The 134,562-nt window shown below is 43.0% G+C and overlaps 35 protein-coding genes and 1 non-coding gene across 36 annotated transcripts in view; 18 read left to right on the top strand and 18 right to left on the bottom strand.

Moving 5' to 3' along the window:
• Positions 1–1,790, top strand: part of BO82DRAFT_317624 (Mis12-Mtw1 family protein) — a 3,041-nt gene extending 1,251 nt beyond the window's left edge. The window contains exons 2-5 of the mRNA XM_025632616.1: positions 1–296; positions 357–521; positions 571–739; positions 794–1,790. The exon at positions 1–296 is cut by the window's left edge and continues 475 nt beyond it. Of these exons, the coding sequence (XP_025488526.1) occupies positions 1–296; positions 357–521; positions 571–739; positions 794–1,430 (1,267 nt within the window). The 3' untranslated portion in view covers positions 1,431–1,790. The remainder of the gene's footprint in view (positions 297–356; positions 522–570; positions 740–793) is intronic.
• Positions 1,791–3,724: 1,934 nt separating this feature from the next.
• Positions 3,725–4,177, top strand: BO82DRAFT_157908 (uncharacterized protein). Its single transcript, XM_025630223.1, has one exon. It carries the CDS (start codon positions 3,894–3,896, stop codon positions 4,119–4,121), a length of 228 nt encoding a protein of 75 aa, XP_025488525.1. The 5' UTR covers positions 3,725–3,893; the 3' UTR covers positions 4,122–4,177.
• Positions 4,178–7,019: 2,842 nt separating this feature from the next.
• BO82DRAFT_157891 (threonine/serine exporter family protein) lies at positions 7,020–10,241 on the top strand. The gene is made up of 2 exons (XM_025630222.1): positions 7,020–7,180; positions 7,246–10,241. Exon 2 carries the CDS (start codon positions 7,501–7,503, stop codon positions 10,099–10,101), a length of 2,601 nt encoding a protein of 866 aa, XP_025488524.1. The 5' UTR covers positions 7,020–7,180; positions 7,246–7,500; the 3' UTR covers positions 10,102–10,241.
• A 1,475-nt stretch (positions 10,242–11,716) lies between these two features.
• On the top strand, positions 11,717–11,926 carry BO82DRAFT_266617 (F-box protein; the record flags this gene model as incomplete). Its single annotated transcript, XM_025630954.1, has 1 exon — positions 11,717–11,926. A coding segment is annotated over one exon (210 nt), but the record flags the coding sequence as incomplete, so codon positions are not given.
• Positions 11,927–12,061: 135 nt separating this feature from the next.
• On the top strand, positions 12,062–12,478 carry BO82DRAFT_291523 (ankyrin repeat domain-containing protein; the record flags this gene model as incomplete). The annotated part of the gene is made up of 1 exon (XM_025631735.1): positions 12,062–12,478. A coding segment is annotated over one exon (417 nt), but the record flags the coding sequence as incomplete, so codon positions are not given.
• A 3,075-nt stretch (positions 12,479–15,553) lies between these two features.
• Positions 15,554–16,462, bottom strand: BO82DRAFT_357411 (uncharacterized protein). Its single transcript, XM_025636014.1, has 2 exons — positions 16,331–16,462; positions 15,554–16,270 (listed from the first exon to the last, which is right to left on the bottom strand). Exons 1-2 carry the CDS (start codon positions 16,447–16,449, stop codon positions 15,868–15,870), a joined length of 522 nt encoding a protein of 173 aa, XP_025488521.1. The 5' UTR covers positions 16,450–16,462; the 3' UTR covers positions 15,554–15,867.
• A 38,016-nt stretch (positions 16,463–54,478) lies between these two features.
• On the bottom strand, positions 54,479–57,214 carry BO82DRAFT_367744 (uncharacterized protein; the record flags this gene model as incomplete). The annotated part of the gene is made up of 4 exons (XM_025637091.1): positions 54,479–54,505; positions 54,554–54,556; positions 54,806–54,903; positions 55,504–57,214. The coding sequence occupies 4 exons, from the start codon at positions 57,212–57,214 to the stop codon at positions 54,479–54,481; spliced, it is 1,839 nt and encodes a 612-aa protein (XP_025488520.1).
• Positions 57,215–59,617: 2,403 nt separating this feature from the next.
• Positions 59,618–61,602, bottom strand: BO82DRAFT_377305 (putative MFS sugar transporter; the record flags this gene model as incomplete). The annotated part of the gene is made up of 7 exons (XM_025637570.1): positions 59,618–59,853; positions 60,073–60,173; positions 60,299–60,422; positions 60,494–60,557; positions 60,711–61,158; positions 61,288–61,466; positions 61,531–61,602. 7 exons carry the CDS (start codon positions 61,600–61,602, stop codon positions 59,618–59,620), a joined length of 1,224 nt encoding a protein of 407 aa, XP_025488519.1.
• A 571-nt stretch (positions 61,603–62,173) lies between these two features.
• BO82DRAFT_317612 (uncharacterized protein) lies at positions 62,174–63,837 on the top strand. Its single transcript, XM_025632615.1, has 6 exons — positions 62,174–62,239; positions 62,289–62,753; positions 62,807–62,962; positions 63,037–63,359; positions 63,422–63,491; positions 63,546–63,837. Exons 2-6 carry the CDS (start codon positions 62,408–62,410, stop codon positions 63,677–63,679), a joined length of 1,029 nt encoding a protein of 342 aa, XP_025488518.1. The 5' UTR covers positions 62,174–62,239; positions 62,289–62,407; the 3' UTR covers positions 63,680–63,837.
• A 1,979-nt stretch (positions 63,838–65,816) lies between these two features.
• BO82DRAFT_394708 (glycoside hydrolase) lies at positions 65,817–68,112 on the top strand. The gene is made up of 3 exons (XM_025638751.1): positions 65,817–66,606; positions 66,653–67,083; positions 67,150–68,112. The coding sequence occupies exons 1-3, from the start codon at positions 65,903–65,905 to the stop codon at positions 68,025–68,027; spliced, it is 2,013 nt and encodes a 670-aa protein (XP_025488517.1). The 5' UTR covers positions 65,817–65,902; the 3' UTR covers positions 68,028–68,112.
• Positions 68,113–68,618: 506 nt separating this feature from the next.
• Positions 68,619–69,021, bottom strand: BO82DRAFT_405342 (uncharacterized protein; the record flags this gene model as incomplete). The annotated part of the gene is made up of 2 exons (XM_025639483.1): positions 68,619–68,657; positions 68,752–69,021. The coding sequence occupies 2 exons, from the start codon at positions 69,019–69,021 to the stop codon at positions 68,619–68,621; spliced, it is 309 nt and encodes a 102-aa protein (XP_025488516.1).
• Positions 69,022–70,655: 1,634 nt separating this feature from the next.
• BO82DRAFT_357406 (uncharacterized protein) lies at positions 70,656–72,049 on the bottom strand. Its single transcript, XM_025636013.1, has 2 exons — positions 71,972–72,049; positions 70,656–71,871 (listed from the first exon to the last, which is right to left on the bottom strand). The coding sequence occupies exon 2, from the start codon at positions 71,869–71,871 to the stop codon at positions 70,720–70,722; it is 1,152 nt and encodes a 383-aa protein (XP_025488515.1). The 5' UTR covers positions 71,972–72,049; the 3' UTR covers positions 70,656–70,719.
• Positions 72,050–73,109: 1,060 nt separating this feature from the next.
• On the top strand, positions 73,110–75,080 carry BO82DRAFT_291554 (uncharacterized protein; the record flags this gene model as incomplete). Its single annotated transcript, XM_025631737.1, has 2 exons — positions 73,110–73,835; positions 73,923–75,080. The coding sequence occupies 2 exons, from the start codon at positions 73,110–73,112 to the stop codon at positions 75,078–75,080; spliced, it is 1,884 nt and encodes a 627-aa protein (XP_025488514.1).
• Positions 75,081–75,896: 816 nt separating this feature from the next.
• Positions 75,897–78,526, top strand: BO82DRAFT_405339 (putative C6 transcription factor; the record flags this gene model as incomplete). The annotated part of the gene is made up of 8 exons (XM_025639482.1): positions 75,897–75,959; positions 76,030–76,053; positions 76,160–76,281; positions 76,346–76,824; positions 76,883–77,178; positions 77,246–77,671; positions 77,725–77,963; positions 78,019–78,526. The coding sequence occupies 8 exons, from the start codon at positions 75,897–75,899 to the stop codon at positions 78,524–78,526; spliced, it is 2,157 nt and encodes a 718-aa protein (XP_025488513.1).
• Positions 78,477–80,145, bottom strand: BO82DRAFT_342843 (NAD(P)-binding protein). The gene is made up of 4 exons (XM_025633598.1): positions 79,685–80,145; positions 79,319–79,566; positions 79,053–79,256; positions 78,477–78,954 (listed from the first exon to the last, which is right to left on the bottom strand). Exons 1-4 carry the CDS (start codon positions 79,719–79,721, stop codon positions 78,688–78,690), a joined length of 756 nt encoding a protein of 251 aa, XP_025488512.1. The 5' UTR covers positions 79,722–80,145; the 3' UTR covers positions 78,477–78,687.
• A 311-nt stretch (positions 80,146–80,456) lies between these two features.
• Positions 80,457–82,883, bottom strand: BO82DRAFT_357399 (potassium channel family protein). Its single transcript, XM_025636012.1, has 2 exons — positions 82,388–82,883; positions 80,457–82,336 (listed from the first exon to the last, which is right to left on the bottom strand). Exons 1-2 carry the CDS (start codon positions 82,657–82,659, stop codon positions 80,566–80,568), a joined length of 2,043 nt encoding a protein of 680 aa, XP_025488511.1. The 5' UTR covers positions 82,660–82,883; the 3' UTR covers positions 80,457–80,565.
• Positions 82,797–83,228, top strand: BO82DRAFT_157704 (uncharacterized protein). Its single transcript, XM_025630221.1, has one exon. The coding sequence runs from the start codon at positions 82,934–82,936 to the stop codon at positions 83,168–83,170; it is 237 nt and encodes a 78-aa protein (XP_025488510.1). The 5' UTR covers positions 82,797–82,933; the 3' UTR covers positions 83,171–83,228.
• Positions 83,229–83,377: 149 nt separating this feature from the next.
• BO82DRAFT_421909 (uncharacterized protein) lies at positions 83,378–84,815 on the bottom strand (the record flags this gene model as incomplete). The annotated part of the gene is made up of 1 exon (XM_025640187.1): positions 83,378–84,815. The coding sequence occupies exon 1, from the start codon at positions 84,770–84,772 to the stop codon at positions 83,378–83,380; it is 1,395 nt and encodes a 464-aa protein (XP_025488509.1). The 5' UTR covers positions 84,773–84,815.
• A 542-nt stretch (positions 84,816–85,357) lies between these two features.
• BO82DRAFT_421907 (uncharacterized protein) lies at positions 85,358–86,632 on the bottom strand (the record flags this gene model as incomplete). The annotated part of the gene is made up of 3 exons (XM_025640186.1): positions 85,358–86,311; positions 86,383–86,498; positions 86,547–86,632. The coding sequence occupies 3 exons, from the start codon at positions 86,630–86,632 to the stop codon at positions 85,365–85,367; spliced, it is 1,149 nt and encodes a 382-aa protein (XP_025488508.1). The 3' UTR covers positions 85,358–85,364.
• A 929-nt stretch (positions 86,633–87,561) lies between these two features.
• BO82DRAFT_157669 (SNARE domain protein) lies at positions 87,562–88,669 on the top strand. The gene is made up of 3 exons (XM_025630220.1): positions 87,562–87,717; positions 87,797–88,455; positions 88,519–88,669. The coding sequence occupies exons 1-3, from the start codon at positions 87,683–87,685 to the stop codon at positions 88,593–88,595; spliced, it is 771 nt and encodes a 256-aa protein (XP_025488507.1). The 5' UTR covers positions 87,562–87,682; the 3' UTR covers positions 88,596–88,669.
• BO82DRAFT_357397 (histone chaperone napB) lies at positions 88,519–90,119 on the bottom strand. The gene is made up of 3 exons (XM_025636011.1): positions 89,805–90,119; positions 88,790–89,632; positions 88,519–88,732 (listed from the first exon to the last, which is right to left on the bottom strand). The coding sequence occupies exons 1-3, from the start codon at positions 89,926–89,928 to the stop codon at positions 88,626–88,628; spliced, it is 1,074 nt and encodes a 357-aa protein (XP_025488506.1). The 5' UTR covers positions 89,929–90,119; the 3' UTR covers positions 88,519–88,625.
• Positions 90,120–91,670: 1,551 nt separating this feature from the next.
• Positions 91,671–92,324, bottom strand: BO82DRAFT_157640 (uncharacterized protein). Its single transcript, XM_025630219.1, has one exon. It carries the CDS (start codon positions 92,187–92,189, stop codon positions 91,803–91,805), a length of 387 nt encoding a protein of 128 aa, XP_025488505.1. The 5' UTR covers positions 92,190–92,324; the 3' UTR covers positions 91,671–91,802.
• Positions 92,325–92,632: 308 nt separating this feature from the next.
• BO82DRAFT_357396 (NmrA family NAD(P)-binding protein) lies at positions 92,633–93,600 on the bottom strand. Its single transcript, XM_025636010.1, has one exon. It carries the CDS (start codon positions 93,449–93,451, stop codon positions 92,804–92,806), a length of 648 nt encoding a protein of 215 aa, XP_025488504.1. The 5' UTR covers positions 93,452–93,600; the 3' UTR covers positions 92,633–92,803.
• A 796-nt stretch (positions 93,601–94,396) lies between these two features.
• BO82DRAFT_367731 (uncharacterized protein) lies at positions 94,397–95,145 on the top strand (the record flags this gene model as incomplete). Its single annotated transcript, XM_025637090.1, has 4 exons — positions 94,397–94,439; positions 94,600–94,904; positions 94,976–94,982; positions 95,018–95,145. 4 exons carry the CDS (start codon positions 94,397–94,399, stop codon positions 95,143–95,145), a joined length of 483 nt encoding a protein of 160 aa, XP_025488503.1.
• A 3,152-nt stretch (positions 95,146–98,297) lies between these two features.
• On the bottom strand, positions 98,298–99,850 carry BO82DRAFT_357395 (pirin family protein). Its single transcript, XM_025636009.1, has 2 exons — positions 99,201–99,850; positions 98,298–99,137 (listed from the first exon to the last, which is right to left on the bottom strand). Exons 1-2 carry the CDS (start codon positions 99,658–99,660, stop codon positions 98,623–98,625), a joined length of 975 nt encoding a protein of 324 aa, XP_025488502.1. The 5' UTR covers positions 99,661–99,850; the 3' UTR covers positions 98,298–98,622.
• Positions 99,851–101,041: 1,191 nt separating this feature from the next.
• Positions 101,042–101,722, top strand: BO82DRAFT_291516 (BTB/POZ domain-containing protein; the record flags this gene model as incomplete). Its single annotated transcript, XM_025631734.1, has 1 exon — positions 101,042–101,722. A coding segment is annotated over one exon (681 nt), but the record flags the coding sequence as incomplete, so codon positions are not given.
• A 1,948-nt stretch (positions 101,723–103,670) lies between these two features.
• BO82DRAFT_377294 (putative choline transport protein Ctr) lies at positions 103,671–105,406 on the bottom strand (the record flags this gene model as incomplete). Its single annotated transcript, XM_025637569.1, has 3 exons — positions 103,671–103,825; positions 103,916–104,853; positions 104,910–105,406. 3 exons carry the CDS (start codon positions 105,404–105,406, stop codon positions 103,671–103,673), a joined length of 1,590 nt encoding a protein of 529 aa, XP_025488500.1.
• Positions 105,407–111,653: 6,247 nt separating this feature from the next.
• Positions 111,654–114,793, top strand: BO82DRAFT_435088 (uncharacterized protein). Its single transcript, XM_025641002.1, has 3 exons — positions 111,654–111,838; positions 111,897–112,053; positions 112,109–114,793. The coding sequence occupies exons 1-3, from the start codon at positions 111,658–111,660 to the stop codon at positions 114,534–114,536; spliced, it is 2,766 nt and encodes a 921-aa protein (XP_025488499.1). The 5' UTR covers positions 111,654–111,657; the 3' UTR covers positions 114,537–114,793.
• A 486-nt stretch (positions 114,794–115,279) lies between these two features.
• BO82DRAFT_317573 (uncharacterized protein) lies at positions 115,280–116,284 on the bottom strand (the record flags this gene model as incomplete). Its single annotated transcript, XM_025632614.1, has 2 exons — positions 116,195–116,284; positions 115,280–116,125 (listed from the first exon to the last, which is right to left on the bottom strand). Coding segments are annotated over exons 1-2 (927 nt in total), but the record flags the coding sequence as incomplete, so codon positions are not given.
• Positions 116,285–116,407: 123 nt separating this feature from the next.
• On the bottom strand, positions 116,408–117,179 carry BO82DRAFT_435086 (uncharacterized protein). The gene is made up of 3 exons (XM_025641001.1): positions 117,025–117,179; positions 116,790–116,855; positions 116,408–116,658 (listed from the first exon to the last, which is right to left on the bottom strand). Exons 1-3 carry the CDS (start codon positions 117,136–117,138, stop codon positions 116,623–116,625), a joined length of 216 nt encoding a protein of 71 aa, XP_025488497.1. The 5' UTR covers positions 117,139–117,179; the 3' UTR covers positions 116,408–116,622.
• Positions 117,180–118,942: 1,763 nt separating this feature from the next.
• On the top strand, positions 118,943–121,127 carry BO82DRAFT_435085 (putative aromatic amino acid aminotransferase). The gene is made up of 3 exons (XM_025641000.1): positions 118,943–119,244; positions 119,322–119,892; positions 119,965–121,127. The coding sequence occupies exons 1-3, from the start codon at positions 119,103–119,105 to the stop codon at positions 121,007–121,009; spliced, it is 1,758 nt and encodes a 585-aa protein (XP_025488496.1). The 5' UTR covers positions 118,943–119,102; the 3' UTR covers positions 121,010–121,127.
• Positions 121,098–123,027, top strand: BO82DRAFT_357389 (IMPACT family protein). Its single transcript, XM_025636008.1, has one exon. It carries the CDS (start codon positions 121,481–121,483, stop codon positions 122,528–122,530), a length of 1,050 nt encoding a protein of 349 aa, XP_025488495.1. The 5' UTR covers positions 121,098–121,480; the 3' UTR covers positions 122,531–123,027.
• BO82DRAFT_t257 lies at positions 121,209–121,280 on the bottom strand. Its single transcript has one exon. It is a non-coding gene; the product is annotated as a tRNA-Arg (tRNA).
• A 1,535-nt stretch (positions 123,028–124,562) lies between the features above and the next one.
• Positions 124,563–125,464, bottom strand: BO82DRAFT_367722 (uncharacterized protein; the record flags this gene model as incomplete). Its single annotated transcript, XM_025637089.1, has 4 exons — positions 124,563–124,809; positions 124,935–125,125; positions 125,176–125,364; positions 125,423–125,464. 4 exons carry the CDS (start codon positions 125,462–125,464, stop codon positions 124,563–124,565), a joined length of 669 nt encoding a protein of 222 aa, XP_025488494.1.
• A 370-nt stretch (positions 125,465–125,834) lies between these two features.
• Positions 125,835–127,136, top strand: BO82DRAFT_291483 (lytic polysaccharide monooxygenase AA11 family protein; the record flags this gene model as incomplete). The annotated part of the gene is made up of 1 exon (XM_025631730.1): positions 125,835–127,136. The coding sequence occupies one exon, from the start codon at positions 125,835–125,837 to the stop codon at positions 127,134–127,136; it is 1,302 nt and encodes a 433-aa protein (XP_025488493.1).
• Positions 127,137–127,957: 821 nt separating this feature from the next.
• On the top strand, positions 127,958–129,394 carry BO82DRAFT_317562 (60S ribosomal protein uL4). Its single transcript, XM_025632613.1, has 4 exons — positions 127,958–128,096; positions 128,181–128,275; positions 128,344–128,494; positions 128,560–129,394. Exons 1-4 carry the CDS (start codon positions 127,987–127,989, stop codon positions 129,320–129,322), a joined length of 1,119 nt encoding a protein of 372 aa, XP_025488492.1. The 5' UTR covers positions 127,958–127,986; the 3' UTR covers positions 129,323–129,394.
• The last annotated feature ends 5,168 nt before the right edge of the window (positions 129,395–134,562 follow it).

The following is a 134,562-nucleotide window of genomic DNA, read 5'->3' as shown; positions in this document are numbered from 1 at the left end:
TAGTAACTCTAGGACGGAGGAACAGCAGAAACAACAACAGCAGCAGCCGACGCCACAGCCAGAATCAGAGCCTCAACAACAACCACGACGAGCGTCGCTTCGCAATGGGTATGTGTCTCCAGAGCCGCCGCAGACTGGCACGGCCACGATTTCATTGCCGTTGGCCGACACACCGGTCATACAGAGGAATCGGGAGATGCGAGGGAAGAAGTCCGTGAAGGGGAACAACCGGCGGAGTAGTCTGGGGATGCGAGGTCGGCGAGCGAGCTCGCTGATCGACTCTGGGGCGTCCAACGGTGGGTTTCATTGATCCGCAGGTGATTCCATGGCATGAGTGGCTGACGGAGATAATTCAGCGTTACCACATAAGAAGGTTAATACGGCGGATTTCTATAAGCATATCGCCGCAGACTTAACGGAGCCGCGTCGAATGCGGCAGCTTTTGATCTGGTGTGGTACGCGAGCCATAGGCGACAAGCCTTCTGGGTCGCGCTCAGAGGATGAGAGCGCTCGGCTAGCGGGTAAGTGCACCTTTCCTGGGCTTGCGATGCACATGCTAAGACAACCTAGCACGTGTTATACAGGAGGAACTACTCAAAGATTTTGAGTCGAACTCCACACTCTCTAATTGGTTCGAACGGGAAGAGCTGGATCCTCCCGCGGTGGTGGTTAAGAAGGAGAACCCGAAGAACATCCAGAATGCGGACAAAATCAAGGAATTAGAGGAATTAATACAGAGGTACGTCTCGTTTTGGGGCTCTGTGTTGGCCAAACTGCTGACGTTTGACAATAGGCTACAAAAAGAGCGGCATGCTCTCAATGCTTTGTTACGGCCGCCGGATATTCCCCGTATCAAAAAACAGCCGCTCGAGACAGATCCCAGCCAACCTTCACAACTATCATCATCCAAACCTGACGAGCCGATCGATTTATCGGCACTAGACCCGTCTCAGTGGAGGATATATGCCCAGATCGACCCGGAGACGGTCAAACAACAAGAACAACTACCTCAACCACAACCACCACAGTCGACGGACGGCGAACTCATGGACACCGACCCGCCATCAGCAGCAGCAGCAACAACAACAGTAACAACCTCCGCAACAGATACCTTCCTCCCTCCAATGTCCCCCACCACCATCTCCACCCGCCTCTCCCGAGTAACCAGCACCCTCGCCCCGACACTGGACTCCCTCGCCGCCGGCATCCACAACCTCGAACTCTACCGCTCGACCTCGGACGCCGTCTCCTCCCAGGTCCTGCGCATCTGCGCCGAGCGCCTCGAAGCCCGCGACGCTCGCAACAGTATCCGCCTCCCGGCCAGCACCGACTCGGCGGCCGACCACAAGGACCTCAGTCTCCGGCCCCGACCCAAAGAAGACCTAGGCGTGATACTGGGGGCCTTGAGCCGAGTAGAACGACGAGCGTGATATGTATGGTTGCGTACGATTACGAGCGAATGGAATTACAAATATTATGCGGGCATTTTCAAGTGTTTCCTGCCCGGTTTTTTTCTTTCTCGCTTCTGGTAAATCTGAATCCTAATACCAATACCTTTACATGCTGCTGCTGCTGTTATGGGCTGGACCTGGTGTAAGCCCTTTTTCTCCCCTTGTTGTTTGTCTTTGATTTCTCGGGTTCGTTTGGCGGGCATTGGGGTTCGTTTGGTTTTTTTCTGCGGGTGTCGGGATAGGATGGATGGGATGGGTTGAGCTGGGTTGATTCGATTTGAAGCACTGGCACTAGCACTAGCCATGGAGTTTGGGGGGGTGAAGTGTGTTGATACGTGGTGGGTGGGTAGATCAAATCGAATGAGCCATACCTACTCAGCTCTATTTCCCCGAATTACTATTCATACTGGTAAATTCGATGGAGGAGTAGAATCCATGGATGCAGGGATGCTCAAACAAGCAAGAGATACAAGTAACCACTATATCCAAAATCCATGCTATTGCTAGAAGTGCCCTTCCCGCCAGAGAAACAATATGTATATTCCCCCCACGCAAAACCTGGGGTACTGTACAGTACAAGCAGCGCAGTTCCTTGCTGGGAACTCATCTCTCTTGCTGCACTGGACTGACCACTACATACAAACAGCCTTCCACCACGGTCTCCCCCCCTTCCACCGAATTGAACTCTCGTTGGAGACAGCGTACATCAACATAGGCGAACCCACAGCGCCGGTCATATAGCAACTCCTGGTCTATCTTATCCTGTACAATAACGCCGGTCCGGTACCTCACAATACAGTCGCTGTCCTTCCCGTGCAAACCGCGACTACTGAATGCGTCATCATGCATGAATGAAGCCAGAAACCCCGCGGTTGGGTTGTTTTTGCTCGCTTTCTCCTGCAAGGTACGGAGTGGAGGAGATTGAAGTTACTGGACGCGATTTCTGAGGTGATGGGAACGGATGGGCGGGTGATGCGGTGGTTTGGTTGGTTGGTTGGCCATTATTCTACTCCGTACGGGTGCTTGGATCGGGGGGCTGTTGTTTGGTTTAGGGGTTTGGGACTAGAACTAGATGTTGGTATCGTTGTTGTTGTTGTTGTTGACACCCTACTGCATGAGCTTTGATCGGGGTATCTTGGAGAGGGGAATTGGATAGTGTTCTAGTGATTACAAGAAAAACAGATTGGGGCTGAAAGTTTCATGTGATATCTGTTGTGATGACGGGGAACTATCTCTGAGATGAGATTGAAGAGGCTTGGACAATGTCCTGCGTTGCAGAGGTGAATGGGGCTGGTCTGGAGCACTTCTGTTGAGGCGATTCTAAGACATGGGCAGCTAGGATTCAGGAGAAGGTTTGCGACCTGTTCAGATGATTGAGCTAGCTGATGGCTACGAAAGATCTAGAGGGGTCGATTCTGGCAGCTGGAAAATCTGGAAAGAGGATTCAAGACAAATCAATATGCTCTTGACTCCCTAGACTTCACTAGGCTAAATGTCATGCGAACGGGGCATGGTTGAGGGGTCAATGGTGACGAATCGTAGAGTCATTGTTTGATTCGCCGTCATGGATGTCAAACTTACTTACATCCCCTTCTTGTACTGTGATTGTACAGGGGTTTTGGCTGCCTCTGCTTGGTTAATGTCTCGTCACACCGAGCTAGATGATCTCTGTCTCAGTACAAAGACTCAGTAAGAACATATCTTGGACTATACATACCGACAGGCTGAAAGCTAATCCCTGCGCGCAAAATGCACATATTCCTGTTCCAGGCGCAATCATGATGAATTATACTCCCTCCAACGGCAAACTTGTTATGTCTCAGAGCGCCTTGAGAAGATGGCCTACGTCACCCAAATTACCCTGACAACGGGATGGTGCGGATTTCGCCACTATCCCTCGCACTGACAATCAGACACAAGCTACCTCCCTGCCTTCCCCACAGTGGCAGCAGCCAGCGCGCAGACCTTCATGACAGGAGACTTACAGCCGCCGGCACGGCTGCATTACCTCCCCGGTGTGACACCTTTCGCTCTCATTCCGGTTTGCAGAATTAAAGATTGGTCCTTGCGCTCATGCAGGTGACACCGCCATCCTCGGCAGCACTGCTCAGCGTCGGACGGGAGGGAAGTCGAACCCGCTCTGGGTTGAACAAGCCCGGTCGCATGAAGCTGGGACTCTGGCGGGCGTGTAGGAAATGGTAAACAAATACAGGCCTAATGGCTGCAACATAGATGTAAGTAAGCTCCTAGAGTCGATCTGTCAGTGTAGCATTAGATAGGCACGCAGCGGACTTACCAGCCACCGTCCGAGCACACAGAAGATGAGACCAGGTTCGGCTATGCGTGGTGTGACCTGGCGCCACGCAATCTACCAAATGCGAATACCCACTGACATCATGAAAAGGGGCGTCATACAAGCCAAGGGTGCTCGAAAGCAGCTCGATGCAGGTACGAGACAGTGAAGAATGGCAGAGGAGACCTGAGCTGATTCTGGTGATGGAGCGTCCTCTGTCGATTCTCCCGATAGTGCGGTGGACTAAACAACAAAGAGGGGGCAGGCTATTGTCGACGTCGCTGGGATATGTTCTATATTTATTCTCGGGGTATCGAGAGGAATGTCAAGACCACACTGCAGCTGGGAGTGGGGCGATCTTCAATCATCCAGCCTAGCTCTGCGCATCCCGACAAGCGAGTAGATAGTCAATCCTCAAGTGCCACTGTCTCAATCGGGTTCCGACCGGAGATCGGCGAAATTATCGCCACGCCGACCGGTAAGCAAGCCTCAAGTAAGGAGTCGAGCCAGAGGCGTCTTTTTAGTTCCAACGTCGAAGCTTGTCTGCAGCCGGCGGACTTGTGTACGTAGGCAGGTGTAAACTTCCCTGGATGCAAGTAATATAAATGAACAGAAGGATGGAAACAGACATGAAGAATCTTGTGGCATCTGTATCGGGAACTTTTGACCTCCAACAAAGCCACCAAAGGTACTCGAAAATCGGGCAGTGATGCGGTGTTGCTGAATCCGGTGAGCCGCTAAAAGTAGGTATTGTAGATCCCCTGACTGAACCGTGCAGTGGCACTTGTGGAGTGCAAAATCCAATACGGAGATGTGATTAGCCCCAGGATTCAGGACCCATTCTGATTGATGATCAGGGGGGGAAGGGAGGAGGGGGCAAAAATACTCCATGACAGCAAGGGAGATCCATCCATCCATAGCTGGCTGCATGGCGAATATCTTGCGGATCGTCCATCGCTTGAACGCGCGTTTTACCCCACACTCCTGCTTTCGCCAGTCAGAGGTGCATGGTCATTCCCCTATACCACTTAGACCTGCGATGCAATGAGCTCGGACAAAGCTTACCCTTGGAATCTAACCACAATTAGTATATGTATACTATGTGGGTAGTTCTAGTAGATGTTAGTGGAGGATCCAGGTCTGTGGTAATGCTTGAGAACAATCCGTAGAAGATGACAATTGGAAAGGAAGAATTCAATGGACGAGAGAGAACCTCAAGAGAAAGTGACTGAGATTGAGATTGGGTTTGATTGGGATTGATTGAGATTGAAGTCTACAGGGACCGCCCAGTCCCGTTCAGGAAGCCGCCCACCGCTCCTTCAAATTTTCCTCCATTTCCTCCAACCTCGACCTCAACTTCAACTTCAACTTAGCAGCTTCACTCCATCAATCCCCTGATCAACTCTCCTCTGTTATTCTTGTCCCTCTCGGTCGCCGCATCGAGCCTCGCCATATGATAAATTCGAAAGAGGTCTGCAGAAGCTTCGTCATCTGCCATGGATCCGCCCCCCCTCTCCTTGAGTCCCTACTAGAGCCGCTGCCGAGATCCCGCACTACGATATGATGTGATACTCGACCGAGATAGTCGAATGCGGCCCCCATTGCAAGCTCATTCATCCATCCATCATCTGTCAACGATTAGAAATCCGACCAGCTGACGTGGAAGATGGTCGGGAATGGCTCAATGCACTCCTCCCGCATCAAGAACCACGGGCTACTTGTCCAGACCGACCATGGGTCCGATGATGTCCCTGAATGACTTGTTGACGGTCCGGTTCGGGCACTAGAAGAAGTAGACGAGCGTCGTTGATCTTTAGTTGCGGATGGGAGGATCCTCTTTCCGGACCCAGCAACGGGCCCACATCCCCGGGGGTTTCCAGTTTTGCCTCTCGACCTATTCAGGAGTGACAGACAATACAAATAGATGTGAAACCAGAACCCACCGCGCGCATCTATGAACATACCTCTCGATCGACTCAGCCCCATCAATCAGCTTTCATACTTTCCCCAAGAGGTTCCAGAAGGCTGCATCGTGGATCCAGACGCGTCTGTCCGTGGGGACCCAAAGAATCGACCACAAACTAGTGGACAGTCTGCCTAGTCTCTACGCGACTTAGACGAAACAGTAGGAACCAATTACTTATGCAGATTCTCGAATGCACGACTGTCTGTGAAAGCAGCCAAAACTCAACGCAGGCCGAAGAAAACGCTGTCGTCATCGTTAGAACAGGAGTCTCCGGACTTGTGAGACAATAGCCCTTTTGATGAGCTGTCTTGGGCTCCTTCAGTTAATTCCCCTCGACGCCGTACATCTGAAGCCGTCTTAGCCAATGTGACTCCTTTATGAGCCACAGTGGTACCGTATCGTGGAGCCCGTGGAACCAGTTCCGTCAAGGAATGTGGTCGCGTCCCAGATAGTAGCAAGACGGCGCGGCCCTGCTGATAGATGCCTGAGCGCAGCTGCTGTAGTCCTTTGGGTGTCGCCCTTATTTGATTTCCTGTGATTGTCTGAACCTCTTGACATGCCCTTCGCTTCTTCGATCCGGTTGGTACCAAGCTATCGGACTTTAGGGTTATGGGGCTGCACCAGGCCTGGAGCTGGGACTCTCCCTAGCGCAGCTCAAGAGACTTTCCTTGAATATGTCTCTTCGTTTTGCTCGACTTATTCTGAATCATTTTTGCCTGGCCCGGAAGTCGCTGATCCATTGGTCCGGGACTGTCATGACCTGCAGCGATAATTAATGCAACGATTCATAAGCGTGGCGATGATGCTCCGCAGCTGAAGCTACTGTCGATACAAAACTTTTCCTTCCCCTTTCTCTGGCATCTTTTGTCCAGACGTCGAACCCCCAGATTGCAAGAGAGTATCCTGAGTCATTCTACTTCCCACGGCCTTAAAGTCATTAAATCCTGCTACACAGGGCCAAGGACAGATCGCGCACATCCCATTTCTTCATATGATACTCAGTGTGGTTTGAGCTCCGTGATTGGTCCTCCCTTCCTTCATCCGGAGCTCACATATTCTAAGATTCGGCTGCTTTCGTCCATCAGAAGATCGGACTGTCTCTGGCACTTGCCGTTCCCACCACCTTCAATTATAATACCTCGGGCTTCATCGAAGCCACGGCTAGTGTACAGTGCAAGCTCTTATCTATCTCTCTACTCCTCCCCCTTTCTTCCTTCGCCTGCCTCCTGTTTCACCCTGCAGCAGGCTCAGAATTTTTCTGGAGGAGTCCTTCAGGTCAGCACTACGAATCGGGATATGCGTCCGTGACGTGCCTTCATTCCTTACGGCGGGCCCTTCATCCCTTCCAACCGACCTACCGTCGCGACCGCTCTCTGCTTTTTGAGGTGGCTTGGATCGCGAAGCCTTGCAATCACCATATCGCCTTGTTTATGCCCGCCTCATTCCTTCACCTTGGCATAATTCTGCGAGGTGAGTTTCAGTTCGTAGTTAAGCCCGATCGGTGATGTAACGCGCAGATCTGACATGGTTGCCAGGCTAGTGAATATAGCTACGATTTGCTGGTCACGGAGCTGTGCCTTCGAGGGGCTACAGGATCAGATATCGCCCTCAGAACCAGAAATAGTGCATCTCTCAAACAAGGTCTGTGTGGAGAGTACGGAGCACAGAACTCAACAAGTGGAATATTTCGGAAGTACTAAAAAAGACCCAGCAGGGTGACACAGAAAGTACTAGAAATTCATTCCGCTTGTTCAAAAGGAACTCTGTCCAGCCACGTAAATCACACGGGAATGGCTGGTGGTTACTTTGATCTTCCTACTGCCTCTTCAAGGCCTCGAAGCCTTACCGATCTGTCCGGGAGGACAGGCAGATCCTCGCAAGGGCCGCGTATATCCTCTCTCTCGATCCCCAATGAGAGGCTTCAAGAGAGTGCAGCGGATCCTAGCGGAGCCCAGGGTAGATTCCGGAATGCTAGAAACCCCAAGAACGCGAATCGCGTCAAATTTACTGTCAGCGAAGCTGGTCTTGGCGACAGTACTTTGGGATCGACGTCAGAGACCCGGCTTGATGGAAGGGGTTCATCATTGCCTCAAAGACCGTTACCCACAGCTCGCATTCCAGTCGCCGACAAGGTCACTGCCAACCCCCAATCAGTGCCCTTGATCGATATCAGTCCTGGCTCACCAGTCGATGTCACGGGCCTAACTATCCACTCAAGGGCTAGCTCGCCGGAGATTTATGGTGATGATGAAGTCAGAAATGAGAAGGGGAGAGCTATCCACTCTGCGCAAGAGAGGGCCCAGCGATTGGCCACCTTACTCAGTCGTTCTCCTAATTCTCCTAGGCCAAGCCGTCGGAGCAGTCTGCCGTCATCCATAGACTCGACTCCCTCCGAGGTGGTGCTGCCCGCTGAGCTTGGAGATGAAATTCCCATGATCAGCCTGACTGAGAAAAATTTCGAAGACTATACAGACGACGATGAAGTTGGCCCTCTGAACGGTCGACACTCCACGCGTTCCTCTGAAGCTCACAAACTAGTGCAACAAATGACTTTAAAGGATTTCAACTTTCTGACCCGGCTTCAAGCCCCGTCTCCAGGGTTTCGCTCTGGACAGGTTACTCCCCTCGAAGACAGGGATTCCGAAAACTATGTCGAACGGCCATCTCAATATCGGAGTGGAATTCTCTCATCTCTGCTGAAGCTTCACGAGCACTCGGATGGCCACTACTCTATCGGACGTCATGGACGTTCTCGCCGGAGTAGTGCCGGGGAAATCAGTGGTAGAGGGCTGTCTCCTGATCCAAGTTGGAAGTCCCAACGTCCGAGGAAATGGTACGAAAAATCGCCGAGCCAGTCTAGTCTCTCTCTAGCTGGTTCCACCGCCAAAAATTCATCTAGCTCCCCTATCGCGATGCTCAAGCGCTCACGGAGCAGTGGTGCGATACCAGGCGCGCCTAAGCGAATGGGCAAGCCACAGCTTGAGGATGAGATCCGGATTACAGTTCATATCGCTGAACTTCTCTCGCGGCAACGGTATTGTATTCGCCTCTGTCGGGCTTTGATGAAGTATGGGGCACCAACGCATAGGTTAGAGGAGTACATGAGGATGACGGCACGGGTCTTGGAAATCGACGGCCAGTTTCTCTATTTCCCGGGATGCATGATCATCTCCTTTGACGACGCTGCCACTCATACGACGGAGGTGAAAGTGGTGCGGGCCCCTCAAGGTGTTGACTTGGGCAAGTTGTCCGATGTACACCTGATTTATAAGGAGGTGATCCACGACGTGATTGGGGTGGAGGAAGCTATTCAACGGCTGGATGAGATTATGAGAAAGAAGAATAAATACCCTGTCTGGCTTCTGATTCTGTTGCATGGCTGTGCTAGCGCCTGCGTTGGCCCCTTTGCATTCAGTGCCCGACCCATCGATATGCCGATCGCGTTTCTGCTTGGATGCCTCTTGGGGACCCTGCAACTTGTGCTATCTCCACGATCAAACCTCTATCAAAACGTTTTCGAGATATCGGCTGCTGTTCTGACCTCATTTCTGGCACGAGCTTTTGGCAGTATTCGCCACGGAGATGGACGACTGTTCTGCTTCTCGGCTTTGGCCCAATCATCAATTGCGTTGATTCTACCAGGCTATATGGTACTGTGTGCCAGTCTGGAGCTGCAGTCCCGCAGTATTGTGGCTGGCTCTGTCCGGATGGTGTATGCCATTATATACTCTTTATTTCTTGGGTTCGGTATCACAATTGGCACTGCGGTGTACGGTCTCCTCGACGCAGATGCTTCCTCCGAATACACCTGCCCCCCAAGTCCCATTACCAACGAGTATGTGGGACGCTTTCCCTTCGTTATCCTGTTCACGTTCTGTCTCGCTGTGATCAACCAAGCGAAATGGCGGCAAATGCCGATGATGCTGGCCATCGCATTCACGGGGTTCGTGACAACCTACTTCGGCACCAAGCGATTCTCCACCAGCACCCAAGTGTCCAATGCTCTGGGAGCGTTTGTGGTCGGTGTGATGGGGAATCTCTACAGTCGACTGCGACATGGCTTTGCAGCAGCTGCGATGCTGCCTGCCATTTTTGTGTTGGTACCGTCGGGCCTCGCAGCCAGCGGTTCTCTGATCTCTGGTATTGCCGCCGCGGAACAGATCACGACGGTGCCGTCTCCATACTCACCAGTGTCCAACGGAACACAAGGTTTCGTTGATGCTGCCCAGAATATGACCAAGCCCGAGTATGACACCCAGTCCCACGGAATCGTTCTGGACATCGGGTATGGAATGATCCAGGTGGCAGTAGGCTTCACCGTCGGTCTGTTCTTAGCTGCTTTGGTCGTCTATCCACTGGGCAAAAAGCGAAGCGGGCTCTTCAGTTTCTAGAATACCTACCAAGTTGGCGACATGCGATTTATACAGCCCTCTTTCGCACCTATATACGTGAAGCGTACCTTTCTTCTTCTTGTTTCTTTGTTTTCTTTTTTTTTTTGTCTAGCATTACCGTCACGAAGCGAGTCTGTCGAGTTGTTTCAGCGTGAACTGTTTGGAGTGATCTCTTGCTTGATTCTAGCTATATAGTGTTGGCTCGACTGCCCTCTCTTTTCTCCAAGCCCTGTGGTTTCCAATTCTGTTGTTCTTGAGATTCTTGCATCTGTCGATAACCTCACTCTCTTTTTCTTTCTTCCTGCAGTCTGTGTCTGTGATCCACTCTGGGTAGTACTTTAGCAATGATGAGATTATATATTAGCTGTGGTCATCGATTTTGATCCTATATATAGTAGGTGCTTTGCTCGATCTAAGCCAATTTTTGTCGAACTTCTTCGCGCCTGCGCTGGCCTCTGCTTTCTTGTCCCAAGTTCCGTGTCCAGTCTCCATAGAACCTACAAGATATCCCCCTGCTGGGATACTTAAAACCACAGGCCACATACATTATAAGACAGCTAGAACTGCCCTCTCCTGGTCCTGTATAGGTAGACCAGCGGCCTCCTTAGTACCCCATCAACCTAACATGCATAAGTATCCCTGCGTGCAACGGGAGGTAAAATCGCTCCTACCATCCTGGATGAGGGGGAGGGGGTGACGCAAAGCTCCTTCACCTTCTTCTCCCTCCCTCCTTCCCTTGAATACTCAAGAAGGCAGGAAAGTAGCTACTGAGTCCACGGTCTACCCTGTGACATCAGCAAGCACTGTCACCAACAACCCAGTACTGTACAGCCAGTCCACCTCACCGTGTACAGCACAATTCAGTTCACATGACCTTCGACCCCCAACCCGGTGTGTGTCTCTTTCTCTGGAGACGACTCCGTCCAAGAAAACCTGGCCCTTCTACAGGAGACATCGAGAGTAGACGCTGCTCTATGGAGAGAAGGCGACAATTATGGAGACCGCGTGTTCGAATTGCAGGCTTCGTGTTCTGAGTGTATGTAATCGCGGGTTGGTTCAATAGTGCATCCGCTTGGCGTATCCGTACTAATCAGATGGAGTTGGGATATTGGTCTTAGCAATGGCATGGGGAATTCTTTCATGTATGTGCGGTACATAAGTGTTGGCCGTGTGTTGTAAAATGCTACTGTGGCGAGAAATCCTGCTCACCAAGGGGAGAGAGAATACGTCACACTGCTTAAGCTCCAGCAAGCAGTAAACTTCCTTGAGTAGGGCATTGATTCTCCAAATATGTAATTCAGTACTCATTGGAGACTCGTGTGTTTTCTCCTATGAGCTTTCAAATATTCTAACCCTAACTCCTACCGGCTCTCAATCAAACCTTGGCAGGGATGAACAAGCACAATGTTCTTTAGTCAGCAATATATCGAACAACCAACCAACCAGCCACGTAGTTTCCTTCGGTAGTTCAATGTTAAACAGTATTGAATTAACCCCGTCCCGCTCCATCCCGAGCGTCTCTAACACCAAAGGCGTGGCGTGCTCTTCAACCTCAGCTCCACCGGGCCATTCGAACCCTTCGAAATTGGATTCAACAATTATTCTGTTGACTTCAATATTACCTCTTGAGCTTCTTGAGCAGATTGTGAGCTGGCTTGAATATGAGAGTGACATAAATGCTCTCGCTCGTACCCATAGGGCTTTCTACCATTTTGGGAACCCGATGCTGTACCGACACAATGTGCGCCATGGGAAAGGCTCGGCGTTAGGCTGGGGGGTCCAACACGGAATCCTGGCGACCGTGCAACGAGCTTTTGAGGCCGGCGCCTCGGCAGAAAAATGCGGCGATGCCGAGATTGAATGGCGACCGATGGCGCTGGCGGTGGTCGAGGGCCACGAGGACATTGTGTGGTACCTGTATGAACACTGTGGGGTCAATATTCGTCGCACGTGGGGATGGATGAATCCTTGTCATGAGAGGTATGGCAAATATCCCGGCAGTCTGCTGCTGCTGGCCGCCCAGAATGGTCATGAGGGCCTCGTTCGCTTCTTCGTGAATCACCTCCCGCGGCCGTACCATGTCGATCATCCAGCGGATCCGGATGAAGGAACGCCGTTGATGGCGGCTGCTAAGGGGGGGCATCTAGCCATCGTACACCTGCTAGTCGAGGCGGGAGCGAATCTCGAGGTCCAGAATCGTAGTCAAATGACCCCGCTCATGTTAGCCGCGGCGCATGGTCATCAGGGGGTTCTACGGTTCTTGATGCAACGGGGCGCTGACCCCACTGTGACCCAACCGAACGGCTGCTCTGCCCTGTGCTGGGCAGCGGGCAGGGGGCACGTCGAGAGCGTTCGCTGCCTGCTTGAGGAGGATGTGATCACACGGTTGAGTTGCCATGAGTCGGGGCCGTCGGTGCGGCATCACGCGGCAATCTGCCCCCTTGAATGGAGCGGATGGTACAAGCACGATGAGGTAGTCGCTCTGCTTCTAGAGAAATGGGACTATGTAGCGAGGACGACTCACCCAGCACATAAGGGTGCACTCCTCTGCGTGGCTGCGGGGCATGGGTATACGGCCCTGGTTCGGGACCTGCTTGAAACGCATGGGTACGACCCTAATACTCGATTAAATATGGTTCGATCGCAGTTGGATGGACTGCCGACGGCTCTTTGCTGGGCTGCCGCCCAAGGCCGCGTAGAGGTGGTGGAGGTGCTCCTGGCGCATGATGCTGAGATACTGCCGGCTCAGGGATGGACACCTCGGCGGAAGCCTTTCGTCCAGGCTATTCTTCACGGTTCGGAGTATATGGTCTCTTTATTCCTGCGCGCCGGGGCAGATCCTAATGACCGGGATCTAGGTTCCGACTTTGACCGCACGGTGGCTCCGGCATTGAAGCATGCCATTCCATTCGAGGGTATCTTTCGCCGCCTGCTTGCCGCCGGAGCTGACCCTACCGCCGTCGACAGTATAAACATCTCAGTTATTGCTCATGCCCTAAGATCCGGCCGGACGGCACTCGTCCAAATGCTTATTGATGAGGGTCTGGATCTCTCGCTCTACTTGACTCACTCCAACCTGTTGCACGAAGCCGTGCGCGGGGGACGTGCAGTCCTCGAGCTTCTCCTCGCCGCCGGGAAATGGGATAGCTTACTCTTGCCCACCAATTTAGACTTATCCTCCCGCGAAAAGGCCCTTGGGATAGCCGCCGAGGCCGGCCAGGTCCAGACCTTGCGGTGGCTGTTAGATCGGGGGTTTCTTCCAGTTCGAGGACCCCAGTTGCCGCCGCCCACCGTCCATCTGCTGGGACTGGCGTCGTGCACGAACGCGGCGGATGCGGACGCCGCAACCATCCTCGATCTTCTCCTCCAGGCTGGTCTGAATATCAACGAGATCATCTCCCGCGAGACGGCGCTGACGCTTCTAGCTGATCGTTACTACTCGCGCGGAGAGCCCCAGCACGGTCGCCTACGCATGCGCATGCTGCTTGAGCGCGGTGCCAACTTGTTGCCGCCGCAAAGCCTCCCGCGAGCCACGCGCTACCACACCGTCTCGCGGTTCGATCTCAACCTGATCGGTCGGCACCCCGACCTAGATGAGATGGTCTTTCAGGAGCTGGAGACGCGGCGCGAGCCGTGGCCGGTGGTCGAGCGTCTGTTCCGGTGGGCGAAGACTTGCGCGCGCGAGCGTCGGAATCCGGAATTCCTCCGGACAATCGAGCAGTACTCGTGGCGAGTGCGGTATCCTGTTTGAATGTGCTTCCATTGCTAGACCTCGTCATCATGTTAGAAAACCTTCGCGTACGGGACATCGTAAATGGGACAAACAAGCTGCAGGATGCATTCTGACGAGGTTCCTAGGGTTAATGACACTATTGCATAGTTGATAGGAAGTGTTGCGTGTTAACTAGCGTTCTGAGATCTGTTGCTATGTGTGCGGCTTCGCGACCTAGCCTAGACTTCGTCTCACAGAGGCAGTCAGCGAGATAGAGAGTTCTGTAAATATGCTAGCAGGTATTGTATATATCGGTCCGTCGTACCCAGTATATAGATAGATGTTAAACTATTTAGATGTTAAACTATTATAGTACAATATAAATATTATTTAGATAGGATCTAGCAGTACTTACCTGATATTAGATGTATATATATTAGAGTGGCTTAACCTGTGTTAAGAGAGAATGGGTCGGTTAGGTATAGAATAGTAGCAGTCCATTAATTTTAAGACTAATCCTTACTATTCTAAAGGTATAGCTAGAGTGGCTAACAGCCAGGTCAGGTCAGGTTAATTGGAATTTTTATACCTAACCGCCAGGTTATAGCTAGATTAAGAATATTTTTATATCTGACTACAGTTTAGCTAAGAATTAGATAGTTAACTGTTTTAATTATTTTTAGTACTAAAATCTATCTGCTATACTAGAGTGGCTAACGGCCAGGTCAGGTCAGGTTAATTAGAATTTTTATACCTAACTGCCAGATTATAGCCAGATTAAAAAAATTTTTATATTTAACTATAGTATAGCTAAAAATTAAATAGTAAATTATTTTAATTATTTTTAATACTAAGTTTTATCTACTATACCTTTTTTAGCTTTAATATAGTTAAAGTATATTTAGATTAATAGGTTATTAATCTAATTATTTTAACTATTATTTAAAAGTATATAAAAAAAACTTTTTAAATTAATTAAAAATAACTAAATAAAGTATTACTATTTTTTTATTTTTATTTTTTAAAAAGTAATAAGAAATTTTTAATAATACTAATAAATTCCAGCTTTTTAGAAAATTATTACTTTTATAGTAAAAAAAATATATATATAAATATATAATTATAGTATTATTTAGACTGTATATAATATAATATAAATTTTTATATTTAATTTAATTAACTTTTTTCAATTCTAATAGTTTTAATTATTCTGCTTAGAGTGGCTTAACCTGACTGTTATACCTTAACCTTAACCTGGCCATAACCTGGCAGTCAGATTAAAATATAAAAAATTTTTAACTGTATAGTTATAATTAGGTTAAAATATAACTATTACTTTAACTATTTATATCTACAGATTAGAAAGATTAGATATAGCAGATAGGTTAATAACCACAGATTAATTTATAATATATATATTCATTTTATATAAATAATTAGAGTGGCTTAACCTGACTGTTATACCTTAACCTTAACCTGGCCATAACCTGGCAGTCAGGTTAAGATATAAAAAACTTTTAACTATATAGTTATAGTTAGATTAAAATATAATTATTACTTTAACTGTTTATATCTATGAGTTAGAAAGATTAGATATAGCAGATAGGTTAATAACTAACAGGTTAATTTATAATATATATATTCTTTTTATATAAATAATATATAAAATATAATATATTTTTAATTATAGTATAATAATAATCAAACCCATGTGACTATAATCGACAATAGGTATGGGTCGTTCATAATGCACGGTAGGAATAAAGGGTCCCTTTGAATATATTCTTGATTGGGGCATACCCTTGACCCTGTATCACATACTTGCTGGCTACAGCATCAGTGCCAGCGAGTGGGACACTCCAAGTATATGTGTAACCATCCTGAGACTGGGTCGCTTCACCGATAGAGGTCCACGTCCAATCCGCATTGGCTTTGCTAGTGTCGTCCCAAGCGCCACTGTATTTGTAAAGGCCGGAGTAAAAGTCATTCCCTTCAACAAGGTAGTTGACAACCTCATGCCACGCGACACCTTGAGCGTCCACGCCTGGCACCTCCTAATTTAGTCTTCCCTCTAACCATTGTGTTAATTTCATAGCAAACAGGCATGTATTGTTTGCATCTCCAGCTCGCGCATCGACCTTAAAAGTCCACATTCCAGTCCTTAAAAACATTGTAAGAAATTGGAAATCTAGTAAAATCTCACTGCAGTTGCTACTGGGCATATAGTCAACCTGAACCCCAAAGGTATCACGAATAGTAAGATGAGCTAGATTATTAAAGGGTGTAGTCTTTAATGGCCCTGTAGTAGAGTCTTCATCATCGTGACTACCATCCGGGTAGACAACAGAGGCGCTTATTTTCAGAGTTGCATTAATAAGAGCCTCGTCGGGAAGCACCAGCTCCTTCTTCTTAGACTCGGGTAAACAACCGCGGAGGTAGACGAAGAAGACACGGTCACTTTATCCGGCTGTCAATATCGAAAAAATGAAAAGAGAAAAAAAGGTGGGGGTATCTCACGCGATAATAGGAGTCGGAGCGATCTCAAGGAACTCGATCTTGAATATCTGGTCATTTTCAGGCACGGTGTCGTAGGTGGCATCGTTGTGGCCGGGGACTCGGTTGTCCAGTTGGGCCATTGTATACTGTGTGGGGTCGGTCGGCAAGAGTAGCGAGTGCAGCGGTGCAAGTACAAAGAGACAATGTTTGTAGGAGAATTGATTTCATCGTGTCGTGGCGTTGAGACAGCTTAGGACGAAATAGCAACAAGGGACGAGAGGAGGGATGGCTTTATGTCACTTGACTGCCTACTACGCTAACTAGGTACTAGTACGAGTTTGGAAACTGCCTCTCGATGGTACGGTAGTTTACTACGCACGGGGCCCGGCGGAGAGGGACAGGGTCTAAATGCCAAGACTTTATGTGACCCTTCGGAGCCGGTGGTCCCGAAGTAAAGCTAACGTGTTGCGTACTCGAACTCTAAAATCGCGCCAAAGAAGACCGGTCTTGACAAGTGCTTACTCGGCCCAAGTGTGGATTCTGAGCCAGTACTTGTATCTGCCCTCTTTTTTCTACCTGTGCAACTGCGGTATTGAGTTGCGTTCAACACGCGACTATCTTTAGGTACTCAGATCTTGCCTATTTAACAGCAATAATGATCAACTGTTTTACCAGAACAAATTTGCGCTTAGTAGCTTATTCGTACAAACAAGAAGGAATAGTTTGTTAAGGGAAAATGGGTCAGTTAGGTATAGAATAGTAGCAGTCTATTGATTTTAAGACTAATCCTTGCCTTTCTAAAGATATAGCAAGGTTCTAGAAGTTAAATACTAGAGAAGGAAGAAGTTGTTAATATTACAACCCTTTTATTACAAATATATAAAGAAGTTGTTAGTAGTTTATTATACTTTTAAAAATTACTTATAATAATTAGGCTTTTTTTATATACAGCTGTTTTTAGCAGTATAATAGCAGTATAATAATACTGTTTTAATAGATAAGCTAACCTATTTAGTAAATATAGTTGTACTAAACAGAATTTTTCTAAAGCTAGTTTTAGTTAAATACAGTTATTATAATTTAATACTATTCTGCTTTAGAAATATTATTATTTTTTAATTATATTATTAATAATATAAGTATATTTTATATATTTTTTAATATTCTTAATATCCTTATTATTATTTGTTTTATATTAAAAAGCCTGTATTTTCCTATCATTTTTATTACTGTTTATTTATCGTAAGATATATATAATATTTATATTTTATATTTTTTAATATTATTAAAATACTAACAGATTACTGTAAACTTACTAATAAATTACAATATTTATATTATTAATTTTCTACCCCCTAGCGAAGATTCTTTTTTATCTAGATATTTTTTTATTTAAAATATTTGTAAACTTTAGTAAAAAGAACTATATACTAAATTTAAAAGATAAACTTAAACTAAGCTATATTTTTAATATAGTATTATCTGTAAAGTACTACTAATACATAGCAGGCCAAGGAGGTCTGTATAGAGCCTTTTTTACTGTTAATAATAGTAGTACTTAGTTATAAAGAGTAGTTATTAGTTATTATACAGTTGTAATATAGTTATAATACAGTTAAAGTACAGTTAGAATACAGTTATAGTAGTAAAAAAATAGTTTTAAAATAATAAATATTATTATATAATTAAAAGAGTATATTACAGAACTGTATATAACTAGTATTAAAAGTAGATTACTTAATAATTAATTTTAATACTAATAGTTATTTTAAATATTATATAAGTTACTTATAGTTTATTTTTATATTAGATTAGTTATCTCTCTATTATATAACTATAGACTAAGAAGTAATAATAGTACTATTAAGATTTCTAAATATATAAAATAGTTTTTTATAATATAAAAATAATCAAAATCTTTATAATACTTTATATAAAGTTAATATTCTATATACACTGTATCAAAACTATTAAAATTAGGAAAATATAAGCAGACTTTTATAAAAAAATCTAATATAAATATTTTTTAATATTAGAATTAGATTTTATTAGAGTCTATTTACTTAAATATTTAAAATAAAAAAATAATAATAGAAAATCTTTTGAAATTACTTATAAAGGTTTTATAAGAAGAAATACTAAATATTAATAACTAAAATAATATATAATCCTATAAAAAAGATAAAATAAAATAGAATAATATTAAATAAATAATTAACTATAAAGTAGATGGAAACTAATAAATATTAGTAAGTATAATATAAAAAATATAAAAAACCATAGACTAACTATTTAGAAATTCTAATATAACAAAAAATAGTATTATACTATTATACTAGATTGCAATACTTTAAGAGTACTCTGTTAAATATATTAGTAAGAATATTTTAAAAATTTAGTTTATTAAATAAATCTTTAGTTTTTTAAAATTTTAGTTATTTAAACAGAATATATTTCTTAATTATAAAATTATATTTATTCGGTAGAATATAGTAATTTAAAAGCTATAAATACAACTAGTAGATTTTAAAATTAATTAAACTTAAATAAAAAGATTATAGTTCTAAGTACTACTAAATCTAAGTTATAAAAACTGTTAAATCTAATTTATTTAAAAAAAATAGATTATAAGATTATATAGCAAGGCCTAATCTGCCCAGATCTTATAAATTCTAAAAATAAAAATAAAAGTATTTAAAATTAAAATTCTAGATAGTAGAAAAGTTATTTTATATTTATTTATATTTATATTTTTTATTTAGTATATTATAGTTTATTAATAGCCTATACTCTGTAGTAAATAATAAAAAATATATTTTAATATAAATATTTAGAATAGCAATATTTTAAAGTTATTTATTTTTTAAAACTAGTAGTTTATCTATAAATAGTTAGCTAGTTATTTATATTATAAAAGTAAAATATATTACTATTAGATATCAATCTTTTTAGATTTTAAGATTTAAATAATAAAGTAACTGTAATAAAATACTAAAAAGCTTTTTAACTGTATATAATAAATTAGAATATTATTAAAATTAAAATAGTATAATATATTAAAATTACTAAAATCTTTTAAATAATAACAGCACAGATCTGGATAATATATTTTTAGTAATAAACTTAGTTTAATTTATAAATAAAATATTAGAAGCAGAACTAAAGTATATTTAAAATATTTTTAATAAAACTAAGTTTTATTAGTTTTATATTATAAGACTAGTAGAAGTAGAACAAGTACTTATTTAAATTTAGATAATATTTATATTTAAAAATATTTAAATACTGGAAGATGAAACTAATAAATAGATCTAATAATTTTCTAGAATACTATAAAATATTTTTTATATCTTATAAATTTAAAATTTAAAGTATAAAGTTTTGAAAACAGAGACCAAAACTTTTTTAGTTTAAATAAAAAATATTATACAGTTAATTAAAAATAAGATTTTGTAATAGTATAAGTAATTTAAGTAGTAATAGATAAGGCAATAAATTTTTTAGACTAAAAAACTAAATCTACTTAGCAGATAAGAAAAGACTTTTTATATACTTTTAAAATAACTTAATCTTAAAATAATACTAACTGTATAAAAAAAGTTAAACTGTAAGTTATATCTATTATTTTCTAGATAATTGTTGTACAATACCTGTGGCATGCGGCCGCCAGCCCCTACTCCAATACTGATATTATTACTGATTTGTCGGGCTTCCAATCTGGGTTTTTATATTAGTATAAAGCTGATCCCTTTTTTTTAAAATATATATAAGTACTTAAAATCCTTAGAGGATTAGGAATTCCTAAGGATTAGTTTTATAATTAATAGAAGACTATTTCTAACTGCTTTTATCTTATCTAACCAATGTGTCTACTGTATTAAGTAGTTTTTAATAATTTCTAATCTTTCTATTTTTTTAATTATTTAAAAAAAAGTAGTATATTTTTTACTAAATTTTTACTAAAATCCCCCCAGAGTACTTTATCTGCTTTAGAATAGAATTATTTTATATAAGCAGATATTTAAAAAGTAGAAGCTACTATCTACTAATTAAAACAGTTAAAATATTTAAAAAAGTAGGTTTAAACTGTATTAACTAAATATAGAGCTATTAAACTTTTAGTAGAAATAAGTTAATATTATATAAGTTATATTTTATTTTCTAAAAAGAAAAAAAAAGAAATTAAATTTAAACAAATCCTTATATTCTCTTTTTAATTCAGCCTATAATAAAGAACTAAATGGATTTATAACTTATAACATATTTTTAAAAACACTTTTTAAAAGTACTAAACTAAAAACTAAAAGGTTTTAGCTGTAGTTAGCTATCTAAACTCTACCTATCAGCAGAGATAGTATTAATATATTAATAAAAAATCACTAAAAGACTGTAGAAGAGCTAAAAAATTATAGGATTATTTTATCTAATAAACTTTTTTTTATTTAAAATACTGTTATTTTATAATCTAATACTATAGAACAGCTTAAACAGACCTATTAGTAAAAAGATTAAGATCTAAAAGAGTTTTATTTTTATTTAGATATTTTAAAACAATATTTTAAATCAAAATAAGAAAATAAATATATTTTATTTTTTTTAAGTTAGTACTAAAGCTTAGTTGATATATATATAAATATATATTAAAACTATTAGAAACTTAAAAAAAGATAGTATTTATTACTACTTATTACTGGAATATGCTGATCTGTAAGAGAAAATAGAAGTTAGATATTTAAAACTATTCTAATAAGAATTTTAAAAAACTAAGATTCTTATAACAAAACTATAAGTCTTTTTTATTAAAATCCTATTAAAATAAAAAGAACTATAAGGGGGAAATACTCTATTATTATATATATAATAGTAAATTTTATTTTTTAAATTATTACCCTTAAAAGGGCCAAGACAGAACTAAAAAAGAACTAATAAAAAAAGAACTCAGTTAAAAAAGTCCCTATATTTTTAACTAAATAGCCTAAAGTAGGGACTGTTACTTATTTTACTATACCTATTTTTTTTAAAATATTTTTAAAACCTATATAGATTTGGATTTATATACTAAAGTTAATCTAATCAGCTACTAATTTATTTTATAGTTTTATTTAAATATAGCTTATTTTACAGCTTTATTAATTATTACTATTAATTACCTTGCCTTATCTACTTATAGTATATAAAAATTTCTATTACTGCTACTGATTTAAAAGGGACTATATAGTTTTTTATAAGATTTTATATAGCTATTAACTAAGATTTAGAACTTTCTAAAAGCCCTATTTTACTTTTTATAACTATTTTAAGGGATCTATATATTTATTTATCTGTATAAAATTATTAATAGTAGTATAAGATCTAAGTATTAAAGGTTTTAATTTTCTATAAATTTATATAAGCTTACTGAAACCTTATCTATATTTATACTGTAATAAAACTTTCTGAAGATATCTGGTTATCTAATAATAAAAATCCTACAAAAAATCTGAAAAAACCTATTAACCAAATAATAATATTTTTAGAACTTTATAATTTTTTTAATATATTTTTTAAGCTGTTTATAATAACTTCCCTTTTATAGCCCTTCTAACTATACTATTAATCTAAAAAAAAATAAAACCCTACTGTATAGGCCTATTTATTTTTTTTTAAAAATAGAACTTTAGTTTTTTTATTATTATATTAATAAGAACCTCCGGCTAGGGCGGATTTAACCCTTAAAAAGCCCTATAAGGGCTTTTATTCTTTTTATACCAAAAAAATAAAGGTTTTTAATGTTACGGGACAGACCTGCAACACTTGCTGTATGTGACTGCAGCCTTTTTATCTTCCTACCAGACCTCTGCAACCTTTCTGTTCTCTAACTATTCCTTCTTATTTGTACGGTATGTTTAGGTTAGAACTAATCTAAGTTTATTTTATAATATTAAAAATAGTTTATTTATCTACTAGTAATAATAATTAAATAATTACTATATATTTTAGAATAAAAGTTTTACTAGTCCTATTCCAACTTGCCTGTTTTATCTAATTATATAATTTTTTTTATAATATTTAAATAAATATTTTTTATTCTATTAGTACAGCAGCTTTAGTAAGAACTTTAAAATTAATATACTAAAATCTAGCAGCTATATACTAATCTAAATATATTTTATACTAAGATCTAATAGCTTTATATATAATAAATTATATATTTAATATTTAGAACCTGCCTGTCTAATCTATCTTACTTTAACAGTAAGCTATATATACTGTATATATAGTTTTTTTATTAAAGCAAAGCTATAATCCGACCAACTTTTTAAAGCTAATACTTTTAACTATATCTAAAATTAATTAAAATAGTTTTAATAGGCTTTAGTCCTGCACCTCCGCCAGCTTATAAAAAATAAATAATTCTAAAATTTAGAAAATATCTTTTAATTTTTTATATAATTATATTATAATTTGTATAAATAATAAAAAGCTATTTAATAATTTATATTAATATACTAAAAAGATAATAAATTACTTATTACTTATTTTATATACTTTAAATAATTTTTATATAAAGCTGATATAATTATCTGGCTGGATATCTTATATATAACTATACTTTATTAAAGATTACAATCAAACCTACACCAGATTTTAAAAAACTTTAATAACTTAATATTTATTATTTATATAATAAATATATTAAACTTATTTAGTATGCCGACCGGCGTACTATCTAATTAATTTTTAAATCTACTATTAAATCTATTTTAAAGCCTACTATACTTACCTAATCAGATTTAAAAAATATAAATTTTATAAAAATATTTACAGCTTATTTAAACTTACTAGTTTTATTTATTATATCTATCTTATCTTACTATTTTTATTATTTTAAGAATAATTTTTATTTATATTATAAATTAAATAACTACTAGATTTCTAACTGTAAAAAGCTTTTTAAAATTTAGAATAAAATTTATATAAAAACTATAGTATATAGTTCTATATTTAGCGCCTGCTTTGGTAAACAGTCTTTTTTAAAAATCTAAATAAAAGGGGGGGTACTATTATAGAATAAATTTATAATACTTACTATATATAACTGTAGTTTTTTTATTTTTTACTGGACCTCTGCAACCTTTCTATTCTCTAACTATTCCTTCTTGTTTGTACGGCATGCTTAGGTTAGAACCAATCTAAGTTTATCCTATAACATTTAATTATATATAAACTATAAGAAACTTAATAAGATTTCAGTTAAAAATTACTACTTTTATTTTTAACTTTAAAAATCTTAGATAGGATTGCGGAAGCCCAGTACTTTTTAAAACTAAATATTTAAAATATTTATTATTAAATTTATATTAAATAAAAGGACAAATAAAAAACAGCTTTTTAAATCTATTATAAATATTTTAAATATTTAGTTATACTGTTTAGCTTAATTAATACTCCATTTATTTTTTAAAACTATATCCATCTAGTTTTTTATAATATTCTAGATCTTTTTTATATTACTTATTTAAATAATATTTTTATTTTTTCTAAGAACTATTTCTTCTATACTTTCTATTTATATTAGGTATTAGAATACATATAAAAAGCAGATTTTTATATTAAACTGTTAAAATATACCTTTTTCTAAGACTATATTAATTTTTTTTTAAATATATTATATCTTAAAATAGCATTTTAATAGACTTTTAATAAATATCTAATATTTTTAAATAGCCGATTCTAATTATATACTGTAACATCTAAGTCTTCTTAGGATTCTGTAATTTTTATTAGTATTTTATTAGAAATTATTTTTTAATTACTTTGCTATTAACTTTTCTTCTAAAAGGCGCTTAAAAAGAGAAAAAATCTAAAAAGATTAAATTTACTACTAAAAAAAATAATTTTTTAATAATTTTTTTATAGCTTTTAAACTGCATCTTTAGTAAGATACTTTAATCTATAAAAATAAATCTAAGTAGAAATAAATACTTTTTAATAAGATATAGCATGAATACTATTCTAGCCAGATAATTAAAAAGTATATTATTTTATTATATTCTAATCTAAAAAATTTAATAGTTTTAAAACTTACTATTTAACCCCAGATTAAAAGCTTTTTACTATTATTTATTTTTTTAAGTATTAGTATTAATATTTTAAAAAACTATTATATACAGTAGAGGTTCTTTTAAACTATTAAAATCTCTAGATATTTATAAAATAACTAAAACTAAATAGCTGTTAGGCTTAATAGTATATATATTTTAATAGATATAATTTTATTATTTAGTATTAGTCTGGCAGGTACAACCCTGCTAATCTACTATTAAAAATAAAAAAGATTTTAAAAGTCCTATCTAATAAAAAGGTTTTAAAAATAATATAGTATTAGATAGCTAATAAATTTTTAATAGATTGTTAACTAGTCTAGGTAAAACCCCAGTCTAAGTATAATAAATATCTTTATAAAAAAGTCCTAAACTTAGTATCTGTATAATATTAAGCTTTTAAAAAGATTAAAAAAACTAGAAAGCTGGTACAGAAGCAGCTGACTGGACTGTTAAAGTAAGATTATTTTATAATTAATATATTAGTATATTAACAGTACTCTAAATATATTAATATAAAAACTTTTTACATTCTAAATTTAATAAGAAATCATATTCCCTAATTAAAAGAATCTAAAAAAAAGATATAGAAATATACTGTTAAAAACTTACTGTTTTATAAAATAATCTAGAACTAAAGCACTAAAAAATTAATAAAAATAATCTTATTACTTATAAGTACTATTTATATATTTCTATAAAAAATATTTTTTAGTAATATTTATTTAGTTTTTATTATAATAACTGGCTAGCAGGCTATTTTGGGCAGTTAAAAATAAAAATTCTTTTTAAACAGAAGTTTTACTAAGTAAACCTTTATAAAGATATGGTTATTTATATTAAAAAATATCTAATCTGTTAGAGAATTACTTTTATTAAATATAAGTCTTATAGCAAGTTTAAATCCCTACTAATTCTAAATTAATCTTTTAGTAAACTATTTATAGATTTAATTATAGGACTACCTCCTGTTATAATAAAAAACAATATTTAGAATTTAATTCTTATTATTATTAATAGGTTTATAAAGTAGTGTTTTTTTATATACTATTACTACCCCAAAACTTGCTAAACTTTTTTATAGAAACATTAAACCGTAATATAGTCTACTATAGGATATAGTTTTTAATAAAGGCTTCTTCTTTATTACTAAATTCTAGTTTTAAATAATATACTATACCCAGATTAAATTATAGTTATTAATAGTATTTTAATTCTAAACTAATAGCTAAATAGAACAGATAAACCAGACTCTTAAATAATATTTATATTATTTTATTATTAAAAATCAGTTTAATTAGCCGGCTCTACTATTTTTTATTTAATTTATTTATAATAATATTTTAAATTCTACTACTGGATATTTGCTTTTAAGGCCCTTATAGGCTATTTATCTAATTTTTATTTTTCTACTAAAAATATTATACTATAGAAAGGGGTTTCTGCAGCTAAAAACTAAATTAATAAATTAGCTGTATTATAAAAAAAGTTATAAAATTACTAGTAAAAAATTAATAAGATCTAAGTAAAATACTATAATAAGAATTATCAACTAATAATTTTTAAAAAGGGTGATTTAATAAAGCTGTCTACTAAAAATCTAAAGATTAAGACCCTATTTAACAAGTTAGCCCCCTAGTATATCAGACCTTTAAAGATTCTAATAATTATTAGAATTTAAATATATTAAATTTTTTTATTTAATTATTACAGTTAAATCTATAATATCTTTTATATATTATTATTAGAATAATAGGAATCTAATATAGAATTAATAAATAAACTCCATTCTTTAGAACTGGAGAAGAAAAAGAAGTTTAAAGTTAAAAATATTAAAAATAAATAAATCTTTAGAAATAAATAATATTTTCTAGTTAAATAGAAGAACTGGCTGAGTAAATATAATAAATAAATATTAAAAGAATCTATAAAAAATACCCAGTAAGTAATATAAAATTATAAAAAGCAAAAAAAAAAGTTGGAGCAGCAGAAAAATTCTTATTTCTAAATATAAAAAAATAACTAAATTACTATTAAATTACTATATTAAATATAGTTAAAAGATTATATTAATATATTTAATTAAATAAAACACTCTGTAAATAAGCTGGACTTTTATTAAAAACCTACTAAACAGAACCAGAATAAGGGTGTTTCTATTATAAAATATAAATAAAAAAGGGCTAGATATTCTTAATTTTTTCAATATAGTAATTCTAAAAAGATTTTATATTACTGTATATAGTTTTAATCTTATAGCAGATTTTAGTAAAAAAAGCCTGCTTAGTACTAGTTTATAAAATATAGCTATTATTACTAAAAAAATAAAGTATAGTTAGATTCTTAATAATAATACAACAACCTATAATAAACTTATAATAAAAGAAGAGATACAGCTAAAAAATCAGCTTATACTTTAACTAGAAATCTAAAAAAAATATATCTAAATCTTAGCTTTAGAAGATCTAGTTAATTTATATTTATAGTAATAGGCCAGCTCGGCAGCCTTAAAACTAACTATAAATATTAGGATTAATTTATAAATAAAAAAACAAAGCTTAAAAAACCAGTTAAAATTATTATTACTAGTAATAATAAAAAACTTTTTATACTAACCTAAGATAATTAAAAGTTTAGCAGTATTTCTAAATATACTAACTAATATCTAATTTTAATTAGCTTAATATAACTATTAAAAGAGTATTAATACTTATCTGGTTATAGATTTAATTATAATTTAAATATTATTTATAAGCTATAAATATAGCTTTATTAAAAATACAGCTGGAAGAAAAAAGCTTTCTATTAGTAAAATTAAAATTATAAATAAAAATATAAAAATAATATAGATAAAAAAAAGTTTTTAGTATAAAAAAAGTATCAGCTAGAGTGGCTAACGGCCAGGTCAGGTCAGGTTAATTAGAATTTTTATACCTAACTGCCAGGTTATAGCTAGGTTAAGGAAATTTTTATATCTAACTGCAGTATAGCTAAAAATTGGACAGTTAACTGTTTTAACTATTTTTAATATTAAGTTCTATCTACTATACCCCTTTTAGCTTTAGTATAGTTAAAATATATTTAAATTAACAGATTATTAACCTAACTATTTTAACTGTTGCCTAAAAGCATATAAAAAAAAGCTTTTTAAATTAATTAAAAATAACTAAACAAAGTATTACTATCTTTTTTATTTCTATTTTTAAAAAATAATACAGAATTTCTAGTAGTACTAATAAATTCCAGCTTTTTATAAAATTATTACTTTTATAGTAAGAAATATATATAAAAATATATAATTACAGTACTGTTTGAACTGTATATAATATAATATAAATCTCTATATCTAATCTAATTAATTTTATTAATTTTAATAATTTTAATTATTCTGCTAATCTAATTAACCCCTTTAATACTAATAATTTTAATTTTTTTATTAATCTAATTAACTTTTTTAACTTTTTTAATTTTAATAATCCTAAATACTCTGTTAATCTAAATCTGTTTAAAATCCTGTACTATACTACTTATTTAGTTTTTCTTAGTAAATATACTTTCTAATAACTATCTAATTTAATATTAAATACTATATTTTTTATAGTAGGTTCTGTAAAAGCCTTTTTTAAATATAAGAATAAAATCTTTAATCTATTTAATCTAGCTGGCTCTAAATATTTAAAATTCTAGGCTTTAGATATAATTCTCTGCTTATTAGGCCTACTAAAATATATAAAATACAGCAGGTGCTTTAACTGTATATTAAAATATAATAAATTATATTTATATAAAAGTATATTTTAAAATAAAATAAACTATTTTTATAAAATTTTCTGCTTTTATTCTTCTATATCTATTACTTATAGAGTAGTTTTAGAATTATAAATTAATTATAGTTATTTAGTTTATTTTTAGAAAATACTATTAAGCCCTCTTCTTCTATTTCTTAGATTTTTATAAACTATAATAATACTTAAACTGAGATAAGCTTTTTAAACCAGATCTTTTCTTTTTTTTTAAATCTTAAGATTATATGTGTTGTAAAGAATCAGAAGATTATTTTATATCTAACTTTTTAAAAAAAAGTTCTTATTTTTTAGGATTAGTAGTAGAAGATAATCTTTTTTAATATATAAGCTTAAAAACTGCTATTTTACTTTGATTGGAAGAAATTATTAATAATATAAAATAATTTTTAAAAAAATATATTATTTTCTAATAGAACTTTTTATATCTACTATATTATATACCTTTATATCTTATAATATCCAGAAATTAAAAACTTAGAAACTAGTTTTATAAGCTACTATTTTTATAAGAATTATAAAAAAAAATACTATTAGTTATATCTAAACAAACAATTAGTTAGATGCTGAGTAAAGAATTAATATAAATATTTACTTATTTTTTTATTTTTTAAAAATAAATATTTTTTTAATTATTATTTTTTCTAGGCCTTTACAGTCTATAATAAATAGAATTTCTAAAATTAAATTTTATACTTTATAATTACCTATTGCCTACTGTTCTAAACTATTAAATATATTTAATTTAAACAGATAATTAATCTTACTGCTTTATTTTTCTGCTGAAAACTAAGTCCTTTTAATTAAATATAGATTAAAGAATATTTTTTAAAATTGTTAAAAAATGTATATACACAGCTATTATTAAAGTTTTTAGATAATAAACAGATATTAATTATAGTAGACTACTGGACCAGCCCTAATTAAAAAGTATTTCTTACTTTAACTAGATATTTTTTAATAAAAGATATAGATTATAATAAAGTTCTACTAGACTTCCAACCAGTATTTGGATCTTATACTAGTAAAAATCTAGTTATAATTATTTTATTAGTCTTATATAAATATAATCTGGCCTATTAGTTATTAAATATAATAATTAATAATACTAATAATAATAGTTTAATATTTAGTATAATTTTATTTAAACTTTAAGTCTAGCTTAGCTAAAGCACCCAGCTTTATAATACTTTAATTAATCCTAATCTTTTAAAAATTATTTAAAGCTAGTATTATATACTGTTTTATTTATATAATTCAGCTTATGGTTAATACTTTTTTATAAAAACTTTAGATTAAGGCCTTAAATAATACTGTTAAATATATATAAAAAAATTATAATAAAAGTCTTAAAGCCTCTTTTAATATTTTAAAAACTTTTAAAAAGATATATTCTAAAAGCTATCTATAAAAGGCTAATACAGACAGCCTTTATTATTTATATTAAAAACTATTTATAGTAGCCTTTTATAGATGGCTTTTAAAAGTCTTTTTTTAGTAATAGCTTATTATACTAATTTTTAATTATAGATTTAAAAGATTATATAATTTATAAATATAAGCCTTTAATACTATAAGAAGTTTCAGCTTATTTAATAATTTAAATCTGGATTAGTTTACTATTTTCTTCTAAACTGTAAAACCTACTGAAACTTAATCTATCTTATAATTTACTAAATACTTAATTTCTGTTAAGTAATTAAAAGTTTTATTTAGTGTTGTAAGTATAGTAATATTAATTATCTTTATTCTACTATAATTAAATAAAAATAAATAAAGTATCTTTTTAAGCTTCTATATCTTTTTTTTTATATTTTATTTATTTAAAAATAGTAGGCCTACTATTTCTAAAATCTATAATATCTATAATAATCTTTTTAATTACCTGGATTATTTAATTAATTAACTAGTAAGAAAGCAGGCGCCCTGAAAGAAGAAGATTTTTAAAGGCTTATAGAATATATATTAAAAGCTTTAAAAATACTACTATTATATCTATTAGATAAAAGACTATATTTATATAATTACAACTATTTTAAATCTAATATCAAAGCTTAAAAAATTTAAAAAAAATATATAGCTTAATAATAATATTAACTAGTATAATAAGTACTAAACTATTTTTAAAAAGATCTTTTATTTTTATTGCAGTTAGAACCCAGTGATTAATATACTATTATTTAGTTTTATATTATTATCTGGTCTAAATAAAATCTTTTATAATATTTTTAAATACTGGAGACTCTTACCTACAGCAGAAACATTTAAAAAACTTAAAATATATTTAGATATTAAAAATATATAATTTAAAAAAATATCTTTAATTAAACTAATACTATTTTAAATATTATAGGATATACTAATATTTTTATTTACTAAAAGTCCTACTGTAATTAGTTTTCTATTTTCTACTAAATAACTAAAGATTTTCTTTTAGTTGCAACTAATAATATTAGTATTAAATATTTATTTAATAGTTTTTAAAATATCTGCTACTATTACTAGAGCTGTTTTTATTTTAATATAATTAAAGTAGTTATACTTTAGATATATACTAATTATTTTACTATTAGTAAAAAGTACTAGGATATTTTTAATAATTTTAATCCAGACTTAATTATTTTTATATCTAAAAAGTAAAAAAAAATAAGGTAATTACTACCTTCTATATTAATAAAAATAAAAATATAAATAATTTTAAAAATAACTCTAAAGATAGATTATTATTAGTAATAGAGAAACCAGTCTTATCTAAGTCTTTAAATACTATATATATTTAGATAGAGATAGAAGCCCAGTCTTTATAATTTCTATACTATTATAATCACTGTTTTAGACAGTATAAAAAGTAGTATAATATTATTAATATATCTAATAATAAATACTATTCTTTTTATACTAGGCTTTATAAAAGTCTTTTATAAAGTATAGTATGTCTTTTAGATGGAATATATAGCATAGGTTGATCAGATAGAATAGGTAGAACAGATAAAGCAGATTAATTAGATTAATTAGATAGAGCAGATAAAGCAGATAAAGCAGATAGACTAAAATTAGAAAATATTATTATACTATAATTAAAAATATATTAAACTTTATATATTATTTATATAAGGGGGATATATATATTATAAATTAACCTATAGTTATTAATCTATCTACTATATCTAATCTTTCTAATCTATAGATATAAACAGTTAAAGTAATAGTTATATCTTAACTTAACTATAACTGTATAGTTAAAAGTTTTTTATATCTTAACCTGACTGCCAGGTTATGGCCAGGTTAAGGTTAAGGTATAACAGTCAGGTTAAGCCACTCTAGTATCAGCTAAACAGCAATAAATAGTAGGAGATATAGTATTAAATTTTTATTAATTTAAAAAACAACTTAGACTTGCTGAAAACTATAAAATAAAAAACAGAAATAATACTAAAAATAATATAAAATAAGTATAGATAGAGAAAGAATTAATAGAAAGTTAAAATATAAAAAATAATAAAACTGTAATAAATTTTTTTATTTATAAATATAATATATATTAAATCTTAATTAGATTATTAATAATATATATTTAGAGTGGCTAACAGCCAGGTCAGGTCAGGTTAATTAGAATTTTTATACCTAACCGCCAGGTTATGGCCAGGTTAAGAAAATTTTTATATCTAACTGCAGTATAGCTAAAAATCAGGCGGTTAACTGTTTTAACTATTTTTAGTACTAAGATTTACCTACTATATCTTTTTTAGCTTTAGTACTGTTATGGGACCAAGGCCCTGTTATAGAGCTCGGCTTCAGGCACCAATTGACACCTGAGGCCTCGCATACCAAGTACTAAACTAGCACTAGCTTAGCGTATATATAAAAGAATTTCGTACAAACAGATGAAATAGCTCCTCAGCTATTTCTTTTTATTTTAAAATATGTTTTAATTAGCACAATCCATCCATCCCATAACATTAGAAATAGCTTATTAAAAAGTCCTAGATAGAGCCCGACTAGGCGTATAAATAAAATAAAACAGAATAAAAAGAAATATTAGGATAATAAAATAAATAAACCAGAAAGAACTGCAGCCGACTGCAGCATCCGCAGCTATATATAATAATATACAACTTCTCTTACAGAAGCTAATCAGCCTCTGTATAAAAATAGTAAAATAAAAATTAGCTTTTAAAAAACAAATAAACAAACTATAATATTAAAATATAACCCCTACTACTAACAGTAAATCAGAGAAAAAACCCTTATAGTAACTATATAAGCTAAACCATAGACCCCACCCTCAGCATCCTAATATAAAACTATTTAATAAAAAAAATAAATATAATTACAAACTATTTAAATTAAATATATATATAAAATTTGTAATTAACAGAAATTGCTATCTTACCGGGCTAGAATAAGTTTTTTATATTTATAGTTAACTATACAGACAGGCAGTATAGTAAATGCTTTTTTAGATTAAATCTTAAAATACTAAGACAGTATAATTTAAAGATATGCTTATAGTAATAAATAAGATATTTAGAGATTCTAATATATAATAAAAAGCTTTAAACTAAATAAATATAATAAAATAAAAAAAATAGAACTAAAAGAATTTTTAAATAATTTTAATAAAGCTCTGCTACAAGCAGGGGGGTATAATTAGTTAGATAAATAAAAAAAAGCTATACTAAATACTACAGTAAACTAAAAGCTTATTAAAAAATTAGTTGGAATTTTTTAAGAACCTATATATAAAGGTTATTACAACCAACTGTACTGTATAAATCATAATTTTAACAAAATATTTTTTTTTTAAAAAAAGCTATACTAAGACTGTACCGGTATAATATAAACTGAGTTTTAAACTAATAAAGTAAAAACCTACTTAGATAGCTGCTATATAGTAAAAGAAATACTATTTTTATACAACCACCAACAATCTCTAGAGATAGGCTTAATAGGTAATACCTAATAAAATAAAAAAAAAATATAAAACAGGTTATTGCCTTTATTATAGGTAGAATAAATATTTTATCTACTAATACTTTTTAAAACCTGCTGTATAACTAATAAGTATAGCTGCTACTATACCTGCCTTTTAGTAATAAAAGAAATAGTATACCTCCTTAAACAAAAACTCTAATTTAGAAAAAAAAAAGTCTAGTATAAAATTATATATCTAAATAAAAATTACTAAACAAAACTAAAAGAAAGTAGAAAAGTTTTAAAAAGAAATATATAGTTGTACGCCCTTTTTTAATAAAGGCTATTTTAGATCTTACTGCAACTGCTTATATTCTTATTAATTTAGAATACCTAATTTATAGTATTATAAGCAAAATGTTTGCCAAAGTAAATAATCTATTAATTATTAATATTAATCTAAGGCTGGTATAAAGGATTTTTAGTAATAAAGTACTAATCTACTTTATTATATAAATAAAAATAGATATAGAATCCTATATAAAAAAAGAAGTATACTTTTATATAATGCCTAATAATCTTAGATATAATTTAATCCTAGGAAAGAGCTGGCTGTCCTACTATAATAAGATGCTGGAATCAGACTAAGAATAATTATTCCTATATATAACTAGAATAAAACTAAAAAATCTACTATATTTATAATATACAAACCTAAAACTTTAGCTAATTATAAAGACAAAACTTAAAGACTACCTGTAGGGAAGATCTAAAACAGATATAAAAGTATTTACTGTTTTTTTTACTAATATTTAGAAAGTACTTTAGATAAAGAAGACAGTTAATCTATATATAATATTTTCTAAATACTACTAGGATTTCCTATCTTTTTTTTAATCAGAGAATACAGAGAAACTACTGCTATACTAAGAAAAAGATATTAACTACAAAATCAAGCTTATATACTAGAATAGAAAAAAGTCGGAAGTCCTGTAGAACCCTTTTTATAATATATCCTAAAAAAAACTAATAGTTCTACAGTTTAAACTAATTAAACTATTAGAAAAGAATTTTATATAGGTTAGCTACTTCTTAGCAGTAGTTCCAGTACTCTTTATATAAAAGCCAGAAAAAGATTTAAGATTCTGTATAAACTATTAAATATTTAATATAATTATAAAAAAGAACTGCTATCTGCTTCCTCTGATCTACAAGACTTTAAACTAAATTAAAAAAGCAAAATAGTTTACTAAACTAGACATCTTATCTGCCTTTTATAAAATCTATATTATAAAGGATTAAGAATAGATAACAGCTTTTTATATATAGTATAGGCTATATAAATGGCTAGTAACACCCTTTGGACTGGTAAATACTCTAAATATCTTTTAAAAATATATTAATTAGATACTGTGTAAATACCTTGACGAATTCTGCTCAGCCTATATTAACAATATATTAATCTATATAGATAGGGATATTAAAAAATATTGTAAGTATGTATAAAAAGTATTATAAAAACTAAAGAAAGCCGGCCTATTTTTAGATATTAAAAAGTACAAATTTAAACAGAAGAAAATTCTTTATTTTAGATTTATTATATATGCAGGGCAAGGTGTTAAAATAGACCCTAAAAAGGTTAAGATAATCATCTTATAGAAAAGCCCTAAATTAATAAAAGCTATTTAAAGCTTTTTAAGATTTATAAACTTTTACTACAAATTTATTCCTAGATTCTCAACTATTGTACAACTACTTATAAATCTGATAAAAAAAGATTAGTTCTTTTAATAGATCTAGAAGTATAAGGCAAGCTTTTAGATACTAAAAAAAGTTTATAACCAAACTAATTCTCTGTTCTTTTAATCCTAAACATATAATAATAGTAGAGACAGACTTTTTAGGCTATAATATAAAAAAAATACTGTTTTAGATGGATAAGAATAGAGAGCTGTATTTTTATATTATTAGAACACCCCAGCTGAATACAACTATAAGATTTATAATAAAAAACTACTAGTAGTTATATAGTATCTAAAAGTATAGGATACTAAATTATACTTAGTACTAGAGTTTACAGTAGTAACTAATTATAAGAATTTAGAATACTTTTTTAAACTATACAAACTTATAAAAAGATATATATAATAAAGTTTAATTTTAAGCAGATTCAACTTTAAACTAGTCTATTAAAAAGAAACAGAAAATAAATAAGCAGACGCCTTTTTATAATAGAAATAGAATATACCCAACAAATAAGATCCTAGAATATTATTTTATATAATATAGATCTTTAGTAGAATATTAGAAGGGGATCTAAAATCTAAGATTAGTTTACTTACTGCGGCCTTAGTATAGTTATAAGAATATAGTATAGGATTAGATAAAGACTTTTTAAAATAGATACAGTAAACTATTATAAAACTGCTAAAACTAAAAAACAGATCTAAAAACAGCTGGACCCGCGCCCTAACAGCAGATATAGATTATTAAAATCTAGTAAAGCTTATATAAAAAAAGATATATAAATTTCTACCCCAGCTAAAACTAAAAGTCTCTTTAAGTAAATATTTAATAAAAGAAGCTTAGGTATACTTTTAAAAAAAACAGTGGGTTTTTAATTATAAACTATTTTATACAGATCTTATCCAAAGCAAATATAATTTTTTTATTATAGAATATCCTAGCTAAAAACAGACCTATTTTTTTCTTAGTAGAATATACTTCTAGTCTAATATATCCTAGGATGTATAAAAATATATTTAAAACTGTAATATCTACAGTTGTATAAAGCTATAAAAAAAATTAAAATATAAATTACTAAAGCTGCTACTAATACCAGATTAATCTTAGTAAAAACTAATAATAGATTTTATTATTAACTTACCCAAAAGTAAGTTGTATACAAATATTCTAGTAATTATAAACAGACTAATAAAAAAAATAATATTTTATATAATAAAAAAGATTACTGCTAAAGCTACAGCTAAGGCCCTAGTTAAAATAATTTTTAAATAATACAGCCCCTTAAAAACTATAGTCTTAGATTAAGGCACCCAGTTTATAAGTTATATATAAAAAAAAGTATATAATTTACTAAAAATTATTAAAAGACTGTCTACAACTTATTATTTTTAAACAGACAGAGCAACAGAATATATAAATAATACTATTAAAATATATTTAAAAGCTTATACAGACTATAACTAAAAAAACTGGGTAAACCTGCTGCTTCTGGTAGAGTTAGTAATTAACAGCTATATAAATATAGCCACAGAATTCTTACTGTTTTTTTTAAGCTATAGTTATAAGTTAAATCTAAACAGCCAGAAAATAGTTTAAAATATAGACCCAGAGGTTGCTGCCTCCAGCCCTATTTAATAAAAAGATATAATTATACAGAAGATATATAATACTCTAAACTGGGTCTAAAATACTATAGCTTATATATAATAAAATACTGAAAGATAGACTAATTAATTCTAACAAGCCGCCCTATTATACTAAAAGAATGATTAGATATAATTAAGCCTACAGAATATCTGTACAAATCACCCTAGTAAAAAGCTAGATTAAAAAAATATAAAATATACTGTTTTAAAAAGAATAAAATCATATACTATATAATTTAATATATTAAAAAATATTTATTCTATATTTTATATCAACCTACTTTATCCGACAGCTAATAATATATTACTGTTATAAGATAAAAAAAACTTACAACCACCGCCTATAATAATTAATAGTAAAAAAAAATATAAAGTTAAAAAAATTCTTAATAAATAATATATAATAAAAGGCCGGAAGAGCTAATTATAGTATCTTATTAAATAAAAAGGCTATATAAAACTAATCTAAAAACCAGCTTTAATATTTAATAATATAGAAGTAGCTATAAAATAGCAGCTGCAGTCCCAGCCAAACCCTAACTAACTACTAAATAATTAAAAGCTGGGATGAAAGAAGGACTATACTAATATTCTTTCCCCTCAGCTCTGGTTTGTATAAATCTAAGATAAAAAGAAAAGAAAAAGAAATAAAAAAAAAAAAAAAAGAAAGCCTCTTTTAATTTTTTAAAACTAACTAAAAGGAGCTGTGCTTAATCTAATAAAAAAACCAAATACTGCTATACTAAATTCAGCTTATATACTAATTTAATCTATTAATTTTTTAATAATATTTTAAGAGAGAGCAGCAATAGCTGCAGGCTTATATTTAGACTTATTTAGATTATAGTAGCTATAATATATACTATAATTTTTAAACTTACAGCCTATATAGGCCCCGCCTTATTATTTAAACAGCTGTATAGTCTGCTGGAACTTTATCTAATTATTATACTTATAATAATATAGTATTACTAAACTACAGAATACAATTAAAAGACTGTTAATATAAAAAGAGTGCCTAATATATATCTAACTTTATTAGTATTTTATATAAAAATACTATTAGACTTTTTTATTTAAGCCACAGTAAAAGCACCGACCTTTATTTTAAATTTATAGTAAAAAAAACATTAAATATACTGCTAATCTAAAGTATAGTAAAGTTAGAATAAGATTTTATTACTATATACTATTAATTATATAGTAACCTAGTACTTTATATTGCCAGTATAGAGATTATAAGTAGTTATATATTATATAAATAGAAAAAATAAATTACAGTTAGTAAAAGTAGAAAAGATCTAAAAAAAATTATAATAAATAAAAATTAGTATATTATTTAGATGATTAGGCTTACCAGCCCCAGTATTAGAAAAAAAAGGCATAATATTAATAAGCAGAAAGAATAATAGAAATTATATAAATAAAAAAAAAACAGATTAGTGATAAAAAAAATAAAAAAAAGATATATAAAAAAAAAAAGCTAAAAAGAGGGGGGAGTGGCCTTTTTATATAGTATTTTATATACTTTATATAATACTAGTAGCTAAGCCTGACCACACCCTTAAAACCAGTTGTATAAATAGTATAAAAAAAGATTCTATTTACTGGATAAAAAAAGAATATACAGAAAAAAAAAACTCTATTTACTAGGAGATTACTGTATTTACTGGATAAAAAGGGTTTATATAGAAAAAAAAACTATAATAAGTAATATAGATCTTACTTATATATATACTGCCTACTAATTAGTTATAATATTATTTAAAAAAGACTGAAGCACAGAACTATTACTCTAGACCTTAAATAGCTGTTTATACAAATAAAAGCTGCAGAAGACACTAAAAAGAAAAAAAAAGGGCTTTTGTTATAGGACTAAGACCCTGTTATAAAGCTTGGCTTTAGGTACTAATTAATATCTAAGATTTTATATATTAAGTACTAAACTAGTACTAGCTTAGTGTACATATAAAAGAATTTTATACAAACAGATGAAATAGCTCTTCAGCTATTTTTTCTTGTTTTAAGGCACATTCCAATTAGCACAATCCATCCGTCCCGTAACAAGTACAGTTAAGGTATATTTAGATTAACAGATTATTAACCTAACTATTTTAACTGTTATCTAAAAGCATATAAAAAAAAGCTTTTTAAATTAAATAAAGATAACTAAATAAAGTATTACTATCTTTTTTATCTCTATCTTTAAAAAATAATAAGAAATTCCTGGTAGTGCTGATAAATTCCAGCTTTTAACAAAATTATTATTTTTATAGTAAGAAATATATATAAAAATATATAATTACTGCTTTGTTTAGATTATATATAATATAATATAAATCTCTATATCTAATCTAATTAATTCTTTTAATTCTAATAATTTTAATTATTCTGCTAATCTAATTAACCCTTTTAATACTAACAATCTTAATTCTTTTATTAATCTAATTAACTTTTTTAATTTTTTTGATTCTAATAATCCTAAATACTTTATTAATCTAAATCTGTTTAAGATCCTGTGCTATACTACCTACTTAGTTTTTTTTAGTAAATATACTTTTTAACAACTATTTAATTTAATATTAGGTACTATATTTTTTATAGTAGGTTCTGCAAAAGCCTTTTCCAGATATAAAAATAAGATTTTTAATATATTTAATCTAGTTAGCTCTAAGCATCTGTAATTCTAAGCTTTAGATATAATTTTCTGCTTATTAAATCTACTAAAATATATAAAATACAGCAGGCGCTTTGGCTGTATATTAAAATATAATAAATTATATTTATATAAAAATATATTTTAAAGTAAAACAAACTGTTTTTATAAAGTTTTCTGCTTTTATTCTTTTATATCTATTACTTACAGAATAGTTTTAAAATTATAAGTTAATTACAGTTATCTAGCTTATTTTTAAAAAATACTATTAAGCCTTTTTTTTTTATTTCTTAGATTTTTACAAACTATAATAATATTTAAACTAAGATAAGCTTTTTAAGCCAGATCTTTTTTTCCCTTTAAATCTTAAGATTATATATATTATAAAGAATCAGAAGATTGTCCTATATCCAACTCTCTAAAAAAAAGTCCCTATTTTTTAGGATTGGTGGTAGGAAATAATCTTTTTTAAAACCTATATATAAGCTTAAAAACTGCTATTTTACTTTAGTTAGAAGAAGTTATTAATAATATAAAACAGCTTTTAAAAAGATATATTATTTTCTAATAAAACTTTTTATATCTACTATACTACATGTCTTTATATTTTATAATATCTGGAAATTAAAAACTTAGAAACTAGTTCTATAAGCTACTATTTTTATAAGGGTTATATAAAAAAAATACTATTAGTTATATCTAAGCAAACAATTAGTTAGATGCTGAGTAAAGGACTATTACAAATATTTACTTATTTTTTTATTTTTTAAAAATAGATATTTTTTTAATTATTACTTTTTCTAGGTTTTTATAGCTTATAATAAACAGAATTTCTAGGATTAAGTCCTATATTTTATAATTGCCTGTTACCTACTGTTCCGAACTGTTAAGTATATTTAATTTAAATAAATAATTAATCTTACTGCTTTATCTTCCTACTAAAAACCAAATTCTTCTAATTAAGTACAGATTAAAGAATATTTTTTAGAATTATTAAAAAATATATATATACAGCTGCTATTAAAGTTTTTAAATAATAAATAAATATTAATTACAGTAGACTGCTGGACCAGCCCTAATTAAAAAGTATTTTTTACTTTAACTGGATATTTTTTAATAAAAGATATAGATTACTATAAAGTTCTACTGGGCTTCCAACTAGTATTTAGATCTTATACTAGTAAAAATCTAGTTATAATTATTCTATTAGTCTTATATAAATATAATCTGACCTATTAATTATTAGGTATAATAATTAATAATACTAATAATAATAGTTTAATATTTAATATAATCTTATCTAAACTCTAAGCCCAGCTCAGCCAGAGCATCCAGCTTTATAATATTTTAATTAATCTTAATTTTTTAAAGATTATTTAAAGCCAGTATTATATACCCTGTCTTACTTATATAATTCAGCTTATAGTTAATACTTTTTTATAAAAACTTCAGATTAAGGCCTTAAACAGTACTGTTAAATATATATAAAAGAATTGTAATAAAAGTTTTAAAGCCTCTTCTAATATTTTAAGAACTTTTAAAAAGATATATTCTAAAAGCTATCTGTAAAAGGCTAATATAGATAGCCTTTACTATTTATATTAAAGGCTGTCTATAGTAGCCTTTTACAGATAGCTTTTAAAGATCTTTTTTTAGTAATAGCTTATTATACTAATTCTTAATTATAGATTTGGAAGATTGTATGATTTGTAAATACAAGCTTTTAATACTATAAAAAGTTCCAGCTTATTTAATAATTTAAATCTAGATTAGTTTATTATTTTCTTCTGGACTGTAAAATCTGCTGGAACTTAATCTATCTTATAATTTACTAAATGTTTAATTTTTATTAAATAATTAAAAGTTTTATTTAGTACTGTAAGTATGGTAATATTAATTATTTTTATTCTACTATAATTAAATAGAAATAAATAAAGTATCTTTTTAAGCTTCTATATCCCTTTTTTTTTATATTCTGTTTATTTAAGAACAGTAGGCCTACTGTTTATAAGATTTATAATATTTATAATAATCTTTTTAATCACTTAGATTACTTAATTAATTAACTAGTAAGAAAGCAGGCGCCCTAGAAGAAAAAGATTTTTAAAAGCTTATAGAATATATATTAAAAGCTTTAAAAGTACTACTATTATATCTACCAGACAGAAGGCTATATCTATATAATTATAACTATTCTAAATCCAATATTAAAGCTTAAGAAGTTTAAAAAGAATATATAGTTTAATAATAATATTAACTGGTATAATAAGTACCAAACTATTTTTAAAAAGGTCTTTTATTTTTATTACAGTTAGAATCTAATAATTAATATACTATTATCTAGCTTTATATTATTATCTAGTCTGGATAAAGCCTTTTATAATATTTTTAAATACCAGAGACTCTTACCTGCAGCAGAGACATTTAAAAAACTTAAAACATATCTAAATATTAAAAGTATATAACTTAAAGAAATATTTTTAATTAAACTAATACTATTTTAGATATTATAAAATATACTAATATTTTTACTTACTAAAAGTTCTGCTGTAATTAGTTTTTTATTTTTTATTAAATAATTAAAGATTTTCTTTTAGTTGCAACTAATAGTATTAGTATTAAATATTTATTTAATAGTTTTTAAAATATCTGCTACTATTACTAAAGCTGTTTTTATTCTAATATAATTAAAATAGTTATATTTTAAATATATACTAATTATTTTACTATTAGTAAGAAATACTAAGATATTTTTAATAATTTTAATCCAGACTTAATTATTTTTATACCTAAAAAGTAAAAGAAGGATAAGGTGATTACTATCTTTTATATTAGTAAAAATAAAAATATAAATAATTTTAAAAATAATTTTAAAAATAGATTATTATTAGTAATAGGAAAACCAGCCTTATCTAAGTCTTTAAATACTATACATACTTAGGTAGAGATAGAAACCCGGTCTTTATAATTTCTATACTATTATAATTACTGTTCTGGACAGTATAAAAAGTAGTATAATATTATTAGTATATCTAATAATAGATACTATTTTTTTATACTAGATTCTATAAAAGTTTTTTACAAAATACAGTATATCTTTTAGGTAGAATATATAGCACAGGTTGATTAGATAGAGCAGGTAGAGCAGGTAAAGTAGGTAGAGCAGATTAATCAGATTAATTAGATTAATCAGATAAAGCAGATTAATTAGATAAAGCAGGTAAAGCAGGTAGAGTAGATAGGCTAGAATTAGAAAATATTACTATACTATAATTAAAAATATATTATACTTTATATATTATTTATATAAAAGAAATATATATATTATAAATTAACCTGTAGTTATTAACCTACCTACTATACCTAACCTTCCTAACCTATAGATATAAACAGTTAAAGTAATAGTTGTATCTTAACCTAACTATAACCGTATAGTTAAAAGTTTTTTATACTTTAACCTGACTGCCAGGTTATGGCCAGGTTAAGGTTAAGGTATAACAGTCAGGTTAAGCCACTCTATATATATTATTTATTTACTATATCTAATATAATATAAGATAATATAATATTATATTAATAGTTCTGCTACTATAGTAATACTAGCTGTATAGCCTGTTAAAGTATTATTAAATATTTAGATTATTCTTTCTAACTATATATTAAAGCTATTTTTATTTATAACCCGGACTAGGTAGTCCGGCTTGGCAGAGAAGTATAAATTATTATATAATATTTATAATATACAGCCGCCAGCTTTTACTTTAATACTAATATTATTACTAATTTATTAGGCTTCTAATCCAGATTTTTATAGTAGTATAAAGCTGACCCTTTTTTTCTAAAATATATAAAAGTACTTGAAATCCTTAGAAGATTAGAAATCCCTAAGAATTAGTTTTGTAATTAATAGAAGACTACTTCTAACTGCTTTTGCCTTGTCTAACTAACATGTCTACTGCGTCAAGTAGTTCCTGACAATAATAGTAGGTATAATACCTAAATTTAGTACTATAATTTGTAGTATTAGAATTCTTTACTTATTAAAGTATATTACTGGTAAATATAATAATAAATATAGTAATAACTATATGTACTTTATGAAAAAATATATATATATTTTGAAAAAAAGTCCAGATCTTATTTTTAAATATTTAGATACTATCTTTTATTTTTATACTATAAAAATCTAATATTAGAGTAAAAAATTATTTAAATAATATTATTTTTAGTAAGTTAATTCTACTAAAGTAAGATAAAAACCTTTTAAAGCGTTATATATATTTTAATATACTTTAAAGTTATTAATAAATAGTAGAAATAAAATTAACTAAATATTAGACTGTTTAAATAACTACTAAAAATAGCTGTATTTATAATATTTAATCTCCAACTCTACTTAAAAAAAATATACTTTAATATATTATTAAAACTTATAAATAAGTAGATAAAGTATATAAAAGATAAAAATTAAATTATTCTTTAAAGTAGTTTAATAAAAAATATAAAATTAACTTATTCTAAAACTAATAATACTAAAATCTTTAAATACTTTTAATATTTAATTAAAAAGTAAGAGTGGTTGTAATCTGGTTTAAAAAAATTAAAACAGTTTTTATAAAGCTTAAATAGTTAGTATTATTCTAATACTAGTTATATAATTAAAATAATCTAATTACTGGTAGAAAAGGATATTTATCTATTAAATTTTATAAAAATAATTTAACTATATTAAATAGAAATATTATAGTCTCAGAACATCTTGCAATTTATCTAAATAAAATCACCTAGTAGTAATAGATCTTTATTAGAAAAAAATATATACTTACTAAATATAATTATTAGAAAAAATCTTTATATATAAAAGTATTAAAACTTAAGTGGATTATTAAAGTATTTAGCTATTTTAAAATATAGCTTTTTCTAGCTAAGCTGAGATAATAGAATATAGTAAAACAGCTTTAAAAAATTATATATAATCTAAAGTTCTTTTGGAATTTTTTTAGTAAGATCTTTTTTAGATAATAATTAAAAAGAGAACTGTATTATTAGATTAATATTAACTTTATATTTTTTAATTAAAGAAAAGTAAGAATTTTTTAACAGCTTATTTAAGGATGTCCAGCTTTTTTAAAAAAATTTAAATGAAAAAATTATTAAATAACTGGAATATTTTTACTAAGCCAGTATAGTCTTTTTAAAAAATCTCTATACTAAAAGCCTAGATTTTAAAAGTAAAAAGAAAGTTAATTAAAGAGTTTGTAGGCAGGATTAAAAATTATTTATAATAAACTAATTTAATAAACTTCTATCTATTACAGGTTTAAAATAAAAAAAGTATTTTTAAAAAAAAGTATAACCTATTTTAAAATATATATATCCCTATTAAATAAGTATTATCAGTATTATTTAAAAAGGTATTATTAAAAGCAGTATTATTAAAAAAGACATTATTAAGAGCAGTATTATTAAAAAAGATATTATTAAAAAAGGTATTATTAAAAATAGTATTATTAAAAAAGATATTATTATAAAAGATATTTAAATTTATTATATATTAAATTATTAGTAATATATAGAACATTAATAAAAAAAGGCTTGGTATTAGTCTAATTTTAAAATATTCTTACCATCAGATTTCTGCTTGTTTAATAAATAGAAAGTCTTAGTTTCTAAATAGATAAAACGTTGGTTGAATTATAGATATAATAAAAAAATATACTTAGTAAAGCTGTCTAATTAGATGTGTTATGGGACCAAGGCCCTGTTATAGAGCTCGGCTTCAGGCACCAATTGGCACCTGAGGCCTTGCATACCAAGTACTAAACTAGCACTAGCTTAGCGCACACATAAAAGAATTTTGTACAAACAGATGAAATAGCTCCTCAGCTATTTCTTCTTGTTTTAAGGCACGTTTTGATTAGCACAATCCATCCGTCCCGTAACAGATGTTTTGATTTCTAAATTATTAAATTAGTAAAAGATATAAAAGCCTAATTCTTCTATTTAAGGTATATTTTTAGCTGTAAAAAAATTAATATATAAAGTAACTAAAAGACTTAAAATAATAAAACCAGAGAAAAAGACTACTAGTAGTATAGTATTTACTAAAAAAAAAGTAGAGTTTATAAAAAAGTAGGATTTAATTCTTTTTTTAATAGACTATATAATAATAATAACATAAGTTAGATTACTGTTATAAAATCAGTAAAAATATATTATTATAAAAATATTAATAAAATATTAAGTTTAAGAATTGTAAATAGTTATTTAAAAATAGAAAAAATAAAAGTAAGATATATTTACAGATATTTTATAATATACTTAAAAAATAGATTTATAGTATTATACTAGTATTAATTAAAATTAAGATATTATATTTATATATTTTATAGTATACAGATTCTATACTTAGTACTACTTATACTATACTAGTAGTACTAGTAATTAACAAAACGTTAAATAAAAAAATATTTTATTAATTAGTACTATTATTATTAGTAAGCAGTATTAAGAATAGTTACTATATTTTTTTAATTATATAATATCCCGAAGAAGTCTACTTATTTTGGTTTTATATTATAGTATACTTCCCTAAAAAAATTATCTTTTTAAAGTAAAGTTAAAAAAATAATCTAATATTTTTATAAAATAATTTAAAAGGGTCACTGTAGAGGACTACTAAAAATATAAAAACTATCTATTCTATATTCTAAATTATAAATATTATATATTTTATTTTTTATATAATTTATATTATTTATATATACTATAGTTATAATATAGTTATTTATTTTTATACTCTACTTCTCCACGCCTAAATTTTTATATTTATATAAAGATAGAGGGGTAAGAGTAAGTATACAGCTTTTTACTAAACTTAACAAAATAATAGGATAAAAAATTTTTGTAAATTTTAATAAAAAGCTGTTTAACAGAGCAGTAGAAGAAAAGACCTTAGTATTAAATAAAAAAAATAAACTATTTAATTATTAAGTCTAAAAAATACTAAAATAATACTTAACTAACTTAGAAAAAAGTACTAATAATAAAAAGTTAATAGCAGAATAAAAATACATAGAAGAATAAATAGATAAATAATCTATATAATATAAAGCTAATATTAATAGTGATGAAAGTAATACTGTATTAATAAAAGTCTGGCAGACAGAAATATAAAGAATATAAAATAAGAAAAAAAGCAGAGTAGGTATAAAAAATAAAAAAAATCATATATAAAAGGTAGAAATAAATAAAACTGGATAAAGAATACTAGAACTGTTTTTTTTATATATCAAAAAAGGTACCATCAGTAACGCTTTAGTAGATAGGAATATAATATTTAGTATTTAGTAAATATAAAATAAACAGATATAGTACTAGTAAAAAAAAGAAAAGATAATTAATAGCTTATTAAAAAAAGCCCAGAAATTAGTATAATTAACACTGTTTATATATACAAAGTAAAAAGATATATAGATATAATATTAAAAGTAAAAGATAAGAATTTATAAATATACTAAAAAATTAAGTATTAAAAGTAAAGGCAGAATATACTACTAATTAATATAAAAAAGTTATTTTATATATAGAAGTTAGTTGTATTTAGAAGGGAGTCTCTAAAAACTGGAATAGCTATAGATAATAAAACAGTAGACTGTAGTTACTAATAATGCAGATGACACCCCAGGCAGGAACAACGGTCACCACCAGTGACAGAATCAGTGACGGCCACACAGGCGCCCTGGAAGAAAAAGATTTTTAAAAACTTATAGAATATATATCAAAAGTTTTTAAAGTACTACTATTATATCTACTAAATAGAAAGCTATATTTATATAATTATAATTATTCCAAATCTAATATTAAAGCTTAAGAAGTTTCAAAAGAATATATAGCTTAATAATAATATTAACTAGTATAATAAGTATTAAACTATTTTTAAAAAGGTCTTTTATTTTTATTATAGTTAAAATCTAATAATTAATATATTATTATCTAGCTTTATATTATCATTTAGTTTAAAGAAAGCCTTTAATAATATTTTTCAATACTAAAGACTTTTATCTACAGCAGAGATATTTAAAAAACTTAGAATATATCTAAAAATTAAAAGTATATAATTTAAAAAATATTTTTAGTTAAACTAATATTGTTTTAGATATTATAAAGTATACTAATATTTTTACTTATTAAAAATCCTACTATAATTAGTTTTTTATTTTTTATTAAATAACTAAAGATTCTTTTTAGTTGTAACTAATAATATTAGTATTAAATATTTATTTAATAGTTTTTAAAATATCTGCTACTATTACCGGAGCTGTTTTTATTTTAATATAATTAAAACAGTTATACTTTAAATATATACTAATTATTTTACTATCAGTAAAAAATATTAGAATATTTTTAATAATTTTAATCTAAACTTAATTATTTTTATATCTAAAAAGTAAAAGGAGAATAAGATAATTACTATTTTTTATATTTATAGAGATAAAAATATTAATAATCTTAAAAATAACTTTAAAAAAAGATTATTATTAGTAATAAAAAACTAGTTTTATCTAAATCTTTAAATACTATATATACTTAAATAAAAATAGAAGCCCTGTTTTTATAGTTTCTATACTATTATAATCACTATTTAAAATAGTATAAAAAGTAGTATAATATTATTAATATATTTAATAATAGATACTATTTTTTTATACTAGACTTTATAAAAGCTTTTTTACAAAGTGCAGTATATCTTTTAGATAAAATATATAGTATAGATTAATTAAATAAAGTAGATAAAGCAGGTAGAGCAGATTAATTAAATTAATTAAATAAATTAAATAAAGCAGGTAAAGCAGGTAAAGCAGGTAAAATAAATAAACTAAAACTAAAAAATATTACTATACTATAATTAAAAATATATTATACTTTATATATTATTTATATAAAAGGAATATATATATTACAAATTAATCTATAGTTATTAATATATTTATTATATCTAACTTTTCTAATATATAAATATAAATAGTTAAAGTAATAATTATATCTTAATCTAACTATAACTGTACAGTTAAAATTTTTTATATCTTGATCTGACTGCTAAGTTATGGCCATGTTAAGGTTAAGATATAACAGTCAGATTAAGCCACTCTATAAGAAACTTAACTGGAATATTTTAGAACTATATAAGATTAAAAAATTATTAGTTTGTATATATACTAACTAACTTTACTACCAAGTATAAAAATATATCCTATATTTTATACTAGTTTATTAATTTTTATTAGTAAAAATCTTCTACCAGAATAACACCAGCTGCTGCTGCGGTATATAGAAGTTAAAAAATCTAAAAAATAAAAAGTTAAAAATATTTTTAATTTTATATAGAACTGCAGAGGATACAGTCACCTTTATTTAATATATATTATAAAGTAGATTAGTTATTTAGTGTTATGGGACCAAGGCCCTGTTATAGAGCTCGGCTTCAGGCACCAGTTGGTACCTGAGGCCTTGCATACTAAGTACTAAACTAGCACTAGCTTAGCGTACACATAAAAGGATTTTATACAAACAGATGAAATAGCTCCTCAGCTATTTCTTCTTATTTAAAGGCACGTTTTGATTAGCACAATCCATCCGTCCCGTAACATTTAGATCCTATAGTTAGAGTGGCTAACGGCCAGGTCAGGTCAGGTTAATTAGAATTTTTATACCTAACCGCCAGGTTATGGCCAGGTTAAGAAAATTTTTATACCTAACTATAGTATAGCCAAAAATTAGATAATTAACTATTTTAACTGTTTTTAGTACTAAATTTTATTTACTATACCCCTTTTAGCTTTAGTACAGTTAAGATATATTTAGATTAATAGATTATTAATCTGACTATCTTAACTGTTATTTAAAAGTATATAAAAAAAAGCTTTTTAAATTAATTAAAAGTAATTAAATAAAGTATTACTATCTTCTTTATCTCTATTTTTAAAAAATAATAAGAAATTCTTAGTAGTACTGATAAATTCCAGCTTTTTATAAAATTATTACTTTTATAGTAAGAAATATATATAAAAATATATAATTATAGTACTGTTTGGGCTGTATATAATATAATTATATAAATTTTTAAATTAATTTTTTTAATTCTAATAATCTTAATTACTCTGCTAATCTAATTAATTCTTTTAATAGTAATAATTTTAATTATTTTATTAATCTAATTAACTCCTTTAACCCCTTTAACCCTAATAATTCTAAATATTTTATTAATCTAAATTTATTTAAGATTTTATATTATACTATCTATTTAGTCTTTCTCAGCAAATATATTTTCTAATAACTATTTAGTTTAATATTAGATATTATATTTTTTATAGTAGGTTCTGCAAAAGCCTTTTTTAAATATAAAAATAAGATTTTTAATCTATTTAATTTAGTTAGCTTTAAATATTTATAATTCTAGGCTTTAGATATAATTCTCTGCTTATTAGATTTACTAAAATATATAAAGTGCGGCGGGTGCTTTGGCTGTATATTAAAATATAATAAATTATATTTATATAAAAGTATATTTTAAAGTAAAATAAACTACTTTTATAAAATTTTCTATTTTTATTTTTTATATTTATTACTTATAGAGTAGTCTTAAAATTATAAGTTAATTATAGTTATTTAGCCTATTTTTAAAAAATATTATTAAGTCTTTTTTTTTCTATTTTTTAGATCTTTATAAACTATAATAATAATTAAACTAAGATAAGCTTTTTAAGCCAGATTCTTTTTATCTTAAGATTACACGTGTTGTAAAAAATTAGAAGATTATTTTATATCTAATTTTTTAAAAAAAAAAGTCTTTATTTTTTAAAATTAGTAGCAGGAGACAATCTTTTTTAAAATCTGTATATAAACCTAAAAACTGCTATTTTACTTCGGTTAGAAGAAGTTATTAATAATATAAAACAGCTTTTAAAAAGATATATTATTTTTTAACAGAATCTTTTATATCTACTGTACTATATATCTTTATATTTTATAATATCTAAAAATTAAAAACTTAAAAACTAGTTTTATAAGCTACTATTTTTATAAGGGTTGTAAAAAGAAAATACTATTAGTTATATTTAAATAAATAATTAGTTACATACTAAATAAAAAACTATTATAAATATTTATTTATTTTTTTATTTTTTAAAAATAGATATTTTTTAATTATTACTTTTTTTAGGCCTACAGCTTATAATAAATAAAATTTTTAAAATTAAGTTTTATATTTTATAATTATCTATTACCTACTGTTCTAAACTGTTAAATATATTTAATTTAAATAGATAATTAATCTTACTGTTTTATTTCCCTACTGAAAACCAAGTCCTTTTAATTAAATATAGATTAAAAAATATTTTTTAAAGTTATTAAAAGATATATATATATAGCTGTTATTAAAATTTTTAGATAATAAATAAATATTAATTATAGTAAACTACTGGACCAGCTTTAATTAAAAAGTATTTCTTACTTTAACTGGATATTTTTTAATAGAAAATATAAATTATTATAAAATTCTACTAGGCTTTTAACTGGTATCTGAATCTTATACTAGTAAGAATCTAGCTATAATTATTCTATTAATCTTATATAAATATAATCTAGCCTATTAGTTATTAGATATAATAACTAATAATACTAATAATAATAGTTTAATAATTAATATAATTTTATTTAAATTCTAAGCCCAGCTTAGCCAGAGCACCCAGCTTTATAATACTTTAGTTAATTCTAACTTTTTAAAGATTATTTAAAACTAGTATTATATATTCTGTTTTACTTATATAATTTAGCTTGTAGTTAATACTTTTTTATATAATCTTTAGATTAAGGCCTTAAATAGTACTGTTAAATATATATAAAAAAATTATAATAAAAGTCTTAAAACCTCTTGTAATATTTTAAAAACTTTTAAAAAAAATATATTTTAAAAGTTATTTATAAAAGGCTAATACAAACAGCTTTTACTATTTATATTAAAAACTGTTTATAGTAGCTTTTTATAAATAGCTTCTAAAAGTCTTTTTTTAGTAATAGCTTATTATACTAATTTTTAATTATAGATTTAGAAGATTATATAATTTATAAATCTAAGCTTTTAATACTATAAAAAGTTTTAGCTTATTTAATAATTTAAATCTAAATTAGTTTACTATTTTCTTCTAGACTATAAAACCTACTGGAACTTAATCTATTTTATAATTTATTAGATATTTAATTTTTATTAAGTAATTAAAAGTTTTATTTAGTACTGTAAGTATAGTAATATTAATTATTTTTATTCTACTATAATTAAATAGAAATAGATAAAGTATTTTTTTAAGCTTTTATATCTTTTTTTTATATTCTATTTATCTAAGAACAGTAGGCCTACTGTTTAACTAATAAAAAAGCGGGTGCTCTGAAAAAAAAGATTTTTAAAAACTTATAAAATATATATTAAAAGCTTTAAAAGTACTACTATTATATTTATTAGACAGAAGGCTATATCTATATAATTATAATTATTCTAAATCTAATATTAAAGCTTAAAAAGTTTAAAAAGAATATATAGTTTAATAATAATATTAACTGGTATAATAAATACTAAACTATTTTTAAAAAGATTTTTTATTTTTATTATAGTTAGAATCTAATAATTAATATACTGTTATCTAGCTTTATATTATTATTTAATTTAAATAAAGCTTTTTATAATATTTTTAAATACTAGAGACTCTTACCTACAGCAGAAATATTTAAAAAACTTAAAATATATCTAGATATTAAAAATATATAATTTAAAGAAATATTTTTAATTAAACTAATACTGTTTTAGATACTATAAAATATACTAATATTTTTACTTACTAAAAGTTCTGCTGTAATTAGTTTTTTATTTTTTATTAAATAGTTAAAGATTTTCTTTTAGTTGCAACTAATAGTATTAGTATTAAATATTTATTTAATAGTTTTTAAAATATCTGCTACTATTACTAAAGCTGTTTTTATTTTAATATAATTAAAACAGTTATATTTTAGATATATATTAATTATTTTACTATTAGTAAGAAATATTAAAATATTTTTAATAATCTTAATCCAGACTTAATTATTTTTATATCTAAAAAGTAAAAGGAGGATAAGGTAATTACTATTTTCTATATTAATAAAAATAAAAATATAGATAATCTTAAAAATAACTCTAAAACAATTATTATTAGTAATAGGAAAACTAGTTTTATTTAAGTCTTTAAATACTATATATATTTAGATAGAGATAGAAACCTGGTTTTTATAATTTTTATACTATTATAATTACTGTTCTAAACAGTATAAAAAATAGTATAATATTATTAGTATATTTAATAATAAATATTATTTTTTTATATTAGGCTTTATAAAAGTCTTTTATAAAGTATAGTATATCTTTTAGATAGAATATATAGTACAGGTCGATTAGATAGAGCAGGTAGAGTAGGTAAAGCAGATTAATTAAATTAATTAAATTTATTAAATTATAAATTAATTAAATTATAAATTAATTAAATTAATTAAATTATAAATTAATTAAATAAAATAGATTAATTAAATAAAGCAGGTTAATCAGATAGAGCAGATAAAATAAATAGAATAAATAAACTAAAACTAAAAAATATTACTATACTATAATTAAAAATATATTATACTTTGTACATTATTTATATAAAAAGGATATATATATTATAAATTAACCTATAGTTATTAATCTACCTACTATATCTAATCTTTCTAACCTATAGATATAAACAGTTAAAATAATAGTTATATCTTAACCTAACTATAACTATACAGCTAAAAATTTTTTATATCTTAATCTAACTGCCAGGTTATGGCCAGGTTAAGATTAAGGTATAACATTCAGGTTAAGCCACTCTACCTATAGTAAAACTAGTATAGTATTTTATAAATATCTGCTAAATAGTTAAGAACTTTTACTATTACTATTTTAATAAGCTGTAACTATACTTTAACAAAGCTTAGCTTTAAAAAAAGTATACTATTATAATATAAATCTGGTATGTCTATTTTATCTGTTTTATTTATTTAGTTTATTTAGTTTATTTAATTTATTTTATTTGTGTAATCTTACTGCTTTCCCCAACTGCCTAGTATATAATATATAATCTTTATAATCTTCTGTCTGCTTCTGATCCTGTTTATAGCTTTTTAAGCTATATTTTATCTATAAATCTAAAAATAGCCTGATCTAAGTAGCTAGTTAAAAATAAAGAGAACCAGTTATTAAGACCTTCCCAGCCAGCTCTGCTATTCCTACCACCCAGCCAGCCTGCACCTTGACAAATAAATACTTATTAACTATTTACAGAAATATATTTAAAAAATATTATAGTTCTAATAAAACTATAATTTTATATAGTTTTAAAAAATAAATTAAGCTTTTTAATATATTAACTTTTTTTAAGATTAATATATTCTATAAATATATTTAATAGAAAAAATATATAAAATTATTTTTATAATCTATCTACCAGTATATAGTAAAAGTAAGTACTTAGTAACTAATTGTTACGGGACGGATAGATTGTGCTAATTGAAACGTGCCTTAGAACAAGAAGAAATAGCTGAAGAGCTATTTCGTCTGTTCGTACAAAATTCCTTTATGTGTGTGCTAAGCTAGTGCTAGTTTAGTACTTAGTGTGCGAGGCCTCAGGTGCCAACTGGTGCCTGAAGCCGAGCTCTATAACAGGGCCTTGGTCCCATAACACTAATTAATAAATAATTATTAAAACTTTACTTTTAGCTCTGCAAAGCTGGATAAATAAGATATTTTTAATATATAAATTATACTGATTTTAATATTTATTATTTATATTTCAAATAGTAAATATAAAGACTAATTATTTAAAATATATAGCTTAAAAGAGTAAGTATATATATTTATATATAAATTTATAATTTCCAACTATTTATTAATTCATTATTAATTACTTAGTATTACAAAAATGCTGCTGTTTACTATTATTGTTTTCTTTTAATTCTTAGTCTAAATTTATTCTCAGATTTTAGTTATAATCTTAGGGTCAAGATAGCAACCAGTAGTTGTTTTTATTTTTAGTTACTTAATAAACAGTTACTAACTACTTAGTAAGTAGTTTAGTATTTTTTAGTTAAAGTCTTTAATAATTTTTTTACAGAATATTTTAAGCTTTAAGCAACAGCATTAAGAACTTAAGCTAGAACAGTTAGAAATAGATTTTAAGAGACAGGAAATACAGCTTTAAAATAAAGAGAAAGAATTAGAGCTTATAAAAAGGCGAAGAAAACTATAATAAAAAATAAAAGTTAATTAATATTGATTTATAACTACTTACAAACTATTTAGAAACTAGTTAAAAATTTCTTAGTTTTGATTCTAAAAGGGTTGGAAGAATTGTAATTAATATTATTAATAGTACGCGCCAGGTGCCGTGAAACCATGGTCACATGACTAGTTAAGGTCCACCTTGGCATTCAGACGGGCCTATTTGACCTGTAACCTGACCTAAAGCGGAAAGGGAAACTCGCTCGATTTCTGCAGCAATCCAGTTCGGTAGTTTCCTTACCAGTCTACATCATAAACATACCAAATGAGTACTGGTACTTGAAGGGCCGGGAGCAAATAGTGTAAAAGATGCATACGCGTCTGGAGATGTTGCTGCTTCTCGTCCGATTGCAACTAATTCTACTATTCGATTTTCTAAGCCAGAAAGGTTACATAACCAGATGTAGGTGGGCTTCGACTCGCCCAGGTTCAGTTCCCAGAAGTGAACCTGGTGTCTAGACCGGCGTTTGGGAAGCAATGAACATTTAGGAGATTCCACGCTCAAGGAAAAGACGTGATAGAATGGCAACGCATTGCTAATGTGTCAATCAGCCCGCTCGGGGAGCTTCATCAATTTGTTCAGGTTGTAGAAAGTGGAGAAAAGGAATGATAGAGAAAAAAAAAGATAACATAAGTCACAAATTCATATGTGGGTTTGCGAGGTGAGCTGTTGAGCAAGCCGAACCGGCTAACCAACCGTCTCGCAGAGCCCGGTCGTGTGTCCAAGCACAGAGAGAAAAGAACATAGACAGAAGATCGCTCAGGACCAGGTCTGCCATGCATTGACATCACAAAATTAAGCATCTTGTCTTCGGAACCAGGAAATAATAGAATCAATATGCTTCAAAAAACACCCCAGAAGTAAGAAATAAAGAAATCATCCAAGCTTGGCACATCCCGTAGCGCGTTTCAGGTCACATTATGTACGACGTTCACATTACATGATGGTGGGGGTCTTACGCTTCTCAGCGCTGGACAGCACAAGCATAGGGGTCTTGCGCCGTTCCTGACCCTGAGCTACCGTCTCCTGGCCAGCGACGACAGCAGCAACCGATGGGGAGCCCGTTCGAGGAGAGCCCTGATCCGCTCGAACGTCCGCAAACTTTCCTCCAAAGAACCCACCATCCTCACTGATAGGGGTCGTGTTGTAGGGGCTATCCTGCGATCTGCGCTCACGAGAAGACCTTTCCTTCCTCTCGGAACCAATTGCACCATTGGCAGCTGCGCGGAGGCTACCCAAGCTGGGCTTGCTGGAAAGACTGCCACTACGCACAGTGGCATCATCTCCATCTGAGAACGTGAACTCCTTCTCACTGGCGGGGGTGTTCGTGCCACCACTGCTATGGCAACCAAAGCTCCGAGTGTCACCGCGGCGCTCGATGCCGGCGCGCACCAAGTTGTGGACGGCCCGACGTCGCTGACGCGTGGCAAAGTTCTTGCTGCCTTCAAACTTGGAGGTGGGCTTCGCAACCAGCTCTTCCAGGGAAGGAGGGCCGCGAGGCTGACGAGTGGGATGCTCACCCGCACGAGCTTGGCCAGGGCCAAAAGTTCCTGTCGCAGGGGTCTGAGGCAAGGCAGCAGTCTTAGGGCCAGGCGCCACGATTTGGCTGTTGGCTTTTATGGTGTCAATGGGCAGCTTCAGTGCAGGGCTGAAAGAAGAGCTCTTCTTGTGTCCCCGACGGAATGCGTTGATTGAAGGCGGGGGCAGAGGAGCGACGTCCTGAGGCGGCGACGGGCTCGACCGTGGAGGAGACACGGGCTCACCGATGCTGACAGGGGATTGGTGGGACTCGGGGGGAGAAACCTCGGCTCTGAAAGTGGGCACTTGCACGGATGGGAACGAAGGCTCCTCTTCGTGGTAGGGAGTAGTGGAGCTTTCCTGCTGGAAGGTGTTGTCATAGATGAAGTTTTGCTGGCCGGTCAGAGGGTTGTAGACCGAGAAGAGACCGGGCTGACCTGGCACCGGCTGCACGATCGGCTGCACACCCTGCTGAAGCTGTTGCTGGTAGAAGCTCATGCTGGGAACCGAAAGCGCAGGGTATTCCTGTTGCTGCTGAGCCATAGGTCCACCCAAGGTCATGCCCTGGAACTGCTGGGCTGCTGCAGTCACACTGATCAATTGCTGCTGCAGGCGCTGTTGCTGAGCGGCAAGAAAGAGGTTGGTCGACATCAATTCCGCATACAGATTATCGTCCATTGGCATATCGCCAGCGATGTCAATAGCCGGAGGTGCGAGCACCTGCTCCGGCAAAGTATACATAGGACGACCCGTGTTCATGTCCACATTCTGATTCGTGGCTAGTGAGTGGCGTGGGAAACCGGTTCCCATGGCGGTTTGAGGGACACGCTCCGTAGCTCGGTTCGAAAGAGTGCCATACCGGTCGCCTTCGTAACCCAGGTGCTGCTGGCGTTGAACTGCAGACGGCACGGTCGCGGACTTCGGTGCGGTCCTCAGTCCCGCCAGAAGATGAGAACGGCTAGTGCGTGGCGTCGGGACGGGTGCAGAAGGCTGAGATTCGTCAATGGTCGCGATGTGCGGCGGGGGTACGCTCAGTCGCTTGATATGGGAACCCTTCCGCCGAGAGCCGAAGCTGGCCCCAGGAACCCCGAGGGAACCGCCATTATTGAAAGAAGAGTTGTAGCTCATTTGAGCAAGACCGCCAGCGTCCATACTCGTGATTGTAGATGATGAAGTGTACAATAATATATGTGCAAAAGACGAAGAAAAGGGTGTGCTGGTGAATCAGCAACGCAGAGTAGCCTTGGCGTATTAAAGGATTAAGAGGCTTCGGCAATGATGAGACGCACAGACAAACTGAGACTGGACGATCGAGGGGCAACGAATGGTAATAATAGTCCACACCTTCCAAGATCAGAGACCGGTAGGAGCTTTCGTAACAATCAGCCAAATGCTGCGAGCAACCGCCTCAACGCCAGCTTACCTGCGAAATACAGGAAGATATGCAAGTCGACGCGCCTTGACGGAATGGCACCAGACGGCAAAGAGCGATTAAGAATCAGGTGTACAAGAAAATAGAAACCAGGCGTCAGCGTTGACGATCAATGCTGCTGGCTTGAAAGGATGACCAAGAGAGAGGGCGAAGGTAAACGCGACCGGAGCAAAGGAGTAGTCGGCTCAAGCAACGGTGGAGGTGAAGGATATGTCTGCGATTAAAAGACCGATGATGGTGAACAGACGGGAGATGCTCTGCAACTCCCTAGTAGGCGTGAAAAATAAAGCTCGACACAACGATGTAATGAAGAGAAGACTCAAGCCTGAACTGTCCGTCCGAGTCCTTCGCAACACAAACACAGCGATGCAATGGTGACGAGATAGGAAGTAAGGGATGCAAGCAAAGACTTTTGTGTTCTTGTCAAGGGAGATCGATAGATGGATGATTAAGGGCGTGTTCTTCTCAGTTTCTCCGGATTTATCTTTGATAACCTTTTCTTTTAATCCCTTTTTCTCACTGACGCTTTTTTCTTTTTTGTGTTTTCTGGGGTTGATAAGGATTCCGCGCACTTGGGACGGTGGGAAGAGAAGGAAAGGTGAGAGGATGAAGTGAGGAAACGAGTCTCAACGCCGGGTGTGATTGATTCGTTTCTTCGGCTCTCGGCGCGTGTTTTGGCCGCCTTTTTTTTTTTTTTTTTTTTTTGCTTTTTTTTTTCTGTTTCGTTCTCCGTGGCTTTCCTGCCGCGCCTAATCGGGAAGCCAAGTGGTTCTGGTGCCTCAGGCAGACAGACGGTGCGAGATACCTCTCCCGATAAAGTCGGATGGAAGTCGAGCACAAAGCAAGGTCGGGCAGTACACGCAAATTAAAGGTCTAGCAGATGGAAGCAAAGCAATTAAGTGAGGTATAAGAGATAAGCGGGAATGAGGCCTTTGGAAAAGAGGCCAAGGGTAAAAAGGAATCTTGTGGAAGTAGAATGACAAGGCTGACGGGGGGGCGAAGGAGGCCTGGAGTGACGGAAGGTACGCGAATAAGAGAGAGGAAGAGAAGGGAGAACAAAAGATGTCGAGGTAGAGGGGGAGGGAGTGAAAGCAAAAGATAGAGGGAGAGGGGGAGAGAGAGAGGTAGGTAGAGAGAGGGTGAGAAAGAAGGGAGAATAGAGGAATGAATGAATGAATGAGGAGAACACTAAGTAATAATAGATAGAGAAGGGAAGGGGAACCAGCGGGGGGGTAAGTTTGATGGGGTGAGGGAGAGAGAGAGGCAGAGTGTCAGTGAGAAAGAAAGTGAAAGCTGCCATTCTCCAATTCCAGCTTCCAGACGCTGAGCTGAGACGCCCACTTCGCCGCCCTGGTCCAGTCTGCCTTGCTGACTGGCTCGCTTGACTGCTACACTTGTCCTCTCTGGGACTAGTGCTGTGGCCATTGTTTGGCAGTTGCGGGCCTGGGGCATCTGATTGGAGCCAGCATCCAACCGGGGTCTGGTGCCTGAGGATTTCAAAGGTCTCTTAAGGTCTCTAAGGATTCCTGAGGAGTGCGGACAGATAATTGTTTGGTCTAAATGAATCCCACCCGTCAATCACCCGTTCCTTTATCTGATGCTTCCAGTTTGTCAACTTGGTCGAGTGTCAACTGTGTCATTTATGTCATCTGTATCATCTGGGACCCATTTTCATGTTGCACCCCCCCCCCCCCACACATCTAGAGATGCAATGAAGCTCCCGTCACCTCTAGGCTCTTACTGAAGCCACCTAAACAGAACCATATGTTCGTCCCACCGACCAGTGCGCTTGAACTCACAAATCCACCCGACGCTCGACCAATTCGTCGTTACGCTTTCCCTTTCCTCATTGGCCCAGACCTCCTTAGATCTAACTAATGTCTCCACAGCCGCCTCCTGACGAACGATAGTTAGGTTGCCAACCAAGCCCGAAAGAATGGATCCGGCAGTCTCACACTATCGTCCACAAGACCTCTTTTCAAACGAATAGACATTGACCCAAACATCCGGATAATTAGCATACATACAGGGATCGAGCTGAATGCAAGACTCCTCGAATAACACCCACAAAGCCATCAGCGCTCTGGTTGCAAAACCAGGCCCACCACCAACGGTGAAAATACTTAACTGACATCATGCTGATTAGACTTCATTTTAAAGACAGAGTCGTCAACAGTTTCACTTTCTGTCTTTATTCTGGATGATTGATAGGCGTGACATCCAACTGCAAGATCCCGTTCGAGTCGTGCCTTCTCCTCGTCCGTGGCATCCGTGAGGCGGACGGCAACCTCTTCACCAAAATTCTTCGCGACTTCCTCGAGGGTCAGACGGGCTGTCTCGGGGAAAAAGAAATATATGACTAGAGATTTTGTTAGTAACGGTGCAGTAGGCCAGTTCTCAACCTGGGAAGCTCAGTACTATGTACCTGGAATGAAGAAGACGGACCAGCAAATAATGACCAGGTAGTACTTCCATCCAATGTTGTTGAAGCCCATTGGAGCGGTTTCAAGTTATATCAATGTAGCTGCGCCCTTCAATTAGCCGTGTTGCGAAAGCCCGCCATAGAGGTTCTACTTGCCAGCAAATTGTCCAAATAATGAAAAGCCCATGCCAATCGGCCGAATTTCGGTGGGAAATATTTCAGACACATAGAGGTACATCGTGGTATCACAGAAAGTTCTGATGCAAAATTAGAACCCCATCGTGGATTGTTTAAAGATCTGCTCACCCCTGGAAGGCCAAATAGAGGTAAATGAAGAAAATGCCAAAAACCGTTTCCAACCCGATTCTTGGTCCCTGCATACTGTGGCGTCATGCCAGCTAGGCAGGATGTAGAGATAATAATCCCGAAAAAGCCAACAATATACATTTTCCGCCTTGAGTTTACTCTGTCATGAAGCCAAGCTCCTAGCGGGTTATATATTATTCCTAGACCTCGAGTGTCAGCGCCAGCTGGATCATGAGCAAACCATCTTACCAGCTGTGGTAAGCCATAGCACTGAGAAGCAAGGGCATGCCGCCTGTCATCCCCAGGTTAGTGTATAATATGACGGCGTAGTTGTTCTGTCAAATCAACGAGCGGCTAATCGAACAGTATTCGTGAATGAGCAACCGACTATGATCAAAGGCCCACCAAATTCTGCTCCCCATTGGGTCAGGAAACCAATGGTCATACGTTTTCCGATATGACCTTTTCCTGAAGACTGCTTTCCATACACTGCCATAGACAAACAATCGCTCTTTCTCCAGATGAATCTGTTGGGCGGTCTGGTAGAATTTTTCCTTGGCAACGAGATTGTCGGGATCATCAGGAGATTTGCGCAGTCGCTCCAAGACTGATTGGGCCTCGCTTTGTTTCCCTTTGCTGATCAACCAGCGAGGAGAGCGGGGAACCCACGGTGACCCAAGAAGCAGGAAAAAAGGTGGGAGGCATTGAAGGCAAAGCGGAAACCTCCAACTGAAAGTACCCATTTGACCTTGCGCAAAGTAACACGCATAGCCAACCCATCCAGCAAGCATGTACCCGAAGACCAGAAATATAGCATGGTGGCCCACAAGCCAGCCTCGGCGGAAAGCGCTCGATATTTCGGAGAGGTACAGGGGGCAGACCGTTACCAGGATTCCGATTCCTAGGCCGCAGATAAAACGCCCTGCCTGAAACATGCTGGAGACACATCAGCTCACCAGTTTCAAGAATGTTTGGAACACTTCAGCACGTACCTTGAAGAGTTGGCACCACCTTGGAGCGCACCGCCAAACATGGCGAGGAAAGCGCCCAAAGAAGTCGCATCACCACATAATGAAAAGACATCCAACTGCACCCCCAGCGCTGTATACACCGTTGGCAGTCGATATGGCTGATGTCGTGGTCGATGCGTATCCAGGCTGGCCCTCTTGTGGAAGGTTGAAATAGGTATACCACCCTGGTTGGCCGATGGTGCTCGAGATTATCGAGGAGCAGTAACCATAGGTCTTGAATGATTGAATCGATTTACAACATATTAGAGTGATAACAGGATAGAAGTCGAAGTCTTACCAATGACCCCACAGCAACAAAGGCCGTGACCAGCCTGTTGTAGCTACTCGTTTGCGATCCGAAAGTGCCCATGATGATGTATCAGGCTAGCACTCAAGGCGAGCGTGGTAGCGATCAAATATAAATCAGAGTCTGGCGATGAGTCTGGTCAATCAGTACTGTCAGCCACGATGCTTCAAGAAAGTGTGCGACCGAGGATTGCTTGGTTAATGGATTATGCAATCCGCTCTGCACAACAGCTAAGGATAGCACACGGACATCCACCCATTGATTAAAGGGGTGCATTTGCTCTTTTCGCTTGATGTTATGAGTGATGTACTACTCCTTGCTTAGTGCATATCCCAGTCCAGGCAATAATGACAGCTCAATGTGTCTTGTTTGCACCCTTCCTCGAAGGTTAATTGAAGGCTAATGCCTGGCTAATTCGGTTCTTTTCGAAAGGTGAATGACAAGAAGGGGAAAAGAAAGGGTTGACAAGGACGGAAGGATGGCTGTCGCCTCGTGCTGATTCCCCGCATTTTTACTCCCCAATTCAGGCTTGTGTTGCTGCAGGTGTGTCCCCTCCAGCTGAGAGTTTGCCAACTTCTACCTTCTTACACGACTCTGCGTTCCACAAGCCACGATTTAATCGGCGCCATTTTATCTTAGATTGTATTGTCGCCTCGAGGACTTCCTGGCATATTGGAAGGAGGTCAGGGCATCATTTCAAGTACGTGCTGCGACACTATGGTGACATTAGATGATACTGACATCGCGAGATGGCACTATATTGACCCACCATACGAACCACTCATTAACAGTCCTCGCACCACAACTCCACGAACCAGTCCCTTGCACAGCTCGTATTGAACAGTACAATCAGGGACTTGCGATATCTATGCTATCTCCCACAAGAACAGTAGACTCCACGCAGGGTGTCTCTGTAGCCATGACGGATAGACAATCACTCTTCGATACACCATTTGACCTTCTCCCAAATCCAAAGCAGGTCTGGGTGGGGGGAGCCTGGAAGCCAAGAAGAAGGTCTGGGGAGCTTTCCATTCTGACACCGGAAGTAGTGGCCAAGGCGGCAGCAACCGAGATCAAGACAGGCCGGCGCGTGACTATGGCTTGGGAATTGACCAAACTCGATTACCCCAATCTGGACCGCGGACCATGTCATCATCGGATTGTGCCGCTGTTGGGTGGCGTGGCTTTTAATGATGTCTATATGATGAACCCGCGTGAGACCAAAACGAAAGTCCCTTTCTCTTTCATTGTGTTGATGTTCTCGCAGAGCAAAGCAGTCAATGGGATGGGCTGCGACACTTTTCGCAGTCAGTCCCAGGTCAACCCGAGCGCGTCTTTTACGGCGGGACAACAGTGGAAGAGATCACTGACCGGAAGAATTATCGAATTGGCATACAAAACTGGGCACGGGAGGGCTTAGCTGGTAGGTAAATAGGCTATGAGGCAACTCATCATATAGCTTGAGCTGCTTTGAGTGTACTGAATCTCCCCTGACAGATCGAGGGGTACTCATTGACTACGCGACGTGGGCCGAGAAACGTGGTATACAATATAGCACGTTCTCAACCCATCAGATCAGACTATCCGATATCATACAAGTTGCAAAAGAATCCAACGTCGTCTTCCAAAAAGGTGATATTCTCTTCATCCGCATAGGAGTCACCAAGGAATGGGACACCGTCATGACACACAGTCAGAAGCAGCGATATTCCGAAAATCCGGAGCACCAACACGCAGGTGTGGAGGCTACTGGCGATGTGCTTCGTTGGCTCTGGGATACGGGCTCTGCAGCGATTGCGAGCGATGAAATCAGCTGGGAGGTGAGAACACCTACTATATCACTACCAGTGCTTCACATGGTTCGTTTTCTGACATCTGGCAGGTCTTTCCACCTCAGTCTCCTGATTTGTTTCTCCATGAATACGTCCTTGCGGGATGGGGCATGCCCATTGGTGGGTCTCAAGCTTCCATGTACACACTCCAATACCGCTACTGACTCCCTACAGGCGAACTCTTCAACTTATGGGCTTTAGCACGTACATGCGAGGACCTCAAGCGTTGGACGTTCTTCGTCACATCTGTGCCTTTGAATATGCCCGGTGGAGTGTCGTCCCCACCAAACGCAATGGCCATATTCTGAGGCATGTCTTGATGCAAAGCTACTATTGTTGTGATCTACCACTTGTGCCCTGCAATGTGAAGACCCAGTCGGGGCGCTTGCGTTGTAGTCTTAGAAGCAGAAGCCTTAGTCTGTGGCATACGGTCACCTCTTCTATCTTAAGAAAAATTTGATCCCTGATATGGACCTGTTCATCTCGCTGAAGAGCTGCCTCAAGGATTAATTTGCTATGTTGGTATGTCTATCTCGATGCCCACCCACCTTCACAAGGTTCCGCTTGGCCGGATGGCGGCAGGAGGTACGTATATGTTTGTATAAGCATAACGTGAGAATGTAAAAATGTAATTATGATAAAGGTGCTTGCTTACGAAGGCGCTTGGACAGGTGCGTGAAGAGGCCTCGCTGCGTTACTTCAAGGTTGCTCGGAAAGATATTTGGACACCTCCAAGATGCTTGATCATTCGAGCTGGAAGTATAGGTCCACGAAGGGCGCTTTGTGGGAGGGAGTTACTCGCCGATCAAGCCCTCCTTACCCGCCATGAGTCCAATTTCGGCTGTGTACTACAGCCATAGGCTTATTCGTGATTATTGCAGATAGACCATTCATGAGGACTCCGAGTTTCTGGCCCTCCACACCGCCCCTCAGCTCCTCTTTCTCCTATCCAACACGTTAGCATGATAGAGAAAAAGGGGGAAAGCAACACCTGAGTAGCGATTGGAGCTGTGCATCAACCTAAGAAAAGATCCCAACCCCACAAGGGACCGGGGACTACGTATAGGGATAGACCCGGGCTTGCCGAGAGGGTCGCCGACAGCAACACGAACTATTGTTAGGGTGGTCTTCGCTTCAGAATTCCGGGATGGACACCGCGTGATTATTGCACACAAGAGAACGAAGCATTATACGATCGAAGAGATCCACCCGATCGTGGTCTACGGGCGATTCAGAGCTGGATTTAGCTTGGCGTCTCTTGCCTCTCGCCTCAGTACGTATTGACTAGGACTGCAGGTGGCACTGTGGGGATGCATTGCAGGGATGGAGCGTGGCGAACCAAATGCTTGTGGTATGGATTAGTCTGAGTGTTGCCTATTCGCTGGTGATCATCGGTCTGAATTACGAGATTTGTCGGATTGGTCTTTGGAGAAAGGCCTCGCGCTGATAAGTGGATATGGGATACGGTGTGGTGTGTCTGTAGTGGGCTGGGAGTCTGCACACACACACACAAACACACTGTATCCGGGACTTCCGGAGAGTAGGCCCTGAGTGTGGTAGTTTAGACTGAGTCTAACTAGAGTCGACTAGATGACCAATGGCATCCTGTTCGTTCGAATAGTCCCTTTCGTAGACATCAACAGAAATGGTGTTACGGACTCGCTAGGAATTTTCTAGTCCCATGTTGTCTGAGATGGTCCAAGGAACCGGACCAGGTTTACTTCGGTTCAGCCAACGACAAGCGGTGGGTGGGCGCCCCGCTCTTTCCATAGGCACTTTTAGCCCGAGCCCTAGACTAAAGCTGTCGGCAAATTGATCGCCGGTAAATGTCAATTGAACTCTGACTGTTCAGGGTGTGTTTAGGCTTTGCACCTCACGTTTTGCTTGCGGGTTGGTCGGATAGCCCTACAGGAGACTGACCTCGAATGGAACTATGTGTGCAATTTCCAAGGGGAAATTATACGAGATACACATGAATGAAGTTTCGAGAGTCTCCGACCCTGCAGAGATCAGCAATCCCAAGTCCCAGACCCAAGGGAAGGGTTTTTGTCCCTGAACCAAACCTGAAGCTAGTCTCAAAGAAGCTTAACCTGACCCAGTCCTTCAGGTTTCTTCAGCTCGGGATATCCGAGCAAGCCGATTTCAACGTCATAACCAGCCCTGATTCACTCGCGATACGTCGGATACTGTTACCTGATAATCCCCTTTCTGACCTTGGAAGCGGATCCTACAAGCAATGGTGCCTGCCAAGAGGTCGAGACCTGGACCGTACGGCTTCCCACGTGGTGGTCTGCAGGGCAAATGACCACGGCAAATGCTTGCACCATGCAGACCCCTACTGCACCACTTTTGCCGGAAGGTGCCCGGCAAGTATAAAAGCAGTTCTGTTCCCAACTCTTGGGAGAACCAAGCTTCGCGTACATTCGTTTAGACGCTCGCTCCGGCCGAACAGGGCCCATTACTGTCACTCTTTCTCATTTTTCTTTGTACTGTCGTTCTTTACATACAGTCATTCATTCAATTAAAACATTATGCGTTTCGCTCCTCTTGCAGCGACCGTTGCGTCCCTGGGCGTGGCCAGTGCTGCAGCCATCAAGCCGAAGGACACTGCGCTGCGGGCTCGCGATACCTGCTTGGATGTGGAGTTCACCGGCGAGGTCTTGCACCTCTCCTTGAACATCATCGAGTACCCTGTTGTGGTCGATGTTCAGCTCGAGGAGGATGCCATCATCACCGTTGACAACACTATTCTCATCGAGGCTACGAATGCGCCTACTCACTTGCACACCACGGTGATGGCTACTTCTACTTCTACTATCACCAAGACAATTTCCACGGCTACCATCACTGCTGGTGGTGGTGAGGCTACTGCTGGTTTTGGCTCTGGTGCTGCTGGAGTTGTTGTCGGTGCTGGTTCTGGCTCTGGCTCTGGCTCTTCCAGCTCTGGACCTGGCTCTTCTGGCTCGTCCGGATCTTTCAGTTCGGGCTCCTCTGGAGTTGTCGCTGGCTCTGGATCCTCCAGCTCCGGCTCCGGCTCGTCCGGAGTTGTCTCTGGCTCCTCTGGTTCCTCTGGCTCCTCTGGTTCCTCTGGCTCCTCTGGCTCCTCTGGCTCCTCTGGGTCCTCTGGCTCCTCTGGCTCCTCTGGCTCCTCTGGATCTGGCTCCGGCTCATCCAACAATGGATTCCCAGCTGTCGTGACCAACATCAACCCTAAGACCACCAACACCCGCCTCATGTAAGTCCACACACTCCTGTACATCAACACTGCTAATTCCCTCCAGCCACCCTCAAGTGACCGGCTCCAAGAGCCTTCCCCCCGTCGCCGGCGGTTCTGCCGTTGGCTCGGGCGTCAACACCGCGCTCTACACAGCGTCGACCTCCAACACTCTGGTTGGCACGAAGACGACGACCATCCGCGGCGTCTCCACCACCGCGACCCGCACCTACACCACCACGCTGGCCTCGACCACCGCGACGCAGGCCGCGGGCGAGTTCACTGACTGGACGAAGTTCAAGGCCAACGGCGTGAACCTGGGCGGCTGGCTGGAGCAGGAACAGGTTTTCGACCAGGTGTGGTGGGACTCGTACGCCCCCAACGCGACCGACGAATGGACTTTCTGCAAGACCCTGGGCTCGCAGTGCGGGCCTGTTCTCGAGGAACGCTATGCCACCTACATCACCACCGACGACATTGACCGCGTCGCCGCAGTCGGTACGTTTCTTTCCCTTCACTGTATCTCACTACCACATGCCACTCAATACTAACCCACCGGCAAAGGCGTCAACACCCTCCGCATCCCCACCACCTACGCCGCCTGGATCCAGGTCCCCGGCTCGCAGCTCTACCACGGCAACCAACAGACCTACCTCCGCAACATCGCCACCTACGCAATCCAGAAATACAACATGCGGGTGATCATCGGCCTGCACTCACTCCCCGGCGGCGTCAACAGCCTGGACATCGGCGAAGCCTTCGGGCACGACGGTTGGTTCTACAACGCGACGAACCTGCAGTACAGTTACAGCGCGGTCTCGGCCGTGCTGGACTTCATCGCCAGCACGGGCAGCCACGCGTGGGCGTTCACGCTGTCCCCGCTCAACGAAGCCTCCGACAACCCGGCGGGCTTCGCCAGCCCCACGACGCTGACGGACAACGGCACCGCGTGGATCGTGCAGTACACGAAGGGGGTGCTCGAGCGGATCGCGCGCAGCGCCGTTCCGGCCGTTCCCGTCATGCTGCAGGACTGCTTCCTGGGCGAGGAGCACTGGTCCGGCCACTTCGACGCCTCCGCCAACCTGGTCTTCGACACCCACGTCTACTACTTCGCCGCCTCCGGCGTCTACTCCCAGTGGGCGCAGGGCGCCATCTGCGGCCAGGCCAGCGTTTTGGGGGGTGACGGCAAGTTCCCCGTCTTCGTCGGCGAGTGGGCCCTCCAGACCCTGTACAGCAACACCTTCGCCAACCGCCGCACCCTGTTCGAGACCCAGCGCTACGCCTGGTCGTACTATGTCCAGGGCGGCAGTTTCTGGAATATCAAGCACAAGTCCACCGCCAAGGTTGATGGGCAGGGCACCCAGCAGGATTACTGGAGTTATGAGCTGCTGTTGGATGAGGGGGTCATCGGGCCGATTAAGAGCAATGCCACTTATTGCTAGATGGTTGGGGCTTGTGGGGAGGATTTGAGGTAGTTGTTTGAGAGGACTGAAGGGAGAGGATATATTAATATACTAGATTAATGAGACTAATGCCATTATGACTTGGCTAGAAATGTGTACACGGAGTAAACTGTGTAGAGAGAGATCAATGTGCGCACCAGACGAAACTACAAATACACACTGCGAATCAACTGAAGAGCATAATAACCACGACCAGGTACTAAAGGGTTCATTAGAACCTGACCAGTAAGGTGTAGAGAGCCAATCTATGCAACAGAAATTCGTAACTGAATCACACTGCAAATCAACATCAACCTCAAAAGGTAATGTCTACCGTTGAGAACTATAAGGCCAATGGATAAGAGAAGAGACAGAACAAGACTATGGCTCAAAATTGCTAAACACAAGCTACAATACATGATCAAGTAGAATGGTACGTCACAGACTTTTTCCACATCCGAAACCTTTCAAGCATCACATCATACATCGTAAATCCTGTTACCTGTCGTCGCAGCAAATACTAATAAATCATTACGATTGCGGACCAGCCTACAACACCGCCGCACAGCCGCACTCCCTCTGCGAAACCATTCAATAAGGAAACTCGTTGCAGACAATCTGTTTGTTTTTCTGTTGCGCCATTCAAGAATTAGCGCAACTGGGCCGTTTTCACTGCCACTACCTCGTCGAGAGAGGGGGGGGGGGGGAAAGAGAAGAGACTTACATCGAGAGGGAAGTTACTCTTGCACTTGTACTTGCCAGGGAGGCACGTGCTGGTTTGCACGCAGTCAATTCCCACCCCGGCAACCTTGATCCAGAGAATGACCCAGTCCTTAGTATCGATCTTGTTTTTGCAGCAGTAGTCCTTGTAGTAACCGAACTGCCGTTCTTCGAGGTCCCGCTCCTCGAAGTCTTCGACGTCTGGGTTGGGGGTCGGTGAGGTGAACCCCATGCTGGCGAGGGCGAGCACGCCGAAGATGGTCTTGAGCTGCATGTTGTACTATCGTAGAGCGATGAAAGTTGGTTTGTCAAATGTAGTGAGTTGCGGTTTAATCTTGGACTGATTCTTCAAGCTTGATGAGCCACAAACGATCTGAGAGATTCAGACCCTTCTTATACACAGTTGTACACAACCAACAACAAAAGAGGGAGTCCATCACCATCTATCATGCTCCTCTCAATACGAACTGATATCCAGCCCAAGCCCATGGGAACCAAACCCCAAGAGCAAGAAAAATCTGGCAAGTCATCTGCTCACCCTGCACCCATGGCCCGACTCTTCTTCTTCTACTAGTAGCTCCTATCGATTACATACAGGGGCCACCCACAAATGCAGATCTACACGAATACCATCGTGGGTGGACAGGGTACCGAAATCGTGGTAGAGGGAACTCAAATACGAGCCCCGTCGATCCATCGGTTCCTCCACCCGAGGGATCGGGCTGGCAAGCGCGTCGCCGTCATTCAAGATGTGAACCACGGTTTGGATTACGAACGGTCGTCTTTGGACCTGGTCATACTGCAGGTGGTTTGTTTGTTTGGCTGCTCTAGATCATGGTTGTGCAGCTTCAACCGAACTATGAGTTTGCGATGCGTGCGAGTGGAGGAGGTTTAATGGCTGCGGTGGGGTGGGGGGGTGTCACTGCGGCGGATCTCACTCCCGCATAACCGTTCTTCCGGTCATTTCGTATGTTCATTTTGAGCTTGAGTTGGGTTGGGTTGGGTGGTGATGGTTAGACTTTTCTCTCTGTCGCGTGGTTTCTTGCGGGATGTTGTATCTTTGCTAAGCTGTGTTTTGCGTCGGGTGGCGAATGAGGACTACGTTGTGCAGTATCAGCAAGTACTTGCGAACTCAACTCCAGAAAGAATAGTCCAATGGACGATTCATATCCACACTGGAATGACTACTCCTGGCTAAGAATCCGGCGCCGTACCAAGCCCAATCCGAGGGATTTGTGTTGAGCATCATACTTCGCACCGCCCGCGAGGTTCCCCAAGATCAACGAGGAATCAATCATAGAGGCCAGTCCCTTTCCAAGGTTTAGCCCCATATTCCCCCCCGCTCAGCCTACGGCAGATGAATCCATCGACTGGGCGGATCTGAGTCCCACTAGTAGGTTCGAGATACGATCCCATCCGGCAGCAGCCCTATCTCCGCGCTCCTCCCTGCTCCTCAAGCTAACCGTTGCTTCACTGGCTACGAGAACGAGGTCTACTCGTCAGAGGAATCTAAATCCTCAGCCATAATAGCATTTAGGTTCTTGAAGCAGCTGGGTTCATGGTTGGAATTGGCTTCTACGGGGTTGTGGATGAAGGGTTCTATTTGCTAGTGGCGGCAGGGTAAGGGCCATGCATGGCATGCTCCTTGATCCTGAATATTTGGCATGGGGTTCTACGGGGTGGGGGGCCGGGAGATCACCGTGCAGAAGAGCTGCTGGTGCCTAAGGTGGCTTTTCACGCGCAGAAGCTGTGGGGTACTCTGTGCGAGCACACCCGGGTCTTGATTGGATATTGAATGCTGCAGGGTCAAGGGTGGAAAGGATCGACTATAGATTATGAGGAAGACTTGCTTGGATGAGATGCTATGCGTATCTCTTCTTGCGAGACATTCTTGTAGTACTCATGATAGTGGCATTCTTGCTACCTGACACCAGGTCTATCGCACAAACCATACCAAACATGTGAACTCCTGCTACCCTATTACCGCACTGAAAACCCCCAGAGTGAAAGCACGATGGAGGCCAACGTGGCGCTGGCCCCACATCTCCCTCAGGTATCGCTCCGCACAGCGGTTGAACTCCCGTCCTCGGGCATCGATCAGGGCCGGTTTCACGCTCCAGCTGCGGACGCGCCGCTTGCAGTCACAGTCCTGGCAGCCGAGGTCGGGGACATTCTTCCACGCTTTCCAGTAATTATCCAGCGGGTCGGAGAAATGGCACTTCCTGACGGCTCCGCAATCCGCACCTTTCACGTCCAGCTCACAGCATTCGTTCTGCGGATCCAGGAACAACTTCGCCAGGGACCGCGGAGGTTGCTTCAGGATGAACCACGAGATGACGCTGTATTCGTTCCGTGCGTCCCGGTGCCAGTCCTTCGGGCCGTGGCGGAGGAGCATGCGTTCCATCAGCTCCCGCAACATCCGCAGCGCCGCGTGGAAGTCGATCTCGGTCTGCTCGTCGAGCCAGCCGCGGAATTCAAGTCGGCGTCTGCCCACGTCGGCTTCCACATAGCCCCATTTCAACACGGTGTACACATGGTTGGTGTATTCTTCGAAGGTCATCATCTTTCGTCTCTGCGGCGGAAGCTCGTCGTACTCGTCCAGCATCTTGCCCAGAACAAACAGCCGCCCGCTGACCACTGGCGCCAGGGGTTTCTTCGGCGGCATGAGCCTCTCCGTATCCCGCGCAATATCGGCCATATGAAACAGAACGTGTAAGCCCCGTTCCAGCCGTTGCGCCAGCCGTAATTCTGCCTCGAAATTCATCTCCGTGCTGTCTTCCTCGCAGAAGGGGCCCCATACGGAGGGCACAAGATGTCGCGATAAGTCTCGGGCGATGTTATGTCGATGGAGAAACCGGACCAGAGTGTGAATCGTCAACGGGGTCTGCTCCCCAGTCCACGGGCTCATGGTGAGGATGGGATCGAAGGCGTCAATGCCGTGGCATCGCATAAACCAGGTACAGATATGCGGCTCGAGGATCTTGATGGTCTCATAGGTGGCCTTATTCAGCCGACAGAGGCTCAGTATCGTGTTCACCTCGCCGCTGATAATGATGTGAAAGAGGACATCGGCTACAAAGCCGAAGGGAAGAGGTGCTCCCCGCCGCAGAGATGGGGATAACATCTGTTTGACGAGGCGAATCAGCGTGGGGGATCTCCCTCGCACCTGCGGAGTAGGTGCTTGGCTGCGTATGGTCTTTCGGCGGAAGATCATCCCGACTTACCGTAGCAACTGCTTGCTGCTAACCTGGACCATCCAAGCCTTTCCGAATCTAGGCGAGAGGGAGTGCCATTGAGTTCTTTATAAAAGACTACGCAGGGTCGTCGTGGGGGGAAAGAGGCTGTTTGCCCAGGCTGTAAGGGGGGTTAATTGCCGTTTGGCGGATAACAAAGCGTCGACGGTGTGACGCGTTGGCAGATTCTCAGTCGTGTGCTTGGCTGCAGCGATGCATCCGGAAAAGGCTGAGTAGGCAGGGTGCAGGATGCAATCGCCGAACGACCGGAAGCTGACTGGTCAACTTGGAAACTTATATAATACGTGGTCCCATGTCCGGTGCGGTCATCACAGGAGCGATAGCGAGGACCAGAAGTAACGATCGACCACGTTTCAGGCGAACAAGGAGAAGGGGCTGCCAGCACGGTCTAACGGTCGTCATGTTGGTATTGCTTGTCGACTCTAAGACACACGTAGCACAATAGTCGGTTCCCAACTAGTTAGTGTCTGTTCTGATGTAATAGCATGACACGCCTGGGGAACTAATCGAGCCCGTCTGATCATGGGATCGGCGGTGTCGCTGATAGTGGCTTCAATAGCGCCAGGGGAACAGAGGGGGGACGATCCGACATCGTCACGCGAGAAATTCTGTCACGGATCAAGGAGTCTGCGACCATCTCGACTCTTGCAAGACAAGCTTGTAGCGTCAGCGATAGTTTGGTGAATGAACGAACGAATGAATGAACAGGTGGGTGGATGAAATGGATGAATTGCCGTGGGAGGGGAGCATCTCCAATCTCCACACTACGGAGTTAGCGACGATTGTTTATCGGTGGAGCCGGCCGCGGCTAAACCCAATCCGCTCAAACCTCCTCCCCCGCCCTACGTTTCTTTCCCTCTGCTCTCTATCGGTCGGCCACGAAAAATTTCTGGGACGATAACAGATTGTCAGCTTCGCAACAACAACCACAACAACAACCTTCCCACCTCCCTCCCTCCCTCCCTCTCTCCTTCGACGCCCAACGTTGGTTTTCGAGTCAAGTCACAATCTTACTCGATTGGACTCTCTCCAACCAACAAACTTCGTCAGAGTCTGCCGACCTCCGTCTGATGCCATTCCGCATATCGATCCTAGTCGCGCTTAACGCATGATTTCCTCCAAGCCCCTCCCACTCGCCGACGAGTGGACCGATCCGGATGCCTACGTTGAGGCCTTGATTTCCTTCGCTACCAACTCTGACATCTTTAGGCACCTCTGCGGCGGAGTGCATATCCTTGACTTCCTAACACGAGAGCCGGACCTTTATACCTCCCTGCTACCGGAAAACTGGCGGGCCTTCTTCGATCAGCATGATGTCCAGGACATTCTAGACTTGCTCCTTCGCGACGATCTACAGCCCCTCTTCGACCAACATGCCGGAACGGGCAGCGAACAGGGTGCGGACGCAAGAGGGTGGCGAGGCGGTGGTCTGCCCCCGCTGGATTTCCTGGAGTACATCCACCAGATCCGGCGCCTGAGTCTGGGACGGGACTTTACTCCGTCTCAGCCCGGGACCCCTGTGATCCCGAGGCATATTGCAGTAGGGATGAACGTCAAGAAGTACCACGAGGTGGCGCACTTCTCCAAATACGTGGATAAGCTGTGCACTACGGTCGACGAACAGCGGGGCGACGCGATCACACATATCGTGGACTTTGGGTCAGGCCAGAGCTATCTGGGCCGCACCCTTGCCTCTGCACCGTACCACCGACACATCGTGGCCATCGAGCGGAAGCATCAGTTCATCAGTGGTGCGCAGGGCATGGATGTGCATGCTCGGCTGAAGGAGAAGAAAAAGGTCAACATGTACAACAAGAAGGCTGCCAAATGCAAGGTGTGCGAGGAACCTGAGTCGCCTGCAGCAGTGGAGTCGCGTCTCAATGCAGGGGAGTCCAACATTGCAGAGCAGAGGCCTCGAGAGGAGGACGCAACGACAGCCGCTGCCAACGGGGAGGAAGAGGACCTGGCCATGATCAACGTCTTCCGTGACGTCAGTCTTGCGCCCGGCGAGATCGGCTTCAAGCCTCATCGGAACGCGCCCAAGGCGGCCGTGGAAGAAGAGGATGATCCCAACAAGCCGAGAGGCACGATGGACTATATCGAGCATGAGATCAAGGACGGTTATCTGGAGCCGATCATCAAAGATGTGATCGAGGCTCCTCTGCCTGCCGTCGAAACAAACGGCAATACCGCGGACGACAGTGCGGTTGCGACCAATGGCACCCAGGCGGATCAGAAGTCGGTGGACGCCAAGGTCATGGTCATCTCCCTCCACTCTTGTGGCAACCTACTGCATCACGGTGTCCGCTCTTTGACCCTGAACCCGTCGGTCAAAGCCATTGCTATGATCGGCTGCTGCTACAATTTAGTTACAGAGAGGTTAGGCCCGGCCACGTACAAGCTTCCTATCCTCCGGTCCATGCATCCCCGCCTGACGCAGGATGCCGTCGCGTACGATCCCCATGGATTCCCCATGTCAAAGCGCTTCGAAGATTACGAACATGAGAGCGGAACAGGTGTCAAGTTGAACATTACAGCACGGTCTATGTCCCTGCAGGCTCCTTACAATTGGGGCCGGAAAGATAGCGAGGACTTTTTCACGAGACACTTCTACCGAAGTCTTCTCCAGCGTGTTCTGGTGGATCGCGGAGTCGTCGCAAAACCCAAGATCCCTGACGACCTCTACAGCGAATCAGATGCACCCGAGGATGCAGGGAACCCCTTGATCGTGGGCTCCCTGCGCAAGTCCGCTTTTGTCTCCTTCCCCGCCTATGCTACCGCTGCAGTGGCCAAGCTTTCCCGTGATGCACACTTTGGGGAAAAGGTGAAAGCTGGGATGGGTGACCTCACTGAAGAGGATTTGAACCGCTATGTGCAAGAGTACTGGTACGCGAAGAAGAATCTCAGCGTGGTATGGAGCCTGATGGCTTTCAGTGCTGCCTTGGTCGAGGCCATCATCGTGGTGGACCGGTGGCAGTTTCTGCGAGAGCACGACTCCGTCAAGGACTGCTGGGTTGAACCTGTTTTCGACTACCACGAGAGTCCCCGCAACCTGGCCGTCATTGGAATCAAGAAGTGAAGGGCAACTTCCCTCATGTGACAGGTCTTTCCACCGAATGCCTGAGGCCTCCGAACCGAGCTGCAGGTGTCAAAAAGCAAGGAGTTGGGCAGCAGCAGCAGCAGCCTCTCTGGTTCCGAGACATTTGCCATCCGGCAGATCGGGCGCTTTATCTCCCGCCTGAATCAATGTTCTGGCAACCTACGACTGGCCTGATCTAGGCCGTGATGTGCACACGCAACTCTTACGAATGGAGACCATGCTGGGGGCTTCTCCACGTAGATATGATGTGACCACGACCAATAGACGATAGACGATGAACAAAAGGGAAAAAGGTTAGCATAGAGGTATATGTGTAGATAGATGGCGCGACCTATTCACCGACAGCTAGTGTAGAAAGCGCTGCTGATCGGTCTAGATTTTTCATCGATTTAACCGCTTCGCATGGTGCTTTCTCCTCGTTTGAGTAATGTTAATTATGATGCCTAGTTTCCTAGGCAGTCACAAATTTCTATTGAGTATACACGGGACAATTGTGTGGGGCTCAGGGTTAAACAGTAGGTAATCCACTGATCAGGGTCGAAGGAAGCCTTGGGAAGGGCAAAGGCGAGGAAATTTAAATCCAGGACAAAGTCGAGACCCATTAATTTTTTTTGCACCCAAGGCACACATACTCAGGGACTATCTTTTAGTGGGCGGCACCCGCGGGTTCCGAAACAGTTGTATGTCATCTCCTTCCCGTTGCCAATTCCCCCATTACAGCAACCTGCAATCTGCCCCCCATCCCAATCAGGCACGCTATCGACATTCCTCCTCCATTCATTCTTCAAAAAAAATATGGACCATCTGGAGGCCGAGGGCCCCGAGAGCGATGGGAAGGAGCCACTTGGCAGACGTGCAGTAAGTCAATCCGTCGATGCTGCGGCGTGCTACAAGGTCACATGCTTACTACTTACTTGCCTACCTGCAGTGTGACCAATGTCGTTTGCGAAAGGTACGAGACCAACTGTCTAGCTATAACTCTATGCAGCTGTGCTTGCCTGATTTCCTTGCATCAATTCACTGACTTGCGTGTCTGTCTGTGTCTGTCTTCTCATCAGATACGCTGCGATAAGCGATCCCCGTGCTCCAACTGTCGCAGTTCACAGATTATCTGCCGATCGACCGGGGCAGGCCAGAAGCCTCAAGAGCCGCGGAAGCGGGTCTTGATCTCCAGTCAATAGTATGTGTGCGGCCATCCCCGGGGTATGCTTTTCAATCTGATCTCATCTGTGCCCCGCATCCAGTGAAAGGAAGATCGATCTGATCGAGGAGCGCCTGGGGAGCATTGAGGACCTGCTCCACGAACTTCGGTCGAACACGGCAACGGCCAGCAGCGTCCCGGAGCCATACTTCCACTCCACCCCGATATCCAGCCGAATGAGCCCCTCAGTCCCCGGCCATGCGTCGAACGGTCCTGCCCCCGTGGAGGACCCCGAGGCGACTCCCGCCTTCGAGGGCAACTCGTCTCTCGCCGCGCACTCCGCCTACGCCAGCGAGTTCCTGGAGACGGCCGTCTCGCGCAGCGCGCTGCAGGTGTCGTCGCCGACGATCCAGGCGGCGCTTTCGACCCTGAAGCAGATGGTCAGCATGCAGGACCATCAGGCACACTCGCCTGCCCGCGAGATCCGTTTCCCGAACCAGAAGAGCATCCTGGGGTCCGGGATCCGAGGCCTGGCCATGCCGCCCGTGCAGGTGGTCTTGTCGCTTCTCCGGAAGTTCAAAGGTACCAGTCCATCCCTGCAACGGTAGTATCTACCCTCATCACTCATCTCCAGCGCTAGAGAAACCCAACAGCCTGCAGGGGGTCTGTCCGTTCCTCACGTGCGAGCGACTCATCGAGAAATGTCGCGAGGTCTATTTCGCCACCGATGAATTCTCGGACGCGGCGTTCATCATCGTCCATGGAGGTCTCTATTACGTGATCAGTGACTGCATCTTCTCCGTCGAGGACCCCAAAACGCGAGAAGAGTACCAACGGTATCTCCGGCTCTGTCAAGCCAATATCGAAACGGCACTGGCCAACCTGAGTATCTGTATGCCGGCCAGAGCGGAATATATCGAAGCTCTTGCATTAGGGGTAAGGGAATTTCTAGACGGGGGCTCTTTTGACAATCTGTTGCGGATACTAACGGCTGTCTACGTAGGCTCTCTATGCGATCGAGATGTCGAAGCCGTCGTTCGCTCTGACGCTGACCTCTACGGCAGCCCGACTATGTCAGACTTTAGGGTACCATCGAGCTTCATCAACAAATCCCGGCAGTGACACTTTCATAGGACGCCAGTTATTCTGGACAGTTTATGCCCTCGACAAAGCGATATCTCTACGCCTTGGGCGGGCGTCAACAATCCAAGACTACGATATCACCATGCCGGGGCCGAACGACGTCACTGGAGCAGAAGAGCCCTGGGATAGCATTTTTAAGATATGGCTCAGATTCGCCACCATACAAGGCCAAGTGTACGAGCGATTATACAGCCCCGCGGCATTGTCGCAGTCGGAGAACGAGAGAGCCGAGCATGCCCGTCGGCTCGCTGCCCAAGTCATGGAGACTATTGAGGCACCCTTCGATGTATGTGTTTGATCATTTGGGCGGGACCAATGCAGAAGGCTAATGTTCACCAGCACATCCTGAACACTCAGAAGATGTCCCACATGGATAAGATCATCTTGCGGTCGGACAAGATCGCCCGAAAATCGGTGATGACTCTGATATATCGGGCGATCCCCCCGTCGCGAGACTCGCACAGCACATTCGTCAAAGAATGCATCACTACGGCTCGGGAGGCACTTGAACTACTGAAAGAGACTATGATCGAGGTCAAGGGGATGACTGAGAATTTCAAGGCATCTTATCTCCACTGGTACGTTTGTTTCGAGCAAGGTGATTTTGTGTAGATGCTAATAGAGTTCCTGCAGGACAGTTCTCTACGCCCCCTTCGTGCCTTTTGTGGTGTTATTCTGCCACACCATAGCGACATCATCGTGGGAGGATCTGACCCGCCTGGAGGAGTTTGTGCTTTGCGTGCAGCCGAACTGTTTTCTTTCCGAGGCCATCGCCAAGCTATACCGCCTCTGTCAGGTGCTCAGTAATGTCGCGAGGCTGTACATTGAGGCCAAAGCACAGGCGCAGGCACGAGAAGATCAGAATCTCGTGTCTGTTGGGCAGGAATTCGATACCTATCTAAGTGCGCTCGGTCTTGCACCTGCATCGAATCAAGACTGCGGGGCCGTGTGGACGTCGGCGCCTTCCACGGCGGGCGCTGGGGCTGTACCCGGGGTCATGAGGTCGGGGAATGAGGGTCCCTACACGGAAGCTCCTATGCCACAGACTGATCAACTGGGGAATTGGTTTTCAGGCAATCAGCATATGATGGGGCTACTGGAAGAGGATATCTCTGTTTTTGATCCTTCGTGGACAGGATGAACAATCTTATTGGTTTGCACGACAATGTTCGCCTGGGTAGTGGTCGGCTCGATATTGAGCACTGGTATTTCACCAAACTCGCTAACAATTCGAGCGCGCGGTCGACTCACTCCAGCTTCTACCGGGTGCCCAGAGCCCAGTCCCCGCGTCGTCGGCAAACCTCAAATACACTTCCCTCCGTCGATGATCATTTCCGCCCCATTGACGAAGCTCCCCTCGTCACTCGCCAGATACAAGCACATATTAGCGACGTCATCCACCTCCGTCAGCCGGCCCAAGGGCACATTCCCGATGAATTTCTCCCGGTTCTCGGGCGTATCCTCCATGCCGGTGAACAAGGAGAACAATCCCGTTCCCGACAGCAACGGCGAGACGGTGTTGACCCGGATATTGTGCGGACCATACTCAGCCGCGAGACCTTTGGTTGCCTGGCGTCGTTTCATCAGCAGCATAAGCATGTCTTCAGAGCATACACCACTACCAATAGACGCCACCCGACCCAAACAAACGGGGTTGTGACACTCACATTCGAAACCGCCCCCTTCGACGCATTATACCACACCAACCCCGGCCGCGGCCTCGTCGCCCCCGTTGACGAGATATTGATCATCGACCCGCCGCCCCCTTGCTCCAGCAGCCGCGTCACAAACACCTGACTCCCGAGAAAGATACTCTTCACGTTCACGGTGAACACCCGCTCCCACTCCGCCTCCGTGACCTCGACCGTTGGCTGCATTTACGGTCAAGTCAGCCTGACTCCGTCCCTTCCCAACCATCCATCGAAGGGAGTACCTTATTCTGATACGTCGTCCCCGCATTATTGACCAAGATATCCACGCGCCCGAACTTTTCGACTGTTACCGCCACCACCCGCGCCCAGTCCGCCGCGACCGTGACGTCGACCCGCTCGAAATGCAGCGCCGCCGCGTCCGTGGCCGCCAGCTCCGCCCCGGCGGCGGCGTTGATGTCCGCGATGATCACCTTGGCGCCTTCTTGGCTGAAGCGGCGCACGATGGCGGCGCCGAAGCCGGAGCTTCCTCCTTTGGGTTGGTTAATAAAGTTGAGGTTGGGGGTGGAGAGTTTGAGGTTTGGGTGTTGGATGTTGGAGGGGGGCTGGGGTGAAGAGGGAATGGATAAAGGGTAAGGGGGCGAACGAACCGGTCACGATGGCGACTTTGCCGGCTAGGCGTGGCATTTTCTTTTTGGGTTTGTTGAAGAATGGATAAGGTAGGCGGGGGTTGTGTTGTGGGGTGGAAGGATTGTTGGTCCTGGTCCTGGTCCTGGTCCTGGTTTTTGGTCGTGGTCTTGGTCAGTCCGGTCTGAGAGAGGGGTTTTTGATGGATGGGTATGGGTTGTAGAAACTGTGTCAAGAATTTGATCGTGTATCCCCTATCCCTTGTATTGCTTTTGTGGGTTTGGAAGTGAAAATGGGAGTGATGGGTGAAGTCAAGCGACGAGTGTCTTCTTATATGGAGAATGAAGGAGAGCGAAAAGGTGGGTAGATGCTGGGTAATTGTAGCTGGAGCGGAGAATGGGAGGATGGATGACCGACAGCTTGTCAGCTCTAACTATAGGCTACTTACCCCGCCTTACAGGTGGGACAGCACGGTGGATCGGGGTTCGGTCCGGGGGGGAGGGGTGAGAAGGTGGAGGTGAAGGTGGGGTAAGAGAGGGGCTGATAGATCCCTTGGTTTGGGTGACGTGACTCCTCGGATACTCGGGTGCTCAATATTCAGTTGTTGGTTGTAGATCTGAAGGTGTGGTCGAGATGCGATTGAGATGGGATGACGGGGAAAGGTGGGGGAGTTTGAAGTTAAGGAGATAGGTACTATACTTGCGATACATTATTTTGTATGCTATCAGAGAAATGGAAGGAGGGCGCTCGATGCACCGTCGATGATCAATATGTCGAGGTGATAGATTAATCAAGTATATGATTACAGTAGAATCGAATATATGCAGAGTTCCAAGGGTAAAACCAAAGCAAGAGAATCATGAATACAGGGAAGAATATGAGAGAAGTACAGTACATCCAAAAATCAACCCTCAGCGAACCTGATGGCCCGCTCCTTCCGCAGCGTCGGCTCGTCTTCCTCCCGCTCGCCCACGCCACGGGTCTTCGCCGTCGCGTCCAGACACCGGATCATGCTCTCGCAGAGCCGATGCAGCACCCACTCCGGCTCGGTCTGGCTGGCCAGCATGGGGCTCGTCTCGCCGATCCAGTCCCAGTTCAGCACGCCGTACTCGTCCTCGTGCAGCTCGACGCTCGACGTCGGGTCCGTCGCCCGGATCAGCCGCGTGAACTCGACCCATTCCTCGTACGTGTACTGCTTCGGCTCCTCGTTCAGGGCGTCCCGCGTCGTGCGCTGGATCGCGAGCGCCAGCTTTTGCGCTAGTTGGATGTTGGAGACCGGGCCTTCTTCGGCAGGGCCCGGTTCTTTCGCGAGCTGCTCAATGGGCTTTGCCTCCGGCTTGCTGCCGCCGCCGCCGTCCTGAGGGCTAGTGCTCGGGGACAGGTGGTTGGACCTCTTGGCGCCGCTCTCCGGGTCCCGGTCCCCGTCGGCGGCGGCGGGCCCGATGGGGAAGCCCTCGGCGACGCGCTTGTGCTCTTCGCGGTGCTTGAGCGCCGTGTATAGCGGCGGGATCTTGCGGACGAACTTCGCGTAGCGGCCGGATTGGGGGAGCACAGTCCAGTCGGCCGCGACGTCGGTGGCGTGCTTGAAGCCCGCGACGATGGTGTCGCTCATCTCGGAGATGAGGGTGGTCATGGTGGGCACGGCGACGAGGGACCAGACGATGAAGAAGGGTTTGGCGGCGTTGGTCGACGGGGTGATGTCGCCGTACCCGATCGTCAGCAGCGAGCAGAAGCCGAAGTAGAGCGCTTGGAAGTACGTGATGTTCTCCATCTGCCAGAAGGCTACCGCGCCAATCGTCCAGACAATGCCGAACATGATCAAGCTCAGGACCAGGTTGTACCATCGCCGGAAGAAGAGCGTTTCCCGCTGGATGGCCCGCATCGCGTCGAAGCGGTCTTTCTCCTCCTTCATGACCACCTGCTTCGGGCGGCCCATCAGAGCGAACGCATCGATCGTGCTCCGGACGGGTCGGCCGGAGTGCCGGGGCTTGTATTCGAGCTGGGAGGCCGCTCCGGGCTCGATGGACACGGAGCGGCTGACGGTTGCTTGGCGCTTGCGTTCCACGTGCTTGCGTATCACCTGTTTGTACTGGATGTCGTGCGCGAACTGCAGGACACTGTTGACCACGAGACCCAGGATGATCATGCCGATGACCGCGTACGGAAAGACGAGACCCCTTGCCACAGGGGTCGTGGGCGTGATGTCGCCATAGCCCAGCGTGAGGATGGTGACATCCGAGAAGTAGAGCGCATCTGCGAAGGAGATGCCGATCACATTGCTGAAAATCGCGGCCCCGATTATGAGCCAGACCACGAAGGCAGTCGTCTGCAGAATGAGCGTGCGCTGGCCGTCAGTCAATGCGAAATACTGCGGATAGTGTCCGAGAACATATCCGAGCATGTTAATCAGCAGTATCACGCCGAGAATGAAGTAGAGCACTGCGGCAATCACTGCACTCCAGTATGCCTGCGAGTACGTCTCATTGGGAGGTACGGGAGGAGAATAGACATGCATTGCCGATGTGATACCGATCAAGATGGAGGTTGAAAGGAACCAGAGGATGATCGATACGGGCAACGCAAGGATGTACCGCACCGTCCGGGTGAAGTTGAACAGTAGGAACAAGTTACCCACCAAGCCGCATGCAAGGGATGTCGCATTGAGAGCAATGCACCTGGTCAGGTTAGGGCTCAATGCTTTAACGCAGAGGCTATGGATGACTTACCATCGTGGGTCTCCCACGGACTTCTGGATGGGTTGCCCGAACGAATCGGTCTGGGTCAGAACCGTCACCTTCCATGATGAAACTAGCGCCACAATGGACATGACATTTGCCAGGGGAGCTGTTGTGGCAGCAATGAGCGGGATTGCCGTCGATGCTATCCACCAGTTTTGTGGTTCATCGTCGTCGGCAGGTCTCGGATGGAATGGGCTTCGAAGTTTCTCTCCAAGCGACCTCTTCTGTGGAGTGTGCGGGCTTGACGAGCTATCTGGCATGGTTGCTTTGTCTCTGGGAGTAAGCGGGCCACGGCCGCGTTCTGGCTAGGAGCGACTCCAGGAGAGTCCTATGGAATCAAAAAAGAGGTTTCATGGCGATACAATCAATGATAAATTCAAGGGATAATGAATGGCACTTCCTTCTCATGGTCATATACACAGATGCAGATCTCGAAGGCAATGAATGGAGCCAGGACAGAGACACATCAGGATCTCATTGGTTGTGGAGGAGTGGAAGTGAATTCCTTGTTTTGACTTGGCAACGCGGGATGGGATGACGCTGAGCCGGAGCTCCCGTGACCCACCAACCCTGACAGCGTGCCCTAGCACTCACCTTCTTTGGGACATGATGTCATTCCTAGCGTACCCTGCTCCAGGAGTTAATGTTTGTATACTTTTGTGGTGGCTGTGGTATACAGCAAGAACTTACATGATATTGTGTCTATTCACAAATAAGAGGCTGAAGATAGTTGGTGCGCGGGTCCTGCGTCAGGTAAGATGTTTGGTTTGAGGCACTATAGAACTTCACATGATGGGTATCGTTGAAGACACTATGATGAGAAACAAAATCAGGTTCCATCGCTATAGACAAATCTGGAGAGAGATTCAGGCAATATTCTTAAAGAGCCAAAATGAGATTTAAAGATAAAACTAACCAATTGTTACAAGCAAGAGCTACAAGTAACCACAATCTCGTGCAGTCTGACAAATTCCATACTCATGGAAGCTCCTCGGCCGAGCCGGCCGAGCCACCGGGATTGCCCCAGCCCATTCGCAACATCTGGTTGGCCATGAGCCAGTTGCGCGTGCGGATATGGTAATTCAGAGGCTCGTCCAGGATCAGGCGCTGCCAGCGGCCGGTCTGAATGATCCACTGGTCGAACCCCGCCGCCTGGAGCTGTGGCCGCGCCAGCAGCGCCATGGCAATCTGTCGGTCCCAGGCATGCGTGAGGAAGTTGTTGTGTTGAAGGTTGTCCAACGGGTACGCGAGCTCTGGGTACTGGTCGTCGTTGAGCCCCAGATTCAAGGGGAACCCGCAGTTGATCAGCGCCAGGGCGAGCTCCATGTGCCCAAGCATCAAGGCGACTTCGATCGCCGACCTACCAGATGCTGTCACGATCACCGAGTTTAGCACCTCCGGCAAGGCGGCGACAACGGCCGGGACCAGCTCGGGCATCAGATCGCATTGGAGCAGCTGATACGCGATGGCCTCATCGCGGGGGTATGTGCCGTTGTCGTACGCTTGTCGAAGCAGGTGGATGTAGTTCGGCATCCCGCACAGGTAGGGCAGGGCCCCGGGCCCGGCGTTTGTGGTGTAGCGTGCCCCTTCGGAGAGAAGCAGTCTCACCATAGCGTCCCGCGCAGGTGTCCGGATTCCATAGCCCAGAGGCTGCCCGAATTCTTCGTGGCTGAGCTCAGGGCACACTGCGAAGTCCAGCGCCGTGTTGCGATTGACCCGCGCAGTGGCGAAGATGTCGGCCCCGCATTGCAGCAGCAGCCGGGCCACGGGGACCTGGGAGTAGAAGGCGGCGATGTGCAGCAACGGTCTAGCACTGAGGTCGTAGAGGTTAGCATCAAGCCCTGCGTCGTCCAGACAGAACCGGACCGCGTCGTACCGGCCCTGGGCCACCAGGCGAGCGAGGGGCTGGCTTACCGGGTTCTCATGCCATAGATACCGACTGCTCCGCCTGTTTCCATGTTGGTTGGCGACGATCATCGCGTCGTAGGTCACCTGTGTAGGAATGACCGTCTCCCGGCAGCGCGCGACAACCTCCTCCTGGACCAGGTCGCGGAATGCTTTGCAGGTGCGCCGGAGCGTGAGGAGCGTGTCTGTGTCCGCGTACAGGGTGATCCGCACGGCGATCTCTGGGGGGAGCGCTGCCAGCCCGATGTTGAGCTTTCTGAACCACCGCAGCAGCGTATTCCTGAGGCGTCGACCGTGGTGTCGTTCGAAAAACTCGAGGATCTTCTGACGTTTTCCGGCCATCGTGGCTTGTGGATCAGCGCTGGTGCGGTAGAGTGGTGTTGGGCTTTCATGACGGCGAGACGTAGACCCTTGGGGTCTTTTATATAGATGCACGTCTCCGTCTCTTGTTGAAGGGGTAGCCGACATGGAGGTACTTTTCGACAAAGTTGCCGGTAACAAAAGCAGGGAAGTAGTATACTGCTATCTCTTCATGTAAATTGCTGCTTCGTTCGTCTCCGGTCTTTGATATCTCCGCCAGGCAAGGTGAAGAAAAGATCGATGCACAAGCACCTGACATTGGCTGATACATGTGTCTCAGGTAGGCTTAGAGCAAACAACAGAGTATAAAGTCTGGGATTGAAGACTTTCAAAGTCATCGGGCTGACGATGTAGATGGACGAGAAAAGATTGATCAGACTATGAGATGATTCAGGCGGTCTCATCAGGTGACCTGGAAACTCCAGCGATTGTCTTATGCAACAGACCACTTCATCATGACATCTGGTGACGACAGTATTGGGAACAAGAAGAAATCTCATAGAAGCACTACACACCTTACTACGCCATGGCAAATGACTTCACATTGCTATGGTCGGTAAATGCAGATTTAGAGACAGAGAAAGAATATTACAGTGATAGGTCGGGATATCTGATGAAGTGATACAGTAAAATTGTCTTTCTACAGCAGTTGTAGTCTTGGCAAGGAGAAAACGCCAGACATAAAACCACCCCTGCAGCTTCAAGGACCAGGGCCTGCCTTAAGTAGAGCTCGGGCCTCGTCCCAGTTTTTGGCTACCAGAGCCTCCCGGAGTGGGCTTCTAAGAATCAAGCCCGGGTCCCTCCATGTCTCAAAGCCATCTTGCTGCAGCTCAGGCCGCTCAAGCAGCAGCTCAGCAAGCGAAGCCCACTTCCGCCAGACGTTCCGGGGTAAGACTTCCGAGCCATAGAATCTAGGATTCGGTTCCAGTTTACCAAGAACAAACGCCAACTCAGGGTATTTTCTGTCCAAATAATAACTGAGCTTGAGGCGGAATCCCTGTCGTATCATGTACGAGGCGAATTTGTGGGATGAGCGTTTACAGAACAAGTTTTGTCCAAGTGCATCCAGGATCAGTCCGAGCCCGGGCATCGACAGCACCTCCGGGATTTCTTGCACTATGACATCCAAAATGTTCACCGAGAGCTTCTGAATACAGCGTGAAATATGTTTGCGCAGACCGTACCAGTTTATAGTGCTGCCATTCTTGTAGAGGCCATTTCGGATTGCCCGTCTGAGAAGGTCCGGTCCGCCCGGGCGCTGGACCAGATAGGTAAAGAACTCGGCTGAGGAAAACACTGCGCCCTTCTCGAGCAAAAGCTGGACGATCCTTTGATCCCCTCCCACGATGGCCGGAGAGGGATCGTCGGTGATTCGTGAACTTATGACCGTCCTGAGGGCTGGATAATCGGCTGACAGATACCGCCACCAGACGGGGCTCAGCATGTCTAGTGCCCGGCTCCCCGACCACTTTTCCTGATTGACGTCAATCTCCGGATGGGAGAGAAAGACCTGGATCATTTGCAGGTTTCGGGTTCTCACGGCAATATGCCAGAATGAATTCGCAAAGAGATCGTAGCTTTTGTGGGGGTGGACGCCAGCATCCAGCACATTCTGCACGACTTGATAACGGCCCCGGATAATTGCCTCTGCAAATGGCTGTGGTATCTTCTCGCCGTGCGAGCGTCGGTCCAACCCAAGTGACGTTCATGTGGCAAACCCTTCTCGTCAACAAAAGTGAATCGCTCGTAATGCTCCTTGGAGGGAAGAGCCCATTTGAGGCATTGCTTTCTCAGCGGGTCTCTCAGAGTGTCACTCAGGGCTGGAACAGATGACCTGAGATTCATTAGCTCCCAGAAGTTCAGCTGTTCAATGATCACATACAGGATATCCATGGGGAGGTCTTCCAGGTTAGAGACTCTAGCACGTTCCGGAGCATCGTCGAAGGTATTATCGTAGTTGCTGGACATGGTCCCCGGTTCGAGTTGCTGATCCCCTGTATGTTTAAGGTTTTGGCTTGACGGTTATTATCGTGGTATCATGAGTTAAAAACAAGTGAATCAGGGTATTATGTTGGTTCTTTTATATTGGTAGAGCACCAACTCATACTAAAGATAATCTTCGCGGAAAGAGGATAACGTCTCATTTTATAAAGGACTTAAGAGATAATTTCCGTGCAATGTGGATTTTCTTTGTTAGGTTTTCACAGCTGTGGACTTGAAAGAATGATTTCTGTCTGGTGCCTCTGGTCGTATCAGCGGTGATACATGTCCACGCTTGGTTGTGTGGAGTAGGGCACATCCTGCGTTATTCACTAGCCTTCTAGTGTTTCTGTCGAGCTTCCGGTTGGGTGCCTGGAAATTATAGAGCCATCTACTAAATAGTTCTTGTACATGTTTGACTACGAGTAGCGTCTGACGATACCGGTGAGTTCTGATCAAGGTTCCTCGTCGACAGTGGATTTAATTGGCATGTTTCCGATGTTTGGTGCCTCCCTGAAAAAGCAGTTATGGAACAGCCGGGTGCTTTGGGTTATCTGGAATCACGCAATACTGTGGTGGCTCGTTGCGTATCAGTAGTCCAGTGCAGAAGAGCTTTCTTCCTTTGAAACTTGCTTTCAGTATCCCATTGCCCCAGCAGGATATCAGACTGATGGCACATACACTCTATGTCCTGCCTCAAGAAGAGGATAAGTTACTGCATGATAGTGTACTGTAGTCCATTGATGCTTGCATACAGCGAATGCACAAGCGGGAACCAGCACAGACCCTCCTCCCGATACCCAAGCGCACCCACTACTACTGGTAGCGTAACCACCGCCTTCCCCACCGCCCGATCGTATCCAGCGTCATGCCGGGGATCCTGCCACCATAGCCCATATCAACAACATCCCGAAGACTGGTAAACCAACAACCATCCATTCTAACCACTACCCACCTACACACACCCTACGCCCCTCTCACACCTCCGTCCTATTGATCCCTTATATGAAATATACTCCGACATTAAATTGAGACAACATGGATTACACAGACCCCTTCCTCCAAGTCCAAGCGTAAGTATTCCAATAAATCCCCTACAACCCCCGATAAGTGAATCCACCCCCAGCTAATCACATCCTGGAAATCCATCAGGGACGTCCTCTCCACCCTCCAGAGCACCCGACCCCTCTTCTCCTCCTACTTGCGCATCCGCTCGCTCGCCAAATCCCCCAGCAACCCGGAGCTGCAACAAGCGCGGTCGGAGCTCGAAACCACCCTGACGGACCTCACCGCCGATCTGGACGATCTCGTCGAGAGCGTGCGCGCCATCGAGCAAGACCCTTACCGATTCGGCCTGGAGCTGGAAGAGGTCCAGCGTCGCCGGAGTCTGGTCACCGAGGTGGGCGCCGAGATTGAAAACATGCGCCAGGAGTTGCAGCGGGCAGTCACGACGGCAGACGCAGCGGCGAGCGGTGCGGGTGGTGGTGGTGCAGGGTCCTCGCATCTGCCGAATCCGGCAGATTTCGATGATGATGACGGGGGTCTATTGTCGCCGTCTGGGGAGCGGGGTGATGATTACTATGCGGCCATGGAGCAGCAGCGGCAGATGGAGCTGATGCATGAGCAGGATGAGCAGCTGGATGGGGTGTTTCGGACGGTGGGCAACCTCCGGCAGCAGGCGGATGATATGGGCCGGGAGCTGGAGGAGCAAGCGGTAATGATTGACGAGGTGGATACCTTGGCCGATCGGGTCGGGGGCAAACTACAGAGCGGGATGTCGCGCTTGAAACATATCATTCGGAAGAATGAAGGTAAGGAAGTTCAACTTTTGGGTGTTCTATCCAACCTATCGGAATACTAATCGTCGCCATTAGATACAATGTCCTCCTTCGCCATCGCGGTCTTGATATTCGTTCTAATCCTCCTCTTGATCCTGCTCCTTGTGCTTTAAACTGGGGTGAAGTTTGTCCGGTCCACGGATTTAGACCTTGGTCTTCTTACGGGGGCGGGTCTGTTCTTCCTCGTCGTCCTCATCCTCGGACACGTCGATGTCGCTGTAGTCGACCTCTTCGATGGATTGATCCGTGACTAGACACCGTCAGTCAGTGTGAATGAGAAAACTGCGGTCGAGGCCACCGCACTTACCATAGTACTTCATCGCATTGGGCCAGAGATCCTCAGCAACGGCGATGGCCAGCTCCTCGCCACCAGGGAAGATCTCGATGAACTCGAAGTCATCCTCCAGATCATCATCCTCGTCCTCCTCGTCCTCCTCGTCCTCCTCCACCTCCTCGCCCTTGCGCAACTTCTCAAACTTCTCCTCCTCTTCCTTGGTAGCAGCCTTGGACTGCTCCTCGGTGACATCACTGCCGCGGTAACCGAAGAAAGCGAAGAAGCTCAGGTCGGCATCGGGAGGCACGTCGTCCTCCTCATCGTCACCCTGGGGCTCCTCGTCGGCCTCGACCTCGTCGCGCTTGCGCATCAGCGCCTCGAACTCCTTCAGCTCCTTGCGGTCCGTGTCAGCGTCCTTCTTCTTCTCCGCCTCGGCCAGGTCGCAGGCGGCATCCAGCAAGCCCTTGGTGGGGTCCTGGCCCTCCTTCCAGTTGATGCGGACGGGCTCCGAGACGAGCCCGTCCCAGTGGCGCTTGTGGCCGTTGGCGGTGGTGATGACCTGCTTGCGCCAGTAGAAGTCCTTGACCAGCTTCTCGTTGGTGAAGTAGGGGTTCTCGTCACCGGTGCGGAACTCGAAGGTCAGGCGGAAGCTGCGGGGCTCGCCGGCGCCCTTGTCGTCGACCTCGAAGCGCTCGACGGTCAGGTTCTTCAGCGTGGAGGCCAGAATCGTCGCGTCGGCCATGGTGATGTGCTCCTCGACCTCGGCGGGGGCGTTGAGCATCACGCGCGTCCAGAAGGTATCGCGCAGGTCGGGCAAGGAGATGACCTCATTGCGCTTGGTGAAGAGGGGGCGGAGGAGGAGGGTCGAGTGGCGGACTGCAGCATTGGCATAGAGTGTTAGTATTAGTCTATCACAGACCCCAATAAAACCAAAAGAATGGCAGCAGCCAGCCCAATAGCCAATCGCGCAGCACCCGAACCCCTTCAAGATCTAGCAATGCCGGAGCTCTGCACAAAGCAAAAGAAGAATGGAAGTGAAAGAACTCACGCTGCTCGACCTCAGCCTGAATGAACTCCTGCTCCACCAGCGCAATCTTCTTCTGCGTCTCCTTGCTGACCTCGGGCCGCTGGATGCGCTCCAGCAAGGACTGGTTCTGCTCTTCGGCGGACATTTTGCTTTCGCTGTGTTGGGAGATTATTGAATGTGTGTAAGGGTTTGTGTGTTTCGTAACTAGGATTAATACTGTTCAACCCAGTAAGTCCAATGCTCACGAAGAGAGAAAAAGTGAAAGTGAATGAGTGAGTTGAGTTTGAGAAAGGGAAAAAAAAAAAAGAGTAAAGCAGGCCGGGCGCAGAACTTGGATCCCACCCCCGGGTTTTTCAAGAGAGCTGACTTAACTTGACCTGACTAAGGTTGGTTGCTAGCTAACTAAGCTTACCTTAACCTAATTTAGTAACCACTAACTACTGCAGTGTGGTGCCCCCAGTGCATATAGCTCCAGCTCCGGGCTCTCTCCCTCTCTCTCTCTTCTACACTAGATTTCTGTTTGGCACGGGAGGGTGCTTACTACGTATAGTTTTGTATTTTATCTGTGAGACCAGGCAAACAGAACTTCCAATGGTAGTAGGAATTATCATCCAGGCTCAGAACTCCGACGATTTTTCCAGGAATCCGAAAGAGTAGAATAATGGAGGGCAACGACAGTAGGTCCTGTACAGTACTGTCGCAACGCAATCTCTTCCTTACTCTAACCACCGTAAAAACTCTACCTAACAAACGGGGGACGGGCACGGGCACGGGCACGGGCACGGGCACGGGGTTACACTTACATGTACGGAGTACACATGAAAGGTCACTGCAGTCAGGTCCAACTCCCAAGTTCCAACCTCCCAATCCAACTACCGCCTTCGGCCTTCCGCCATTCTTCCGCTGGAGCATAAGAACTAAGTGATCTAAGAGATGAGTAAGCGACTCACTCGTACATAGCCCCCATCCTACTTATAGCAAAACCGGGCCCCTTAATTAACATCCTCCTGATTGGCGAGCACACGCAGAAAGTGGGCATCCTTAACCGCCATTCCCGCTGTTTCAAGTACTTTTTTTGGGAGGGGAGGTTAATTTACCTAGCTTGGACTTTTTTTAGTTTCATGGGTGGGGACCGTTGGAATTTTTTTGCGGGTTCAGGTACTCCTTATAAGATTTTTTATGCGGTGATACTCATGGATTACTACGCCGGAAATGTGTTTGCATGGACTCCATAGAGGTACAGTTGTTTTCCTTATTGATTGGACTACTCTGCGCTATGCTTGTAGTCGCTGTCTATTATCCGAAAGATACTTCGAGATGGTCACTCGAATGTCGAGATCCTGGAAGAGATTTGCCAGCAGTGACGTCATTTACTACAGTCCCTCTCTTGTGCATAGCATCTCTTCATGCCAAATGTTAGACAAGATGACTAGCTATCCTTACAGTGCTGTAGAAGTGACAGTAGAGTAGTCTCCTACCTTTTCATTCAATCTCAGTGTGAGGTTGTATTTCTCGAGGTAATAGGAGAAGACCAGACCAAGTCCTGTCGACATAAGTACTCGAGTAGCCGAAGAATAACCTCTGAAGCTATATTCTGTGGGCAGCAGGGACTGGCTACTATTGCGTGTCTGGCTCCCTCTAAACAGTCGAAACTACTACCAAGAGAAGCATAGATGATGATATCCAGACGCATAAACATCTCATTCAAAACTCTCCAGACCTCAAACCAGATCAAATCTGAGAATATCAAATTCATAAATCAGTAGCCGCCGATGCTCACAGCATCCGAGGGGAATAAATTAACTAGAAGCACACACACACACACACACACACCCCCCCACAAAACAGCAACACCAATTCCATATCAGAAACACAGATGATATGAAGGTATGACAACAGAAGAGATCAAGAAAAAAAAAAAAACTTTTGGCACGCGCGGATTGACCATGACCCTCAAAATCAATCCGACATGGCCAGTATCATGCCTGCATAGTCGTGACGTGCGTTTCAGCCAGAATATTATGATAAAAAAAACAAAAGAAAAAAAAAGACAAAAAAAACTTTTCCCCCGAGGTGAGTTGAAAGCGGCGACGCCCTCAAATCTTCATTCCTCTTGTTTGTGGCTTTCCCATTAAGGTTAGATCTTCTGTCTTTCTCTCTTTTTTTGAATGTCTCTTCCCCCAAGAGACATTGATAAGGGAAAACCCAGGCCAGTTCGCCGGTGATGCATGAATGCAGGGAAAAAAAAAATCGGTAAGTAGATAAGACAACAAAATGCACGCCAACAGGCAGGATTGCAGTGCGGTGAGTAGGGTGTTGTATGTGTCTGTCGTGAGCGAGGGATTTAGGATTTCGAAAGAAAGTCCGACCGGTCAAAGCCCCGGAGGTTGGGTTCAGGCAGGCCATCCATCAACCGATGGGATGTAATGTAACCTCCCCTTATCGCAAACCAATCGCGCCATCGATCAGGTGACGGGCCAAGCCAGACTCACCGACACCGGCGCACGTGCCCGCCGGCTCAAACTGGACGGGACTAGGCATGATCTTCCCACCATTACAGCATCCAGTCCAATCCGTTGGCCTCCTCCTCCACCGGAAAGACCTCGCGCGCATATTCCTCCATATCGCGCCACCCCTGCCATAAATGCCGGGCCTCGTCGGTCACACGAAGCGAAATCACCCCTCCGGGACCCTGCATCATTCCCGCGCCTGCGCCTTTGCCATTGGCGGGCCCCAGTCCCTTGGGGGATCCGGCGGCCGGACGGGAGAACTCGGGCTGTGGGAAGTAAGGCGCGTCGCACTGTCCGAACACCACTTCAAGCGCCTCCAGCTGTTCTCGATAACCCGGCGGAATGTTGACTTTCACTTCGACCTTGGGGACGCGCAGGTAGCGACAGGGGCGGCCGAGCGCGCGCTCGAAGGCAGCGCAAACTTGATTGGGAGAAAGAGTCTCGAATGTGAGCGCGATACTGTGGGTCGTTAGTACCGTCTCCCCATCACAAACAAACAGCAAGTCAAACCTACCGATGTCCGTTCCACTTCTTCGGCCCATCCTTGAAAATCTGCAGCAACGCGGGTCCCACATCATGTTCCGAGTCCAGCCAGGGCAGCGGAATGTCTGGGTCAAAGGGCGCATGCCACTCGAAACTTCCATCCGGCATGAGCTCCATTTGGAAGAGGGGATAGGGTAGACTCGTGAAATTGTTATTGTAAATACCGGCGTAGACAAAGGTTGAAGGGAGGCCCAATTGACGGATGTAGTTCTCGACGGTGAATTTGGGGGCCCAGAGCGGTACCGGAGGCCAGGGCCCATGTACCGAGTGATCTGGCATACTGCTGTAGACGTAGTGTTGGATGGTTCCGGCTCGTTTGGCGGCGTCGGCGAGGTCGCGGCCGATTGCGACTTCATCGCCTGATTGTGAGGTAGTGTTGATAAATGCAATGTTGGCGCCCTCGAATAGTGCGTCCATTAGGGGAGTGTTGCCCAGCAGCGGGCCTTGGAATAGAGTGACATTCGGAAGCTCCTGCAGCTCCTCTGCGACGAAGCCCTTGAGAGAATGGATCTGAGCGCGCACATGGTGTCCGACGGCCGAGGCAACGCGTATTAAAGACGCAGCCTGGCGACCCGTCGCGTTTACCACAGCGATAGTCTTCTTTTGTTGTGTCATGGGGAAGAGGGGGAGGGGGGGAGGAGGAGGAGGGGAAGAGGAAAATGTGGAGGGCGGCGGAAAGAATAAAAAAGCCTCCGACAGGCTGCGGGAGGAAAGAAGAGGATGCGGGGTAAAAGAGGAACACGAGGGAGGAAAATCAATGGTAGAAGTAGAAGCTCAAGGTCAGTGAAGTAGTAACAGTACTTGATCGGTGAGCAGGCCAATGCAAGTAAATGTAGTTCCCTTCGATCCGAGACAAGGTCAGGTGGTATGCCACCAACACAGCGCACGTTGTGACTAGTGCAGCAAAGTAGCGGTGGTTCAAAGCAGGAGAAACGAACTGCGGCACGGTGGGGTAGAGGAGAAAATGTACGTGGAGATCGTGGTTCACTATTGAACAACTTCTTCAAGGCGATGAGGAGGGGGAATTATTTGTTTATAGCTCAGTGGGCTAGGAGTCCCTGCTGTCGCGACAGATTTGTTCAGTAATGCCGCAATTGAAGAAATCGATGATGCAAGCTTCCTTGAAGATAGCTGCTGCTGCTGTCGCCGCTGCTGATGAAAGGAAGTTGCTTTCCTGGGATGATATCCGTCGGGCAGAATATGAGGAAATCGCCGCGTACTAAAAAGACTCCGCTGCCAGAGAAGTAGAGCCAAAAAAAAAGTAGGGAAAATTAAAAAAAAAAAAAAAAAAATAGAAAAATAAAGTGTTGGAGATGGCGCGGCGGGATTGTCGATAATCGATAATACTCCAACTCCTCAGACCCTCTAAATCGGCGCAGCTGAGACCAAAGTTACTATACACCACACTACTCGCCGAGAGCAGGAAGTTTTGGTTAGTTAATGGGTAACAAAAATGCGCTGTTTTCTGGGCCGTTCAATGCACACAATACGAATGCCCCTTGACCAGGGCAAGGAAATGTGAATAATAAGAATCACCGGATACTCCAAGATGGGCCAGCAATGTGGATTGTGGACCACCCCCGGGAGCCTGGTCTGACGCCAGGTGAGGGAATTGATCTCACTTTGGTGGGCAGTGGGCAGTGGGCACCGATAACGCAAAGCCTCCCCTCCCCTCAAAAAGTCAAGTAATAATAACCAGGTGAAAAATAAGGGGAGAGAAAAATACTAGGCAAAAAATAATAATGATAACAACGGCCGGCAAGGAAAAATTGAGCACCAGACTTACAAGAATTTCCAGTTCTACCAAAGGATTGAAGCCGAAACTGATATCCACAATAGCACCGCACCGCAAAGAAAAAAAAAATCCAGTGTAGCCCGTGGATCAGGCCCAGTGCTTGGTTCCGAGATTCGCACCCACAACCAAGAGGAGACCCTAATCAGCCCTGCTGGCCAGAAACAGTCGATATATGCACGAGGAACGCCTCGAGAGACGCAGCAGGATCTTGCTAAATTCAGGAACAAGAGAGGATGTTATTTCCGGGTACCACACCGCAGGCAAGGGTGGAGAGTAAGTAGCAGGTAGTAGGCAGTAGGTATGAAGGTTTGATGCGGAACGATACTTTATGTATGCTTGGGAAGCTCCCAGGTAGGTTAATGACGGGTGTACTACAGTTCACCAAGAGCAAAGAGGTGGTGGAAAGGCACGCGCTGTCGGCTGTATAAGTAACTGCGGTCTGTGTGTCTTTGCGACACGATGGGGACCTGAGGAGCCAACAAGCAAGAATTGCAGCATCCACCATGTACCCTAGGAGACACAGCCGACTGGTCTGGATTGGGATCGTCTGGGGTTTACCGCGCACTACACACAAGAATGGAGTCGCAAGACTAAACTAGTACACGGCTCTTCAAATGCCTCAATTCGAGCTCTAGAAAGAAAAAAAAAAAAGGACTGTTGCAGAAATGACGGAGGCAGAGCTTCTACGCCTCGTCCCGTGATGGGAGTCTGATCCGATGTGGTTTCCGAGGTGGTTTATATCGAGTAATGACAATCAGTCATAAAATGCGCCATGTCAGGCGGCTTGAAAACTCTGGATGAAATATCCTTTTCCAGGGTAGAGGAGATTTGGTCATTCGTGCTCTCTGCTTTTCTGTATGGCTGGTCAGTGTATAAGATCTTTGATTGATGATTCTAGTTTCTTCGAGGCTTTCTGTCTGTCGGCCATCTCCATCTATATCACACCTTCCCTGGCCTCGTTCTAGTGTCTACGCCCTTTTTTAATTCCCGGGGATGGCCGTCACCGTCGGCAGATCAGGCAAGTCTACGAGATCGCCATTATCAACTTAGCCCTGACAGTAGTCGTAGTAGTTCAGGGCCTGGAAGGGCGAATTCGCCAGAAACATCCATCCACCAGCTCGCTCTGGCGTGGCCGGTGACTGGGTTTACTTTTACGTAACTCGGGATGCAGTTCAAGCGTAGTCGGAAGGCGAACTTCGAGAGATTCGTCCCCCATGATGGCCGAATGATGGCATCATGAGAGCAGTGGAAGGAAGAAGCCAGGAATTACGGCATTCTCTGGAGAGGTGATGTTATGGTTGATGTTGTTGTTGTTTCCCCCTTCCCCCCGGACTGTACGCTGAAGAGGCAAGCATTTCCGAACTCGATTCTAGAGATCAGGTGGATTACCCCCCTGTCGCGTATGACATAAGGGCCAGGAGGTGTACCTGTCGAGCATGAAGAGGAGTTAATCTAACAAAGGTATCAACGCGATGATCAAGGCTGATGGAAAGCCATGAGGGGGGAAGAATAAAAAATCCAGAATAAAATGCATTTGATTGACAAAAAGTAAGAACAATTAAAATGTCCCTCCCAAAGGCGATCCGATCCCGGCAGTGGCAGGCCAATGAGGGAGCGAGCCTTGGGCAGAGCGGGGAAGAAAAGCAGCACAACTTCACCACGCGGATCGCCCTTGGGCCACCACCAAACCATCCCAATTCCATCACCGCCTACGCTAACTGGCGACTACCCTGAGAACTATATCGAAACTGTCAGGCAGACAGTAGCCGTTCATCCTTATCACGTCCAGAGGCTGTGGGAGGACTCTGAAGAAACTTGACAGGGCCGCCGTTAATCAGAGCACTAGGTACTGTATCTACGGCGCATGTTTGTCAAAACCGAGTCGCAGCCGAGAAGCTGAGAGACATAGCGAATGCCCCGTCGGCCATCAACCTGCCCACGTTCTGCTCCAGTCTCCAGACCCATATCCATCGCCGATGGATTCCCCCTCACGCCGGCCAATCCGTGCGCCGCACATTCTCACGCGTCCCTGCCAACTTGCCAAGACTGGGTACGGTGCTCGGATGAAGCGGATCGTCACTTATCCCTGATCACGATCACCAGGAGTTGAAGATTTTTTCTAGCTGCTAAATGGATGGGTACTATAGTCGGAGTTTTCAGAGCTAGCGGAACCCGTTGGGGAGAAGTGAACAAAGGCGCCGGTTGTCCGTGTCAGTGTCGGTGTCCTCCGTATCATCATCCCTACGTGTACCCATGATTCCACGATCTGAAAACCGCGGGGAATTCCCCAGAATCAAAACCTCCGGACAATCCGCCCCGTTAGACCGAGGTGGCGGGGTCAGCTGTAGCGGTTCTTTTCACCTTTTCTAGGGGAGGAAGAGAAAGAAACCACGATTGCTTATCTGATGACTCATACCAATGGAGAGTCTCTTGCACAATCCGTTGAACCCCAATAAAGCTAAAACAGCGAAAAAGCCATCGCGCACTGCAAGTGTAGTTAGACTTACCCCGTAAGTGGCAGTAATCGCGCAATAGGAAGCGGGGTATCGTGGACTGGCCGCTGGCCTACCGGGCAAGGGCAACTTTTGCGATGTTCTAGTGTAGTAAATACAGGGCTGGGCTGGGGCTGGACTGGGAGACTAAATGCTGTCATGGTGCATTTGCTCCATCCAGTCCCATTCTCCGGTGAGAGGGTGCGTGCATGACCCCGGTTCTTTCAAAGCCCGTGCTAATTTTTTGGGGTTGATGTCTCCGCGGGCAATTTTGAGGCGGCTTCTCTTGAGTCTTGAGGCATTATCACTCCCGTGACCTGCCTAATCGGTCTACCTTAATGTCGGACTGTCCGCTCGGAACCGCGGACCGCTCCGAGGATAGCACGTTTTGTGTTTGTTGACTGACTGTCTGACTGACTGTCTGACTTACTGTCTGGTTGTCTTGTGTGTGTACGGGCGGTCGGTCCAGCCCGTTGCGAGTTGGGTCAGGATCTCGCCACCGGTCGTGACACATTTTGAGATCTAATCCATATGTTAGTTATCAGATGCGCTGAGAATGAGGTGATTTCTTTGCGGGGCTCTGTTAGGTCCAGCCGTTGTTAATTGCTTGGTGTCCCTGTGGTTCGAAGGAGACAACGAGGTGGTCACTCGAGATCTTGCATCCCGCTCTGCTGCTTTCTTGCGATAGATGCAGGGGCTGCAGATGTGAACAAGCTTTCTCCTCTTCCCTTTCTCCTTTCTCCTTTCTCCTTACCCTCTTCCTTCTTTTTATAGCTTTGAGTCTGGGTTTTTTACTGTCGCTGCCGCCATGTGTTCAACTGGAGGGCTTGGCTGTTGGCAGATGTGTTTTTGATCAGTCCGTGGGTCTCTATTTGCGTGGGGGGCCGTAGCAAGTCAGGTATATGAGATGCGTATGGGTCAGGATGATTGGGATTGAAGAGAAGAACCATGCTGCGATGGACGCGACGCTCGAAACTGGTGAATGAGTGGACAAGGATTCACGGACTGAATCCGTGTGGACTATGACGACCCGGTAGCAATGAAAGGGCCCAGAGCCATTCAGAAGATGATTCGGTGGTGGTAACAACTCAACAGATGCGAGCAATCGCTGAGAAACCTAGAGGATCCATCGAGGATGACTATGAAAAGATTGTCTTCCGAGCAAGACAAGTAGGTACACCTCGGGTAAGAAGGATAGATTGCTGGACTAGCCACTTCATAAACAGGTCCTTTGGAAACAATCATGGATCAATACCACACCGACTACTAAACACCTCTCCGCGCTAGTGGTCATAAAGGCTTCTATGGAGACTTGGATAGTTGTCGTAAACCAAAAGAATCATTAAAGGTCAATCATAAATACAGCGCTCGTACATATGCCATAATCTATAGTCAGATAAAAAAAAAACACATCAAGCCCTAGAAAGTGAAAACAACCGTGCTGGTTCAAGCCCAGTTAGGAAGACGCCATCTAGAAACGCCAGCCCCCAAAGCACCGTCTAATTGCTGTCCAAGACAACGACCTCGGCTTCCGCCTCTCCGACGCTCTCCACGCTGAGCACATCTCCGGCGTTCACTCCTGTGATGAAAGCGCCGTCGCCCTCTTCCAAAATCGCATTGTCGCGGAAGTCAAGTCTGATCTTTGCCTTGCCGCCCTTGGTCATGGGGAGGTGGATGTAGACATTGCGCTTCCTCTTCTGGGTGACCGCATCGCCAGCGCCAACCGTCCACTGGAATGTCTTCTCGGGCTCGATGATGCCTGCCCCCATCACGAAGTCCGCATGGATGGGGATCGTCTCGGGGATCTTCGGGACGGCCGCCTCCTCTTCCGCAGCGGTAGCATCGGGACCCGCCGCGAGCGGCGACAGGATATGCACGAACCCCTGACGCTTGGCCGCCTCATCGAACGTTCTCGTGTGGTAGTTTGGCTTGAGTCCATACTTCCATGGGAGAGCCCAGATTTGAAGGAAGTGGACTGGCTTGTTGGACTCGTTCTGTTCGGAATGCGCGATGCCTGTTTTGTCGTTCTGGTTAGCTTGTCACAGGATAATCTGTGTGAAGGGGACCAATTACGTACCTGTGCCACCGGTCGTGAACTGTACATCACCCCGCTTCATCCGGTAGAATTGCTTGCCCTGTGCACCTTCGGCGCCCTTCTTGATCATGCTGTCGCGGTGGGTCAGCTCGCCGCTGAGGATGTAGCTGAAGATCTCGGCATCGCGGTGAGGGTGGGTCGGGAATCCATTGCGGGCCGCGACACGGTCCTCGTTGAGCACGCGCAGACTGCCGAACTGGTTGAACTTGTGGTCGTAGTAGTTGGCGAAGCTGAATGTGTGGAAGGTCTTCAGCCAGCCGCCGTGTTCGGCGTAGCCGCGCTCGCTGGAGCGGCGGGCCACGATGGAAGCGTGAGCGAGAGGCTTGGACATTTCGATGGAAATGTTGTTCGAGAAGATGGCTTTGGTGATGAAGAAGATGAGAGGAGTGAGGATGATCAGTGAGTAGAGTAGTGTTGAGAATGGATTGAGTGCGATATGCATTTTCAGGAACTATTCCCTCTGTCGCTGCGATCGATGATCGGCTTTATAGTTTTAGTGGGCTGCAAGGTCCAGGCGGGGCGGAGATCCGTCAGTAAGCATGGGGTAAGACTGACTAAGGGCCCCTGGGAATCTTTCTCCTTCCCACTGCAATGCTGATGGAAGAATCACGTCCATTTGCGCACTGTGAGTGGTTGGATAAATTGTGTTTCATTGAGTAAGAAGATTCTAGCCTCTGAGCTGTCAAATCCTTCCTCGTGTTATAGAGTGGTTGATAAGTTCTGGGTAATTATGCTGACGGACATCTTCTCTAATCCACGATTTGTCAATCATCCGTAAGATCTTTGATGGAACGGCAAGCTGTATGATTGGTTGGACAAATTTAGCCACTGTCATCATGGATGACATAATCAGCAACCGTTTTCAATCACGAACGTTGACAACTTAGCTATAACTTCAGAATCTTGTCCCTTGATTTGGTACCTGGAGTCTTGCTGAAGAGGTTTTTTGTTTGGTGATAATATGTACCTGGGTCTGTTCAAGTTGCCGCTTGGCCAACGAACCTGACCCTGTCGACTTCATTGAAGCTCTGCTTAAAGACATGAGGTCGCATCTAACCTTGAGTGGTTATTACCTCGCAAATGTTGTTCTCAAATTACACTTCGAAGAAAAAGCTCGCTGAGAGTCTGCATCGCCCCTTCTATCTTGAATGGTTCATGTATTACCTAGTTCTTTGCTTCCAGCTTCAAATTATTATGAGATCTCGGTCTCATTGCAGGCTGTATTGTAACACTCCAAAGATATTCACTTCATTTTGTCCCAAGTATGAGTACTTGTGGAAGAAGTCAGAACTTAAATGCACCAAGGTATCGGGGATTATTAGAGGGCATTACGCAATGTATCTAGACGGGCTCATCGAGGCCTTACGTGCAAACTGATTAGATGCTTGCGTTCAGTTTTTTTGCTTGAGACTACTTACAATGTATCAGTGAATACATACTTAAGTTGAGACAGCTGCCTACCTGCATCAATCACAAGGGGTGGCTTTGACTCCTGAAATGTGTTACTATACAGCATACTTCTCTTCTTTCCCTACTTCTCTCCCTACTTCTCTCCCTACGTCTCTCACCTTATATCTTACCTTCTCGCACTACCTCTTCATCTTCTAGTCATCTCTTCAATAATTCACCAACTGCTTGAATATCCAGCGTATGTAGGGCGTGTGCTCACAGCAGACAAAGATATTAAGTCAACTGGCTATCAAGTACAAATGTCGACCTTAACAGATTAACCAACACCGCAGACTGCAACGAAGGACTCCTTTGCAAAATCGTTAGTGAGCCAGCCCTTCGCAATAAGACATACTGACCTAGCCCCCCTTAGGGTACTTCCACTATACCACGGACCTCAAGTCACTATCCGTATCGGGTCCGGTGGTCCGACTTACTCATTGTCTAAGGACCTTCTGTGCAAGAAATCCACATACTTTTCGAAGATGTTTGAGGGACAGTTCAAGGAAGGAAAGAGTATGTCGGCAGTCTTAGGAGACGATATCGTCTCCGAAGAGAGCTTTGAGCTGTTTATCGAGTGGCTGTACACCGGACAATTCAAACTGCTGCAACAAACCCGCAGTGACCAGATTTCCTGCCTCATCGAAGTTGCCCGCTTCGCCGATATGAGTGATATCACCGACCTGACATACGCCATGGTTATGAGCATCAAGCAAGTACTTATGGAGGACCCAGACTGGAAGCAAAGCCGCGACTCATGGTCTGCTTCTCCAAAGTCTGCGTTGATGTTAAAGCATGTCAAAACAGAACATCTCAAATCAGTGGATAAACTCCCTACAGGAAACCCAGTGCGTCGGGTTCTCGTCCTCGCATCCGTGGAACCATATTTGATCGCCGACGACTTCAAGTTCCTTAAGGACATTGTGCTCTGTCCGAGGTTCACATACGATCTTCTTGTAGAAACACGAAGAATCTTGCAAGAAGCAGGTATTCGACACAAGTGTCCGCTCTCGCAGGATCCCCTAGCACATACAAAACTGTCGCCAAGTCATTAGATGCACGCTGTGCAACACACTTACTTCTTCCAAAAACCTCAAACGGGGATGAACTACTCACTTGCGGATGTGTCATATGGGAGCGTGGATTTGTTCTTTGGCATGGAGAGGGGAGAGGCATAAGTGACTTTGACTGTATAGTAGTACCGCCACAGATGGCAGGATGGAATGCGCGGGATACTTTCAATAATTCAGGAAATAGGACGATAAGGCGGGGGACTAGTCATTGCTCATTCTTCTGACATGGTGGTGTCAACTTTCGCCTGTCTTTCTGACTGCTTCTGCTCCCGTGTAGGTAACTTATTTTATAAGCTGAGACTCCAACTCTGTCTTCCGTCAACTGATTCTGGAGTCCTACTAGTCCTCACCAGAGCAGGCGAACGAAGGCACCCATGATAGTAATTTCGGAAGGCATGGCTCCCCTAGACGTAGTTTACACGCCATCTGACGGACCACGCTGCTAAAGCATCTGCAATAGATATCTTAGAACTACGATCCTCCACGCGCAGCGTCAAGTACGTACGAAGCAATCCACAAAGCTCCAATCCAACGCCACACCCAATGCCAGTCCCCAAGAAGCTCACGGCCGTCCACAGCATCTTCCCAACCCACAATCCACAGCGCAATCCCATGACCCATCGAAATGACATCCAATGGTCTATGCATCCGCAACTCCAACCATCCACATCTGTCACCCTTCAACGCAAAGCACAAAACCATTTAAACACAGTCTCACCTCCCCACTACACCATCACAACCCCCCAAAACCAGCTATAGGCAAAGACACAGAGCCACAATGCAATCCCATCTCGCCGAGGTCCCTCGCAAAAGCCTACCACAAACACCCTCCCGAATTCCTCTCACTGACCACGCCCAACTCTCCAAATCTTTCTATCCTCACCGACAACCAGCATACTAAGAACGCCACGCCCCTCCAACACCACGTACCTCCCTCCCCAACAACAGCAGCATGACCAAACCCCACCCCATCTCAAGAGACGGTGAAGCTCAAATTCCCCCCTATCCCTCTCCTCAACTCAGAAAGACATACCCGATAGGTGCAAGCCGTGAAAAGCCGAGTAATCCAGACTTTAGTGGCGTAGGGGCTAGAAGGGTCCGGAGCCTTCGGCGCCTGGGAGCTGTCCCACCCAACTACCGTGCGGAACGGTCACATGTACAGCAGAAAAAAAAAAAAAAATAGCTTGGCTTAGCTTGCTGCCCTGCCTGCCCCATGACAGGTCTAGTCAGTAAGAAAACTTTTTTTTCTTGCTGGGTTGTTGTTATTGTTAGGAATTAGTAGTTGGTGGCCCGCTGTTGTCATAAAGCTTTATCTGTACAGCGAGTTATAAAAGCCGAGGGGTCTGCCACAGTGAGTCTGCGGGTTTCAGGTTCGAATTCACATTGTTTTCTTCTCGGGTTCCGGTCCGGTCCATGGGTTGAGGTCTCCGACCTACCAAATAAGCTGCATACAGGACTATGATCTCACTAACAACAGTTCTAGTTGTTAACTACTGAACACTGCAGCGAGCGCAACAGACTTTGAAGATTTTTTTTTGTTTTTTTTTTTTTTTTTTGAATCTGATTGTCTATAAATCGACTATCATCACCATGGGTATCGATCGGTATCGTCTATGTACAGCTTTATTTCTTTCTTTGATTTTTTTTGGTTCGTCGTTTGAGGTGGATATCCCCTTTGCTTGAGGAAGGGAGGATGTTAAGGTGGTCAGGTCACCTGGAATCTAGTCTTTTTCGGACTACCTCCAGACGGGTCCAGGTCATATGCAAAATGGCTGAATAACCAAATGGCGGGATGGGGCCAGCGGGAAAACGCTCGGATCAACGCTAATCATGAATCGGAAAATGGGTGCTGGCATGATGGGTGATGTAAACTCGGAAGCAGGAAGCAAAAGGTAAGGTAAGGTAAGGTAAGGGCGATGACAGCTCATGCTTAGTGTGCGTGGCCGGTGGTGGTGGTGGTGGTGGTGGTGGTGGCGTCCTCGACACAACTTTGGCTACCACGGAAGGATTTGCGACCACGGGCGAACCAGTCAACGAGGATGATGAAGATGATGACGCCGTAGACGGCGGACACATAGTTCATGTCTGTGGTGAGCAGATGGTTAGTGAGTTGGTTGGTGAATGGATGGATGGATGGATGAATGAAGAGCGGAAGGAGGATGCGAGGTAACTTACTTCCAGTGTTAACCGGCATGGTGGCAGGGAAGGAGTACATGACCAGACAGAACAGGGTCCAGGCCAACGTGATGTAGTTGGCGGCCAACCCCCACTTGCCCAACCAGAAGGGACCGTGCTTGATGTTGTCGCGACCGCGGTACAGCATGCAGATCACAGGCACCGAGTACGAGATGTACAGCAGCGCGATACAGGCGGTGACCATACTGTTGAACGCAGTGGAGGAGCCGAGGTAGAGCAGACCCAACAGCGCGACAATCAGCGAGCTCGCAAAGTGCGACCACATGGGCACGTCCAGCTTCGTGTTGACAGTCGACAGCCACTGGTGACAGGGCACACCGCGATCGCGCGCGAACGCCCATGCCAGCCGCGACTGCCAGGTGTGGCAGGCAATGAGGCACCCCATACCCGTGACGATCAGCAGAGTCTCCAGCACTATGGCGCCCGCCTTGTTGCTCAACGCCTGGTAGTACAACTCCAAAATGGGGACACCCGTGGACGAGTTGAGCAGCGCGTCCAGGTCCTGGATGCTGAAGAACATGGCCACGCAGTAGAACCACGAGGTCACAAAACCAATGCCCACCGTGGCCATGATGGCGATCGGGATGTTGCGTTCCGGCTGCGGCACTTCCTCCGCCAGGTGCGTCGCCGAGTCCAGACACGCGAAGATCCAGTTGGGGTTGATCAAGCCGACAATGAACGCGATCCCGTCCGACTTCCACCCGGTCGAGTTGACGAAGTGGCCAAAGACGAACGAGGCGCTGGCGTGAGGTTTGGCGCACGCGGGTACGGTCACCAAAATCACGAAGAACGAGAGCAGCGAGATGTACAACGTGGCCTTGGCGACCGCAGGGAGGAATTTACCCCAGCAGTTGAACAAATAGCAGAAGAGGTTGATGAGCTGATACGCTACAACGGTGTGCCAAGGTTTAGGAACACTATCATCGAAGTCAGCACTACAAAGAAGGCAACCGGTTGGGAGAGACAAGCATACAATGAGGGATGGCCCAGCTCCCACATGCCCACCACACCAGATCCCAGACTGAGGGCCACACTGGCACTCGCGAAGATGGCACCCGCATAGCCGAACCAGCCGGTCACGTAGGATGCGAAACGAGCGTACTTCTTAGGAGCCAGTTGATCAGCCCAGAAGTACTGCCCACCCGCGTTGGGCATAGCACTGGCCAATTCCGAAAGGGAAGATCCCACACAGCACGAGATGAAGGTGATCCACAACAGGCCGTAGATGATGATGACCGTGCCTCCGGAACTGATACCCGTAATCAACGACGCAGATATACCGAACCACGAGTTGGACATGCAGAATGCGATTCCGACCAGGGAGAGCACCGAGAAATTGCGCTGCAAGTCCTGGGTGTAGCCCATCTCGGCCAGCTTGAGAGCGTCCGCATCTTCGGATCCGGACGCAGACTCACTGCTAGGCATCACCTGCCCGGTGCTGGGCTTCTTCTCTAAATCGAGGTTGCTCATTGTACCAGACACTTGAAGCAATTGAAATCAGCGTAGAATATCAGGCACGTGGTGTTTGTCGCAAAGGGCAATCGCTCGAGGGGCCGGTCAATGGTTGCCGTAGCCGCAAGATGATCGCGTGGGAATAAAGGTCCTAAAAGGAGGCTTTGATGAAGATTCACTTCTTCAAAACCACTGTTGCATGGGGCTTGTGAATTTCCGATAAGAGCTCGGCCGAGGAGATTGCTGCGGGTGGCAAAGATTCCGTTTGTTCAAAACAGTCGCGAATGGGGTGTCGAAACCGGGGGGGGCGAGACCGTGGCAAGGGCTGAAATTGAATCTGTCGCAGACGGATTGATTGCTTGATGATGGGACTCTGGTTGACGATACGGCGATACAACAAGGGAAGTTTTACAGAATTCAATCTGCGTTTTGGGTTGCGTGGTTCTCTCAAGCTATCAACAACAAAAGCGGGATGGTGGTGGTGGTGGTGGTGGTAGTGGTGGAGGAGAAGCAGAGAGCCAAGCCAGCGTGGAGTATCAATGCCCAGACCGTTGCTGCATAGGAAAGGGTAGTTGCAGGAAGAGGGATCCAGACGAGGTTTAAAGGTAGGGATAACGGAGAACGGGATCAAAGGGAGAAAAGGATAAGGATAAGAGGATGGGTAAAAATAAGTAAAAAGAAGGGTCAAGGTATGAAGGCCGACGAAAGCCGTCAGGATATGGGATACAGTTGACTATTTAAGATCTTTGGGCGAGTTTATTTTTTTCCCTGTTTTTTTTACTCTATTTTTCCCTTTCTACGACCCCATCTTAGGTTGGCTCTTTGCATGGTTGTTGCGAGTCTGACGGAGGCTCCACCAGTCTCAATCGATGGGATGGGATGGGCGAAAGAAGGTACCCCATGCTCTCGTGCCCTCCCTCCTTCTCTGCCAATTTCTACGGGGGAGAGACCTATCATGGATCCAATTATCCGGTTGGAATTCTGCGGGTTCATCTCGACTCTATCCACTTTACTTCGCTTCTGGACGTTCTGTTTTTCCTCCCCTTTCGTCATAGGTGAGGGTCTGGATGGGTTACACGTAGGTTTGGTCGACCATAGAAAAGTCCCTCAAGTAACCACACCAGGTCTGAAAGGTGTGAAAGGCCGAAAAGGTACAGCCCACTACGTAGGGTGCTCGGAAGAACTTCTGTGGCGGTGATTCTTTTGATTCCGGTGGACAAGGGCTTGATTGCCTGGGAAGTCCCCAGGGATGGCTGAGCGATGTCGTTGGCCGCGTGCAGATACAAAGAGTGGCGGTCTCCCCACTTGGTCAGTTTTGGTGCCGACGACAGAATTTTAACTTGTCCACACCGGGTTTAGCCCGCTTCTACCGTGCAGTGCAGGTGCAGGTGCGTGTGAAGTTTCCACTTTGCCCTATTTTCTTATGCTTCCTGGTCTGTCGTCATACCGCAGATGCAGTCAGGATGCATTTGCACGTTCGGCCCCAACAATATCAGATGCTGATTATCGCACTATCACTGCCTAATCCTGTTGGTGCATTGGTGCCAAAACCGGCCCGAGTGAGAGGGAAAAAAAAATATTCTAACCTCCAGCAGATATGCCGATGATCGCTGATAACAGCATCTATCGTATCACATGACCTTCTTATAGACATAACGTACTCTATGTACCTGCACAACCCTTTTACTAAGTTACCCTCCTACCAACAACGTCATCCTCCGCATCTGCCAGCGGGAATAGGCAGACCTCAGACTCGGAAAGAGGCAGAGCAGCCGCACTACGACGTTTAGAGCGACTGAGACAGGAATTTACCGGTCTTTCTGATCCGAACCATCTCCAGCTTTTTTTTCTGCTTCAGTGATCCTCGTTGGTCAGCCCGATGGACCTTAGCCCAGTTGGACACCCGCGCAACGGTGGATCTCATTTCAACATCCGCTTTTCATTCGCACACGAAACTCGGAAAGGGTGAGATGCTAAGAAACACTTGACTAACGCTTTTTCACCGGTCCGCCTTTCGGAATCGAGGCATTGTTATCTTGTCTGTCTGGTCTGGTTCTGCCTACAATATTGATTGTCCTTCTCAGTCAGGGCAGCTCTATCCAGAGTGTCTTCCAGAAGAGATGCTCACTCCCTGCACGAGGACTTCTTTGCCATGTATGGTTATGGACAACAGAAGGCACTGCCCTCGAACTCTCGAATCGATATCAACATCCGGAACCTCCCCGCGCGCCCCAAGGGCAACCTTAGTCCCGTGTCGTCTTTCCTTAGACCAGTCTCTAACCTGCTTGAGGCAGCAATCATCTTTGCCCGTCTCTCGCAAAACAGTAAAATCAATTAGTTCTCTCGGGGGTTTCCGCTGTCCCTGCGTGGAAAATCGCTAGCCGATCATGGTTGTTCGAAGCACCGGTGCACACCCAGGCGCCATTTAGTGCAGTTTCAACTTTTTCTCACCGCAGTTGCTACTGACGTACGTCCTTGAATTGGATCCGAAGACGTTCTACGAGCACTCACTTTACCACAAAACCAAAGGAGTAAAGAAAACTCAATCTGCTCCCTTGCCGCGTCGTGGACGGGAAAGAATCTCGATAAAATCTCCCCGCCCGCGCCCCCAAACGACAAACGAAACCCATGGCTTGATCTAGCATCACCCTGGCGCGTTTTAGCATCCCGCCACAAAGAAGACAAAAAGCCGGGGCCGTAGGATATCCATTCCCCTCCTGGGGTATGGCGCCGAGATAAACCAATTAGACTCGAAGGCTTGTCGTCTTCTGCCGGATGGAGTAAGGACGAATTCGTACTAGCTAGTAGTTTGGGTTAATGGGCGTTATTATGAATGGAGCCTTAGGTTGTCTGTGAGGGCACTCCGTAAGTTATCTTCTTAGTTCTTAGTCTAGCAAATGGGGGGAGATTTTTACTCGTTTAGGGGAAGGTTTGCCGGTTTAGTAGGGGCGTGAGTATTCGTGGCTTCGCCTCGGGAGGCCTTTCGGAAGTCACCGTCTTTTCCCGGTCGGTTTTTTTTTGAAGGCATCCACAGCTACCATGGAAGATTCGTAGTATGTGGTGTATGACAGCCCTTTCCGGCAGAACTCATACACACGTGCGTACGTACGTCGCGTGCAGAGAGGATTGGGGGATCCGCTGTACGAAACTTCGGAGCTTAGGAGGTATTCGAAACGAATCAGCTTGCGTAGGCTTTCTTTCGCATGAAGATTGAATGGTAATCGTGTGCTAGCATTGCTGTGGTCCACGGGACTAAGGATAACGTCCGATTGAGCCAAGGTCTGGGGTCTGTCAAATCCAGCAGTGGCACTTGTGGCCGTGAAAGGTCCTTGCGGATCCGGCATCTATAGTATGACATTGACATTGACATCCGATAGTCTATCTATCAATCTGATTAACAGTCGAAACGGGGTTGGCTAGATCCATGATCGCTCGTCCGCGCGGGGGATCACAAACGGGCGATCAAGCACTCCTCATTCGTTGTCGGGGTTCGACCAGGATGCCTTGTCTCCTTTGGATCGTAAGATTCTGGTGGGTTATTGGTTGCGTGATGGTGCTTATCGACGAAGCTTATCTGGCGATGGCGACATTGACAGGGGACGGGGAGGGGAACCGCGTGCGGAGTAGAATGTTATCTTTTGCGGGAGGAGGAGCAAGCTGCGGAAGATACGATTGTTCCTGCACATGCATTGTGGGTTAGACAGGCCGTTGGCGTTTTTTTTGCCTTCTTTGGGTTGCAGAGGCTGGTTTTTGTGACTGGATATGGGTGGGTTGTCCTGGCGGGCGGGTGGTGGCTTGGTGACTGCTGCTGGTGCAGTGCTTGTTCCGTTAGCAGATTACACATTGGGTTTCGGATCTTGTGGGTTTGCCACTTTCTCTGAGATAAGGTATGATGCCTGTGTGATAGAACAGGTCATACTTCAGTATAGTCGTCGAGTCGGGGGAAGTTAGATAATGGATAATTGGTGGATATGTTGCACATGCCTGTCATAATACTATCAGGATGGTGGCCGTGTTTCAGTCTTCTGTCAAGCATTGGGTAGGCTTCGATAGTAGATGTACCAGACCGCAGTATCGATGTTCTTTCAAGCTTGGCTGGTTCGATGTTTTGTGGTGCTTTCTTCAGGTTTATTGCTAGGAGCAGATAGTATGAGTGTAAGTTGCGATGCTGTGTCCGCTTTCGGCAGAAATATATAACGCCTCGACGCAGACACCTCCTCTCTACTACTCCCATCGTTGTTGAACATACTCTCTAAAAATGCAATGGCCGAGCAGCTGCTACACTCATGGTTTACATGAGAAATGTTGAAGTTATCGTTATATTCATGAGAACGATAGCATGATTCAATCAGCACAGGAAGATGGGCTACACCGAGAGATAAGCAGACGGCGGGTGGTTCGTGGATTGTCCTACGCGACAATTTACTTGCGAACAACATTATTTATATCTTGAAACACAATGGCTGGAATAATCAAGCAGTTGTGAATCATATTGAGGCAGCACAGCCATCAACTACAAAACACACAGGGTCTCTCTGCTGCCTCTGACTCTGAGGTCATCGTGTACCTTGATCGACACTGCATCACAACGGCAGGGGGTCCCCAAGCGCGGGTAGCCGATAACTTAACTAGTCAGGCACACCCGACGCGGTCCGATCTTCCCATCCTCCATTGTTCCATGTTTCTAATGCGGTGCGACGCGACGCGACATCCCCTCGCTCATTTGTCCAGCACCTGTTTCATGCTCGGTCTCACGGTCAACATGAATCTATCCCTGTATCAGTCCTGCGTTTGCATCTGATGCCCGACACACTCATTAGAGGTGCCAAGCATCCCTGATGATCCTGACACCGGCCTCATCGGCTTCTAGAATACACCGAACGCGATCAGCTCGGTACAGCAACGCCACATCTCTGTTGACTGCTCCAGCAACCATAGGGTCGCATGCTCAAATACATTGTGGCTTGACTGTGCATCCCACATGTAGAATGCCCGCGAAAGGTCTCGCCCCGATCATGGGCCGCCCTTGAGTGAGATGGATGTTCTGTTCTCCCTTGGCCGGAATTAAGGTTGGGCACACACATCCATGCACATAGCCGGTTTCTTGTTACAATGCAACCTGCAAAAGTGTGCAGCTGACAATGCTCATCGGCATCATGATGCCTGATGACTGGGGAATCAGTAGCCTCTGAAACGTCGAATATCTCCGACCGTGCAGATGATGTGTCTTTTTGCCACCGCGACAAAAGGAAAGGACTTGCGACTGTCGAGTGCCCGGGAAACCGATTCTTCAGCTGCAACAAGGGTCGGGGAATCTGAGAAAGGGTTAACTCTTCCTCAATGCCGACCGAGCATTGCCGTTTGTCTGTTTTCTGTGGAGTACTCCGTGCTTCAGATCCTGTCTTACATCTTGGCTTCGAATCGTGATGGGTGTCGATATCGCCAATGGCAAGATCTGGCGGGCTTTGCTTTACTACATTGAGTTGCAACTTGTAACGTCTATAGGCGGCGAATCTCAGCTGCGCATGATGGAAACACCTTGGCAGTTCATGGTCCGATCTTAATCTCCGCCATCCTTACAAGATCGGGATTTTCATCGTTCTTTTGTCCGTCTAATTTGCCCCCCAGGCAGACAGACGGGCAAGAGATCACTATTTAGCCAGGATGAGAGAGGTCCTGGATTCCTAGCAACCGATCGGCGTGGTATCCCAACATTCCAACCACCCTACCGCATAGGGATCGATCGACAGGGACCACAACACGTTACTGCTCGGGAAACGGAATGCTATACCCAGTTTGAGTTTCTCTTCACTGTTGTCCTCGATACCGGGTCGTATCAAGTCACATCCTGTAGGCACCTGTGGCGCGAGAAGGCTCGAAGCCATCCACTGTAACGGTATGCAAGGGATATTTCCTCTCCTCAGGACAGAACCTCTGAAGTGAAACATGATGTCAATGACTTTCCAGGCCTTTGGTCCCTCTGGATCTGCTTGTGGTGTGGCGGCGACGTGCTTTGTCATTGTTTTGTTATTGTCGCTGTCTTTTTTTATACTAAGCTTTGGCTGTCCACCGTCGGAATCACCGACTGCACGACCACGGAACAACCTCAACGACACCCATACTAACCACGATCAATCAGCTTCTGCCATTGATGGGCGCGACGTCCGATCCTTAGCTCCCGCTGACGCACTCAGTCGATACCACTCTCCTCTTACCTCAACTCACGCCTTCGCGCTTTCGACCCACCACTTACACCGAATAACCAGCGGATGATGCACCAAAATATGAAATTCGATGTTGCTATAGTGACTTGTTTGGCAATATTCACCGATGTTGCGAACGCTTTCTGGCGTCTGCCTTGTCGCGGACGAAGTGGTGTGGCTCGGATTGATCCCATAATGGCACCAGGGATACCATCGGATCATGTACACGCGGTTCATGGATCGGGCGGTCAGTTCTCTTGCATCATCTGTAGCTCATCAGCAGGGTCGCTGAGTTTTCCCGATAGGATTCTCAATGTCCGCCAACGAGGCGAGTCTAAAGCAATCGAGCTGTACTTCGTGCGCAGTGACCCAGGATAAGTCAGCATACTGGGCGCCCGCGTTGTATTTCGTGCATCAAAACGGCGATGCTGAGCTTGTCAACGAAGTAGGCGGAATGCTTGCGTTAGTTGCCTAGATTGCGATTGTTATTGATTTGTGTTGGTGCTGACGAAGACAGCTATTACCTTCTCAATGGCGAAAATGTGACAGCGTTCCCTGAAAACCTCCGCATGATGGCAGGAGATACATACCTGCGCGACTTCCCCTGGCCGATACCGGATCCCCCGCAGTCGGAGTGGTCTGGAAATGATCTAAAACAGGAGGCTCTTCGCCAGAAAGCTGTCGGATTCAACTGTCTAAATTACCAGAAGGATCCCGAACCCTCTCTGGGTCGCCATTTCTTGCCAAACAAGACATATTTGGATGAGCACTGCACGGAAGGCGTTCGCTTTGAATTGATGTTTCCATCCTGCTGGAATGGGAAGGATATCGACACACCGGACCACAAGTCTCACTTGGCTTATCCGTCTCTGGTGATGGACGGGGAATGCCCAAAAGGCTTCGAGCATCGTCTGGTTTCACTATTCTATGAAAGCATCTGGGATACATACGCGTTCAAAAGCCAAAAAGGCAATTTTGTGCTCGCGAATGGAGACCCCACAGGTTACGGCTATCATGGTGATTTTATGTACGGCTGGGATTCGCAAGTGCTCCAGCAGGCGGTGGATACCTGCACAAACATGTCTGGAGAAGTGGCGGACTGCCCCATTTTTAAGCTTCAAAGTGATGAGAAACAGGATGAGTGCCGTTTCTCCGTCCCGGATGCTCTGAAGAATGAAGACGTGAACTACCACAAAGGTGGTCTCCCGAACAATATCGCTATTCAAAGCGGACCTGCATATGCTAGCCCAGTCAGATACATCACCACTACCACCACCACCGCCGCCGCCGGTGGCCACGGGAGACCAACGCCCGTCTACTTGGATGATCTGCCTACTGTGGGAGTTGGTATTGATCTTGGGTTCTTGTCGGCCGGTCTGCATGTGGCCCTGCCTGAACTAACTACTTCGTCCACCACTACGACGGCGAAGACAAGGGAGCCGACTGCTCCCCCGGTTGCAGAGGGTCCTCCTGCCCGTCCGATCACTTCCTCAATCACCAGCACGCGCACGACATTTGCTGCACCTTTCACCGCAGCTACTTCAGTGACTTCTGTCGCGCAACTTCTAATCCCGAGTGCGTCGGTCGTATCGGGATTTCCCAGTGTAACTGTCAAGCCGTCACTCTCAGCTTCCTCGTCGGCATTGACTGTGCTTTCGACTATGGCTACGAAGTCTCCGGTCTTGCTTGCATCAGTTCCAGCTTCTTCATCGGCGGTGTTGGCTAAACCGGTAGTTGCGCCTCTCGCAGTCTCGACTGGTGTAACGCCAGCAATTCCTCAACCTTCACTCGATATGTCTTCAAATCTGACCTCGTCATCTATCGATGCAACATCCTCCTTGATTCCCTCGGCTCCAGTGACATCTTCAAATCTGTTTGCGGTGTCATCTTCAGCTCCGGCATCTCCATCTGCCGCCGTGCAGTCTTCGGTCTCCATTCCTCCGGCATCTAATCAAACTCCTATTGTGGTCACCATTTCTTCGACGTCTTTCGTTTCCCCCACGCCGGCGTCTTTCAATGCTACTCCGAGATCTTCAGTAATGGGCGTTCCTTTCTCATCCGCTGCCTCTGGTGTAGCCTCGTCATCGGCACCTCTCTTCCATACACCGAACACAACCGTGCCAACCACTCAGATCATCATGTCTGCAGCACTTATCGCTTCTCCGACATCTCCATCTACAGACAACATGGTAACACCTTCGACATCGGCCAAATCTTCAGCCACGAGCACCCCATTGATCAAGACTGTCTCGCCGGTGGCCAGCACCTTCGCTGTCGCGGCCAAACCTCCGGTGTTGACCACTCCTTCGTCCACGAGCGCCCCATTAATCAAGACGGCTACTCAAATGTCGAGCGCCTCTGAAATTGCGCCTAAGCCAAGCGTGATTGCTTCTACCAGCAGTCCACCCACCCAGGCTCCCCCCACAGCATCGAGTACCTTTGCGGTAGTCGCTAAGCCCGCGGTGACGCCTTCGCCAGCGACCAGCGTTCCACTCATCAAGTCCACCCTCTCAAGCGCAACTCCACTGGCCAAGCCGAACGTGACCACCCAGACCACCAGTACTGCGTTGATCAAGACTCCCATATCAGCATCGAGCACGCTTGCTATGATCCCCAGACCTGCGGTATCTCCAGAAACAGAACCCTCCGACTCATTGGAATATTCTTTTGCAAGCGCTGACTGGGAAGTGATCACGACGTGGTCGCCGCCCTCGAGCACCTCATCGGCCGAACCGGCCTTGTCCACAACAACCGTCTACGTTGAACAGGAGATCATCGTTCTCGTGGATGATCACGGTGTCCCTATCGAGACGCAGACTGGCTCTTTAGAAACCGCCTCCAAGACGACGTCCAGTGGCGGCGCGACGTCCAGCCGACCCCCTTCGAAGCGCGGTTGGTATCACAACCATGCCCGCAAGCATTACCGCCACGGACACTCCCATTGATTGGAGTTGTCCGCTATGCAGGGGTTTTGTGACTTTGTTTTCTTTCGGATATACTTATTTGCCCTTTCTTCAAATGTCCCTGCGACGGTCCAGGCACCGTCGGATTTACGATGTATATGTTAGATACCTCAGCTTCCCATCCTCGAAGGATCGGCTCCACGATCACTGTCGCTGTCTCTGGAAGAAATGCGAAGTTGAATTCTGTGGAATATATTGAATGAATGAAAGCTGACTGGAGGATATTCCAGTTGCAGTGTAACGTTATCTGCTTCTGCCACGGTACTCTTTGCCTCGCACTGTAACAGCCAAATCTCAACCTACAGGATAAGCCTTAAGTTGAGAAACTATCTCAAACAACATAAAACTACAGACTCATCTAACCACTCGGGCCTGCGCCGCTTATGCGCCCTCCTTAGCAGCCGCCCGTCGCTCAAGTTCTTCTTCAATGGTAAGTATAAGATTATGCCTTCGAAACAAACCCCAGAGAGAGGCAGGAATCCTGACGAGAGCCTTTCCTAGTGATTTGCCCAGTGCAGGCTAGAGCTATTAGTCCTAATAGGCCAGCCAGATGAGAGTTGTTTGTTGGGAGTGTGGCTTACGTTGGGTTTGAGACCGGCATAATAAAAGTTGTTGCCATAGAACCTGTCACCACCATTCATGCGACGCAAATATGTCCAAATCGCCTTGACAGTGGACTCACTCAGGTGGTCGTTGGCCCCCCTAAGTTCAAGCGCTTGGGGTTTGTCGAGATGCAAGTGCGCGTACGTGGACAACGCGTCGTCGTGCTGCTGCTCGATGGCAACATTCCAGATATTACAGATCCGTTGAGCTTCTGCGTTCGAGTCGGTGAGGCTTCTTCTGCTCTCTGAGACCGCAGCACGGCGAAAATTGTAGCCATATTTGAACATTCCTTTCCCCAGCGTGGTCTCGGGTAAATGTACTCCCTCGAGGAACAATCGGTTCGCGTACCTCGGGTAGAACAGGATGTCTCCATAGTCAGTCGTGATGGTGTCCCACGAGGTTCTCACTCCACCGATCTCCAGGGTCGTATTGCCCATCCAGAGTCCGAAAGTAACCTTGGTAATATGGGTGGAGTCCGAATCCAGAAAAATGGCAACATCCCTCGACTCCCGCGCTTTCATCACTAGAAGGGGCTTGGCGTCTTGCTCCTGTTTCCCGAGAGCAACAACGGTGGTCCGATCCAGGTATCCGGTTTCACAGAGGAGCGGCGAATCCGCCTGCGGCGACCGGAACAGCCAAAAACGACCCAGCGCATCCATCGACACCTGGTACCCGTCTCGGCTGAGGGACATGGCGGCCAGCTTCAGCCGTTCGTTCCGGAAGGTAAAGAGATCCTCGATCGTCAAATCGGGGGCCCGGGCTTTGACTTTGGCTTCGGCGCCATTCGTCGCAAGCAAATGAGCGTCCGCGGCCACGAACGAGACGCGCCCGTTCTTCTTGGAGAACTCGATAAACCCCAGAAACCCGGACACCTCTCGAACAGTCGCTGTTACGAAGATCGATTCGGCTGTCTCCTGGCGGGTTTGAGTGAATCCACCATCCAGGCCGAACGATTCGGCAATCGCATCCTTCCTGAAGAAGAAAGTCACCACGCTCGTCAGAATACGTGCAGTGGTTGCCGAGCGTAGGGAGGAAACAAACCAGAATATGTAAAGCTCACGAAATGCATCGTCGTCGGTCCATCCTCGGATCTCGCGCTCATCCGGAATCAAGTGCATGGTCGAGATCCGGTTCCTCGCCCGCGCGGACGTGGTGTCCATGGATAATGGAAAGAGCCACTACTGATCAGGTCGAAAGAAGTTCGAAAGTGAAAAAGAGAGAGGGTTATGCACGGAGAAGATGATAACAATACGGAAGGCTGTGAAGACCGAGAAACATGAACAGTAGAATACACAGTTCCCCAGGAAGCCTAGTTAGAAAGCGAAGCGAGAGGAGGGCGAACAGAACAGCCAGCTGATGGTTCTCGATAGATTAGGAAACCGCGTCCAGACCGCACTTGACGACCCAAACTGTACAAACCTGCAATCGGCCTTACTGAATCTATCCAGTTCTCCAGTCAGACCATTTACCGACAAACTCCAGTCGCAGCTCCCTCGGTTTGCTAGAAAACAGGACATGGTAGAGTTAGCCAGTCAATCACTACCACGTCCCATGGAGACCGAAAGTCAAACCCCATCCCCCCCTACGCCCTGATCCTCCCTCAGCGATTGCGGGAGTGGATGCACAACTCACCATGCAGAAATTACTCTGGCACACCCCCATACTCCCGTCCTTGTTGCAGGTCGCGCCGTTGGGTAGCTGCATGGGGTGGAGGTTAGCTTCCCCGGGTTCATGAGATGATTGGAGCGGTGCTTCGTATCCTGGTATTGGGATGGGTAGAGGTTTAAAGGGGGAAGGGGGAGCAGGTTTGGGTTTAGACTCAGAAGGAGAGGATAGGGCTAGGGTGGGGGACTGGGGAGATACGTACGATGTTCACCCGCGCGGCCAGCGGCTTCTCCTTCGCCCCTGCCGTGGTGGGGGATGCTGCTGCTGTTCCGAAGAGGGCGAGGAGGGAGAGAGTGACGAAGGTTGGGATGTGCATTTTGTTGTTTGGTCTGGATGTATCGTGTGGATTCTGAGGGGACTAGACTGATGAAATGATGGGATTGGGTGATGGTTAGGGCGAGGGAGGGGAGGGAAGGGGGGATTTATAGCTGCTGCTGCTGCTGCTGCTGCTGTTGCTGCTGCTGCTTGGATACCACTGGACGATGGCTGGAGGTTTGACATTGGGATCGGGTTGCTTTTTCTTGTGTAGTTCTTCTGGATATGGACATGGGGCAGTTTCTGATGAGATGATCGACAGTCGATCTGGAGTTGCCGGTCGCTGGTTACTGCGTGATGTGCAGGCGCTAGACCTAGGGTTGCTTTTTCCGAGTCACGAACTATTCGATTCTAGACTGGAGGGAGGCCGGCTACCTGCTGGATAGGACAGGCTGGGCGGGCGGGCGGGTTTTGAATTGGCTGAGATTAAGGGAAGAATCGATGGATGATGAGGGGATGGGATTGGTAAGGGTAAAGGTGGGATCAGAATCCTTGAGATTGGGCTTGGGTGGGATCATGATAGGTACAGTACTAGTTAGTCCTTATTCTAGGGCTGTTGTACACATTACCTGGGGTACAGTCCACGATCAGTGGCAATCTTGATTCAGACTGGTTGGTTGAGGGATCGTCGTACTAATAGACAATGTACGACAAACAGACCCTTAGTCCTCAGCTCGGCGCCAACAAAATTCGATATTCATAATGGACAAGGGCTCTCTCAAAGCACTTTCTTCGTTGAGTTAGAAGTGTTGGGATGAGGTTCCAGATAAGACATCGTGATTGTTTTGTATGCGTTGTATGGCTTGGTGGCTTATCGCGGGTGGTTCAACTGGCCTATGCATTGAGCACAAGACCTGTACTCCCTTTACAATCATCCTTGAATCCCAGTTCTTATATGCTTTTCTGTGCATTGTCACGATTGTCTTTCGATATCAATTTATATCCACAGCCTGTTGGAGTCACTTATCTGCTTTCTCGGGGTACTCAGAAGCGGTGTCCCTGTATCTTGAAGTGGATTGGGATAGCTGTCGGATTTTGGGTTAGTGGAAATATGTGTGATCAGGTTGATATGGGTTGGATATACCAGATCTTCAAAAGACTGGAAGGCTACTGGGATCGAGACAACGGCAACTGTCACTATAGGCCAGGCGACAGACCCAAGATAAGCACTGAATACACGGAGAGTAATCGATATTTCTTCAGTCCGCCTAGGGATTAATATGTAGTAGAGGAGTTAAATGAGCACAGAGTATCCTACAACTCAAACTACTGCCAGGTTAGCTTATCTCGCCCTAGAACGGCCTATTGAGCATAAGTAACACTTGCCCCAAACCCCACACCCCGGAACGCCCGGTAAGCCAGAAACAACCCGGCCTCGATTGTCAAACCTCCCCAACCCAACCGCCAGCCAAACCAAACCCACCCCCAGGCTTCGTTCCCACTTGGTTCCATGAAAGTAACATGACAACATGCTGACCCACGGGGCAAACCAGCCTGGGGAATAACCTCGAGGCTCTACAGTATGAAACGCACAAACAAAGGCCGACAGGGAAAGTACCACGCTTGACGTCGATACTGCCCCCCGGATTCGTCGGATAAGACCAGCAGAAATCAGGATTGCTATCCCAACCCTATCTACACTCTCCCCACGAGTCACATCCGACAATCCTACCGGCAGCAAGCACTGCACGGACACAACTTATCGGGTCCATTCAACGGCTGTCATAAAGAGGTGCTGTCGGGATCCCTCCAAGTGGGTCCTCGAACCAAGGTCTAGGTTATCGGGGCCTGCTTATCAAGCACAGGCGATAACGTCCGGTTTATATAGACCCCAACGGTCTTCGTCCTCGCGCCCGTGCTTTGGGTTTGAGCAGTTGAATCAATATCCCTTGTGGTTTAGTATCCATTCTTGATTCAGCCTTCAAACATTGGCGATTGGTAACGAGAACTCGGTCGGGATCCATCATGGTTTACTCCAGCCTCCAAAAGTCGCCTCCGCTCGACTTGTCGCATCATCTCTCGGCGGTGACCAAGAGACGCGAGAACAGTCTGGTGAAGAGCCTCTACAAGTACATGATCCGACCCAATGTCGATAATATGGCGGGTGGTGAGCATTGTTCTCAATCCTCTTGCGTGATGCCAGCATCACCAAGGCTTCCCCTCACTTACCGCGCACGACATCAGGCTTGCCAAATGCGTCATACTTCCCCTACGAGACCCTCGAGGCCACGGTCGCCCACCCCCAGCGATTCGCGGTGACGACAACCACAGAAAAAGGAGACGCGCGGTCCACGGACCGCATGGTCGTCCCCAAGGAAACCCCCCATGCCAACACGCTCCACAAGGTCGATGTCGCCACGGCCCTGCAGTATGGCACCGCCGAGGGACTGCCGGCCCTGGCCACGTTTGTGCGCGAGTTCGCCCGCGAGCATCTCCACCCCAACGTCCCCTATGCGGGCGGGCCGGCGACTCTACTCACGACGGGGGCGACCGACGGCCTGTCCAAGGCCGTGGAGGCGTTCACCACCGCGTGGGATCCGCGGCGCGACTGGATCAATCAGCGGGAGGGCGTGCTCTGCGAGGAGTTCGTCTTCATGAACGCCATCCAGACCTTCCAGCCCCGGGGCGTCAACGTCGCCACCGTCGCCATCGACGCGGAGGGGATGGTCGCGCACGGCAAGGGCGGGTTGGCGGATGTGCTGGAGAACTGGGATTTCAAGAAAGGTCGTCGCCCGCATCTGATGTACACCATCACGTAAGTTCCTCGACCCGTCCTCCCTCTGTCATCAAGCAATCACGAGCTAACCCGCTGACTCTCTGCCTGCAGAATCGGCCAAAATCCCACGGGCGGGACTCTGTCCGTGGAACGCCGGAAGGAGATCTATGCGCTGTGTCAGCGGTACGACATCCTGATCATCGAAGACGACCCGTACTGGAACCTCCAGTACCCGTCCGCGGCGGCCACGGAGGCCCAGTACCGCGGCTCGCCCGCCGCGGTCCACCCGGCCCCGCGCAACTATAACGCCCACGGCCGGTCCTCCGGGTACGCGTTCCTGGACTCGCTGGTCCCCTCGTATCTGTCGGTGGACACGGACGGCCGCGTCGTGCGGCTGGACACGTTCTCCAAGACCATCGCCCCCGGGTGTCGGCTGGGCTGGATCACCGCCCAGCCGGCCTTCATCGAGCGGTTGACCCGCATCACCGAGACGAGCACCCAGCAGCCGTCCGGGTTCGTGCAGGCTATGGTGGCGGAGTTGATCGTAGGTCAGCAGGTGGAATCGGGTACCAGTTCAAACCGCAAGAGCAAGGGCAAGCCGCGCGCCTGGCAGATGGATGGCTGGGTGCGGTGGCTGGAGGGGCTGCGCGCGAGCTACGAGCAGCGCATGCGCGACATGTGCACAGTCCTGGAGGAGGGGAAGTACCTGGTCGATACGGACGAGGCAGACACAAATGCAGGGACCTGGGAGGTGCTGGACAAGGTGCAGATGTATGACTTTACGTGGCCCACCGGCGGCATGTTCGTGTGGCTGAAGGTCAGCATCGAGACGCATCCCTTGCTGCAGAGGTACGGGGCCGAGCGCTTGAGCAAGGCGCTCTGGCTGCAGCTCATGGAGAAACCGTACCTGTGTCTGATGAGTCCCGGGTCGTTGTTCGCGCCCACCCCTGCGGCGCTCATCCGCTCGCAGCAGTACTTCCGGCTCTGCTTTGCGGCGATGCCCGCGGAGGAGGTCGCCGGCATCACTCGGCGGTTGGTGGACGGGTTCCGGGCGTTCTGGAGGAGGAAGGACCTGGATGGTTTGGAGGACGAGGCGGTGATGCTGCAGAGGTTGCAGTTGGAGGGGCCGGCGAATATGATGGGGTTGGGGTGTTAAATTGTTTGGTTTGTGTCGGTACTCCGTACTGCAGTAACCCGTGATGACGAGACAAAGTAAATATGGTTCATAGAGACGGTACCCTGTCAAAGATATCCCCGTCAAACTACCACACCATCTGAAACAAGCTTAGACTTGAAAGTCAACCGCTAGCAGAAAGACACTAACTAGACAACAAAACCAAGGACAAAAAAGAAAGCGACCCCACTGGGACTCGAACCCAGAACCTTCAGTACCGAAAACTGACGCCCTACCATTGAGCTATAAGGCCTGATTGGGAAAGAGGGTCCAATTCACACTCTATAGCCTACATCGAGCAAAGCTGAACAGATACCTTTCCCCTCATCAAATCTCTCTCCCCCTCACCACCTCCGATATCCAATCCGCAGTCCGTCGCAAGACAGACCACACCCACCTAACAGCACACCTCCCCTCTCCTCACCCCCTACCTACTCTCCCACATCCCCGAAGATGTCACTCCCAAACGCCGACCTTGTTGAAGAAATCGAAGCCATCAACGCGATCTACGACCCAGACACCATCACAATCTCCAGCACGGGGACCAGTACCGCAAGCCCAGCCGCCGCACCCTCCACCCTCGACCTGGGCAGCAGCAGCAGCAGCAGCAACGAACCCGCTACAACAATCTTCAAACTCCAAATTCCAAACCACCCGCACCTCTCCTTCCTCCTCGGCTTCCCCGCAACCTACCCGGACACACCCCCGCTCATCCTAGGCACCGCCTCGACCGCCGCCCGCGGCGAAGGCAAACTCGCCGTCGACATCCTCGCCTCCATCCTGTCCAGAGTATACACCGCCGGCGCGGTCTGCCTCTTCGACCTGATCTCCGAAGCGGAGACGGCGTTCACGGAGATCGGCGTGGGCGGGGAGAGTACCACTACTACCACCGCCACCACCACCACTGCCAGTAACAATGACGCCAGCAATGGCAATGGCAATGGGATAAATGCAGCGCATTCGCACGAGGAAGTCTCCCCTGCGGAATCCACCCAGCCAACGATGCAGCTGCATGAGACGTTCGGGCTCCCCGCCCCGCCGGAATGGATCCTCTCGGACGTGATCACGGAAAAGAAATCCGTGTTCGTGGGGCGGGCGGCCCGTGTGACGAGTCTGGGCCAGGCGAAGGCGTGTCTGGATTATTTATTGGCGAGCGAGAAGAGGGTCGCGGCCGCGACGCATAATATTAGTGCGTGGAGGATTCGGGAGAGGAGGAATCTAGGTGAAGCTTCTGCTGGCGGGGATGTGTCCATCGTGCAGGACTGTGATGATGATGGGGAGACGGCGGCCGGGGGCCGGCTGTTGCATCTGATGCAGTTGATGGATGTCTGGGATGTGGTCGTCGTCGTGACGCGGTGGTATGGTGGGGTGCTGTTGGGGCCGGATCGGTTTAGGATCATTAATGCTGCGGGGAGGGATGCGTTGGTCAAAGGGGGTTTCGCGAGGGAGTCGTCGTCTGGCGGGAATGGGGAGGGAGGCAAGAAGAAGAAGGGGAAGAAATGATTCGAAACCGTGGCTGTTGGGCTGATGTAGGATCGTGGGGAACGGTTATGCTGCGCAACGCATCGGTCTTGCGGTTTGATACATAATCCAGTCTGCTTCCCGGCGAGGCCGAGGCTTGAAAGGATGCAGCCTTATATGCTGCTGCTGGCGGGCTGCTGCCTGACATGGACGTGATGGCATCCATGCATCTAGGCTGGTGGGTTAGCGACATTCGCACATAAACCACTATCTTCCCCAGGCTATTGGGGTGACTCTTTTGATCCAGGGACTTCGGTCGCTGAAACACCATCCTGACGGCGCCGCATCCTGATCAACCATATCCGGCTGTGCTGGTGGAGGAGCGTGCAACCTCTTGAGAGATGGTCGTCAATGCACCCCAGAGGCTGTGGCTGCTGGTGCAGCTGGTAACTCACGGTGAAAGCGATGAGCTACATGTATAGAATGACCTTTGACATGTACACTAAATACAGGTAGATATACTGTAATACACCTCCGAGGACATACATTTCCATGATGTGACCCGAGACAATCATCCATAGTGGCTGGCACCTGTCACATGCAGCACATTCTGCGTTCGGTCTCCGACTCCAATCCAGGTACAGCCAATTTCCCTCAACCGAACGAAAACAGCCACAAACTCACTTTGGGATTCAACGTCCCCGCAGACAGGCCTAGAATGTCTATATCATAGGGCAGGTCAGGAGATGAAGGTAACCGACTCCCTTCGCTTAAGTGACGGCTGCGAATCTCCCGCGGTGGCCCGTTTCGGATACATTCTGATCCTGTTCCCCACGAAGACAGTTTCAGGCTACCTGATAGCCGAAGGTAGCCGTGATCTGTGGTTTCTTGGCATGGCGTAGAGATCTGGCTCAATTAATGAGGTTGCATTGGGGATGGGGTTGGCTATGGCTATGGCTAGGAAGATGGACCCTTGGAGCTGGGTAGCGAAATTACGATGCTTGGCTCAGTGATTGTAGGTCTTGCTCAATCCAGTCGGGCGATCGTGGTCTGCGCCATTGACTGGTGTTCAGGTGGATGTGCACCCATGTGTAGTTCACCTCAACCAAGTAAAGCAACTGAATGTATGTAATGCACAATGCATGTTGTGTAGGAGGCGCAGTGCACTGTGCATAAACCAGCAGGCATCGGTTCTCTGCAATAGCGTCGACACAAAAGCCATCGAAGTTCTAATGCGGACATTTCAACCGATGTTTAGCGGAGGTCTCCAACAGGCAGCAAAGAACTAGAAAGGCAGACTCCGCAAATCCCACAGCCAGAGTTTTGCGCCGAAAGGGTCCGCGGGGATCGGCTTGGAACCATGGAGCGGCGGTGGTTGGGAAAGGTTGCGTAGGTACGGACTGCACCTGTACAGTACTTCAAGGTATTGTTCGGTTCGTACCTCGGTCGGTCCCCTTGATTCCCAACCACAGAATTATTTTTATACACACCCTCACGGTAACAGTGAGGGACGACGCAGGTACATTACTTTGGGCATGACCCAAGCCGGAGTCCGTCCAAGCGATCCATATACTGTGTACTTTACCAGTAAGACATCTGGTTTGACTTTGTTCGCCACCAAGCGCCAAGTCCGACCAGTCAGGGTATTGATAGGCAGTATTCTCCAAACTCGGCTGCAGTCTGCAAATGAGTTCCCAAGACCTGAGTGGAGGAAGGTAGGCTTTTTTTCTCCTGATTGTATCAGCTTAGATGTCTGTTTATGGGCTTGCGTGGATTGGTTGGTTGAGTCGGTCGTATTGTCCTGATTCTGTGACCGATACACTTAGACTAACGCAATTCTGCAATATTGTTGGTAACCTGCTGGTAATAAATCTTATGATTAGCCATCCAAGTGGGGAATGATGGAGAGAGAAGGGGTGACCAGACTTGTAAGAGGCAAATGTGTTATCCCAGTTTATAAATTCACATGCGATGTGGTATCAACGGAAATGTATCCGTAGATCTGATCCCCAACAGGGAGAAGTCCGAACTGTGCGCGCGCATACACATACACGCAAACACAAATGTACACACATCATTGCAACTCAGAATCGGATACTTGACCATCAGTGGCTACATGACCCACGTCGAGCGGAGATTTCGAGGTGGAAGTAAGGGTCTGTGACGCAGGGTTTGTGTTCAGTTGACCCAGTCGGGGAGAGATGTGACTTGTAAGTCGCGAGGCGATGAGGAGTTTGGATGAGGAGGAAATGTCAATCCATGGTGGTGATTGGGCGGACAGAGTGGACTTTTGCGACAGTTCAACACAGATTCGGGTAGTTCTGTATCCATTCAAGGTTGAGGAGGGTTCATCAGGGTTCATCAGGGTTCATCAGGGTTCATGGGCAGTCAAATGAGCATTCAATCGGGCGTGGAAAGCCATGTTCCACTGGTGACTTACTCGTACCTGAATTCGAGAGCGACAAAACTTCCAAACTGCAGGCGATGATTGGCAGTGGGCCGGCGCCAATCGATCCTTCCACGGCCAATGATCCGAAGCGCCGGGCTGATGGTGCGACAAGTTCCGCCCTGAGCAGTCACCGTTTCATCTGGAGTATACTTTTCTATTCTCCTCTTCTCCACACTTTCTGCTCTGCTCTACTGCGTACTGTACATTGGACTGTATCCATTCATTCAACTGCACCTACACACTGCACATCAATGCATGTCTTTGAATCCGATCCCTGATTGTTACCTGTCGCCTGAATCATGGCGCTTGCAATTTTGAACCATGACAATGCTATATAATCCCCCCTGTACCACCAGGGCTGGGCATCTTCTCTTCCTTTCCTTCTCTCATCCCGCGCTGGAGCGTTCAGTCCTTTCATCCTTGACACCTGTTCAACAGTTTCGCAGGCTAGTCCTGTCTTTCTTTTCCTTCCCTCCTTCTTTTACTTGCATCTTTGCGGTGAACTTGCCTGTGGCAGTCTCCGACATTCCTTCCTTCGACGTAACAAAGAACAATCATTGTTTGGTGACATTTTCCGCCACAAATCCATTCTTTGACCCGTGGCGTCTTTGTTGACGGTCTGCATAAAGGTAATTTTTGTCTATGCACATCGATGTGTTATGCTCATGTGTTATGCACGGTCTTCTATACGGAAATCTACTGTTCTTTGCAGCTGTCATTGGCCTTTAACACTCCATGTACGAGATATAAAATGCACCTTGCTAACCCAGCTACATCAGTTCTTCCATCCTTCAAACTTCAAAACACTTGTTCCCATTCGTCTGGCACGATTTGAACAACATTTTACCACCACTTTCCCAACTGTCGAACAGTCTAACGCTTTACGGACCAACCACCATGTTCTCCAAGTTGACTTTCGTGGCAATTGCCCTGCTCGGCCTGTCCGCCGTTGAAGGACACATGATCATGTCCCAGCCTGTTCCCTACGGCAAGGATACTCTCAACAACTCGCCTCTGGCGGCTGATGGCAGTGACTTCCCCTGCAAGCTCCGTTCCAACACCTATCAAGTCACCGAGTGGAACAAGGCAGCTATCGGCGAAAGCATGCCCCTGACCTTCCAGGGCAGCGCTGTCCACGGTGGAGGTTCCTGTCAGATTAGTCTGACCACGGATCTCGAGCCTACCAAAGACTCAACATGGATGGTCATTAAGTCCTTTGAGGGTGGCTGTCCTGCAAATGTTGATGGAAACCTCCCCGCCAATCCCAATGGAGTGGATCCGTATTCCTTCAACTACACCATTCCCGACGGGATCACTCCTGGCAAATACACTCTGGCCTGGACCTGGTTCAACCGCATCGGTAACCGTGAGATGTACATGAACTGCGCCCCTCTTGAGGTCATTGACGGCTCCAGCTCCAAACGTTCCCGCGTGATGCCGAAATTGGAGGAGCGCTCATCCAGCTTCCCTCCCATGTTCGTCGCCAACGTCAACGGCTGCACTACCAAGGAGGGTGTCGATATCCGCTTCCCCCAGCCCGGTGCCGATGTGCAGTACCTTGGTGAGGCCAGCAACCTGGCACCCGAAGGCAGCGCTGCCTGCACCGGTACTGCTACCTTTGGTGGTGCCGGTGATACGAGCTCTGGTACTAGCTCTGGTACAAGCTCCAGCTCTGGCTCCGGCTCAAGTGCAGCATCGAGCGCAGCTGCTGCCGTCTCTGTCGTCGCCAACGCCAATGCGAACACTGGATCTTATAGTGCCTCAACTACCGCGGCCGCTGCAAACACGGCTTACGCAGCGCCTCCAGCAGCAAGCTCTGCTTCGTCTGGATCTTCGTCTGGAACTTCCTCCGGAGCTTCCTCTGGAGCTTCCCCTCAAGTTTCCTCTGGAGCTCCTTCTGGAACGTCCTCCGGCACGTCCTCTGAATCGTCTTCTTCTGCATCTGGCAGCACTAGCACATCGACCTCTGGTGCCCTGTCTGGCTCTTGTAGCCAGGAGGGCGAATGGAACTGCATCGGCGGCTCTTCCTTTCAGCGTTGCGCCAACGGCAAATGGACCTCTTCCCAGGCGATGGCGAGCGGCACCCAGTGCACGCCGGGCCAGAGCGCCGACCTCTCCATCGCTACTGCCAATTCCAAGCGCGATGTGACTGAGATGCGCGCCAGACGCCGTGCTCACGGAGGTCAAAAACACGTTTGAACGCTCCAACCACAACGATTTCTTAACGAATTTCATGATCTTATTTAAACATTCATTTTCACTCACTATGCATGCGCATGTGAAAGGCCCTTCGGAGTTCCGCTCTTTGTGTACATTCAAAACCTGAAAAGATACAGCATATTGAGATAGGAGAATATACTGCTGGTCAGTATCAGTGACTTTATTTCAGTGACTTTAATTTTTTTGTAATTCTTGTAATAGATAAATCCTCTTGGAGTGAATACGCAACTTCGTAGGACTGCAGACATCCTAGATCATGCTTATCTCCTCCATGAGAAGTTGGCCATAGTCGGGCAAGCAGTGTTAGCATAGACAATATCTAGGCCTGTCTGCATTGACCAACTGTCGGGGACTACTCAACCGGCTGCCCCATTGTGTATGTATCCTTACCCTGCTCAGGGTACATCATGCATGAGCCGCCTCTTACGCTCAGTCAGAATTGTATGACTGACGGTTACAAGCTCTCTTCAATAGGGGAAATAAAACCATCCTGACTATCTATCTGTGTCACCAGTATTGTACGCAGGGCAAAGAAGGGAGTCCACCTCAAGACTATGATCGGAGTACTAGGTGAACATAGTATATGCTCTGTCTAAAGTCTCGTTGGTGGAGCCGGAACCTCAAATACTCCACACTTGTTCCCGCCTCAGGCATCCGCCCGCACTGGCGGCCAGCTGGCGGGCTCTTAAAACAGAAATCAGGGCTAGGGCATTGCCGCACCCACGACGGGCGGTTCGAACTAAGCGAAAATTTGCGCAGGCTCATCTTTGAAGATACTCGATCTTCAACCTCGAACGACGATAACGACCACCACACCCCGTCGACAACAATGGCGTCTCGTCCTACCGTCACCATCGCCACGGCCGAGGGCAAGCCCAGCGGGGCCACTGCTCCCCTTCCCGCCGTTTTCTCTGCGCCCATCCGTCCTGACATTGTTCAGTATGTTATTCGATCTTGAGGGAATCCGAGACACCAGGAGGTTTACGACCGGGATGGAAAAGGCTGACGGATTGCGAATTACAGGCAGGTGCACACCGGCATTGCCAAGAACAAGAGACAGCCCTATGCCGTGAGCGAGAAGGCTGGTGAACAGACTTCCGCTGAGTCCTGGGGTACCGGTACGTTGGATCATCGATTGAAGAAGGGAGGCAGAATTTTCAGGGACTGATTGGGATCGGATTTGCAGGTCGCGCTGTCGCTCGTATCCCCCGTGTCTCCGGTGGTGGTACTCACCGCGCTGGTCAGGCTGCTTTCGGTAACCAGTGCCGTTCCGGTCGCATGTTCGCCCCTACCAAGGTCTGGCGTAAGTGGCACCAGAAGGTCAACGTTGGCCAGAGGTATGAGATACACCCTTCTTCGCACACTTGGGGGCAAGGGCAAGACTGACCAAGATTGACTGCAGACGTTTCGCTACCGCCTCTGCCCTCGCTGCCTCCTCCGTTCCCTCCCTTCTCTTCGCCCGCGGTCACCGTGTCGCCAACGTCCCCGAGGTTCCCCTCGTCGTTGAGTCCAAGACCTTCGAGAACGCTGCCATCAGCAAGACCAAGGCCGCCGTTGCCCTTCTCCAGGCCATCGGTGCTGGCTCTGACCTCGTCAAGGTCCAGAAGTCCCGCAAGCTCCGTGCTGGTAAGGGTAAGCTGAGGAACCGCCGCTTCCGCCAGCGCCGCGGTCCCCTCGTTGTCTACAACCCCGAGGTTGATGGCAAGGAGCTCGTCCGTGCCTTCCGCAACATCCCCGGTGTCGAGACCTCCTCCGTCTTCTCCCTCAACCTCCTCCAGCTCGCCCCCGGTGGCCACCTCGGTCGCTTCGTCGTCTGGTCCTCCGCCGCCTTCGAGGCCCTTGACCAGGTCTACGGCAGCACCACCACCCCCGCCGCCCTCAAGAAGGACTACCTCCTTCCCTCCAACCTTGTCGCCAACGCCGACCTGGCCCGTCTCATCAACTCCTCTGAGATCCAGTCCGTGCTCCGTGCTCCCAAGGGTGAGGCCCGCACCAAGCGCGCTGCTGTCCAGAAGAAGAACCCTCTCCGCAACAAGCAGGTCATGCTCCGCCTCAACCCCTACGCCGCTGCTTTCTCCAAGGAGAAGCTCGGCCAGAAGCCCCTTGAGAGCGGCAAGCCCGAGCGTGCCTCCAAGCAGTTCCTCAACACCCTCTACGAGGCTTAGATGGGTCTTGGATGACGGTCCGATGAGTGTTTGCGTTTTCTAATGTGGTCTTTTTTTTCTAAAATTGGTAGCCAGAGCAAATGAACCGAATTTGCAATACCCCATGACGTTTTTAATGAGATGGATTTGTAGTTACTTGCAGGTTTTATTCGTAGTTCAAAATAATCTTGGCGTTGTAGAGTATCTGTATGCATTATCGCGGATAGACAGAGATTTCTGTCGGCCCTAGTGTGACCACCACCACCCGGCAACTACTCACAAAGTCTCCGCCTCGAAATAGCCCTCAACATAATCGATCGAACGCCTCAACCCGTAAGGATCCCAATCACGAATCCTGCATCCTTTGGTTTTGTTCATGTTCCCGTCCTGCATCCCAATAATCCCTCATCCCGTTCGTTCCCCAACCATCAACCCATAAACAATATACCCCCGAAGCTGCATGATGTTACATCACCTCATCATGAAACTGATCTCGGCCCGACATCCCGAACGTCCAGCTCAACCTCAACCTCAACCTCAGCCCAGCCAGCCAGCCAGCCTTTTCCATCGATTTACCTACCACCCATGCTAAAAAAAAAAATTAACATTCAACTTCCCAAAACCACCCACCCAACCAACACGATTCCCTCGACCGAAAGGGGAGCCAGCAAGCCACCACCTGGCACACCCCTGACAATCAATCTACCCGGGAGAATAGATTAAAGTGATTGATGTTTGCCGACGGTTTCATGTGATGACACAACGCACGAACTACTCCCTACCTTCCGACCAACACCCACACCCAACTAAATCCACTTCACTTTTGTAGACAGCTGAGCCTAAATCTGACGCTGAGGTTTCCGTCTCCGAGGCTTTTTTTCTCATCTAAAAGAACCACGATTGATATAGATCCAAGCTATACTTTGAGAGTTTGTGGCTGTTTGCTCACGCACTGAGATCCCGGGTTCTCCGGTAACGTATTGGAGCGTGGTTTACCTTGCTTATTATGGTTGAGTGTGAGGTAGGTGTATGCAGTGGCTGAAGGTGCTCCCCGTAGTCCGGGCTTGATTGGGAGTTATCTTTGTGTCTAGGAGAATTGGAATACTCATGGGTAAAAAAAGAAAAAAAAAAAAGCCCAGGTCAATATAGACTGGGAGTCCCTATAATCAGCTAACTCCCGGTTGGTATTGTATCCGGGTTAATAGGGAAGCCTAGCATGAATCATGATGGGGCTTGGCTCTCGTTACGGGGCTTCGTGACTACGAGTATAGGCAGTCGTTGCTGCGTTTCTTATGGTCAGTGGGTTTTCTTGACTTGGGGCGAGGGGGAGAGGGGGTGGTTGTTTGTTTGTCTAAGGGGGGCAGGCATGTTCAGGGGATATGGATCTTGGTTATTGAGGTTGTATAGTTAGTAGGCTCCGTGGGTTTGTTGGTGTTCCCTCAGGGGGGCGATGGCATAGGGTTGCTTGCTCGAGTGGTTTGCTATCCTCTTGCTAGGCTGCCAGTATATGCAACTAATGAGTGTTTAAATGAACATGTCTTGGACACACCTAGAAAGTCCTCACCGATGTACATACAGTACAGCGCCTGAGACTAAACCACGGTGATTCACCGGATCCTACCGAGGCCTTTGCTTGCGCCGTTACGGGATGGATGGGGGTTCCGCTATCCGGGCTGTCAGAGATGATCCCTGTTTCTTAGGCTGGGCGCTGTATGGTTGCTTCTGGAGTTATTCACTAACTACTTGTAAGATCACTACTACCGAGCTGGGCTGGCCTTTTGGGCCCTGTGGTGAAGGGGGGTATAGGTGATGGTCTGATCTATTCTGTTATTGATGATTAGGTGGATCGTTTGTGGGGTGAGGGAATTGATGTCTGGGATAGTGGAGGTTAGAGTGCTACATGTGTATATTATTAGGTACTAGGTACTCATGTGAGTGATTACAGGTACCTACCAGCAGGGAGGAAGGTAGCATGTACTCCCAGTAACCATTCAGCTAATCCATAATTAACCTCTTATACATTGACCATCATTGGTGGGATTAAACAATCGCCGCCTCTGCGTACTCGGTGAGTGCGAGACAGAGCTGAGCAAGAGGACAAGTATCCTTCTTTCTTGAGCTCTAATTGCTTAATTCAAGAGGAGGACACTATCAATCTTTCAATCAATCAACTAAACTTCATCCTGCCGATCCCTTGGCAAAGAGACTGGCAGACGGACGCTGTCAATTAGGCTATTGATTGAACTCTCCAGGCTTTCCTCATGCTTCTCAGGACAGACACGTTTGGTCCGAGGTTGAAACCCCTGAGAGTCATAACAAGCCTGATTGCTCCGTAGGCTGGCCACGACCATTTAGACGTATCAATTCCATTCCGGTTGTGTTGATTCCCCCCTCCCCTCTCTCTGCTTTTGCCACCGCCGTCGTTGCTGGTGCTCCACTGGTTAGTACTAATCGTATTTACTGTACTTCGTATATAAGAGAGAAGGAACGGAGACCGAACTGTGTGTGGTGCCCTGTTTGTTGTTGCTGCTGCTGCTGCTGCTGCTGCTGCTGCTGCTGCATGTGTCAAAAGTACCATGCAGCTTCCTGGTCTTGGTTCTGCGGTGGACGGCGGACGGGCGACGGGCCTACGGAGATATAGTGTCGATCTAGTGCGGGTAGTGGCAATTCTGATTTGGTTTCAGAGGGGGGTCGCGGTCCGGGTCATTTGTGTGTGGAGTAGGTTAACTACTTTACGAGTAACTCTCTGGGAGAGATGACAGTTGGAATGGTGGCGATGGGCTTGGTGGAGGTCGGTTCGGGGAGGGTAGGTATGACCAGTTATACTCGGCTGGACCATGCGTAACTACTCAGAACACGAACGTTCCGTTGTACTGTACTCAAATATGAGTGTAGGAAGATCAAGGAAGCTTCACAGCTCGGATCAAGGTATGATCTCTTGTCTATGGCATTGGATGTGCCCAAGGACTACTGCGTCAGCTCTTTGGAAGTATATCTGACGATCCCGCGGGACTTCGGATTAGGTATGATGCTACAAAGCTCGAATCATTGATGATGAATATTTCGTCTTGCTTGAAGTTCTCTCACTTCTCGCTTGTGTGTAGACAAGAAGTAGTATATTGATCCCCCGGCTTGAGCTTTCCATTACATCGATATATATCCGAGCAAAAAACTCGGGTATATAACCCTCAGTCCTTGATTCCCCAGGGCTACAACAACTACACAATGCACGGTCATTACACTTCAACCTCATCAATATCTCCCATCCACAACCAAACACTTGTATAAGCGTAGTATCTCATCGGCAAAGCCCGCAGCCCACGGGTAAAGGTGAGGGCAAGGGAACACGAAGTAGATAGATATCCCGTTCCACCCCAACCCGGTCCGTCCTCCAATCCACCCGCCAAGCAAAATCCAACCGTGCGCAAAGACAGACAAAAAAAAAAAAAAGCCACTAAACTCCAACGGCGTTCGTACAAGCCAGTTGAGGTGTAGGGTGCCACGATTAACTTTTTCCGGACTCCCCTTGTCCTCTCCATAGAATTCTTCCGGGTTGGCGTCGGTTTACAGCACGGATGTAGGAATAGGAAGGTGTTCGTATTACATGTAAGTATCTGCCGCTGGGTCGGGTATGTCCGACTCGCGAAGCATTCAATGTAGAAGGGACACGGTGTTCGAGGGATTGTAAGTGTAAAAAAGTGAGGCAGAGGGAATAGAAATATCTGCCGCGGTTCCGAAGGCCATCAAGTTCCATGCACGTTTCCAAAACTACGTACTCGGTGGATGGTTTTTGTTTTTCCCCTGGCTAATTTTGCTTCGGCAGTTTGGGCCTCCAATCGTCTTGGAGTCTGGAGGCGGGATGTCAATCCGAAGAATCTTGATCCATGCTCTATGAAGTATTAGGTGTAGTACGGGGGTTGGCTTGGTGTAAATGGTTCGGGGTTTAGGGCCGATGTTGGGTTTGTTGTCTTCTGCTTCGGGTGTCAGGATAGGGAATAACTTTATTTGTATGCGACTTGATGCCGGTTTAAGGTAATGATAACGCCTGCGTAGAGGTTTTGACGTGTTATCATTTTACCTTTGGTCGATGAAGCATATAATGTGGCTGGGACGGGGGCTCTTGTTGTAGAATATACAAATCATGCCCAAAAAGTTTATGTCTGTGGATTCGCCATTGATTTGTCAACGAGGGCTATAATATAACATGCGAACAAGAATTGGGAATCTTTGGTTAGAAGATATGATTTCATGACAACTATGACAATTATACAATCTACATTCAACACGGACATGAAGTTGGAGAACCAAAACTCCACGGAGTCCGCGGTTCGCCGCCTCCCGCTTAATAAACCTAACGGAAATCGCATCCCGAGACAACGAAGGGAATTGGAATAGCCCACAATATCTCCCCAAATCTATTGAGCGGTCCTGCCATTCCAGCGAGCAAGAAGAAAGAAATCTAAGTTATCGTGTGCTGTAACTATACATCCATGAACCATCATACGATCTCGCCCGGTAAAGAGTTTGCACAAGCTAGTTTCTCTTCAAGCCGCAGGAACGAACAGGCCCGTATAACCTAGGGCGTCCGCTAGACTAGTCTGTCTGTACCTCCATATTGGCATATAGACTTAGAGTAAAGTTGGTGCCATCCAATTTCCTTTCATATGCCGAACTCCAAAGTTGGAAAAAATGCCGCAGCCAACCCTGGTTATTGGCGCGATTATCGATCGGATCTCGAATTTTCCCGAGCATATACCGAAATTGTTTTTTAACTTTCTCTATTTGAGATGGGTTGGAGAGATTGGACCGTTGGATGGAAAGCGAGGGAGCAAGCAAAGGCCCAGGTGCTCGGATAATAGTCTAGTCTACGCGTCAACCTTCCCTAGTGAGATTCGCGAGGCTCTAGGAACGTCACTTGAACTATGAGAATTGATAGATCATCCCTGGGATCTCGCTTCCCTATGCAAAAGAAAAAAAAAAATTTGGCCTGGCCGTCGCTGGTTGATTTTTGAACTCACACACAAATCATCTCGAACGCGTGTAACACTTCGGAGTTCACTCCCTGATTCTGTTCGCGTTTGCCGTGCGATCCCGCCCTGGTCTAGGCGCGGGAGGCAGTATCCGCGCTTCCCCAGCCCAGCCCAGCCCAACACGACAAACGGGAGGGATATTAAACGCCGATACCACGGTATCGTTCTAAAACAGGATTGGGAATGATAGGAATGTAGGGGGGGAGGAGGAGGAGGAGGAGGAGGAGGTGG

Source organism: Aspergillus uvarum (genome assembly GCF_003184745.1).
Source record: "Aspergillus uvarum CBS 121591 unplaced genomic scaffold BO82scaffold_57, whole genome shotgun sequence".
NCBI lineage: Eukaryota > Fungi > Ascomycota > Eurotiomycetes > Eurotiales > Aspergillaceae > Aspergillus > Aspergillus uvarum.
Note: the sequence above shows the minus strand (reverse complement) of the source record. Positions and strands in the feature narration are given on the sequence as shown.

Bases quoted from the DNA above. Each gene is read 5' to 3' on its own strand.
- BO82DRAFT_357397 (XM_025636011.1), bottom strand. From the start codon at position 89,928: ATGTCCGCCGAAGAGCAGAACCAGTCCTTGCTGGAGCGCATCCAGCGG. The intron at 89,633-89,804 runs GTGAGTTCTTTC...CCAATGCTGCAG, and splicing joins TCAGGCTGAGGTCGAGCAGC to TCCGCCACTCGACCCTCCTC. The intron at 88,733-88,789 runs GTAAGTGCGGTG...GACGGTGTCTAG, and splicing joins CAATGCGATGAAGTACTATG to TCACGGATCAATCCATCGAA.
- BO82DRAFT_317562 (XM_025632613.1), top strand. From the start codon at position 127,987: ATGGCGTCTCGTCCTACCGTCACCATCGCCACGGCCGAGGGCAAGCCC. The intron at 128,097-128,180 runs GTATGTTATTCG...TGCGAATTACAG, and splicing joins ATCCGTCCTGACATTGTTCA to GCAGGTGCACACCGGCATTG. The intron at 128,276-128,343 runs GTACGTTGGATC...TCGGATTTGCAG, and splicing joins CGCTGAGTCCTGGGGTACCG to GTCGCGCTGTCGCTCGTATC.
- BO82DRAFT_157908 (XM_025630223.1), top strand. From the start codon at position 3,894: ATGCAGGTACGAGACAGTGAAGAATGGCAGAGGAGACCTGAGCTGATT.
- BO82DRAFT_394708 (XM_025638751.1), top strand. From the start codon at position 65,903: ATGCGTTTCGCTCCTCTTGCAGCGACCGTTGCGTCCCTGGGCGTGGCC. The intron at 66,607-66,652 runs GTAAGTCCACAC...AATTCCCTCCAG, and splicing joins ACCACCAACACCCGCCTCAT to CCACCCTCAAGTGACCGGCT. The intron at 67,084-67,149 runs GTACGTTTCTTT...CCACCGGCAAAG, and splicing joins TGACCGCGTCGCCGCAGTCG to GCGTCAACACCCTCCGCATC.
- BO82DRAFT_435085 (XM_025641000.1), top strand. From the start codon at position 119,103: ATGGTTTACTCCAGCCTCCAAAAGTCGCCTCCGCTCGACTTGTCGCAT. The intron at 119,245-119,321 runs GTGAGCATTGTT...GCACGACATCAG, and splicing joins TGTCGATAATATGGCGGGTG to GCTTGCCAAATGCGTCATAC. The intron at 119,893-119,964 runs GTAAGTTCCTCG...CTCTGCCTGCAG, and splicing joins CATCTGATGTACACCATCAC to AATCGGCCAAAATCCCACGG.
- BO82DRAFT_357411 (XM_025636014.1), bottom strand. From the start codon at position 16,449: ATGGCCCAACTGGACAACCGAGTCCCCGGCCACAACGATGCCACCTAC. The intron at 16,271-16,330 runs GTGAGATACCCC...AGCCGGATAAAG, and splicing joins GCTCCGACTCCTATTATCGC to TGACCGTGTCTTCTTCGTCT.
- BO82DRAFT_357395 (XM_025636009.1), bottom strand. From the start codon at position 99,660: ATGCATATCGCACTCAATCCATTCTCAACACTACTCTACTCACTGATC. The intron at 99,138-99,200 runs GTACGTAATTGG...ACGACAAAACAG, and splicing joins GTTCACGACCGGTGGCACAG to GCATCGCGCATTCCGAACAG.
- BO82DRAFT_157704 (XM_025630221.1), top strand. From the start codon at position 82,934: ATGACGCTGAGCCGGAGCTCCCGTGACCCACCAACCCTGACAGCGTGC.
- BO82DRAFT_317612 (XM_025632615.1), top strand. From the start codon at position 62,408: ATGCTATCTCCCACAAGAACAGTAGACTCCACGCAGGGTGTCTCTGTA. The intron at 62,754-62,806 runs GTGAGACCAAAA...ATGTTCTCGCAG, and splicing joins TGTCTATATGATGAACCCGC to AGCAAAGCAGTCAATGGGAT. The intron at 63,360-63,421 runs GTGAGAACACCT...GACATCTGGCAG, and splicing joins GCGATGAAATCAGCTGGGAG to GTCTTTCCACCTCAGTCTCC.
- BO82DRAFT_157891 (XM_025630222.1), top strand. From the start codon at position 7,501: ATGGCTGGTGGTTACTTTGATCTTCCTACTGCCTCTTCAAGGCCTCGA.
- BO82DRAFT_435086 (XM_025641001.1), bottom strand. From the start codon at position 117,138: ATGCACATCCCAACCTTCGTCACTCTCTCCCTCCTCGCCCTCTTCGGA. The intron at 116,856-117,024 runs GTACGTATCTCC...CACCCCATGCAG, and splicing joins TGGCCGCGCGGGTGAACATC to CTACCCAACGGCGCGACCTG. The intron at 116,659-116,789 runs GTGAGTTGTGCA...CCTGTTTTCTAG, and splicing joins GCCAGAGTAATTTCTGCATG to CAAACCGAGGGAGCTGCGAC.
- BO82DRAFT_342843 (XM_025633598.1), bottom strand. From the start codon at position 79,721: ATGCCACGCCTAGCCGGCAAAGTCGCCATCGTGACCG. The intron at 79,567-79,684 runs GTTCGTTCGCCC...ACCAACCCAAAG, and splicing joins CAAAGTCGCCATCGTGACCG to GAGGAAGCTCCGGCTTCGGC. The intron at 78,955-79,052 runs GTGAGTGTCACA...AAACGACGCCAG, and splicing joins CGAAGGGGGCGGTTTCGAAT to GCAACCAAAGGTCTCGCGGC.
- BO82DRAFT_357399 (XM_025636012.1), bottom strand. From the start codon at position 82,659: ATGCCAGATAGCTCGTCAAGCCCGCACACTCCACAGAAGAGGTCGCTT. The intron at 82,337-82,387 runs GTAAGTCATCCA...TAACCTGACCAG, and splicing joins TCCGTGGGAGACCCACGATG to GTGCATTGCTCTCAATGCGA.
- BO82DRAFT_357389 (XM_025636008.1), top strand. From the start codon at position 121,481: ATGTCACTCCCAAACGCCGACCTTGTTGAAGAAATCGAAGCCATCAAC.
- BO82DRAFT_157669 (XM_025630220.1), top strand. From the start codon at position 87,683: ATGGATTACACAGACCCCTTCCTCCAAGTCCAAGC. The intron at 87,718-87,796 runs GTAAGTATTCCA...GAAATCCATCAG, and splicing joins CCCTTCCTCCAAGTCCAAGC to GGACGTCCTCTCCACCCTCC. The intron at 88,456-88,518 runs GTAAGGAAGTTC...CGTCGCCATTAG, and splicing joins TATCATTCGGAAGAATGAAG to ATACAATGTCCTCCTTCGCC.
- BO82DRAFT_435088 (XM_025641002.1), top strand. From the start codon at position 111,658: ATGATGCACCAAAATATGAAATTCGATGTTGCTATAGTGACTTGTTTG. The intron at 111,839-111,896 runs GTCAGTTCTCTT...TTTTCCCGATAG, and splicing joins CGCGGTTCATGGATCGGGCG to GATTCTCAATGTCCGCCAAC. The intron at 112,054-112,108 runs GTTAGTTGCCTA...TGACGAAGACAG, and splicing joins GAAGTAGGCGGAATGCTTGC to CTATTACCTTCTCAATGGCG.
- BO82DRAFT_357396 (XM_025636010.1), bottom strand. From the start codon at position 93,451: ATGACACAACAAAAGAAGACTATCGCTGTGGTAAACGCGACGGGTCGC.
- BO82DRAFT_357406 (XM_025636013.1), bottom strand. From the start codon at position 71,871: ATGTTATCCCCATCTCTGCGGCGGGGAGCACCTCTTCCCTTCGGCTTT.
- BO82DRAFT_157640 (XM_025630219.1), bottom strand. From the start codon at position 92,189: ATGGCCTGCCTGAACCCAACCTCCGGGGCTTTGACCGGTCGGACTTTC.